This window comes from Anopheles marshallii, chromosome 3 (genome assembly GCF_943734725.1).
Source record: "Anopheles marshallii chromosome 3, idAnoMarsDA_429_01, whole genome shotgun sequence".
Classification (NCBI taxonomy): Eukaryota; Metazoa; Arthropoda; class Insecta; order Diptera; family Culicidae; genus Anopheles; species Anopheles marshallii.
In genome coordinates, this window is record NC_071327.1 from 70,992,341 (window position 1) to 71,126,080 (window position 133,740).

The following is a 133,740-nucleotide window of genomic DNA, read 5'->3' on the forward strand; positions in this document are numbered from 1 at the left end:
CAGGAGAGTCGACTCCTCGATTTGAATGACTCCTCGTAAAAGATTCAAAGGAATGACTCTTCGCAAAAGATGCGTTAAGCACAACGCAACAAAAAGCTTATCACGCTCCCTCATAAATTGTTCCGTAATTGCGCTTTGATAAAATGAATTATTTATTATTAATTTATTTATTCCATGATGGCGGCGTTTATCGTATTATCAACAAAGTGTTGAGTTTTTACAAATATTTCAAATTTTACAAGGCATTTCCTCCTTACGAATTGCCTTATCCCGGGCATACTCGGTTAGTATAAATGATTTATATTTAATAAAAAAAATTAACAGAATTTAAATAGTTTTATTTAAACAATTTAAACGCTTTAATATAATAATAGATAATTCCTAAACCAACTTCAGAATTATACTTCCAGTGAATCGTGCACAGAGTAATGTTTGCCTTAAAAACTCTTCACAATACCCTCCCCCCGATGCAGGTGTAGCACATGCCATACCCGAATAATAATCCGGCAGGTGGTTGCTGTAACCGTTTGTTGTTGTGCCTGTTGAACCGGAATGTTTAGCTTGCCATAGCTCTGGGGGAAAGCAAAGATAAATGATTGAACAAAAAAAAAAAACGGTGTAAAAGCGTAAAGTACACTGTGCGGTCTTCGTGAAGTACTGAAAAATTGATAGCAACAAGCGATAGCCGCCGTAGACGTAACTCCCTGAGCAAATTTATCAACGCACTCGTCCAAAAACCAACAACGACGCACCAATCCTGCTACCGCTGTGCGTTTTCTCCTTTCCCTCGCACTGATGGTCTATTTTTCTTTTCGGTTTTTTTTTGCTGGTTTGGTTTTTCAATTCCTTTCTTTCCCTACTTGAGTGTCAAATGCAGCCGCTAAACGTTCCAGATGCGATTACCGTCTGTTTTCCCGCGTGCGGACGGTAGTTTGTTTACCGCACGACGCTCCAATCATTCCTTTGCTACAAAAGCGCTTTTCCACCAACGTGGTGGTCGCTGGGGTGTGGATGCGATAGGAAATGATTCTCCGGAAAATGGATGTCAACTTCGAATGGGGGAAACCTTTTTACTACGTTTTACTACTACGCGAACACCACTATGCCCTTTCGCCGTTTGTCTCTCATTTTCTTGCATTGTTTTCTGAGCCTGCTTTCGGAGTGTGCCTTTTTTTGTTGTTGACTTTAGTCTTCATTCGGACACAATTCAGATGTAGTTTCTAAACACAACTTAAGCACACGGCGGGAGGAAAAAAAATAGTGACAAAATAGTGACGCTTCGATAGTAAAGCACTCCATGAGAGCATCGCGGCACTCTCCAGTGTGTTTGTGTGTGTAGCAAAGGTGAATGTAGTGACGTCATGCGGTGACACACAAAACCCCCCGAAACCATTTCATCATCCAACGGAAGCTGTTGCAATAAAGAATGTATGGCTCTATGTTTATAAAATGCAGAGAGAGAGTGTAAGTGAGAGAGAAGCGTGAGAGTCAGGAAAAGGATTGTGTTTTTTTGGAAGCAAAAAAAAACACTGACCCTTGGATGAGCGTGTGTGTATTTGTGTGTGTGTGGTAAGCCTTTGACTTCTTAATGTCACTTGAAGCGTACACAATGAACACAAATGAAGGCAATCATCATCATCACCATCATCGTGCTCATCTGTCAAATCTCCGTACCGACGCTGGTGAGCAGCGAGTGAGTGAACGGGAACGGAGCGCGCTCGCTTCGGTTCACCGAGAGCCGAGTTCGGTTACGCTCACCGCTCACCACTGTTCGTGCCCGGAATCGCGGGACAAAATGCGCGCCGCTGCCTGCCGTGCGAGCACAGTTTGCTTTGGTACGCGCTCACGCTCTGGTGTCTGGTGTGCGTGGTGCACGCAACTTCATTTCCACTCTGACCGTGCATTCGGAAGGTAATCACACCATCGCTCGCATCCACCTGTTTCCGAAATGTGCGCTCTGCCACCGATCGGTGCGGTGCAACGCAATGTGTGTGTGTGTGTCTGTGATGGGAAATACCAAGCGCTGGTTGCTTAGATTGGTAGCCGAACGTCCTCAAATATCCCCTTCAGCAAAGAGGCCCTTTATGGGGTGAAGTTGACTCCAAGTGAGCACGGTGAGTGCGGTTCCGCGCCGTAACGTTCATTTGTGTCCCAGTGTGTCCCACTCGGCACCTTGTCTGTGTGTGTGTGTTTCTGGTGTTCTTGAAGCAAGTGGACGAACTTCAGTTAATACACGCGCGGTCCCTTAGAAGGCAATGGTCTCTTTAAACCTGAACCTCGCAGGTTCTCCGGTTGTGGCGGTGTTGGCGGAGGTCCTTTTTAAGTGCGAAGGTACCTCTTCCGCTGTGTGTCTAATCTGTTCCGAACAGTTTGTGCTGGTGGTGGTGCGGAGTTTCGTTGTGCCGGAAAATGGACACTTCAACACGGAAATGATTGGGGGACGGGGGGTAATTTAAAAGAACGAAGGGAACAAAAGTGTGTCAAGAATTCGACATTTTTTCCCCTGTTGGATCACCGGGGAGTACTATCAGCTGGTTGGGGTTATAGTGTCGGTGAACTTTTTTTTTCCGAGCGCTAGACAATCCTCTTCCTTTCACCCTACTCCTTTCATATACCTCCCCCCAAAATTTCCCCTGGCTGGGGACAAGAATAAGGCTCGAAAGTCGATTGCTTTGTGGTGCGTAGTGAAGCGCAACGTTTGGAACGAACTGCTTTCGCTACCCGCGCGTGTTTCGCATGAAAGACTCTGGCGTAAAATATTTTCATTCCGTCGCAGGTATCTGAGAAAGGACACACAACGTACCCTGTCCTGCTCGGGTTCGAATTCGTCAATCGAACAGTTGGGCACGGATGAGCGATCAAACGGAATTCGGAAGTTGTCGGCAAACTTGTTCATCGGAAGCAGAATGCGCGTGAGACAAGAAGAGAAGGGGAAGAAGGTAAAAGAAAACAGGGTAGTGATTGGGGAGGTATAAAAAGAAAACTATCCCTTTCAAATCACTAGCACACACACACACACACACAATCGGATGTGCTCTGTCAGTGGAGCAGAAGATATGAAAGTGACGTCGTCGTCGCCATCGTCGACGAAAGTAAAAAAAAAAAAAGACAGAAGCAAACAGCCGCTCTCGACATAGGCAAACCACTAGCGGGGACGAAAATATCTCCGCCAATCGGGCTAAAAATAGTCCCGTGTTCAGTGCTTCATGAGTTTTCCACCCCAAACCCGCCTCCGCCCCTCCCTCAGGTCCCTTCCGGCACCGGCAGATTCACGCCGCTCGGAAGCAGCATTCGCGCGCGTATGTGTGGTTGTGTTGCGGGGTCACGGAAAATAGGTGAAAAGTGAAAATCCCTAATGACCATCGAATCGGCCACTGCCGTCCAAACGCTGCCCCCCGGCGGAGGGGATGCGGGCAACAACATAACCGCAACCGTCCCAAATGTCGTGGTGGTCGTGGGAGGGAGGGGGAGGAGGGAGGGGGAATTCTTTTCCAACTTTGCCGATTGCTTGTTGAGCGTACTGCTTACACCTCGTGATGTCTTATTTCCATTTCATTTTGTCTTATTCACACACACACCATCTCTCTCTTTCTTTCACTCACAAAGTTACAATTGGATGAAGAGATTTTCTCAACGCCGCCACCGCCAATGTATGTTTTTGCGTGGCAGAAATAGCGGTTTTTGTAGTGAACCCGCGAAACATGAAGATCCTTCAGAAGTTGAATGCGTTTGAGGTGCAGCAACAGCAACAAGAAACAAGACCACTCCAAAAGGAACGAACATTGCGCGAGTAAAACGGTGTGTTTGAATTAATGTAACGGACGGGTTTAAGTGATGGAGGGGAAGGGGGAAGGGAACGAAAGGGAACCTTCTTTTGCAAAGCATCTGCCTACCGGCGTGGACGAGCAGGCAAGCAAAGGCACACAAAGCCGTCGACAACACTCGCAAGGCCGTTGTCTCTTGCTGCGTCGTCGTCGTCGGTTGACAGATGCGATTTTCCAATTGGCTAACAACAATGGCTAACAAGTGTTCTGCCCGGTTTCGGTGCGGGACAGCGAGAAGCTTGGATGAGGTTTTTTTTCCCGACCAGAATGGTGAATTGTCAAACGCGGGGGAATTGAGGGGAGGGGGCGGTTTGAGGACCAAAACGCGGAGCAACTTTTGCCCATTGGAAGTTGAACTGATAACGTGATAACGGTTGAAACATTACCATTTCGCTGGTCGTAAATCAGGTCCGGGCAGGTAGCTACGGGCGCAAAGGGGAGTTGGCAACTCCCCGGTGTGTTGGGTGCGTTACATGAAAAGTCCCGACGGAAGTTCGAACGTTTGGCAGCTAATCGTTTCGGGTGTGGAAATCCGTGATGGGGCTGACAATGGAGGAGAGAGAGAGAGAGAGAGCGAGAGGGAAAGCAAAAGAAATTCCCTCTCTTTCATCCCGAGTGCTGAAATAATACCACCCCAGCATTGAGGTCGATGTCGTCGGAAAATTGGGTAAATTAATACGAACCGGATATGGGGATATGATTGAATTTTGGACGCTCTGAGTCATTCGGGACGACTTTTCGCATCTTTGACGGAGCTTTTCAAATGGAAGCTTTCGGGAAGGTGTAGTGCCGATACGGGGAAAGAAAAGAATGGAAAGGATTAGCTTTATTGTGTATATGTTTTTTTTTTTGGAATTTCAAAAAAGATTCGACTCTTCACCGAAATTCGATTAGGGCTTCTTATATCTTGACGTTATCGGGACGGTGTTTCACAATCCTTCTCTCTCTCTCTCTCTCTCTCTCTCGCTTAAGTGCATTCTATTTTGTGGGGTTACAATAACCTCTCCCCGTGTTGGAAGCAATATACCGACTATCGTACGAAACGTTTTAGTGTGTAATGGTAATGTTCAACGTATTTGAAGCTTGCCCTTTTTTCACATCAACAGAAGCAGCTGCACAGTGAAAGCAAGCGTGCGCGCGTGTGTGTTAGTGTAATTAGTATGCAAAAATCCGTGTAGTAGTGACTAGTGGGTTTTTTTTGGTGTTATTTTATTATTGCATGCAGCGATAGTGTTTTACTGGTGAGATAAGCGGGAAAACTGATAGCGACACGGGAAGCCCGACATCGGCAAAGTTTCAGCGGCCAAGTTTCCGAACGGAACGACAATAAACTGGAACAATAGACGCGCAGCAGTTTGAGCGCAGGTAAGCTTCTGGTGTTATGGTTGTAACCCACGGGAAAACAATAGTGCGCCAGTCTGTTGCTGACACCCCCACGGGGCGGTTTCCCTCCCCCCCAAAAGCAAAGCGTGTTTCTGTTGGGCGAAACTCATTAAAATTGAAATTTGATGAAGAAAGTTAAATCGTGTGGCTTTGGTTTTGGGGAGAACCGTTTAAAGGTGAGAACGATCACACCATGGCTCACACACAACTATTTCCCAAATTTGTTGTCAACCCACCGGTACATTTCTCCGCACGACCGAAAGCCATTTTGAAGTCTGCATTTGATGTATTTGAGTCCGCAGTTTGATTGGTGTTGAAACGGGTGCATTGATTGGAAATGGTTAGTGCTTTTTTTGTTGTTGTTGTTGTTGTTGTGTTGTTTGTTTGGGAGGGCCTTAATTGAAAATGGCCGTAAATGAGTGCACTTTGCTGTTGCTGTGGAGTGTATGTGTGTTTGATGTTTGATTGACATGATGTGAGAAGAAAGTTAAATTATTTCTATTTATTGCTGTTTTACGGGCAATATTCTTGTAATACAGTGCGTAACAAACCAATCGCCAACTCAAAGTTAAGCACATGATGAGAAAACATGACTTTTGATAAGTTTTATACATTCTATTACATTCTGTTTGCCTTGTCGAATATTGGCTGGTTGTTATGTTGGGCATGTAGAAAAAAAATGTTTTTATATTATTTTTTTAGAGTTTCTTAATAGCTTTAAAATAAGGGGTTCCTGTGGGATATTTTGTATACCTTGTAGCCTTGTGCTTAATGAATCCTTTGAAAAGAGTCATTCATATGAACCTTCAATGAAGAATCAGATTATTTAAATCGTGGTACGACCATAAATCCCAGACTGGAGGAATGAATCCTCTAAGAGTCATGAATTTTCATTGATTCCTCAAATTTTAAACGAATCTACGTACGCTGTAGATTATAAAGTATAGTGTCAGTACTGTATATCGACATTGCTTTGTCGATTCATGAATCATTGGAGATTTTCAAAGGTGTCCAATGTCCAAAGAGTCATAAAACTTCCGTATTTTATCGATACTTGACTTGAGTACTTGAGTAATTCTTCAATGATTCATAAATCATCAGAATACACATTCAGAGTCTTTTTTCTTCAATTCAAAGATTCATTAAGCTCCATGAATCTAAATCAGATTTACCCATTTACCCAATTGTATTTATATTTTTCTTTAAGCAATCGCTTGGAATTCCATATCTTTTCGGTAATTAAGGCTGTACAAATAACCTTTCCAATTACGTACACAAATAATTGCTGTAGCACTCTCAATTTGTACAGGGTTTCCAATTCAACCTAGAATCAATTTGGCTTATGCGCGATGTAAATCACTGCAAATGTACCGTGAACTTTTAAATCTGTCTGTATAAACGTACCAACAATCGATTAGACGATCTATTTTTGCTCTCACCCGGACGGATCGAGCCGACACAGAGGAGCTCAAAGTGATTAACTTTACGTAAAAAATCAATTCGAAATATTAATTACAGTGCTTGGCGAAAAATTGTTCGCTTGTTTGATTGTTTCATTTTTCGCCATTGATCACACTCAAACACACACTAATTAGCAAAGCCTATCGAGCAACAACACAAAAAAAAAAAAAAATCGTCGTACACCGGTCCCCCAAATTACGCATACATTGTTGTGGCACTCGAGAACTCGAGACCGGTCGCGCAATGATCGGAAATATATCATAACTCACCAAGCCACCCAGGAGGTTTGCCGGTTAATTCATATTCTTCGTGCGCTTCGGTTCGCACTGGTGGTTTCTAGAATCGAAAAGGAAATGGGAAACAGTATGTGGGTACAGCGTAATCAAGCAAACCGCTCTTATTGGCAGCGGTCCAACAGACTCTGCCTTTCCGGGGCAAGCAAGCAAAAAAAAATGGTCCGAAAATGGACCAAAACCAAACAGAAATGGTGAAATAAACCCGGCACACAAATCTTGTGGATAATGATGCCAGACGGCAAGATTGGTTGTAGCCGGCACCGGTTATGCTTGCATGTCGTGGCGCACGGCAAATGAGGCCAATTAATTTCCTACCACCAACCGGGGGTTGGCAGATTTTCCGATGGGTGGTAAAGGTTGGCGAGCAGAGCGTGAGAGAACGAATTCGATCAGGTAGCACACAATAACGATGATGAACGGGGGCAATAAAGCTGGGGAAAACATAAAATTTATACAACTGTCTCCCGTTTGGCTGGCGTTTCGCTAACTACTCGCGTATTGATTGATACTGGGAATGTATCGCGCACGAAACGTCGTTTATGGTCTGATGCGGAATGCGGCATTCGAGAGTAGAGATGGAGTTGGGTGCTCAAATTTCGGATGCCGGTAGTATCGGTTGCTTGTGATTGTTTCAACTCCAATGCCGGCTGCTTGATGTGGAGAGGGTATGCACATAAAACGAAACAATCTGTACGATAAGATCAATTGAATACTGATCGTTTGCTAGGAAGTGTTCATCCAATTGATGTTTGTTACTACAGTTATAAGCCAAACAATCATGTTTCCTAAGTAAATTTCTTTCTATTTTTACTTGAAGCACGTTCTGGTGTTTCGTACAGTAGTAGAATTGTAGTTTATTGTTAATTTGTCTGGTATTGTCAATTATTGTTTCTTATGATGTCTTTTTTAAGCTTTGTAATCAATTTCATAGTCTTTAATGTAACGAAATAACAACAAATGGCTGCAGACAGAAGACTAAATTTTATTTTTTTTATATGTAAACTTATTTGTTATCAATAAAGACATCTAAGCAAAGATTAGACTAAGGAAAAAATGAAAGGAAAGCAATAAAGGAACAAAATAGGACAAATAAACGAAAAAGAACAATGTAGATCGCAATAAATAAAATAAAAACACATACACAACACAACAAGTTAAGATTCAGAATGGAAAAGAATACAACAAAATGACAGGAACGATAAACGTTACAAAAAGATATGAAAAAACATAACAACACTAACGAGACAAAGGTAAAAAAAAATATTATAAAAAGAACGACAGAAATGAAAGGAACGAGAGAATAGCACGAAAAATGAGACAAAAGGAACGGAACAACGCAATTTCGTTTCCGTTCCATTATTGTCCAAATTGTCTCATCTCCATTGTAAAACCAATTTTAATATCTAGAAGAACTTGAACAACGCGATGTTGAATTATCCATTGCCTTCTCTGCTGTGTGTCCGGTTCCTGTTGATCTATTACATCACTGCGTCACAGGCATAGCAGGGACTATCACACTCATCGCTAGCTTTTAATTTAACGACAAAGCATCCGTACGGTTGACATTGGCTCGTTACAAAATCACGTAGTCGCCCCTGTTGGTGGACCATTTTGCGTCGTTCGTGTTGGGCGCAGGGAGTAGCAATGAAATGAAACGCTAGCCAAAATGTCTAGATCACTGCAGACGGTTGATATTTACCATACGCACGTCGAATAATACCGAACGAAGCTCATCACCACCACCACTAACAGCTGCCGCTTCGCTTCGAGTGTTACAGCTGTTGGGCAATTCTTAGCCGTAAGTAATTTGGAAGAACATTACATCCATTTGGTAGAGTATGGTAAAAAAAAAACAGTGTGTGAACTTTCGATTACGCATTGTATCGCACGTACCGAACCGAGGTCGATCGACTGTTTATTGATTTATTTCTGCTGCTTTACAGCCGAAAAATTCCTCCACCAGGCAGCAAGTTCTCACGAGGTGGCGTCGTGGTGTGCGAAAGTAAATATCGAACTCATCATAAACATCCACCGAAAACAAAACAGCCTGAAAGATGTTGTAATGGGAATCATGTGTTTCGTGCACCGCCTTAACCGCCGTACCCCTGCGCTAACCCTCACGCCTTGCGGTGTAAGTGGTGGCGCATCTTTACCGAATCTGGCCGCTCGCGGAAGACTATTCACGGCGATGGTGGTGGAAGATTTGAGGGTGAGGGATGATCCGGCAGGGGCGGACCGATGATGATCTCGATGTGAAGTTGTTTGAAGATTATAAAAACATTATGCTATTTATAACGGTCGACCGGTGGTTGAGCAGTGAGGCATCGCAAACGGAAATATCGAAGAGTGTGGTTCTTTTTCTTGGATAGAACACACTGAAAAACACCGGCTCGCAAGAATGTGAGATTGAAAAATGGTGGATGAGGACTGAGATTTAATTAAATTTGAGCAACCTTCTAACCAGTGTAAACTAAATATTATTTTACCTCAAAGTAAATAATAATTTGGCAGAACATTTTAATTTATTATGCTTGTAAGCGTTTGCTAAAATCTACAACAATTTCAGTCTTAACACTGGAAAAGGTTATAAATTATGCATATTTATTTTTAATTTAGTACTGCTAATGCGGAGATTAGTATAAAATTAGTACAAGTACATTCCACATTACTGACCTTTGTAGAGTTCTGCACAACTACCTTTGTAGAGTTTTTTTTCCATTTTTCAAAGACCTAAAGTTCGTTTGATGGTTAGTGATTAGTCTAAATTACAAATTTGGTGCTTATAAAAAACCCCAAATTCATCCCGTGCTATAATTCATCCGTTGCGTTAATTCATTCCCCAGCCGTGCTGTGCGAATTGCCTAACCGAACGGCGCAAATCCTTTCCAATCGATTATCGCTATTATTGAAACATCAAGCGCGTTCAACAACATGCTTATTGATTACGCCGTCAATGATGCTGCAAAATCCCGAAAGGCACACGGAAGGCGAATTTTAACTCTCGCCGGTGTAGTGAACATAATTTATAATAAGCTTTAGTTGACATGCGAAAGATTGCACGGAATTGTTGGTTTTGTTTCCCTCTCTCTCTCTCTCTCACTCACACTCGCGGGTTCGTCTAACCATTAGCTAGCACATTCTTCGAAGAAAATGTAGAACGAAAAAATGGCAAAATAAACGACCAAACGATGACGGCAATGTGGACGAACGGAGCGCGTCGAATCGCGCGGTTTGTTGCCGCGTGGATGAAAATGCACGTGCTGGGAATTGAAAGTGTGCTCGGTAGCTAGTAAAAGCCATCACCACTACCTCCTAAAAAAAAACTCACACATAGTGGTTACCACAGCCATACTGGCCGACTGGCACGACCAGCCGCCAATCTATTTCGGGCACTGTCGCTTGTTTTCCGCCCCGTCTGAAACGCGCAACCCGATAAGCGATGAATTTCCCTTCCCAACGTGCGGTGGGTTTATAAAGCATTGGGCGCGCTGCGCACTTACGCCATTGGAAACACTTGCACATTTCAATCATTACAAACCATTATTCATCTATCTAATGGGTTGAGTCTGCTGATTTCGGTTTCATCACCTCACGGGGGACGAACGATGGTGTGGTAAGATGGAACAGTGAGGAGGTTTTTTTTCCCGCGCATGGTGTCCGGCCGGAAACAGAAGCCCGAAGGAAAATCGTAGCCCGTCATGCAATGAGGCGAGTGCAGTGATGACCCGATGATACGGAACATTTATGTGGCAGAACCGATAATGGAATAAGGGGAAAAAAAACTGCAACCGTAGCAAATTCCGGTGCCGAGAGCTGGAACGAGAACACTCCTTTCCACGGGCACACGGACTCGTCAATGAAATATGGCGTTTGGTGCGCTGCACACCGGTGCACCTCGGAGGTGTTGCCATCGCCTGGCGATTAGTAACCCTGGCGTCGCTTATCATCGGACGCCCACGCGCCTGTCGATGGCCCGAGCTCCGGAACTCTTTTAGTCTTTAGAATTTCTTGCTCGCTGTTTTCCCATTGCAGGGAGCGAAAACCGTTGGCCTGGGAAGGAACAGATCAACTAGCTGTGCCACCATCCGGACACCTTCACCGGTACGGTGCACACAAAACCGGATGTGACTGCACAACCACCAGCTGAGCGAGGATGCAATATAATTTTCTCAACGGACAGCAATACTACGTTCACGACCGTCGTGAAGCGTTCGAAAGATGCCATTTTTGTATCGCTTTTGTTCGTGCAACAATGAAGAATGTGCGTCCGTAATGCCATCCGTTAATGGGATATCCCAGTTATCACGGGATTGCTAAAGCAAACATGCTCTAGTAGCAGTGTTTATTTGCACTAGTTATTTATTCCACGGAATGAACGTCTGAAATAAGGTTCATTGGGTAATTCTTTTGAAGATGCTATAACTTATCCTACTAATAGCTTTCAACTTTATGCGAAATCAGTAACTAACTCGTTGAACTCATAGTTTAATGGGAAATTCATTTGGGATTGCTATAATTTAACCTACTAAGCGATATTCTAAGTAGCCTAAGTATAACAAGTAAGAGCAACTGATCCATTGAAAATGTATTTTAATGGGTATTTCCCTTGGCGGGGCTATAATTTATCTTACTAAACAGTAACTTCAAACAGCCAAACAATAGGGCAAATTAGCTACTAACTCGTTGAAAACGTAGTATAATGGTTTATTCATTTTAAGCATGCTATAATTCATCCTACTAAACGATAATTGTTGTCCACTGACCCGACCAGAACAATACTCCGGCTTTTTTAGCTTTTGATTTGCGTTTATTTTAGAAATATATACGCTCCGTACAAATATGCTGCGCTAAAAATTCGTCCGCTTCGTTGGCCGGTCGGGATCAAAAAGGAAGCTCCTTATCAGTGACACCTCCTGAACGTCATTCTTCGGGTCCTGGCCGAAAGCGTCCGAAGTAGCGCCATCTGCGGGGAGCTAGCGCAACTTAAACTCTAGCGTTCTAGCGTTCTTAAAACGATCGCGCGGTCACAAGGTGACAATAATATAAATAGACCAACATGAGGCGAAATTAGCTACTAATTTGATGAAAACGTAATTATATGCGAAGTTTATTCGAATGTGCTATAATGTGTGCAACTAAATGCAACTATAAATAGCTTAACTTTAGACTAAATGAGCAACTAAATGGTGAACTCGTTGAACGCGTAGTTTAATGGGATCTTTACTATTGGCGTGTTATAATTTATCCTATTAAACGATACAATAAATAATCTAAATTTAGGCGAATTTAGCAACTAGATCGATGGAAACATAAAGACATGGGTAATTTATTTATAGGGTGCTAAAATTTCTCCTACTTAACGCCACTCCAAATAGCCTAACTTTAGGCGCAATCAACAACCAGCGCAGCAATGGTTCGCAACGCTTACATTTTACGGCTGTTCCAAATGTAAATGGGTCACTTAGTCAATAGTGGACCGTTCACTACCGACCGCCATAAATTCCAAACGTATTTATAACACATCTGCAGAAACAGAAAAAAACCCTTTTTCCCACTCCTGCACTGCACTGCAAACCACTGCACAGGCATTTAATCCTTCGCGCCGGTACGGTGTAACGTACCGTTGTGTGATTAGTTATGAAATGCGATGGTGAGCGCTTTTCCTGTTTCGATGTTTCGCAAAAGCGCCACACATACTTATCACCGTAACACGGGCACCGGGCTAACGGACCGATCTTTCACGGTCGTTCCCTTTTGTGTCTGCTGTTCACCTGTTACTGTACGTATCTGCCACTGCCACTTTGTTACATACGTACGGTTTGACGCGGTAATCGGGTTAAAACTTCATAAAGAACTGTCGCCCCGGGGCAATGGATAATGGAACCTCGCCGGGCGGTAGGGGCAGGGGGGGGGGGGTTTCTGCGGTGAAGCTGTCACTGCATGTAAAAACCCCATCCCTCCCCACGTCCACGGGAAGGAACGGAAACTTGCAATGCGAACAATGGCCCACGGTGCACAACAGGTGTGAGGACCAGCAGCAAAAGGACAGCATGTGTCTGGTTGTTTGGGAGGAAAATATGAGCGTGATTTGCAAGCTGACGCCGCTCATCATACCTTCCGGGGGGGTGGGGCTGGGGGGTCTGGATAATTTGTGCTCACGTACAAATAAAACCCCTGTGAGGCCGTGTTGTCCCCAGCGCCGGCCGGTCCACCATCGGTGCTTGCTATTGACATTAGGCGTTGCTGGGGCCCGTACGCTTCACAGGCCCCAGTTTGAGTGAGTGGCAGACATTCAATTATGTTGCATCGGTGTTGCAATCGTTGCACCGGAGGAAAATTATGTTTCGCTTAAACTGATTAGTGGCGGCCGAGCCTGATGGGTTTTCGGTGTGCGGCAGTGCATTGCAGGGTTTTTTCCTTGGTGCGATTGTCCCGTGATGAGAGCTGGCCGTAAAAACCGACCTAAAGTTTAAGCGCACATCTGTTGCGGTGCAGCGTCGTTTCCGAGAGCAGACATTAGTGTGTTTTATGCACAATGGATGGCAGCAGCAGCAGTGGAAGGTACGTTCGATCGGTGGTCGGATGAATGCTAATTGTGATGGTAGTATAACGGGGGATGCGACCGGTCCCGTACAGTGTCCGACCGACCGACCGGACCGGACCAGCTTCGGCTCATGAATTATGAATCGTCCAACCGAGCGAATTCTGGTCCGGAAGGTCCAAGTGATGGTTGTAAGATAATTAAAAATTCCATTAAATAAACACCCCGAGCTGAAACGGTGGCAGCTTAGAGACCTTGCACTGAGTGGTTGTGCTTCCGAGATGGTAAGTGTGTCGATTACCCGTCCAAAGTTACTCTACGGTAGTCTACGCAGCGATAGTATAGCAGGAAAAACAACCGTTTCCAGCAGGCACCGAGTGTAAAATGGGCAAGAGCCAGTGTGGAGGGTAAAACCCCACATGGAGCTAAAGTAAAGCGCCAGATTAATCGATGTTTCACGCTCGTTTGAAGCGGTGCTTTAAGCTTTACCTACTGGAAGGGGGGACACAATCAAGCGAACAGTCCACGTTTTACCACGAGCAAGGAGATATTAGTTTTATGATAATATTTTATTGATTAGACGTTAGGCGGTAACATGCCATTTAAAGGAGTTTTGAAGTGCTTGAACGACTGGTATAAGCAATCTGCTGAGTCTGGCGAGTAGAGTCCTCATAGAAGACATCATTAGTCCATGGACTAAACCATTCTCAGTATTAATTGCAGTATCTGAGTCCAGCAAGTCCTCCTCTGACTTTCCTTCTCCTGAACGCAGTTTTGAAGATTTCGTAAGCTAAGAACAGCGATTGTGGAGAGTCTAACGGAGACACCGCGCTGAATAAGCGGAATTCTCATTTGGGTTCTCAAGTGTTGGATTTTATTTAAATCTATCGAACCTCGACAAGATATTGCTATCATACAAAACAGCCTACTCTCCAGAGAGATTTATTTTTGGACGACTGATACTACTAGCTTCAGATCAGTACTATGCCCTATGTCATTCTTTTGTTCCTGAATCTATATTGTAGAATGATATTGTAGACGATGTGGATCGAGATTCACGAGAATAGTGGACCTCTCTTCATACAATGTCCAGTTCAAATGAGTTCAAGTGGTATACTTTTGTACTTAGTAAAGAGCCTTGTGAGTTCTATGTCCACAATTAAATGAATTCCAAAACAGTGGCGTTCAGGTTGATTCGGGCTATGGTTTCGCATGTGACAAGAGATAGCAGAGATTTTGCTGCTGGTTCATCATCTTCTCCAGGATCTTTCACACAGTGGAGATCTTGTCAGAGCTTAGAATTAGTAAGAGTTCGTTTAGAGTTTACTTACTTACTTAACCGGCGCCTGCTGCAGGAGTCCTCTCATTATCCAGGAGGGTCCATCATCCCGGCCATTCTGGCGAACGTATCAACGTATCTCAATTTGGGCCTACCATGGCTCCTCTGTCCATTTGGACAACCTGAATGGGCTTTATTGGATGGGTTTGGTGGTGTCATTCTCATGACGTGACCAGCCCACTCACCAAAGTTCGCTGTACGACAGTGAGATCGCCGTACAAGCTCATAGAGCCCGTCATTGTAGCGGCTGCTCTATTGTCTGAGCATCTTCGTCTCAAACGCGGCTAAGAGGGTTTCGTCATGGAGGTGATTGGTGCTGAGGTTTTCATGTCGTCTTGGAGATGGTATTTCATGATAGCAGCACCCATACGTTTACAGCACTCTTGATAATATCTCTTCATGCATATGGGACCAGGAAGTCACCCATTCCTAATCTCATAGGCTAGCACCAATTCGGAGAGTTAAGTTTGCTCTAATGCGTTTGCATTGTTAATGAGTTCGGCTACTCGGTCTCTGGTGTCACCCTTTCAAGATACCGAGTCAACAGTAGTCAATATTGCCAGCTATTGGAACGTGTAGTTGTTCAAGCCACCATAATGAAAGGGCTTCTGCTTGGTAATTGTTCAAATCACCATCTTTATCTCGAGGACAGCTCAACTTAGCAGTGAAGTTGTAACGATGACCTGCTATTTCCTGGTCAAGTTCCCCTCCTGATTCCGTAACACAAACCCTACTCTTCCTTTTTTATTGATGTTGTGAGCATATGTCACACACCCTACACAACGTGTACTACCAGCACCCCTCCCTTAATGCTCTCCATGTTTTACACTAAAAACTAATTTTTCAGCACAAACTTCCAAGCCATAACGAGGCAAAACATTAAAACAATCGCATTTCCCCAAGTTGCGAGTTAATTGCCCCGAACGGGGTTGTTTGGTTTTTTTTCTTCTTTCTGCTCCCCCCTCTCGTTTCGGTCCCAACGATACAATCTGCGTGAAATTTGCATAAAAATCCCATTACAAAAAAAAAGACGGGACCGTACATTAACGGTTTCTTTCGTCCGTACGTTTGATCGCTTTCCCAAAGCGAAAACCCGTCGTGTTGTCCGAGCGAGAGTCAGTGATTAGTCTGCATAATTCTTCTCGACAGCCCAGACATTAAAAGTGATATCTGTCATAAGGAGAAAGCAAAAACGCGCACACACACACACACACATGCGACAATCATTTTCCACAGGGAAAAGAGCGACCTCCATCATACAGACAATCGCACGCCGTCCACGCCATCCACGCTTTAACTTTCCCTGGTAAGCCGACCTAATCGCACCCCGGATCGCCGGTGTTTGGCTGATGATTCATATTGCAAATAAACAGCTTACGGGATTGGAGCGACTACCGTCCAACGAACGAAAGGTTTCTTTCATCCTTTGCGTTGTTTGTTGGTTCCTGTGTGTTTTTTTTTTCCTTTCCTTGCTTCGTTTCGGAAAAGCCCGACTGTGTAAGCATTAACCCGTTTTTTGTTGTTGTCTGCGCTTAACGATACGGTACGAGTTTAATTCCCCCGCAGATGCCGTTTGTTTTTGCTTCCTTCATTTCCTTGCTGTCATTTGCTGTGTGTGTGTGTGCTTATCCTCCCGCTCGGTTTCGCGGCAATCTCATGTTTCCGGGCTTTCCACCCAGCATTGGTTAATGGGTCCGGTGCATTTACAACATAATCTTTTGTTGGCGTCGGGGTTTGGGGATGGCTGGTGGGGTGGAGTGGAGGGGAGGGGGGTGGGGGGAATATATTCGAAGTGACATTAAGAAGGGAAATTACTTAACGGAACGGAACGACACATTCTTCGTGTTGTTTCGTTGTCTAGTTTGGTTGAGTGTTTCACTGTACTCATGCCGTGTGCTGTACGCATCAATCGTTCCGTGCAGTTGCAGGGTTTATCAGTCCAGTTCAACCACGAAACACTGATCTGTCAACAGCGTAAAATGATTCTCAAAAATCGTACGAACAATTTGAACCCGGTAACCCTATTTGGAAAAAGATTTTTGTAGTGCCCTGCCCATAGGGTTCGAAGCTTCCCTTGGCACAATTTCGACTTGACACTATGGGCTGAGCGTGGTTATGGAAGGTTACAAATAAAAAATATAATATAAAGTATGAATAGTATATAAAATCAAACTTAATAAATATATTATATTATTAATTAAGAGGGTTATTATTCGATGTTTAAGTACCTCCGTAAATCATGGAATTTTATACAGAATTTATTTAAAATGTACTTATCATTAATTCTGGAGCATATCCATCATAAATTAATAAAACATCATCTGAATACATCTGATTTTTATTTCATTTCTTGTATTCATATAAAAACATGTAACATTTGTATGCTGTTATTTATATAATAATCATCATTGTATTCTATTTCTATGTCCAAATTTAAAAGTTCTTTGCGTTTATTGTAAGTCTATGATCCTCGTTAAACCGTTCTCGGTGGACGAATTATTTAATAAACATTAAACATTATATTATTATTGGTGTAAAAGTTCATCGCTCGAATATTAATGTTTTCAAAATATATTTGCTTTACTTATCATCACTTTCATTAACATTAATGTTTTTTTTGCTACTAGAGCAACGGAAACAAAAATTTAAGCAATTTAAAGTGTTACATTTTATTTGGTCACAAATTTTCGATCTTCAAACCTTCGGTGGCTTGATAGTAGCGGCGCCGGGTTTTACACGAATGGACCGGACCAAACCCCCGTACAAAGGACTGATTATCCAGCTACGTGTGTAAATAAAGTCTCAGAAAGCCAGAAATGGCAGGCCTAGATCTCTTGAGTCTACCGGGTTCCCGAGTTCCAACAGTTCGTACGAATAGTTCGGACGTGAGAATCGTTTTACGCTGTTGGCAGATAGTGTTACGTGGTTCACCTGGACTGATAAACCCTGCATCGTGTGCGCTCTCATTTGCAGTGTAATGAGGGATCGGGGCAAACACAATAAAATAAAACGGCGGAACGTTTCCGGTCCGAATGCTTGGTTCGCGTGAATGCTCCTCCATAAACCCGGTGGGGGGGGGGAGGCAAAGCTGTTCCAAAGCTGATACTGCCGGAGTAATCCGAGTAGAACATGCCAACGAACGATACTCATCTTGAAATCAGAATAGCAGCAGCAGCAGCAGTAGTAGTTACCAATTGAAGTGATCTCTTAAAGTGCCCCGGGGAGAGTGGCAATGATATTTGAACGTTGTTTGCAGTACGATTTGAAGTTTGGGGCCGGCAAAAAAGTTGAAGACTTTTCCTGTTTCGCAATGCGTATTGCCCCACCAGGGCGCCAGAATGGTTGTTGGTCGAACTGCAATTGGCGTTGGAGGTGGAAGTCACAGTAGTGGGAAAACTTTTCCCACCCCCGCCCACGCGTAACCAATGCTGCAACATAAAAAAGTTACAAAACCCCATCGGCTTCGGCGGGTGGCTAAAGTTTTAAAGGTTTTTTTCCTACGGGGTGGTTTCTGGATGGCCGCACAGGTATTCTTGGGAAAGTACGAGCATTGCTAACGATGCTTGGGCAGCATACAGTGGAAGCGTGGCGAAGTTAAACAAAAGCAACATTTGGGCCGTCGTTTTGGATGCGAGTTGACCTCTCGATAAATTCCACCACTGTTCACGTCAAACGGTTCGAGTGGGCGAGCGGTTGGAACTTCTCTCGCTCCCTCCCCAACAGGGACAATGTTACAATTTGTGCCAAGTAATGCTTTGTTGTTCGGGGTTTGTTCCTTTTTTTACTATTCCAGTTTCACTGTAAGTGGTGGCCTTTTGTTTCAGCCTTTACGTAACAAATGTTAGCGAACTTGGGGGTGTGTTTGTGGTGAAGATGAACAAGCCAGCGAGAAAGAAACGTCAGCATCGTAAGATTTGGGCCTGCAAAAGGGATGCATTTTTGGGGACTGCGTCGGGTTTTGGTACACAAGGCTGGTGGTGGTTAAAATGGCGGCAGCGGAGGGTTTTTTACTGCCCCGTTTCTTGGTTATTCGGGGAAACGTACTTCCGGTGCTTTACAGAGGCCACCCGGTTGGAAAGTTTCGTAGGCACTGCTGCGCCCGGTACCCAAACTGCCTGTCATCTAGCTGATTATAAACATAACTGGTGGAATAAACTTTGCGCACTTGTCGTTGCTGCCCTAAGAGCATAAACATGGAACGGTAAGGTACGGTTGGAATATTTGCCTAAAACCTGGAATGGATGGAATGTGCGAAAAGAATAGTTTTTCAAGCGTTCAAGGGAAAATACTTTTCAATTTAATGTACCAATATGGCATTATTAAAAATAATTGGAGAAATTTCTATAAAAACGCTAGCAACAGATAAATTAAACTTTAATTTACGCCATTTTGTGAAGTATAAAAAGATTTACAAAATGCATTGCGATAAGCTTTTAACTATTTAATTTCGCTGGTTTCCCAATCCGTACTAGATTGGTAGTGTGTTGCCGTCGAAATAGCAGGGTTTTGTTCTGGAGTGATGACAAGTGGAGGCGCCTGGTACTTGAGCGAAGCAGCTAATAAAACCTGTCTTAAAATTTATTAAGAGTGAGAAGAAATACATTAAAAATTGATAGATTCATAATGAAACCATGTTTTGGGTACAGATTGAAGAGCTCTTCAAGTCGAAAAATTGCTGTAAAAGAAATGGAAGGTTATAGGGTTTGTCAGTCCACTTCAATCACGTAACACTATCTGTCAAAAGCGTAAAACGATTATCATGAATCGTACGAAAAATTCGAACCCGGGAACCTTATTCAACACTGAAACAATGGATTCGTACTCCGTAAAATCCCAACTCGACTGTGTAAAATATTGCTAAAGTTTTGTCAATGACACACTGTATGTTTATAATACCTGTTTCGATACTTGTTATGCTCGGATTACTGCAACCGGTCTAATCAAATTGTTTTCATTCGTTTCGATTTATCATAACTGTTTTAATAGTTGTTATAAAATAACTACAATAATTAAAATATGTAAAAAACACAATCGAGTATCAAAACACGCAGTATAAACTTCCTACCTATCATGTCAATCGAAAGCTCATTTTGTACAGTCGTGTTGAGATTTTACATAGTTGGTATCCAGTGTTCCAGTGTTGAATCGGGTCATTTTGAAGTTGAGAATGTTGCGCATTATATGTTTATAATATTAACCTCAATGTTTTAAACAATTCATAGCGAATTCATTTCCTGAATATTCCTGTGTCTTTTCTACACCTTCAGTCAAGGTACTTGGCATCACTTAAGATAAACTCGAACTATCATGCATGTAAAAATCATAACTTATTTCTTCCTGTTTCGTTAACCCACCGTCATCAATCATCATCTATCAAGCAGCATTTGCTTGCAAAACAATGCAAATGATACTCGACTGTGTTCTCAAGGGAAGATAAATGACAGTTTGCCTTAACATGCTCTCCGCCCGGCACTGGAAAAACCAAACCACGCAAGGCGAAACCACAAATGAGGTGTCTAATCGCCTGCTGAAGTGAGCTTTTGGAGGGGGTGCGAAAATTGGTTAAAACCGGTCGCAGTGGGCAACCGGTGGAAGTTTGGTCATATGCGACTAACTTGAGGTAAATTAAATCGTGTACACATATGTATAACCACCGCAATACCCCTTTGAAGAGCAACAATTAATTGAATTCATTCGCTGCTTCAAAGTGCCACCCATCTCGGTGTGTGTCTGAGGCATTCTGCGCCGGGCTCTTCCCCCGTTGTGGGTTTCGCGTGCATGTACAAAAACATTAGCCCGCATGTTACGAAAACCCCCACCCTCCCATATCGCACTGAAACACATTTGCGGGAAATGCCGTCGGACATGGGTTGAGGGTGGCCCGACACATCGCTCCACCGTTCAGTGCTGACGTTAAAATATTGAATTCTTCGAGCGTCCGTTGCGGTTGGCACACACATAGCAAAAGGCAAAGATATGCCAAACAAGAAATTCTTCCGGGGCTTCTTGTTTGGGTAGTGCTGGCCGCGGAGGGGATGCAGTGGGCGTCGGGGAGTCGACCAGGGCGTTGAGTAGGAAACTTACACAAAGCACCTACTTGCGAGCCTAACAGCGGGCTGTCGGCTGGGAAGGGGTGGAATAGAAGCAGTGGAGGGTGGGCATTCGGGGGGGGGGGGGGGGGGGGGAACATTGTTTGAAGACTGAAACAAGCTGGGACACGCCGGCTGCAGTGCCGCGAGAAGGTGTGTAAAAACAGTTGCTCTATTGCTTTATCAATACAGCGACGGAGCGTGCGTACCCGGGGGGGGGGCCACGCTAGCAAAGGACATTGGATATGAAATGTAAAAGTTACCGGCCCCGGTTTGGAATGTAACTTTTAACTAATTGAATTTGGTAGAAGTTTTGAAGCAGTGGGTTGGGTGAGCGTCTCGGCGAATGCGAAGAAACAGCAAATGGCGAAGTACACGGCGCCGGCAACGCAGGGGTTGCTCGAGCAGGCATCAAAGCAAAGTCTATGCGTCCGATATGCATATATATGCATGGGGATGGGGAGCACACTCGATGCTCGAGCGGCAAATCGGTTGCACAGAACGTCTGATGTTTATTCATGAGCCTCGGCCGCCACTCTGCCAGATTTCTGCGCCCGTTCCATTCCGCAGGCAGGCGACCGTGTGTAAATGGCTTCCGGGCAATGCCCGTGGCAACGGATGGGTACGGAGGGTACGATATGATGCAATGGTTGACAAGCGATGGGCTTTCCCGTGTCCCAGCCAGTGTGTGTCGGTTTTGGGGGATAACAGCGTGTTCCGTGCCGCTCTGTTTTGTTTGACGTCTGTTGTTGACCGCCCGCTCCGGTTTTGCCAAGCAGTGCACTAAAATATCGCTCCCGTGCAAGTGTAAATACGGTGTAATGGGAGTGCACGAATGCATCCGAAGGCAGGCACACTTGAGTTAATGCACGGACAGGCATTGCACAGAGGGGTTGGATAGATTGAGGGTGGTGTTTACACCATTATGCACGCAAAAAAAAGGCTTCACAGTGAGTAGTAATTGCATCTCTCCGTGTTTTTTTTCTCTTTTCTGTCTTCCATTTTCTTCCCCAGTGTTTCACGGCGCACGGCATGCACAGCGGACAGACGTGACAGAAGGTGAGCGATCGCATGCTCGCCCGAGCGGGTTCGTACGCAACCCGGGCCGGAGTACAGCCGGCAGAGCAATAATCACACACGGAAAGCAATTTCAATTTCAATACACCAAAACGTCACACATCCAACCATTAGCGCGATAAGTAATATTATCTACGGCACACATTTGCGAAACGGGGGGTTTTTTTTTTGGGGGTTGCATCCTGCATTAGGGAGACTACACACACACACACACTTGAACAATCTGGTCAAATTCGGTACTCGATTCGGCCACTGTTTTCGTAACGACACCGTTTTGGTGAAGCGGCACCCCCCCACCCACACACACACACACACACCGATGACCATGGCAGACGAAATGTCGTCGTCGGCGCGACCTGCGTACAAAAAGCGCAGCTCGTCGATTTCGGCACCGGCTTGCGCGAGCTTGGAAACGATCATCAGCCCACCGTCGGAGGGCGACACGCCGGACAGCGGCACGCCGGGCTATCGGCGAAGGAAGCCGGCCACACGATCCCAGAGCGCCCGTATCACAGGACCACGATCGGTAAGATATCCCAAAAGAGTGCAGTGGAGTTGGAGTTCTTTAAAGGGTGTGATTTGCTTTGTTTTAATTAGAAGAAGATTTGTAATATTGATTTATTCTATTTACTTCAGAAGATGCTTTCAGTTATAGTTTTGTTTACATTATATTACTAATAATGATTAAATTCTACAATAAAACGGTAAAAATTGTGCAATCATTTCACAAATGTGTAAAAAACACATCTTTCAAATCTCAACTGATGTACTTAGTAGAAAAATTCTTTCCCAAGTACCATTTACCCGGGTGTCTGTTTATTCGTGGTTCTCAAAAATGACAGCTTTCAAAATGCAATTTGACAGATCAACATCAATCCCAATGATGCAAAATAGTTGAGGCTTTAGTTACAGTACACAAACAGCTACCAGGATATGAAATACAGGCAGTTCCCGAGATACGCGATGCTTCCTATGGTGAAAAACTAATTGAAAAATGCCTTCTTTTGTCAGATAAACATTTGATTTTAATTTGTTTTAATGTATTCTTTCAAAAAGCCATTTGAATTACTGATTAAATTCAATACCGAGAAGGAAGTCAACTCCATGATTTTGAAGTATAAACGGAATTGCATCAGGATTCGAAATACGCGGATATTTCCCGGGTTAGGGCGATCCGCTATAACAATTTATCTCGGGGACGACCTGTACACATCTTCGGATACAATACATTTTTTGCTATAATGCTATAATGTAGTTGATGAAGATACCGTATTGGAACGTATTACGGACACCTAAGTAATACCTAAGTAATTGAAATTGTTGTAGAATTCAGAGAGTTAAATGATACAACACCATAGTTTTCTCGTTGCTAATTATCTCAAGAATCATTTCTGATGTACTCCGATGCAGCTAGACGTCAGAGTAAACGGCATTAATGATGAATTTACACTGGAGTCGGTTCTGAAATAAAACTCCTAAGAAAGCCACCGGTTGTGAACTGCCAGGTGGAAAATATTTATTTATCACTAAAATGGGACCAAACAGATGCCTTATTGTTATACGTTTTGAGATCATCACAAACATGTTTCATTCCATTGTGTGCTATCATTCCTTCCTTTGTAAGGAAACTTTTCAAAGCGAAAAACATTGTCTCTTTGGAGGTAATCCAATTATCGATTCTACGTTTGATTTTATTCCTCTGGGGAACGATACCCCGGCAAAGGTAACATTTCTTACCTTTATGGGGTTTGCTTTAAATTCCCACCAGATGGCGCCGCACAGTCGTGCTCAAGCACCACCTTGCTTGTCTCTGCTGGAGCGGCAGATTTGATCGGCGGGGCTTCGATAGCTTGTAGCAAATCACGTCAAGTTGATCCCATCATATCGGCATCGTTCCTGGGGACATTCCATTGCATTTTGGGATGGAAAATGGAAGATTTCCAATACATTGAAATCTCTTGGATACCTTTTTAGGCCGGGATTATTGTAGCTGATCCATTTTTCACCACTTGGCTCAAGGTTTCCTGGGGGAGATATTGTGCACAATATATGCGGAATGCTTATATCTTTCCGTCTCCTTCAACCAAACAATGCATAGAAAGTACAGCAGAGACTTGAGGTAGCGCTGGTGACATTGCTGTGTCGCAAGATAGTTTCAATTGCTACATCCGGGAGCTCAAAGCTGTGACTGGGATATTTACTACCACAAACAGAATTTGAAACTTGTTGTGGTGCTCACGAAATAGTGATGGATGATAGGATGATTCTATGACACCTATTTCATCCGGAACGGGTTAGAAGATATATTTATTTTACTCATAAAAAAACTTATATTTTACCAATTATGTATCACATATTGCTTCCATTTTTCATGTAAAAATGCATTTAGTACACATGTCAATTTATACTAAAACGTCAACACGTAAACGATTATTTTTATAGTAGCAAAACGATAAGTTATGGACAATTTTGTACAGTGGGCACTTATTTTTTGGAAACAGTTGTGTCAGAAAAATTAAATAGAATTATTTTTGTTAAGTGTAAAAACAATATTTTACTATAATTAGATAATGGATCAGATAGAGTACGTTAAGAATAACATATGAAAAAAAATTGCAGCGTTCTAGCTTCATTTTTCACTAAAACAATGGCAAAAACGCAAAAAATCAAGGGGTGCGTACTTTATTTTGACAACCATTGTATATGAATAACTTAGCAAGCTGGTCTTTCGTGTTAATATTGCTATACTCAGATAAATTAAGTAGTAGTTTCAAGGTTTCTTTTATTTTTTAAATCATTCTTTGAGAGATTTCTATTATATTTAACTATTTTATATTATTACTATCTTGCGTAGTATTTAAGATCTTTAGATGTAAAAACTGTCTTTAGATACGAAAAAATTGCTGTAGATTATTAAACAGCTTCGTCAACTGAAATATTTAACAATTAAATTAAGGATAGTGTAACTTAATTCCCTTAATTTTAAACCAATTTTTCCAAATTTTGTACATTTCAATTAAGATTTTAAATAATTCACGTCATTTTCATTTCATGTACATTTTTTTTTGCACTTCCTTCGCTTCCGATGGTACTAATCAGCAACTGTCTGTATCAAACAGGTCCGCCGTAAGCCACAGCCTCCACCGCCAACACTGCAGGACTCGCGGGGTCACTGTACGAGCGAGCCGCGGCTGAATGATTCGGAAACTCCACCACCACAGAAACGCCGAGGATCACAAAGGCGTCCGATGCACAATTCAGGTACGGATCACACACATACAAAGCGCCGGTAAACGACCGATAGGCTTGAAGGCTAGAGCATTATTGTTGCTTTTGGTTTGCCGCACAGACCGTGCCGCTTTTTTCTTTGCTAACAGAACAGTTAATACAATGTTGTATTTGTTACATGCCAATGTTTTTTTTTCTGTAACGCTTATGCTTTGTTTGTTAAAAAAAAACCGTGGGAAAATGGAGGGGTTTGACTTTAATTTACCAACAAAAAAAACAGTGTCTCACAACGACTATTCGACGGCAATGGCGCATGAATCATTTTTGACATTTTCCTCATTGCAGAGCGGCGCCATCAAAATGTAAGGATTAAGTTAGGTATGGTGAAAAAGCGCAAATGCTTATTATAAATAGCCTTCTTCCTGGGATTTGATACGTGATTGTGTGTGTGTTTGTGTATTTCTCCACCTGTTTCTATCTGTCTGTCAAACCTCCATCTGTCGTTATTCCCCGTTGACCGTTGACAATGCCGCATGGATTCCGCCTGTGAATCTACTACCGTTGCAAATGTTTTCCTTGTGGTTTATCTTTTCTCGTTCCTTCCCACTTTTCCACCCCCGTTTCTTCTTTCACTCCCCGCCTTCGGCACACCACCCGAAACGAACGTCCTCCACAACTATTCTTCTTCCCGGCTAGCAGTTGCGATTTGTACCGAGTGAGTGATCCTTAGAATGTAAATATTCCTTCAGAATTTCCCTACACGGACCATCACCACCAGTTTGCCGGTTTTGTGCAAACTTCCCCAAGCATTCCCGGAGCCGTTGGCCGGTTTGTGCACTACCGTCCTGTGATCGCATACCGTGTGTTGTGTCCCTTCGCACCATTCTCTGATGTTTGATGGTGATGTTATACCCTGTCCCAAAATGGTCCCCCTCCCCCATTTCTTCCCCAACAGAACTCAGAAATTCCAATTTCAGCTCATGTCAGTTGTCGGGTCCTTTGAATACGCCCACCACTACACTTGCTGCCGGTGTGTAAGTTTACGGACGTATCTTCACCAACGCGAGTCCGGCACGTCGGTGTCCTGGATTGCGGGTTTTGTAATCGACCGACCGAGAAATGTTTTCTCGTTAGGTGATAGTGTTTCGAAACTCGGCACCCGGGCCCGGAGCTTTCAGTCAAAGTTGTCGGGCACCGGCGCATCGATCGACACTGTGGGTGGGTGGGTGGCGGTGGCGGTGTTTGCATGCATGCCGTGCATGTGTGGGAAACACCTCGCAATGGGAATCCTCGCACTGGTTTCGTCAACTGTGCTTTTTCATTTACATCGAACGTAATCGGTAAATGATATGGCCTGATTATTTCAACCCCTCGCTTTCCATTCACCTCAACCGCCCGTTTTCCCCTTTGGCCGGTTCGTTGGGTTTGCTGGTTGATGGCCTTGAAAATGGGGCATTTTCTCCGGTAGCGAAACTTTAAGCTTTAACTCAAAGCGTTTTGTATTTGATATTGGAATATTTGATAAATGGGTCAACACCTGCACTGTTTCTTGATATTAGTAAGTCTTTGATTAAGTTGAACCTCTATTTTATGCTTTTAAATAGAGATTCATGTATAGTTCTGGGTAAATTTACTTGAAGCAACATTTCAACTGCGGGAGGACTGATTGTTTAAAGGGGCAATTCATAATCGGCCGAGACAAAAGCTTTTACCAACGTCGTATGTCAGAGTTTATTGTTGGGAGCGTACAAAGCTGATGTTTAACATTTTCTGTTTTCTTTAGATTCAATCGAATTGCTTATGTTGTACATTTTGCAAAGCTTTTTGTACATTTGTTTCGCTTGCCTGTGCTAGGGTGACTTCCATTCCTTACGTAACGCTTGCAGCAATAGGCAATTAAAGTTAGTGTGCTAACAGAGAAAGCATAGGGCACCATTTCTTTCAACTAATTCTAATCGACAAAGATGCTACCATCTCCAAAACCTTCCAACACACAAGAAGTGCAGGCAGTCCCCGAGATACGCGGATTCGGAGATATGCCGTTTTTAGACATTTTTAACAGCTGACTTAATTTATAGCACAAAACGAAAGCAAAGAGGTGAAACAAAAATGATCGCAAATACATTTCTTTGGTCATGTAAAACATTGTTTTTGATTTATTTTAATGCGTTCTTTTAAAAAGTCGCCTGATTTGCTGAATAAATTAAGTGCACAGAAGGAAGGCATCTTTGTAACTTTGAATTAGAAACGATTTTACTCCTGGATTCGACTTACACGGAAATTCGAGATACGCGGATATTATACTTTTGTTTCCAAAGTTATATTCAATTAGCAAAATCTACTCCATAAAATAGCCAAAGGAGTACAAAAATTGCTTCAAACCTACTATCGACATCGTCCAAAACTTGAAGTCCTTGGTGCGAGGTTTTAATGTGAGAGTCATAGAATCAATATGGCAGCATTGTTGTCTGTTATATCTTATCTTTTATAGCTTAAATATATTTAACATATCTGGTTGAAAAGTGTGGCATCGTTCGAAAATTTTATTTAATTTTGCAATAAAAATTTTACTTGCGAGGGTTGACGGAATCGTCATAAAATTAATACAGAGGTGGTGCCTCGATTTTTGCGTTACGTAATAAATAGATGTGCCATGAATATTAGTTAGCGGCTTTATCGGAAACTATTAAGAGCTTTTTTATATGTTGGTTATGTTATCGACCGTCATAGAGTTCAAGTTTCCTAACAAAATTGTTCGAAACTTTTTGCGTGCGTGCGTGCTTAAACTTTTTGATCAATTTTGATCCAAACGAAATGGTCTATACTTTTCAACACATTTCTAGAAGCAGAGAGAAGGAGTTATCATCTAAAATATTAGTTAATAAATCAGAACTTCCGCTAATTAAACCTCAGTTTAATCAAGACTCAACTCCTTGAAGATGTAAATACCTGGGTGATAATGGAATCTTAAATTATTCAAATATTTAAAAAAATCTTTTATCAAATCGATGTTGATTATCTTAATTTTTAATTTAGGTGTTTTACCATCAGTAGAATAGTATAAATTATAAATAAATATTATACCTTGCAAAAAAACGGTGTCCTTTTTCAGTGTCAGTACAAAGTAGTGCATGCTTAATTAGCAACTCCTTTGAATGTGTCGTTATCGCCTTCACCAAAAGAATTCTGGGAAAAGGTCCCCGAAATACCGATCCCGCAAAACTGCCGCCCGAAATGCTGTGTTAATGAATGCTAAAATCGTTTCCCATTCTTCCCACCTGTTCTACCATACACGACCCCCTTCGCACCGGCCTTCACGCACTGCTTCCGCGGACCGCAGCAACGCCAAGGAAATCGAACGCTTTTCTGGACGTGCCACAGATCAACCTACAGCACCTGCAGATAGACGATCAGGACGACGATGACAATATCAGACTGAGAACGTTCAGCTCATCGAAGCAGGGTAAGTTGCCGGGACCCGGGGTTTTTGCCCCGAAAACCCAACAAAAGGGCCTAACAAGCGGGTGCGGGATTTAATTTGCCATTTCGGCAAATGGCAATTTCAGTCGTGCGGTACGCTTCATAACCGGTCCTAGAATGGAAGAAAGCGTGCGCGATTGTACACGCCGCTGGCGATGCGTGCAATTTCGCCGAAGGGTTCACCGCCGCCCGGCCGATTGTTCCGGGTTCCGGCCCTTTTCATCTGCGAGGCGTGACGATGGGCCTGCCGGGTTTTTCGGCGCTCAGCCATTTGTAATGAGCATTCGAATTGGCGCTGTTCCGGGCAGCCGGAAATAATATCTGTTTTTGGGGAGGACAAGGTTTCGAACGCGGTACACGTTTGCCGTTGGGTCGAAAATAGCGGTCCTGTTGTAAAATTAACTAAGTAATTATGAACGCACTGTATCATCGGATTGGTAGCAAGATGCGTATAGATGTTGAAATTGAATGTTATTGGAGGTTTGAAGTTTACCGAACGAAGAAGAAATGATTTTTATGCTCATTTGTTTAATTTGTATGTAGTATTTTAAATACTTTTTGTTACTGAAAAGTTTCTAAAATACAAACACGGAAGCGCCCCAAATATGGAGTCGCCCAGTAGTTTAGTATTAAGCCCTTTACAGGGTTTCGACCGATATAATGCAAACTTTTCAATCACTTGCAGGAGAATGTTGCAAACAGATAGCCCTCACTTTAAGCTGAAAGCCCCAAGGAATAGAAAAAAATCAAATATATTATACAATGACCGATTTAATACCTTTTCTAATTTTTTTTCTCAATAGCAATGAATCTCCAAAAAATAAACAAAATAGGCTAAAATTTGCACTTATTTCTTATTTCTTAATTTACATACAGTGTTCTCCGTAACTTTTTGACAGTTTCGCAATGTTTTTTTTTTCGTTTCGTCCCAACTATTTTTAAATCCGTGCCGGGATTTTTTTTACTTCGTCTCATATATTTTAGAAACTATCAAAAAAGCTTCGAGATGGATTCACAAAAAGCTGAGATTAAAATTGCTGAAAAAAGCTGAATAAATTGTGGGAAACCCTGTAATTTTGTTTGACACGTGAAAAATATCAGATAAGACGTTTTTTTATATAAAATAAAACGAGTTAGCCAACGCTAAAATAATGGAGCTATTGCTTTCATATGTCGAATAAATTATCTCAAGGAGATATCGTTAGAAATATGGGTCAATGGTGAACGGAAACCGTTCCATACGCCACCAGTTGTAAACGACCGATAAAAGCAGCGACGAATTCGATGATCATTGTGCAAAGTCGCCCGAAAGCATCACATTATACGGGTTGTTTCCGCTTTCTATTCCTACCGTTTGCAGGCGTCGTAAACCGGGGCGACTCGTTTCGCAGGCGGCGGTCCAGAAGCAACAGCCTGGCACCGGTTAGTCCGGTGCGGGTTGTGGACGAGGTCCTAACACCACCGACCGGACCGATCGATTCCTACTGCGTCTTTATGATTGGGGCACCCGGTGTCGGTAAGGGCGCGCTCCTGTCACAGTTCCGTTCGTCGGAGTGTATTAATGCGTACGATACGCGAGGTAAGCGACGCATCATGGTCTATGGTCAAGATAAAATGGCACGTCGTCTTCCGCTCGGTCGCTCGTACGGGTGTGGGCAAGATGATGTGCTTTTATTGCGCCTGGGCTACAATCATATGGGTTTCTAATGGTTTCTCGTTACGCGTTTTTTTTTTTTTTTGGTCCGCCAGAGTCACCGGGCGAGCAGAACATATCCATCATACTGAATGGCGAGGAATCGGAGCTGAAGTTCGTCACCGACAGCATGGGCAACAAGGTAAGGATGTGACCAGAAGGCTAGAAGTAGTGTGCAAAGTTATTTAGCACTGTGAGTGATTTTCTTGTTCAGTGAATCATGTTGCCATTGTTGATTTGGCACTGTAATGCAATCAATGGGTAGTGTCTGTGCGAAATTGGAGTTTCGCTTTGCACGGGAAGCTCAATGAAATGGCATTTATTTTGTGAGGCAACGTTTATTAAGTACTGTTGTTGATCACATAATACATCATAATCACCATCTGGAGTTGTCTTAATAAAGACGATCGCATGAAACTGTCCATTTCTAGGACGATAATCCGTGTTGCGACCAGAATTGTGTCAATTAAAATAATTAGAATGGAACAGTACTACATTTTTAGATGACGGACAATCAACTGAAAGCAGCTGTATGAACTTCATGATCAAGTGTTTTTTTAAATGATAACAATTAGTCAACTGACTAGCTGGTAGTAGCTGCAAAATCGTAGATTCTTCCTACAGCTCAGTGAGTTATAATTTGGTCGTTTTGCACACAGTTGAAGGCAACTTTTAACTCAACTCAAGATAGAAGAAGTTTTCGACGACTCCAATTTTACCAACCCAAAATGCGCGATTCGGCATTAGTTTGCGTGGCCACAATAGCTTTTGGTGGGTTTTGTCTCAATCAACACCAAAGTTAGCCGCCGTCTAGATGATCCTTTTGGGAGGCAGTTACTGCACAAACCAGCAATAAACCGAATGATGTCTATATCATCATCGTATCTCAGATTGGTTTGAATGCTGAAGGTTCCCAAAATTGTTCACCCTCTTTGTACTGCGTGGTTCTAGTGGAAACGTGTGCGTGAGTTCTTATTGGGGGATCTCATTTTAACCGTATACCCTCGTGTGCTATCGCTACTCTGGCTGTGGTAAGATAGTGATACTGGGGCGCCTCAAGATTTGATTAATAGTTGATTTATTCAAAGGATGGGGCCAATTTGACGTCAAAGTACTGTGTAAAATACCTTGAAAAAGTACCTAGTATCAATAAATATGTCCAATATACTAAAACATCTTTAACTTAAAAATAAGACAGTAAAAATTCCGCATAAGTTACGCTCATTTAGAATATTTTTTTACAGTTGTATAAGTGACAGTTTTATTAAACTAAGCTTGTGGTAGTTTTGCACGATTTTAGTAGAAAAAACTCATTCATTACAAAATGCCTGTTAGTGCTGCTGGCAACCCTGAATTAACCGCTGTCACTTAATCACACATTAATCACTTGGATGGTGTACCATTTATGCATGGTAAAAGTTTTCGACCATACTCTGTAAACGCAGCTATCACGAGCTGTCATTGGCAAACTCCCAAACTTAGAGAAACATGAAATTAGTAAACATATTAGTGACCAAATATCATGTTCAGCTTAGAGAAAGTGTTGTTAAGGAGCCTTTGCAGCTTTGAGAGACGTTGGCATTGGTCTTCACACGACAGGACCGGTCCAAAATCCCATCCGGACCAATCCTCCGTACGCAGGACTGACTATCCAACTAAGGCTAAAAATAAAATCAAACAAAGCCAGAAATGGTAAGCCCTAGACTTCTTGAGGTTTTGTTGTACCGATAGAGGGAGAATAAACGAAAACAGTGGATACTTCAAAATGGATCACTTGTTCGTTTCGCCACCAAAAATACCTTAACATGTTTGCAATTTCCAGTGTAAATAGACGACGTTGGCGCTACACAATTCACAACACGGTTGTACAATCGCTGCCAAACGCTGTACTTCACGGACTTCATATCGCCAATGTGATAACCGTAAAGCCGTGTCCATAAATCACTACACTCAAACGGCATAAAATGTTCGATTAGCTAACGTTAAATCTGAGCGCAGAAAATAAACCGCATGTTAACCGCCCATTGCGCCGGGAGGCATGATTTAGATTGTAGCGAACGTCCGATAAAATCAACTTATTCGCAAGCGTATGGCAAGGCGTCCCTCGAGACCTAACCACACAGCCTTAAAGCCGTAAGTGAGATTAACGAAGCGAGATACATATTAATGTTTATGGCTACTCCCTTCAAGCCTGTAATCTTCAAAGCACAAAGCACATGGTAATGGTTGGCAGGGAGATTACAACAAATCGTATTAAAGCCAAAACAAAACAAACACCAAAAAAAGCAGGAAAATTGAACGGAAACAACAGCGCACAATCTGCAACAAACGGATGCGAATGGGAAGTAATAGGTCGAGAGATGGTGAAATTAAATTTCCCTAGCCCGACCGGTAACCACTTCGGGTTTGGGGTTTTAATTGGCCGAGTTACGGCGCATCGAATGAAAAATTAATCAGCATTCAAATGAAATCATGGTCAAGTTAAAAGCCGACCAGCAGCATGAAAGCGTGACCTCACGCCTTGGGGCGTTTTTTTGTTTCTTGTTGCCAAACAGACACACAAACAAATGAAATAAAATGGACACACAGCGACCGAACAAACGCATCACGCCTCCGATGCTAATTGCGAATTCATGGCCAATCTTTTTTATTGCGGATTCATCAACACCTTCCTACACACCGTTTACCGTGCTGGGTTCGTTTCGCCGATTGTATCTCTTTCGCCCGTGCGTGTGTCCGGGCGGTGGATCACAACAGGATCGTGGCCTACTAAGCGAACACCCTGTGCATAGTAATTACTTTATCAAAACCTTTAAAAGCGACCATTCCTGTCCTGTTTTTTTTTTTACTTTATTTTACCGTATAACAAATGGTTCTTCCATGCATGGTGCTTAAAACGCTTCAACGATCCGGCAGGGTTGTGCGCAGGGCGGTGCTGAAGGTTGCGTGCTGCAGGGCAACCACGGAACGGACTTCAACTTCAGCACTGTCAGCTCGACGAGGCGACAGTCCGTTTTATTATTTTGCACCCGCAGCGCAGAACGCGTGGCGGAGGATTTAAGTGAAAGCTGTCGGCTAGGATTCCCGGTACCGGCCGGAACCATTCCGACCCACTGATGCTAATCTGGGCAAGTCATTCCGTCCGTCTACGGCTGACCGAGCACAAGAAGCTGTCAGAATGTATAAGGATAACCGGTTTGGATCCGGGGGATCCCGGGACGCCCGGAGCCATTTTTGTAAACTACATTCCAGCGTACCGGGGTCGTCCATTTTGGCGTCACGTTTGTGTCTAACCCTGGCCGGGGGAAAGGAACAAAAAGCACGCAACAACAATATGGACATCTATTCCTAGTGTGTTTTGGGGGGATTTTCGGGAGCTTTTGCCCGTTAACCCTTGAGTTACAGAGTTAACCCTTGAGTGTGTAGAATTAATAGAAATTGTTTATTATATTACTAATGGTAGAAAATATAATATGGCCTCCCGTGTGCTTGAAAATCTTAAAAAGCAAAATATTTTGCTTACCTTTGCAAAAAATTTATTAGTCTCCGCCTGAACCAAAGCAAACGGAAATTTAGATACAGGAAGATGAATATTTAAATCGAGCCCTCGTGCTGTGAAACACTTCACTGTTTGCTATCACACCCGCACCCGCACGGCATCCCGTACCTAGTTGTAACACTTTAAGCGTTGAAAGATGATATCCTATTATAGGAAGAAAGGTTTATCCGTACAGAGGAAGGGAGAGAGAGAGACCAAACGAGACTCACTTTGTATGGCGCCGCATTATGTCCTAATCGGCAGACAGCAAATGGAATCGTTTATGAATTTTAAACAGAACGAAACTCGAACCGGGGGTGTGAAACTGAAGCCCCGAGGGTCAAATACAAACACTCGCACACATATACAGCTCTTCACATGTAGGCGATTTTATATCATCCGTAGAATGAACGTGTTTAATCAGTGGAAGATCGGTGTATCCTTGCTACACCTTTTGTGCATACAGAAACCACTATCTATGTGTTTTGGCCCATTTTGGGTTTTTTTTTCCTAGGGTCGAAGTATAGTTCCAAATTAGAAATTCAGTAAGCAAAATGTAACTGAGTCATCGTGTTTTTTTTTTTTGCTGAGAGAGTAGATAACAGCTTTGGGACAAACGAAGGACCCGGAATATCCGGCAATGGAGGCGCATGGTTTTCCATGCCGTGCGGAGTAGATTGATGCCGGTTCAAACAGTTGCGTGAGGTGTATTTGTCTTCCCCATACTTACACACACGCACACACTCAAGACACACATTTCCTTAATCAAAGATATGATTTGCATCGCCAGGTGAACCCCGTGTGGTACGTGCCATGATAATAAGATTGCGACGATCCATATTTATGCGGCTATGCATTTGTCTTGATTGTTTTTCTGCCGCTTTATGCGTACATGGCAGCTGTGGAGTTCATGAATATTTTAAAACAGAACAGGATAAATTTGAATTTGTGTGGGGGGAAAAAACAGGAGAGTGAAGGAATGAATAACAGGGTTATTTTGTTTGTGTGTTGCGTTCTGCGAAATTGCAGTGGATTGATGGAGGAATTGCTAATGAACACGGTTATTGTTTTAAAATGCGTAGTGCTACTATTACTTTACATATTTTCTTTTCAATAACATTAAAAAATGTAAATTTTTAGAGCAATTACAAAGAGAAAATTAAAAAAGAACAGTTAAAGTCAAACGTTTTGGAATGGAAGTAGGTCATGCCTGTCCCACATTAACGTTAACAGTTAGACTGCTTATCCTAGAGTACGATATTTGCAACGTATATTTCGCAAAGAGGAGACCGTTCCATGATTTGCATTGTAATATTGTTACAAGGAGTAATAATGAATGGAGTGTAATAATGAATGTTTTGGAAGGAGTTTTATATGCATCTTTAGTGTGGAGTCATTCACATCAGGGCTCGACTTCGAATTAGTAGTGGGACTTCAAGAGCTCCTCCATAAAAAACTAAAAAAAAATAAAAACGTTCTTAAGACCACTTAAGAACTACCATAAGTGAAATAAAAATCTTTTTTGAGCAATTCGATTTTAAATGAAAACCTACTACAGCCCATAAATCCAGGACAAAACAGTGCGATTCCCAACGGGATGGTCTATTTTTTCATTTTGTGGACATTCATTTCTAACAAAACATCCTCAAAGCTTTATTCTGAGGCCTTGAAGGCTATTAAAAATGAGGTTTTTCATCAATTTAAGATCATTTTTTGCTAACCAAATTTTCACCTAAAACTCCATTTATGGAAGCGCGCACCTGCTGGATCTACTGAACCTACTCCAACTCGAACTAGCTGCACCCAAGGGTTGGAATGAATTCTTGACTTCTGCACACGGACTGTTCAAGTCCTAATAATCTCAGTATTACGGCACTAGCTCTGGGAACTTCGAAAATTTTCTCCCGAGAGCTTCTAGACAATTCCGCAAATGTTAATATAATTCATTCAAACAGACCAGAAGACAGTTACAAACACAAAAGTTTATTAGCTGAAGGGAGTTCGTCTAGTCAACAAGTTGAACCTGTCACAAGTTTAAATGACGGACAGCTGCGCCCAACTTATTGCTCCAAAAATCAAGCACTTCGCTATAATTACTTTACGCTAAGCGTGCAAAGGCTAGAACAACACACAAAGCAACCGAACGCGACAGGACATTGCGGCGAAAATAAAAACCCACCCCCCAGGAGTCGCCATCATTAAATCATTACTAATTGGTGAGAAAATGTAAAGCAATGGATTCAATTGAACCGTGGTCAATTAGTCAAACCGGTTCCCGCGAAACAGACTGAAAGAAGGTGCCGCGACCGTGACTGGTGGTGGGATTTGTTTGTGGAAGCTATTCGAATCAGAAGAGAGAGAGAGAGAGTGCCCGGGTTAGGGATTAAAGCAGTCACAAGGCAGGTCCTACCCACCCTCCAGGATACCATGGACAGATAAATGTCGTGTCCCCACGGGAGTGTGTTCGCTTGTATTTGCGAAGCGATAAAATATTCCACAGCGTCGCCGTCGTCATTCGAACGGATGTCGGTCTAATCGGAAGTGAATCGTTGGTGGGGGTTATGAGGAGGGAGGCATGCGACACCGGTCCGAACGGAATACTAATGCGAAATGCGAGTTGACATAATCAAGCTAATCCAGATTGGCGGTTTGGCGGTTTCGGGGCGGCAGGGAGGCGAGCCTTTTTTGCGCCTGACTTGTGTGTCTGAGTGCCTTGATTAAGTCGTTTTTTTTTTGGTCCCTTCGCCCCTCTCTTTTTGCAGGATGAAATGCTCAAGGCGGACGCATTTCTGGTGGTGTACTCCGTGGTAGACAAGGCGACATTTAGCCGGGCCGACCAGCTGCTCAACATGCTGCACGATATGGACGTGAGCCGGTCCCGGCCGACCATTCTCGTGGCGAACAAGATCGATTTGGCCCGATCCCGTGCCGTCTCATCGCAGGGTAAGCAAGCGAACCCTGCCTTCTGGTTCTCCTCCCTCTTAAAGGTGACAGCTTCGAGTGAGCCTTAGCAATGACACGTACCCTTTCTATCGTCCTTCGCCAGATGGCAAATGTTTAGCCTGTACGCACAAAATCAAATTCATCGAGGTATCGGTAGCGATCAACCATAACGTGGATGAACTATTGGCCGGCATCCTGTCACAGATACGTCTCAAAAGGGAACAATCCGCCGTACAGGTACAGTACCGATCAAATAACTCCACATCATTTTGTGTTCTCTGTGTTTGCGTGCTAGTGATGTGCACAATGACTCAGAACGAACGAATGATTTGATTCTTGCTAGAGAGAGAGTTAATTCAAATCACCAAGAAGAGTATTTGTAACTCTATTGCGGTTTAACTCATTCACAGAGAATAAAATCATTTCAAACAACTTTCATTTAACTCTTCATGGCTACCATTAACTCACGGTTTCATTCATGTGTTAACTCTTTTTTGAGTCAACTCAGGATTTAACTCTTCATGGCTACCTTCATCTTACGATTTCAATCATGAGCTAACTTTTGAGTGAGTTAACTCAGGATTTAACTCTTCAAATCGACCACTTCAACTCACCTCAACATCAGTCATCCAAAAGAGTTAAATCTTGAGTTAACTCCCACAGGAACTAACTCGTGATCGAAATCGTGAGTTGAAGGCCGGTGAAATGAGTTAAATCATGAGTTAACTTACACATGAACTGACTTATGATTTAAATCGTGAGTTGAAGGCCGGTGAGAAGAGTTAAATACTGAGTTAACTCACACACGAGCTAACTCATGGTTTAAATCGTAAGTTGAAGGTTTCCTTGAAGAGTTAAATCCTGAGTTAACTCACACATGAGTTAACTCATAATTTAAATCTTTATTCTAACTCTTAGACTCCTTGAACTGAATTAATTTTCCCATCTCAAGTGTGTTTTTTAACGCTTTTGTTTTATCGCTTTTGTTCCGCTACAGGGAATTCGAGAACCGTCGTCTGCGCATTGGTACAAAAATCGTAGCGTCGTCCGAGCGTCGATGAAGGCACGTCAGATGATCACGTGGATATTCGGCAAGGAGGATTCCAAGTTTAAGAACTGCGAAAATCTGCAGGTGCTGTAAGCGTTTGTAGGTGTGTTCCGGAGTGTGTGGGACACTTGCCGCTCCACGCGCTCAAAAAAAAAAAGCAGCCAACATTGGATAGCAGCTGATCGGTCGATAGCAAACCGCGCCTAACAGCACACTGGTACGATCAGTAGTTCCGAGCAGGAGTTTGAGGCGTAGCGAAGCAGCAAACAAAAATTCAAAACCCAAACAAAAACAAACATCAAACCCGTAAACATTGATATATCGTTATACATCTTGCTAAAAAAGTGCCTTCTGGTCAGCGTATCTGAAACCGCGTAGATATGTATAATGTAAGGTGAGGTAGGGGCGGCGCTGTTGCACAGGACGGTTTCTATCAAGGCTCAAGCTGCAAACGGTGCGAGCGATCTTGCACGACAAAAAAACATGCCCCAAAGCCACGTTCGGTAATCGGGTCACCAAAAATCAAATAATGGAACCCTTCGTGGTGGCACACTGTGAGTGAAAGTTTTGCACGAACTTTCACTGTGCACCTCGGCGTAATGGTAGTGAAGCAAAACAAACCAAAAAAAGGGGGGTATAAATCAAATTAAAACTAGTAAGAAAACTTTATATACTATGTGCCATTGCCGCAAGTTTCGTTAGTAAATCTCTACTACTACCACTTAAGAATCGGCTTTGTTTTCCAAGCATGTTTTGGTTCCATGTAAAAAACGGAACTCGAAACATTGACGGTTACAAAACACATACAAACACACAAAAACCCTATATAGACATAAATCTTTTCCGGAGTGCATCTCCAAAGCGCAATGGGATAAGCTGGCAAGGGGAAAAGAATGAGCAAGTAAAAGTAAATCAGAAATAAAACAACTTTAATACAACAAAACATTGGGTAAAAAGTTAAATAAAATAAACACAATGTAAGTTGATAGAAGAAACGTTAAATATGAATAGATGATAAAAAAGGTGAAAACAAAACAACAACACATATGCAAGAAAAGAAGCATAGATAAAAAAACATGAAAAGAAACGGTGAAAAGGAAGAAAAAAACAACTGGAAACAATAACATTAGTGAACAAGTGCAGCAATAGTAGCAAAAACAACAACAAAAAAAAACTTTAAAAGAAAACGTAGCTATGTAAGGCGTCTTATATAAACAAAATATTCTAACAAAACATACAAAGTGAAGCAAAAAAAAAAAGAAGAAACGGATATGCGCCGCCATTTGCGCCACCGTTCGTTTTGCGGATTGTCAAAAGAGGACAAAACAAAAACACCACTGTATCGTATCACCTACACACACTTACATCCATGTAGTAGTATAAGCGAATAAGGAATAATGTTTCAAATTAACGGCTGTAACGGCCCCCAAGGGTGGCCGATTGATGGCTACCTGGTCGACGAGGTGGGGTGTGATAGTAGTAAAGGGTGGATACAAAGCAACAACAACAATACTACAAATGTTAATATTATCGTTATTTGTATCGTTGGTTCGGTGTGCGTGTTTGTTTTTTGTCGGAAAATGTTGTCCAAAATAAGAAGAAGAAAAACAGCATACAAACACTTATAATAAATAATAATGGCAAACGTTGGGTTTCGAGGAAGTGTGGACAGTTCAAACAGTTGTATGTGTGACAGGCAAATACAGAACATAAATGCTTGTGCGATGAAGTTGTTTTTCAAAATCGAAACAAAATCACGGATAATGAGTTAAAGTTATAATGGAAACATACAGTAGAAGGTTGATAACATTTATACCACTGTTTTACACTCGTCCACTTTTCCTTATCATCCGTTTTGTAGATAAAATTTCTAGTTGAAACAATGCTACTTAAATCGTTTTCGTTTTATTCGGCCACATTAAGGTCTAGCACACCTTCTTTCATAGCAAACTCGACAATAACTGACGATGGGTGTGGCTGTGTGTGCGCTGTACCGTGTATATTTCCCCTATTAGCTTCTCCGTATAGCGTTTAAAGAAAATTATAGACTTTTATTAAAAAAAAAAAACTTGTGGCAAGTTATGTTCTCCCTTTGCTTATCGAACGAACTGAAAGGTCTGCATAATACTTCCTACTGTTAAAACATGTATTACAATGGCACAAAAAACCGATCATAAAAGGTTAGCAAGCAAAAAATAAAAGCGCTCCTTACGGTGCTATAATATATAAGCAACTATACAAGTGTGTGTAATTCAACTCTTCAATTCGTGACTGTAAATGCTTCCACGGTCGGTTCACTTTCTACCAGGCACACTGTTACTGACTGAGAAAACAAAAAGTGCTCCATCAGCGCAAATGGCAGCCATTTTATTACTTTTTTTTCTGTTTTTGAAGCGATAAATGTTGCCAAAGTGACGAGCGGACGTCGACGGTGCACAGTTGTGTACAGTATCTATTGCATTTGTGTAGTAACTCTCTCTCACACAAATACACACACAGTAGCACCACAAACTTATAAATGCAAACCCAACTCAACCACACAGTTATTCAGCAGCCTATAATCAATGGCCGGTTCGTGTATTGTGGTGATTCTACGTCGTGTACAATAAACGTAAATGTATGCAGCACACACACACACGGAAGGAGAAGTGAAGCAAAACATAGCAATAAAAAAAAACTTTCGAAAAAGAAGTAAAATAGTTAAGGTAATCACGAATCAAAACCGAGGAAACGTTATTGCGGAGAAACACTAACACAAAAAAGTTAAGGGTAAAAGTAATTAACAAATTATATCAAAAGCAAGTGAAATGAACAAAACAAAATGGAAGCGCATTCATTTGTATATCAAGAAAAGGAAAACAAACATTTAAACAAAGTTGATAACTTGTTAACTGTGGGCCCAAAGATAATAATAATAATATTAGCAAATGTCGAAAAAAGGGTAAAGCATCGTCTGTCTCTGTCTGTCTGCGTAACCGTATACACAGTGTAAGGGAAAAGGAACATTCAGTAGCGTTACCGTTTTCTTCCTTTCAGACATGGAACAACCAATAATGAAACCCTTGTCCTGATCCATTCAAAAAGAGGAATAGGAAGAAGCAAACGTATGCAAAAGTTTATATAAAACACAACTTAAAACTTTAAAACTAACACATCCATCCAAACGTACACCCAGCAAACTATCGAGCCTCAGCAAACGCGAGCCTGCTTGTATCTATATCTTTAGTTTACTTTTATAAACATTTAGCCCTTTAAGCTCTTTGCTACTCTTGTACTCTAAAATGCTCTCGATCCAATACAGCGGAGCAATATGCAACTGGAACGCAAAGCGCGAAAAAAAAACGATAAATCGGTATTGTCGTTAAAACAAAAACAAACAAAAAACCACACACATATACATCATAATAGCGGAAGGCGGAACGCAGAAATGTTGGTAACATTTAAATAGCTACAGCATCTTGTACATGCTCTAAATTCTACCGTTTTTTGTTTTGTTTTTTTTTACTATATTTTTCATGAAATAAAAACGTAAGTTGTTCAATGATTATAAAAGAAAGTTTACAGCGGCCTTACTTTTCTTGACTGAATTTAACTCATATGACTAATATTTCCGTGCATGATCACACTTTCTCAACGTGTATATTACCCCTCAACTATCGTTGAGCGTAACGTTTTAAGAATTTCTCCACTTAAACGGTTTATATGAAAGAATGCGATCCGTTTATTCCGTGTTTAATCAATAAATTAATATCACATTACGTATTGTTGTTAGTAGGTATTTGCAACAGTACATGTACCATCTTCTCCCATTCGATCGACTTAAATGCGTGTGGGTGTGTGTATGTGGGGTTTCCTTAAACATTAGTATGAGAATTCGGTCTTATTCGATTATCATATCTGGTTTGGACCTTACCGATCCCCTTTTTATGCTCCTCGTTATCCTGCTGTGTGTTTTGTATCCTGTCCTACTAACTTACCTACTATACTTTTAGCTGCACTGACTAACTAAGCCGAAGGACTGATCGAAAGGGGGAGAAAACGGATCCGCCGTTTAATAAATTGTCTTCCTCCCAGCAGATCCTTTTGCGTGCCCTTTGTGCACTGCTTTGTGCTTTGTTGTTTTTTTTTTTGGGGTCAAAAGTTTCAGGGTAATATTCTCTCTCTGTCGAACCTTCCCGGAATGGCTTCTAAACGGCGTGTCATGGTGAAATGCTTGATCGTCGTTGATTGTTGTCTCTGCTTCCCCATAGGCAATCCGATTTCACTAACCTGTTTCGCTTCCTGGTCCCAAATATCATCCGTTCTCAACCGCTTTCAACAGCACAGCAACGAACCACAACATTCGCCTCCCCACATTTGAACCCTCCCCTAGTCGGGTGTTTTCCTGTTTGTCTTCGATTTGGTTTGGTAGTAAAAAATTAGCTTCAGGAAGGAGATGATTCAGCCTTTTCTTCGACTAATTCTGCTTACTAGCTAGATGAGTTTGTTTTTGGGTGTTGAGTGTGTAAAGCGACATTAATGTAAAGAACGAATCAGCAAAACCTATCCTTTGCCGAAGTAAACCCTATCCGCTAATCTACTTACAACGACGGATGCCTGAAAATACTGCCGTTTACTAATACGCGGCGAACCCTTTTGTCTCGTTTCATACTTCAACACATTCGGCAATTCGACGCCGATCGCCTAACTAAAGCTAAAGGGGACTAGGGAACGGATGTGGATGAAAGTGGAACCGGTGGTGCTTCACCGGCCACCTCCAAACCTTCCTCATCCGCTACCCGTGAATGTCCATCGCTGCCATCTCGGCTGTTATTGCTATCGCTAATGCTAGGACTGTTGGTTTGTGCGGTCTCGGCAGTCACCGGTAACTCGTTACCACCATCGGACGGTTTCTGGGTGGGAAACAGCACCGAATATGCGGGCGGTGGATCAAGCTCTCCGTAGTGAGGTAGATTGTGGGTGGCGGGACTGTCCCCGGCGGCCATTCCCTGCCGACCGGTATCGGTCGGCGGTGATGTTTGCAGAAATGACGGCACCTGATCCTGTATCGAATCGTCCGTACTTTCGGTTTCCGGTTTGTGCGATCGGCAACAGCACTCTACAAAAATCGAGCAACGATGAAACTTATAAGCGGCTGGGCCAAAAAAAAAAAAACCACAACCCCAAACTTACCCCAGAGACCGCAAATTAGCAATGCACCACCGCATATGAGCATACCGAGGAACAGATAACCCCATGGGCCATATTTGGACAGCCCGGTTAGGCTGCTGCGGTGCTTTTTGGGCGGCACCACCGTTGGTTCGGTTGCCGGCGGTGGAAACGGTGAAGAAACCGGTGGGTACATGGCACCAAACTTTTGCTCCAGCCCAATGTCCACCTCACCGAAGGCAGGTTTCGACGGTAGCTCCTTCGGTTCGCCGCCAAAGAATGACTTGATCGTGTTTTGGATGTACTGACGAAATACCGATTGGACGGGATTTTCCTGTGTGTGAAAGAAAGGAAGAAAACAACATGTTAAACCGCGAGCGCTCTACATTCTGGCTATTGTGAGCAAGATTCCGGATTCGTACGACGTCGTCGTCGTCGTCGTCGCCCGTCGTGGTGCAATGGGTTTTATTTTTGACGATGAGTAAAGCGAAAACCGCTTTTCAAATTATGTGACACACATTTCCTGTGATGCACTTAACCGTTGGAGAACAGAGAAACACATCACAACAGGAAGCAAGTGTCCATTTACAACCAAGCACTACATAAATCTATCGGGAAGAATAAGCAGGAGACAATAATCCAACAGTTTCAATTACGCTTACAGTGGAAAAACAGCAAATAACTTTAAAAGTAGCAAAATAAAGAACGATAAAGGGGAACAAATCCCTTCCTGTACGAAATAACATTGACCCTAAGCGAGTTCCTATTTACATCTTCTAGGGAACATTTCACTACCAACAAACAAGTTGATCGGTTAAGTGAATTAACACATTGAGTTATAGCGGTCATAAAGCCGATAGCCGAGCAGACAACGCGACATCTTTGATTGATGGCTTGTCTTACAATCTGGTGCAGAAATTGGACATTGCTGAGCTAATAGACGAGGTAAACTTGTAGAACAAGCCTTAATTAAACTAGAAATTCTGACAGCTTGAAGTATGTACTACATACAGACAGGAGTAAAGTAATATCTCAAGTCTATATCTCTACAAATGAAGCAAAGCCGGAAAGAGTAAACGCATCCTTGTTCGGAAACCCATTTGCTTGATTAAAAGGAAGATTATTCATGCGCTATAAAGTGACGAAAGAAGGCCTTTACTCAATGTAAATGTAAATAAATTAAAGGATTACAACTTTATACTACTTTTCGCTTATTTTCACGAGGAATTTCTCGTCTTGCAGTGTCCTGCTCGCGGCACCATACGTTCGCTCGATAGTCGCGGAACGATTTAATGTGAGAAATTTGGTTTTAAATTTACTATTACGCGATTTTTACTTCATTTTACTCCTACGTGGTTTTCCTGTTTTCGTTTTGAAAATCTAAATATTAAACAATAATTAACTGAAATACCTTTAAAAAACATAATTGAATGACAGCGAGTATAAAACCAAACTTGTTGCATCTAAAGGCCACGGTTTGCTGCCGTTCTAATCACGACGAAACAAATGCTTACCGAATATTCCTGCTGCCGGTGCTTGGCACACATCGCCTCGTTCTCGTCACTGACCTCCGTTCCGAGCGGTGGACAGTTGGGCAGTCCGTCACAAACGAGCTCCCGGGCAATGCACAGCAACGGCATGCCGACATACTCCAGACAGGAATGCTTGTCGCGTTCGAGGCAAACCGCACCCTGGCCCACAACCGTGATCTGGAGGCGATAGTTGGGCGCATTGCCATCGTGATTCCAGACAATGTTCAGCTTGCCCTGCATCAGCCGCATCGGTTCTTCCTGCGTGCCGGACGTTTCCAGCAGGCATGGATCCAGCCGCCACGAGGGCAACACTTCACCGTTGGCCGATTGGGACTGTAAAGGGGAAGGCGAAAGAATCGAAACGGGGAAGAACCAAGTTCAGTTAGATCAATTGAGGTTTTGAACCATTTTTCGCTCGAACTAATTAGCACCCAGCGCACAACGCTGTGTGAGTGCGGTTGGGAAGTGAGGTGTGAGCTATTTGTTGCGCATCGTTACCCTTGGCCAGCAGGGTACTGCGAGCGTACTGCATGTTATGGTTGTGCATGGGCAGCTCTTAACCGTGGCACGTGTACGTTCGCATACAAAAAAAAAAAACAGCTTGCCGGGTAGATGATAAACGCCTGCTCATCCCATCGCAATAGCAGAATGTACGCGCTGCGTGAAGAATGCAGCGCAATATTTAAACTACCACAGGCAGCAACGCTCACACCCGACCCGTCCCCCGATCGTGGTCCCAAGCCAGAACAGGTTCCTAGCCATACGTACAATCGTGAGCGGGCAGCTATGGGTGCTGTTGCTCGACTTGTTGCCGTTGTACTTTCTGCTGGCGGAACTGCGCGAACCCACGGCTGGAACGCGCTGCATTCGCACGAAGAAGTTGTACGCATCGGGTGCCCGGTACTGCCGTTTGCAGGAAGTGGCCGTGGACGGTGACGCTTTGCCGTGTTCCGGGCGCAGGGCTAGCAACACGCTGGACGTCGGACCCTTATCGCTAACGTACTGCTCGCTGGTTTCTCCGCTCTCGCCGCACAGCGATAACACACCCGCAGCCGTTGCTGGTTCGGCATCTGAAGGAAGGAGCAGATAAAAGAGAAGAGCAAAAGGTATCATAAGTTTGCGTTTTGCGTATTTGATGGCTATTGTTTTTGGTTTGAATATTTAAAGTTATGTTTAAATTAACAGTAAATAACATCCACAAAAGAGTCTAAAAATAAATTTTTAGTATAATGTAGCCTATGGTGGAAAAAAATAACAATAATAGAAAAAATATGAACAACAAAATAGAAAAACATATTACTAATACAGAAAAAATATATAAAAGATTTTTTTTATTGAATACAATTGTAACGGCGCTTAGCCGTAATATCATTATCATATATATAAAAGATACAACACTGTAAAATTGCAAATGTCATAAAAAAATAATTGAAAAAAATCATCTGATTCTGATTCGAACCTTGATGCTTAGGATAAAAATTATAATTAATTATTTTTGAATTTAAATCAAACTATGGTTTCAGTAAGTTTTATTTCTATAATTGCAAAGTTCATCATTTATTACAACACTTTTTTAATTACCAAAACAAATGTTCATATATTTATGTTACACACTGTGCATTATGTAATTCATATTCAATTCCAGTTTCCTAACAAATATGCTTCTTTTTGCACGTGTGCGGACACGCAACTGAACTTTACCCTATGCTAATGGACAAGAAAAAAATTAACAATAAAGAAATTGTCAATGAAAGCAGTTATTCAACCATCGTCCCATTTCTTTTTGTTACAATCATTTGTCCATTAAATCCACAAAACAGACAGATTATTCATTACGAAATACACACACACAAAAAAAATGTCCTCGAAAAGCGAGTAGATTGATGGATGGTTACGCCTTCAGTAATGATCCTGAGAGCGAATTAAATGGGTACAGTGTGTCGCAAACGTCGCTATTAGCGCTCGCTCGTGCCTTCGGGATCATCAACACGGAAGTAAAAGGTGTTATAAGGCCATGCTAAGTGGACGGTAACTTTCTTAAGCGGTACACACCTTTCCCTCGTACAGTTTAACGATAATTAGATGAATGTTTCTGGCATTGGTTTGCATGTAGACACCTTTTTACAACGAAACGCAATGCTAGCCGAAACCGAAGCACAAAACAAAAAAAACAACACCCACCCACCATGGACATAGTTCCTCGGCAAGAGCTACCTTTTGGTAGCGGGTAGGTAGGTTTTTGTTTTTCCATTAACAAAAGAAGACCAGCAAAAACGGCACACGATCATAGCACGGGCGCAACGGTAGGTGTGCGTACTGGTCGCTTGCTCACCGAATGCCGGCAATGGCATCAATTATGCGAAGGTTACGGAAAATGACCTGTATCAATTTAATGCTGGCACGTTTGGTCACCTCGCCTCGATATGTGCATTGAGCGAGAGCACCGATCCGTCGATAAGTGTGTGTGTTTGTGTTTGTGTTCATCTGTGACCATTGCGGGCATTGGAGACACGATATTGCAGCATTGCCGATATCATCGCGGCAGGTCGTTCGGTTCGGTGACAACAGATTGATCTGGAAGATGGTACCGAAACCGGTACACTAGGCGTCTAGCCGATATGCGCTGCGAGACCTTTTGCGCTTCCACTCACTGCACCGGACTGGCCGACCGAGTGCACCGTCACGAGTGCGAGGAGCTGATGCAATATGTGATTATTACACCGCACTGCCGTCGCGCTGAAGTGGCTCGTGGTTGCCCGGATACTCAAGACGGGCGGGCAAGCGCTCAAATCAAACCCACTTCCGGTGTGAGGTGGCAAGTTTCGGTCGCGCAAATAAATCCCGCCAAGCAAGCGCAAACACCGTCTATCTGCCGTGGAGTGTTGACCCGGTGACGACATTAGCAAACATAGAATGATCACGATCACGATGTAAGAGTTGGATGGGGGCTTGTTTTTTTGTTCGAAGCCAAACATCTGGTCTGAAAAGAGCCGTACATAAAGCGATTAGTTACATTTTGATGTTGGGTGTGTTGTCAAGCCGTACCCAATTATGCTCACCTGTGCCCAGCTGATCCATGCGCACACACACACACATAAACAATCCGCATTACAACACAAACGTTCGTTAGGTTAAAATGTGTTAAATTGAATAGAGTTAATTTCCCAACCACCGCCCCGACTCGACCATTACTCGTCCGACAACTAAATTCCGGTGGGCACCGATTTGCATCGATTTGGGCAAAACTATTAAAGTGGGACAAAGTGAATCGGTTTCCTCACCTGTTGGTGTCTTTCGGCAAATAGGCGCAACCGTAGCGAGAGGCGCATTGAATCGCAAAGAAAAACCCACCCCGTCCAAGTTGAGTGTTTTGGGACATAACGCTACGGACTTTTGGACGACGACGACGTCGAACGTAACGAACGTTGATGTATTTGCACCGGGCTTCGCGTCGGAAGCCGGTGGATTGTGCAAGCGACCAGTGTGAGGGTGGCTCTGGCAACATGGTGTAATGGAAAAAAAAAAAGCTCGGAACCATTACTTCCGTGCTCGGGCACTGGCGGACTAGCCTCCGTCAGGTGTTTGCGAAATTTGCGCCAATGCTGTTTTTGATTGGAAAAGATCATAAATAAACATACGCGAAGAAGATAACAGTGGGAGAAGGGGGACTTCAAAATTGTCTGTTTTGTAGTTGAAGTTCGTGAAATACAGAGCGAAATATTCGCATGATGGTAGCGGTGCCGGACCAAAATCCCATTCGGACCAATTCTCCGTACGCAGGACTGACTATTCAACTTGTCCAGGTTGTTGTGCCGATAAAGAAGAACAAGTTCTAGCAGAGGAACCCTTAATCAAGATTTAGTGAAGTTGATACAGATTAGTTAAACAAAAATGAATCTTTAAAACCAATTGACATACTACGAATCTCGATCACGAAAATTCAAGTGGCTTTTAATGCTTCAAAGCTTTCAGATTCCTTATAATTCTCTAAAGATCTCTGGGAAGCTTCTGGAGGCTTCGGATATCCATGTCGTTTCATCTTCCGAATTCAACTCTTCGCTGAAAATTCATATGAATATTTCGAAAGGTTTATCGCGATACAAAATGCAATATTTCATGTGCGATCATCTCGAATTCATGTTTTCGAAGTTGTTGAACATCCAAACTCAAAAGCGGTACAGCTGGGGATGATTCAGGGCAGGAAAATCATTGGAATCATTTCTTTAGAACCGTACGGTCTCTGTTATGTCCACCGATCAGCGGTTTATTGTCGGAGGTACCACACTGCTTCGGGAAAAACGACCCAAGAAGCTGTCTAATGAAGGTCAAACCACATTTTTTTATAGCTACGGCAGAACAAACAAATGCATTCCATTTTGGTCTCAAATTTACAGATTCTCCATTAAAAGTGACGATCACTCAAGGAGAGCTTAACATGTGCTCGTTCTAATCCAAATCTACGGTCATTCCAGAACTGTTCCTACAGAGCATTGACTATCTGTTGCGGCCAAGTAAAATCAAGGAAATCCAGAATTGGCCAGGCTTTTTAAACCTTTCGAGACTGTAGTACCCTAAAAAAAAGCAGAATAGAAGAAGTGGTTTGAAAAGCAAAAAAAAAAGTATCATTCCTCTGCGACAGAAACGTCATCTCGCGCGGCCTTCGAGGCAACCGATCAACCCGATCGATCGACCACCACCACCCGGTCGTTGATCGTTTTGGATGCTGTCGGTGAAGGTTCCCGGGGCGAGGTTAAAGCCTACGTGATCATGCACACTCGTCACATTGCTGTTGAGCCGATGAGATGAGCCTGAAAGCTTCCGAAACTGATCGTAATTGCGTGATTCATCACCGGACACAGCCGGGGAAATACTTTCCATTGATAAAACCCGAATCCCACGCTTCCCGTCCACACGTTTATATGAGTCAACCAGGAATGACTCTGCTTAGGGCAGAAATGAGTTTAGCCGCTCTCGGTTACTGTTGCTTCCAGTGAATTCCGTTCGCGAATTCGTGGCCTCGTTTTTTTTTTTGAGTCGATCTTGGATGCGATGTACCGTTTCCATTTCGATTAGACGAGCAAAGACAAAACGGAAGAGATAGCGTTTGGATAGTTCACACACGCGCACTACACACGGTTGGTCTGTTTTGGCGTCGCGTTGATCGCGTCTTGTGTGCGATGTTTAACTTTTTCCTTCCATTCGACCCACAGAGGTTCGGGTTGCACAACTTACTTGAGAAGAACGATGCACAATCGGTGCGTTGTGTGTAGAGTATAAAAATACACCACCACTGCAGCAGGGATGTCGCTCTCGGGCAGCAGATCATCTCGTTTCTGTTTTTGATGCTTTTATTTTTATATATCACTAAGCTCCAGCTGTTGCGTTCCCGTTGATGATGGTCCGCAGTGGCCACGCATTTATCACGGAAACAGACCACACGCGCGGATCACAACACTCTTCACTAAACTATGCTAACGGTTCTCCACGGTCTTCGTTCCACGCCACACAGCACACACACAACACAACACCTCGCGAAACACTGGCAAATCTCTGTAACTTGGCACACACTGCTTGTTGTCGTTAGCTCGTAACACGCCACTTCCCTACAGTTGGCCACATTTTAGCCACAGCAACCTTTGGTCATGTTGAACCATTTCTAGCACGCAGCCCAGCGATGGCGTTACAGCCAGGCGATCTACAGCACCGGGACGTTGCTGATCGGAACGAAGCAAAGACGCGAATAACACAAGGCGCCAACGTCAAACCATCTGGAACTTTTCTTTCGAATTTCAACAATGAAATGCGAGACGTACTTCGCACGCGCACGCAGACAGCGATGCGTGATGCTCTCTAGCCGTCGGCCAGGGATGGCTAACGTGTTGGATGCTTTTAAAAAGCAAGAATGCGATGTAAGAATGGAAAAATTTGAAGATTATCTTCATTTCTGGAACTACCACTCGAATTGTAATTGAATTCCTTGCAATATATATCAAGTGCCAATAAACAGGCCCTAAAAGATCATGCTTGATGACTAAATGTATTAGTTTATAATGGATCTGAAAAACTTATCATATGAAAACGTTCAACGTAAAGCCATTTTTGTGTTTGACACTCCTGCAAATGTGTACTGTGCTTGCTAGATGTTGTTTACCAACGACGCTACGACAGTGTGTTAACGAATGGATATGGTCACTGACGTTTCGCGGAGCACAACTTTTATTTTATAAAAAATTAAAATTGTATTGTTAAAAATCATGAAATGAAGGGTAAACGTTACATAAAATGAAATGTATTAGTTATGAAACATACACTGCTATACAGATTTTTTTTATATGTGAGGTAGTGAAGTGAAGGTTTAAAGTTGAATTTAGCGGTAATTCTGCACGGAACTTCAAAGCTTGTTAACGGTAGTTGTGAGGATCTCAAGATAGTAGGATCACAAGAAGAAAAACATTTTTTTTTCTTTCTGCTGTTTACCCACAGCTAAGTGTGAATCAATAGTAATTTGTATTGTAAAGTTAATTGTGTGACATAATTTGCTGTTGATGAGATGAGTTCTTTCCGAGTTTAAAATTTATACAAGAATAAACGATTAGCATGATGTGTTGCAACTCACTCGTTTGGCCCATAAGCAAACAATGTAAAATTTGAGAGTACCGTCAGCCAATTATTATTCTTCGAGCATATTATCTACCTCTACTAAATCACGTATTTAGCGTGGCGCGATGTCCCCTTCCGGGAGAGTTTATGATAGGCAACAACAATAGTGAGGTCTTGGTGTAGTAATAGTAAGGCACCTCGTCATTACAACCGTTTCGTCGATATTCTTCCAAACCTAGATGGAGTAAGTTTACTTCTAGAGAGGCATTAGTCGAGTAGAGATAAGCGTTGAGGACTTTTAGACGATGTTCATACCTCACAGACCCCTGTTGGTACTGGAACTATTATTATTCTGAACACTTCTAGCTTGTAAGTTATCAAGTGCAACATGTCTTAAAGGCAGCAGAGCCACTAGATACCGATTCTTCATTTTGCATTGTGTAAAGCGGCTTCATTCATGTTGCTGAAGTCTAAAATTAAGCTTCTAATGTATTGTTATCAAAATATTTAAATCATTGTTCCATTCATCCATAGTTAAAAGTAACGGTAGGGAAGTCTTCACTCGGTTGGTAATCCCTTCCAAAAGATTTCCATTCACTTCAACATAATGCGGATGTATTTTCGTGCCGCTTATCAAAAACAACGTGAGTCAATCGCATATCGTAAAACGTTTTTATCAGACGAATCAAATACGTAAGCGCATGAGAATCAGTTTTGCAGCGAAATGGTGCGATACAGAGCTGCTGTCCTTTGTCGGTGCGAAGAAAGGTGCAAATAATGTTGGAAAAGTATACATTCTATATTTCAACATGTATAACCGTGGCTAGTCTTAGAATAAACAATATTTACATGTCCACAGATTCTGAGAACGTTCACAGGCTACCTTACGGTTGACGGTAACTTATCACTGATGCTATTGCCGTTAATAACTATCGGTTGATTCTTCCCTATCTGAATACTATATATATATATAAAGGCTCTCGATATTGTCATGAGCAGTAACAAGCAGCATCACGCGTGTAGGTCCCGCAGTATTACGGAAGCGTAATTGCCTTCTCGACACTTCTTATCACCTGAAACATTTTCCGTGTTTAAATTGATTTAAAAAAAAATCCCGGCAAACTATTGCGTCAGCATTCCAGTAGCCAATCGCAAGCTGAACACAATACTTCAAGCCGGCTATAAAACACGGTTGTCCACTTATCGTATACCGGAACGCACAGAGAAATCACACACGTTCGAGTGCCGCCGCCGGGTGCCGATTGGTTTCGCATCTAATCGACCTTCACAGTGCGGTGACGTCTTGCTCGTCGGTGGCGTCACTACTTCGTACCGAAACACTCCTCACTGCAATAATCACCGTTGGCACATCATCACCCTCCTCGCTAATATCACTGATACGAACGGAATGACTGGACGGTTGCCGCCGTAACGATGGAGGTTCGATGATGTCTTCCAGGTTGGTTGCCAGGCCCTCGGCATTCCGCTGATGCTGGTCACTGTCGATGCGAGTATCGTACGGAATAATGTAGATGCTGTCGTTATCCTTCTCGAACTCGAGCGTATCGTAGCTGGGCGGTGCGAACAGCCGGTAGGACGGGGCCGGTGTTGGCGGTGGCTGTAACTCTTCCGTGGCGGGTTTGCGTGTCCCACACCGGTTGCGATCGGCACAGGCCATCACCAGAAAAAACGATACCAGAGCAATGAACGTGGCCAGATACCAGACGATGGTAATAGCGTCCATGACAGGCGTGTCGGTGAACAGAACGCGATCATGTGTCGTCGTTCTCGTGCTTTCAGTAGTTGTATCTGCGAAGAAAGGACGTCTAAGTTAGGTGGACTGTGCGTATTTGATGGAGTCCTTTCCAAATCTTCTTACCTACTGGGGAGTTGCCGTCTCCGGTGGCAGTGGTAACAACGTCCTCTTTGCCCGTTTCGACCGGTGTTCCATTGATCCGTTCCGGGACTAGGTCTGGTCCCGCCGTTCCTGGCACTGCGTTCGGAACGCCTTGCACCTTTCCGGCCACGAAAAGTGCTAAAATGCGAATGAAAAAATCAGTCAGCGAATGGAAAAGGCGGAATTCAATTTTGCGCTCGCTGCACCTTATCTAACGCCCGCCTAATACGGTGGTGTTGCGATAAGCAAATGCGTATTCGGGAACCTTTTTCTGGCTTAAAACCGATAAAACATCGTCCGGGCGTTGGGTTCGACGCACAAATGCTTTCGATGGCAAAAAAGGAAATAACCCCGTTGGAGGATGGCTATTGGTTCTTGGAACTGTTTAGATATAGGGGGAACAGATCATAAACATGGTACAATCGCCACTGCAGCATGACAAAAATCGGTGTAAAAGCTCAAACGGTATCCGTGGAAGCAGGAAAACTTACCGATCATTACGCAACTCGCTAGTTGATTGTGGTTTCCTTTAGCCATCCGTGAAAATGTTTGTAACAAGCGGAAAAATGACTGCAGCTTCTATCCGTACCTTTCGGCTCTTTCGCAGCACAACTACCAACTCCGTAGAAATAAGATTGTGGTTCGGTTTGGAAAACATTGACACACGAAAGCTGGCAACACCAATCACAACAACAAGAGGAGATCCATCGCTTGCTGAGATTACTATTAGCGTGTGCCACCACAATTATCCGTTTACAGCTGCCGAAATCGAAAGTTACAAAGCAAACCTTGCACTACTGCGTCTTCACTGTTTCACTTTCGTTCTGTTCTGTGTTTTTTTTTTTTTTGCGTGATCGTACCCCGGACGCTAGATCGTATAGGTGCGCTGGAGAACTATGAAGTCAAAGATTTCACATCTCCAAGAGGCTCGTTTTTATACTGGCCGAGGGTGCGCGCGCGCGCCCGGCTGTTGATCAGATAAAACAATACACAGCTCCAAGTGGGTGATTTTTGCAGCCATTCGCAACAATAACAGACACCGTGTGCGTACGTCATCTCCGGCCGAACCGTGCGCTATCAGCACTAGATAACGCGACGTATCGCACGTTGTCTTTTTCACAACCGAGCCTGCTAGTATCTTCGCGAAGGTGTCATACGCGTAATCTAATGCGCAGAATACAAGGAGACTGGCAGAAGCCATAGCCGTTGCAATACACTATATATGGGTAAGTAAGCGTGGCACACCATTTGCATCCGTAACCGGGGTTCGCGGTCTTGCCTGCCGCGCATTGCAAACATCTGCCTATTATCGGTAATGTAAAGAATGGAAACACCGGTGAATGAATCCAATCTGGCAAAGCAATGACTCTTAATGCTATCGAATCATCTGTACACCTTTTGGGTCGCCACTTCTTCGCCCGTTCTGTTTTTAGATCTTAATAGCCCGGGAATCTCATAAAATGGGTTATCAGGAAAGAAATTGCTTGTTGATAAGCACGCGGGCGAAGAAATTGATGCACAAAACGTTCAACGGCGAGTCTGATACAGAAACAAAACAATCCCTTTGCCTGAGAGCCCCGATTGGTCAACGGACAGAACAGATGGGGAGGTACTTTTGTTGTTTAGCTCAATAAAATGTGATAGTATACAAAACGTATATAAAGAAAATATCTTATCTCAGTTTTATCAAGAAAAACAGCGTTTAAATGAGATATTCCATGTTACGTGGTTTGGTCACCAGTTGGCCCCGTAGGTAGCGGTTTATGGTTTTGCGTACCAGGAGAGTTGAGACAAACAGTGCCCTGGAATGCTATCTTAATTAGCCAAGACAAGCCATATGACAGGAGGTAGATCGTACGGAAGATGTGGAAACAATCGAAGTGTGCGCGTGCCGCCGCTGTTGGAGATGCAATCTTCCGCTCTGGGGAGACAAAGAATCATAGCAATCGTCTGTTTCGTTAGATAAATGATACGGAGCGAAATTGGCATGGTAAATGCTGAAGTGGACCATGCGATTCATCAATCTACTCGAACTCTGGCGATGAACACCTGGAGATTTGACTTCAAATAGAATCCGTAGTCGACAACTCCCTCGCGCACAAGATCCAACCAAGAAGTAGCAACAACAGATTGTTTGGTTCACTTTTTCGCTCGAGTATTTTTATTTTCAAAATAACACTCCACCATTCTCTAGACTTTAGAGTTCAACGATATATCAGGCAACGCACGAAAATGTCGTAGAAGACCAATAGTAGTAGTGGTAGTAGTAGTAGTAGTAGTTTTGGGGGTGAATACGAAACGTACCCTTGGTAATCAAAATCGTAAACCGCGTCTCGTAGATAATAAATAGATCTAAAGTATTGCCTCTCAATACAACAACGCGCGTTCTGTGTATGTTTGGCGATGCATTAACCATTAGCTCGAGATTCCGAACGCCATTCATCGTCCTCCGGCTTTCGACAGGAGGTGTGTGCGTAGCCGGTTAAGTAATGCTTACTCAATAAATGCGCAAAACACCGTTTGAGATTAGATTATAATACCTGGGATGGTTGACACAGTTTTTTTTTTGGGACAAAACCAATTTGCGCGAATTTTGGTAGAATACTAGTGGAATTGTTATCTATCTCTCTCTCTCTTTCTCTATTATCTCCTAACAACCGGTCGCTCGTTTGCGGTTCGTTCTTGCTGTTCTTCTTACTAATATAATATAATCCTATCAGAACATACATGTATGTTAAAGCTTATATACATCAACAGGTGCAACGAAATGCGGACACGTTTGCAAATGTCAGGCAGGATGCGTTGACTACTACGCCAAATCTTCCATGCTGGCCTTCGGTATGGTCGGAGAGGTCGCTGTCGAGACCGTCGTAGGCCCAGCAGAAGTGCTGGAGGCAACTGCGGTGGTAGGAAACAGAGCATCGTAGCTGGGCGGTAGATCCTTTTCCTCCGGTGCGGTCGGTCGCAGATCGTTCGACGAGCCGCGCAGCTCCACCGAATGTACGCCGGCGACCACATTGCCACGTCCGTGTTGTGCCCGGATGCGGCCCGACCGGGGCACATTATCTCTGGTGCCATTGCTAATGCTGCTGTTGCTGCTACTGCTGCACCTCGGTACCCACTGTCTGCTCTTATAAAGGCACAGGAAACAGGCGCCAAACATGAAGGCCGTCAAGAGCAGGGACGCAATTCCGGTGAGTACTATTTTTTCATTTATGTGGCTCACGACGTTTATTTCCACCGGCTCCTGCTCGCAGCTCGCTTCGTCCTGGCAGTTCGGACAGTTGACTGTGCCGTCGTGGACGAACGATCGGTGTATGCACGAGTTGGAAACGTACGGTTCACACTTTAGCTCGAGTGCCTTGTTGCCGGTGCACTCTCTTTTCTGCGTTGCCACTATCTGTATGTAAAGCATATCGTCCACGGTCGGTAGCGGTGTCGAGTGGTCCAGCTTGATCGTGATCTTTAAGTAGTATGGATCGGAAAAACTTCTTGGCACGTCCTTTGGCGAGAAGCAGAAGCGCACCTTTTTGTCGTTGCTCTGCTTCACCGAGACAACATCTATACAGTTTCCTTTCGCGTCACGCCGCATGTTCATTTTGCGAATGGTCACGTACACCCCGTTGCCCTCCGTTGCCTGTATCGTGAATTTACATTCGCTGTAGCGCTTAAAGGAAGACGAGTTCCAGCTCTGCTCATACATCGCCCCAGTAGTAAAGTCGGACAAGATTCTTATTTGCCGTTTGGGATCGAGAAATGAGCCGATGTGTGAAAATATTGCACTGCTGCGCTCGTAGCAAATACCATCGCGAATGAAATCTCCTGGAAAAATTGAGGAAAGGAGGGTTTTAGTACGCTGCAACATGGAACCATATTGAAGGGAGTAAACTATTAGCCCGCCCGTGACACACTCCGTCCCTTCCGACGATAGGCAAATTACTCATTCCATCGTGCGTGCGAGAAAGCGATGCGTCAACAACAAGCGAGCCCGCAAGCAACCTTTCGTCCCATTGCCGTACTTACGCTGCTCGTATCCAGCTCCGTAAGCGCCGCAGATGGCCGCCAACAGGACAATTATCGAATATTGCACCATTTTCACACCGTGGCTGAAGGTTACTGCTATGTGGATTGGGTTTTTTGGCCGAGAGGCGAAATCATTGCTTCGTACGGAAGAAACTTTTGTGCGACTTATTAGAATTTTTCCTTGACAGCTTGTTGTGATTTTTTTGCTGGCCGAAGAACAAGTGCAGCAGGGTTGGCGAACGGTTACAACCATCACTTCAGTACTTGAGATGCTCATCGATGTTCTGTTGCATTCGGTTGGGAAAGCAAATGCAGGCAGTTAAAAAAATCAATGTCTTTATTAGTTTACTCTAAAATGGAATTCCAATCGTTGTGCATGTGATAATCATTCACACACTCTGGATGGATTTCATAATTATTTAAACATTTCCCTTTATCTGCGATCGACCGTTACGTACGTGTAAACGCCGCCGAATCAACGTGCGACACTGCCAGTCGATGTAAACAATTACACAAAGTTGTGCGTTGCGTTGAGGTATCGGAATCCAATCTCGTTCGACAATCCGTGAACGATGGACGGGACGGATTTCCTGCTCGGGGGAATTGGTTCCATGGGAGCCACGCTGATAACGAATCCGCTTGAGGTGAGAACTAATGCTCAAATTGAACGTGCAGTGAAGATCATGGTGGTTTTGATCGTTTTAGGTCGTTAAGACGAGAATGCAACTGCAGGGCGAGTTGGCAGCGAAGGGAACGTACCACAAACCTTACCGCAGCGTGGTCGATGCGTTTATTACGATTGCTAAAAAGGATGGGTATGCAGCGTTACAAAAAGGACTAGCACCGTCGCTTTGCTTCCAGTTCATTCTCAACTCGTGCAGGTAATTGTGTGGCATTGAACCCGACACGATGGAAATGAAAGGAAGGCTACAACGTTTAGATTAGATTAGGCATATACAATACGGCCAACGAGCATGGATGGACGAAGCAGAGGAACGGCCATCAATCGATTCTAAAGAGTGCCTTCTGGGGTGCAACTGGAGGATTCGTTGGATCGGCTTTAGCGAGCCCGTTCTTCATGGTAATGCATCTTCGACAGGCTGTAAAAAGCGTTAGCTAGCGAACTGACACGTTTGTTTCGATTGTTTTCAGCTACGCACCCATCTGCAATCGCAAGCCAAGGCAGAAATTGCGGTCGGTTATCAGCACCAGCACACCGGTATGATAAGTGCAATTAAAGACATTTTTAAGAAGCACGGCATGCAGGGACTTTATCGTGGAGTTGCTGTAACTATGCCACGAGCCCTGCTCGGTAGCGGAGGCCAATTGGCCGCGTTCGGATACACGAAAGACTTCCTGGTGCGTCATCCGATAGTGTCGAAACAAACCGACACGTTCGTTTCCACCGTTGCCGGTGCAGTGGGAGGGACGGTAATGGCCATCACGATGACTCCACCGGACGTTATAGCGACGAGACTTTACAACCAAGGAGTGGATGCCAAGGGTAAGGGCATCTACTATAATGGTGTAGTGGATTGTTTCATTAAAATACTGAAATCGGAAGGCGTCGGAGGCCTTTATAAAGGCTTTTGGCCACATTACATGCGGATCGGTCCGCACGCTACGTTGGTATTACTGTTTTTCGATGAACTGAAGTCGATGCGCAGAAAATATTATGAGGCTAAATAGTTCAGCTCGCACGGTGCACGGTGCACTAGTAAAAGACTTTGTTATTTGTATATTAGAAAATCGCAATCAGTAGATAATGTAAACAAATTAATGGTTCTGTGCAATACCAGTAGATAACGTAATCAAATAAAAACAAGTTATATAAAACTATTCGATATCGTGAGTCATTTATATCGCAACATCGAACATACATTCTTTTGATTAGTAAATTATTGCTCCTGTTTTGAATCATATTACGATTGAATGTACACCAACAAAATGATCCCAGTTTCTTAATCTCTTACTTTGGAACGAAAACCGTGCGCCACCTTTTGCGCGACGTCCGTTACTTCCTTTCCGCGTGTCTCGGGAAGATAAAATTTAACCAAAACCGTCAATAGTACGCACGTTATGGAAAATGGTAGAAATACGAACGCACCCCATACACTTTGGAGGGTTGGAAAAGCCATGCCAACAATGAAATTACATCCCCACGAGGAGAGACTGCCCAGTGCCATTGCCGTCGGTCGTGGTCCAAGATCGAAGAGTTCTGCAGAATGCATTTGAAAGGCAATTTTAGAGCGCTATTTCTCAATTTTTAAATTAAAATACTTACCTGATCCAATGAAGAATGGTATAGGGCCTAGTCCGAGTTGGAAGAAAATTATGTAGAGTAAAATGGATCCGATACAGACGTAAGAAAACCATTCCGCCAGGTCCTTGAGATATAGAAATATTTGATATTGAGCGAAATAGGAATATGGATTTCGGTTTAACATAAAGGCATTGTATGAATTTTCACTAGTGGCGAAAGTAATTCTAATTTGTAATATTTGCGATGTGATCAGTTTGGCTTTCTCTTTGCTACTGTTTATTCAACTGTCTCCTTGAGTTCATTTTACAATTCATGCGTTCATGCAACTTAATTCTACCATAGTTCATATTCCTAACATGTTGCGTCCTGTTTACATATATAGCTCCTAGAGTTGTGCGAAGATAGATAAACAAAACAAAACTATAACTTGACATATTTACAAACTAGCTAAACCCTAGAAATCCAACATTCCGGCCACCAAAAGAGAATTCTTTTAATCTAGTACTAATTCTATAATTCCAATTCTTGTTTGATTTAATTCCTGTAGCCGTTTAATTCGTGTAACTAATTCCTATTGTTTACTATGTGATCGGCAGTGTAAACATTGCATATGTCAGTCGTGACAATGATCCTACTTCCATTCTAGCACGTAGTTTGGTTGTGAGCAGACTGATCCTCTATAGGATTTGGTAAAAGCGCAAGTCTACTCACTGCTCTAACAATTTCCTTTCCTGACCCAGTGCGTAACGTTACAACTCTTACTACGCCGTCTTTACCTGGGTGCAGTGCTATTATTCGCCCTTTCGGCCACACACTAGGTGGCACGTTATCTTCCTTTATAATCACCAATTGGTTCACTTCTAACTGTATCGGTGACGCGTTAGCGTGTTTTGCTCTAGCCTGGAGTTGCTGTAAGTACTCTGGGTACCATCGTGCCCAAATCGTTTGTACATGTTTCTGCACGAGCTGGTATTCTGTCAATCGGTTGTCTTGACGATTACTAAAGTCAACCTCTGGTACCGCTTGCATATTGGACCCTACTAAGAAATGGCCTGGAGTTAAGACTTCTAAATCGGCCGGTTCATTCGACAATGGTACTAACGGACGTGAATTGAGGCATTGTTCCACTTGCGCGAGAAGGGTAAGCATGTTTTCTTGCGTAATCCTACTAACTCCTATCGTTTTAGCTATGTGCCTTTTCGCTGATTTCACTGCTGCCTCCCAAAGTCCTCCAAAATGAGGCGCCCGTGGGGGAATGAACTTCCATCGCATTTCATTTTCCGCACACCAATCAAAAATTAATCTCCTATCACTATCATCAGCTTTCAACATTTTATAAATGCGGTTCAATTCGTGGGCTGCTCCCTTAAACGTGGTCGCATTATCTGAGTGTAACTCAGATACCTTGCCCCTGCGTGCGACAAAACGACGTAATGCTGCCAAAAACGCTGTCGTGGTGAGATCGCTCACCAACTCGATGTGAACTGCCCGCGTTGAGAAGCACACGAAGATCGCGATGTATGCCTTTGTTGGACTCCGGTTCCGGATCGTTGATTTCAGAAGAAATGGTCCGCAATAGTCCACACCGCTTACTGCAAATGGTCTCGTCGGTGTCACTCGTGATTCAGGCAAATCAGCTACTGCCTGCTTCACCAATACCGGCTTGTTCTTAAAACAAGTGTGACATCGATGGTAAACGCTCCTTGCAAGATTTCGACCACCAATCAACCAGAAACGTTGTCGAATCGTTGCCAACATCAACTGCGGACCAGCATGTAGTAACTGCAGATGATATGCTGATACTAACAGTGTAGATAGGTGATGTGATGCCGCAAGGATGACGGGGTGCTTAACATCCTTGGAAATGTTTGCATTTCCCAGCCGGCCACCGATGCGTAGCATACCTCCTTCATCAAGGTACGGTGACAACCACTTTAGCTTCGATGTTTCACCAACACGTTTCCCTCGTTGCAGGTCGTCCAGCTCTATCGCGAATGAATCCCGTTGTGCCAGCTGGCACAACCTCAGTTCCGCACTGCGCAGTTCCGTCGCTGTAAGCGAAGGAACAGCATTTTCCAACTCCTTGATAGAAGTCGGCTTGTTGGACTTGCTCGTTGATACCTTGCTTGCTCGGCTGCATTCGATGAATCGCAAGCAGTAACCCATTACTCGTCTCAGTTTGCTGTATGACGAGAACCGTTCAAAGAGTTTGTCACGGAATTCACACTTCGCTATGACAATTAGTGACACCTTTGCTCGTTCTTCGATGTCACCGTCATCCTTCATGGGTAGTGGTACCGATTGTGGCCATTCATCTTCGCCGAGAACCAACCAATGTGGTCCATGCCACCACCGATCACACTTCAGCAACTCGTCTGGCTTTAGTCCCCGTGAAATGTCATCTGCCGGGTTATGACACCCCGGAACATGACGCCAGCATGATATCCTCGTTTCCTCCTGTATTTGGGCCACCCTGTTGGCCACAAATGGTTTCCATCGACGAGGAGGAGACTTCAGCCAGTACATGACTGTCATCGAGTCGGTCCAACAGATAGTCATCGTAGATGTCGTTAGCACTCGACTCACTTTCTGGAACAATTGCGTCGCTAATCGTGCGGCGCACAGCTCCAATCTGCCAATCGAATGGGTGTTTGCCCGAGAAACGACCTTTGATTTGGCAGCTAATAGCCGCACCGTAGTTGACCCCATGGATTCTGCTCTCACATAGCAGCAAGCTCCATATGCAATTTGCGATGCATCAGCAAATACATGCAATTGTAGGCTAACCATTTCAGCCTGGGACACAAAACGAGGCACACGTACTGTGCGTAGCAAATATAGCGTTGAGTGGAAACTTCTCCACTCTTCCTGAAGCTCGCCCGGTAATGCACGATCCCAATCCCAAGCATTTCCATCATGCCTCAGACTCCATAATCGCTGCAGGAACATCTTAGCCAGGATGATGGTCGGACCCAATAGCCCAAGAGGGTCGAATATACTTGCCGTATACGACAAGACCAGACTTCTCGTTAATACTTCAGCAGGTGGTGGAAGATTGACTTTGAAGCAGAACATATCATTGGCTGGTTCCCAAACCAACCCTAGCGTTGATACTGCTTGGCCATCCTGCCATTCGTGCATCGTTTTGATCGCAAGATCCTCTAGTGGGACATCTCGTAGTGCAGCAGGAACATTTGATGCCCACTTCTTCAATGCAAAGCCGGCTGAATCCAGCATTTGCGAAATTTGCTTGCGCACTTCGATGGCATCTGCCAGATCCGCTGCACCGGTCAATAAATCATCCACATAGAAGTCGTGTAGAACTGGATCTATTGCTTTGGGGTACTGGCCCTTGTGGTCGTGTGCAATCTGTTGCAACGTGCGTGTGGCCAAAAATGGCGCTGAGGCAGTGCCGTAGGTAACTGTTTGCAACTCGTACGTTGCTATCGGGTCGGTGAATCTTTCTCGGTACCGAATTCGTAGCAGTTTGTGATCACTTTCACAATGACGAACTTGTCGATACATCTTTTCGACATCTGCTACTAGGGCTATGGCGTGCTTTCTGAACCTTAAGATGATCGTAAACAAATCATCTTGTACCGTAGGGCCTATGAGCAGCGTATCGTTTAACGAGTACCCAGATGTTGTCTTGCAGGATGCATCGAAGACAACACGTACCTTCGTGGTCGTACTCGTTTCCTTCACCACCGCATGGTGAGGGATGTAATAGTGCGGAGCACTATCATCAACAGGTTCGGTGAGTTTTCTCATGTGTCCCAATGTTTCGTATTCGGACATAAACCTTTTATATTCTCTGTCCATTTCAGGATTGTTCAACAATCGTCGTTCAACGGCAACGAGCCGTCGATCGGCTATCGCTCTAGATTGTCCCAGTACAATATCAGAATCGGTCTTCTGCGGCAAGCTTACTACGTATCGACCTTGGCTATCACGCGTTGTAGTGGCCGCATAATGCTTCTCGCATTGGTCCTCTTCTATGGACAACGCGGGACCTTCTAGGATGCTTTCTGTTTCCCAGAAGCGTTGCAGCATAGTGTCAAGTGAAGCTTGACTGACGGTGGTGAGGCAGGACCGATGGCTCGAAGCCGATGTGTGGGAAGTATTCCCAGAGACTGTCCAACCGAAGGGCGTCTCTACCAACCATGGTCTGCCTCTACCTAGTGCACGCTTTTTTCCAGTATGCATTTCCCAATATGCATCACTACCGATGACGATATCGATCTTCCCTGGGATGTGGAATGATGGGTCTGCTAACGTGACAGTCGGAATCTTCCATGATGTTGTGTCGATCGGTGTCATTGGAATCTCAGCAGACGGTGATTTCAAAATCAGAAATTCCATAGTGGATGCAAACTGCCCTGACTTCGATTGTACTGCAGCAACGACAGATCGGTTAACCTGTTGTACCGCTTGACCGATACCTATGATCGAAACACTAACCTTTGATCGCGTGGTAAGCAACTTTTGCGCTAAGGATTCCGAAATGAAGTTGCACATGGATCCTGAATCCAAGAGCGCTCGTGCTTCATGCCGAATACCATGGTCATCGACCACCCAAAGCAATGACGTCTCAAGAAATGACATCGCTTGTTCGGCCTTTGCCGCCATCGACACTTTCGGACGTGTGTTGTCATGTAGTAAGCTATGATGTCTGGCGTTGCACGTAATGCAACGATTAAGTGACTTACATGATCTCACTTGGTGGTTTTGGTTCAGGCAGTTGAAGCATAGCTGCTCCTTCGCCACCACTTCTCGACGACGCTGGACATCCCTTTTCAGGAACTCAGGACAGCTGCGAAGATTGTGCGCCTCTTCGCAACCCAACGGGCAAGGTAGCTGCATGCGGTTGGACTGGCCATGCGTCGATTGCTGTGTTGTCGCTGCATTCACGGCAGATTTCGGTCTGGATCCAACCTTTCGCTCGCCGCCGGCCCCCATTGCCGCATTGACCTTTATGTCTTCCGAGAATTCCCGAGTTGACCTGAGAATTATTACACGACTTTGTAAGAACTCGATGAGATCCTTATACTTATCTCGAGGTGCTTGCGACGAATGCTTTTCCCAAGCCAGCATAGTCGAGGGATGCAGCTTGAAGAACATCAAGGTGGTGAGCGGAGCGTCCCAACTGTCGACAGGTTCCTTCAGCTTTTCTAAGCCGTCTACATGACGCTTAAACTCGACGACCAGGTGTGCCAATTCATCCGCAGATTCCGATTTTACCGCTGGGAGATGGTGAATTTTCCGCAGATATTGCCGGATCAACATACGCGGGTTGTCGTAGGTTTTCAACATTGCGGCCCAGGTGCCAGCGTAATTGTCTGCTATCAGCGTGGTGTGCTCGAAGAGCAAAGCGGCTTCCCCCTTCAGTGAAGACAACAGGTACTGAAGTTTCATGATCGGAGGAATCTCTGCTGACGAATCGATCATCGATACAAATCGATCACGGAAGGAGAGCCACTTCGTTGAATCACCATCGAAGGATGGTAATCCGATTTTCGGGAGTCGTAAGCTTGGTCCCGAATGACCCGACGAACCAACACTCGTGTTCGCAAACAACACTGAAGCATTTAGCGGATTTGCTTCACATGGCTGCTTCTGAAGCAAGAATCCCTTTATTTTGCGATACACATTGTCCATTTCACACCTTTCTTGCAAATACGTTTCTAGAGATTCCGCGGACTCATCCAACTCTTCGAGTTTGGAGATTGCATCCATAAAATTGGCATTATGTTGCTCCAACTGTTCCAAACACACGGGAATTTCATTCACATCACTATCAGAATAGTTCAATTTAAACTGCTCAATGTTCTTGATCAGCGTTTGAGCTTGGCGCCTTTTTAACTGCGCGGCTTTAATTTTCTTTTCCATCTTAATGCACTTCACTAATACTTAGATACGGCTGTAGGGTCGACGATCGTTACAACTTGCTATCTTGCATGCAAGTCCTTCAAATGATGGCGGGAACGACTGTTGTGTTGGTGAGGGAACGACTGTTCGAAAAGATGGTCACTTTTCGCGATGGCGATGGTAAAGTGACGCTACGCTCTTCAGAACGCTAAACCAATTACGCCTTTTCGTTGATGCGGCGCATCAACTCACAACCTTCACGACACGTGAACTAAACGTGCACAATTGCGGAACAGGAACAGAGTGTCTCTCACAAACGCCTACGTAATACACGTTTGAACTAAATTCGTGCCTGTGGTGCTAGGCGACGATCGTTGTGTTTCACCGTGCTCACACAACTATAGCAATGCCAAATCACTTATCCCTCAATTCACGTAGTGAAATTGAAATATCACAATCAGCTGGTTACTTTCACCCAATCCGGTTCGAAGGACCAAAAATGTATGAATTTTCACTAGTGGCGAAAGTAATTCTAATTTGTAATATTTGCGATGTGATCAGTTTGGCTTTCTCTTTGCTACTGTTTATTCAACTGTCTCCTTGAGTTCATTTTACAATTCATGCGTTCATGCAACTTAATTCTACCATAGTTCATATTCCTAACATGTTGCGTCCTGTTTACATATATAGCTCCTAGAGTTGTGCGAAGATAGATAAACAAAACAAAACTATAACTTGACATATTTACAAACTAGCTAAACCCTAGAAATCCAACAGGCATGCTTACATTGAAATGTATTGATAAAGTAAGAATGAAGAGAATGATTGCACAGCAAGAACATGAGAGTATGGATAGAGCGCGTCTATTGTACCGAGCCATCAGTAAGGGTAAAAATAAAGACACGAACAGATTTAAGCAGCCTACACCGAGATTGGCGAACTTAGCAGCATTGGAGCTTAAGCCAACCGATTCAAATATTGACACCGAGTAGAAAAACACCTGAAACATTAACCCAAAAAAGGAAAAAAAACAATAATAAATTAAGGACTTGAAGTCAATAGACTCCTACTCACGGCATTAATTCCTGAAAGTTGTTGCCCTCCTTGAAGTGCGCACACAAGCACCAACGGCAGCGTGAGCGTTGGATCACGCAAAACAGAACAAATCGACCGGCTAGTTTGGGGCTGACCGTCATCGAATGATTGTCCGTTGGTTGTGGTAGCGCTCTGCCCATTAGCGCACTCCATCTGCAGCTTGATGTAATCATCCCCGATGGAATGGCGCCCGAACAGCTTTCTTATGGCGCGCAACGATCCCGCTTGATCGCCTTTCACACTGTACAGATATTTGGGACTTTCGGGTACCCAAAAGTAACATGCGTAGCAAAATAGATTCAACACCGCGTAGCAACCGAGCGCATAGTGCCAATGCTCCTCGGTGCCGAGCACTTGCTCCAGGCTCGTAACCTGTCCAATAACGACACCAGTCGTTAGACCCAACGGGCACAATACTCCCATTGCACCGCGCAGTTTGATCGGCGATACCTCCGCCAGATACATTGGAATGACACCGGTCGTCAGTCCTGATGCCAGTCCGACGAGCAGTCTGCCCAGGAGCAACAACTCCACTGAAGAAGCGGCCCGACAGAAGAGAAAGCATAATGCTCCGGCCGTAAGCAGTACCGCACAGCAGAGGAATGACCTTTTTCTGATGACAAAAGAGAACAGAGTGTAGATAATAAGGCATCATGCATCTGAGTGAATTCTTCGGCCAGCAGATCACCTGCCATAGCGGGTGGAAATGATACCGCTGAAGTGGGATGTTACGATTCCACCAACCAAAACTGTAGACACTACTACAGACCATAGAATTTGTAACGCACTGTCAGTGAGCTGCACACCATAACGGTCGACGAACACGGTACGGAGCCAGGATTGGATCAGCTTGAAGATATGTGTGGAAGAAGGAAGGACGTTACAAGTTGAATAGCTCGAATGGCTGTTGACCCATCCACTATACATGTACACACTTTTGCTGGCGCATTGATAGAGCTGACTTGATAGCCGGCAGCGACGGATACGGACAGGTTCACTATGACACCAAACCAACACAGACCCCACGTTAAACCAGTGTCCTAAGAAGGGATTTGTCGCAGTAAATGTGGCGTCTCTGGCTGGTAAGCATTATGGATATTGGTGCGTCTCTACCTACAGGAAGTTTTAGCTCCATCGCGAGCAACTCTAGCTGAGACACTTTGAAGACGAATAGACGCACAGTAGAGTGGCAAAAGGTCCATATCTACACTTTAAACATCTCTACTCAAGAGGGCACTTACAATGGTTGATTTTTGTAAATATTTGTGAAAGCGACCTGCCAGACAAAGAATAACCTCAGCTTTTTTGCTGATATAATTCAAAACGAAGATACCTGAAAGGTTGCAATAGCTATTGACGACTATGTTGCTTAACAGGTAATGATACAGATAGAAGATGAGTAATGTTCTTCGAAAGACGTACCTTCCATATTTATCCGCTAGATAAGCACCCTGTAGTGATCCAATGACGCCTCCAATCAATGCTATCGAAATGACCGCTGCAATGAACGCACGCAGCGCACCATCAGAGAGCTGGTGATCGTACTTCCGAAAAATCGTCTCATTGCTCCAGTGCTTGATGAACTCGGACGGTGCATTTATAACGCCTATGTTGTACCCAACAGGAATGGATGCACCGAGGGTAGTGATTGCGCCTAGCGCCACCAACCGGTACGTCCAGCCTGATTCCTGCGGCAAAGTGAGTAGATTTGGAATGGATATCGGACACTAAACACCTCGTATACGCGACCACCAACCGGTAATGTTAGGTCCATCGTGAGAGGTTCTCGATACACTGGACGAGAAGAAAGTGGATCTCGCATGAAACTATTCACAATATAATGTAACGGGCTGATCATAAGGAAGTGGCTAGTGTGGGGATCATTTCGTAGCTTCCAACGTTTAGTTTGCGTAGACCGTCAGCACAGGGATTCGGATATGATTTATATCTTTGCCAACGGACCGATCGTTAGTAGCGTGGCTTTAATGCCACCGTACCAAGATAAGCGTACCCGCGGCAAAGGAAAAAGAGAACCGGAATTTCTACTCACCCGAGCGACCTTGAGCGATGTAAGATACACAATTGAAAGAACTGCATGACGCAAAGTGGAAAACGGTTCAACTGTTTCATCATTATTTCACTTTCAAATTCTCACACAATTCTATCGTGTAACGACTTTGGGATTTTAAAAAATAACGCTTTTCTTAAGCTAAGTACTAGTATACGATGCTAAGCTTAGGATTACCGATTAAGCCACTTGTGGTTTTTGTTCTGCTTCAACACTACTCCTCCCTTTTGAGCAACGGTTATAAGAATCACAACATGTTCCGGTGTAGCTTCTTGCTTGTCATTATTGCAGCGGCAGGTGTGTGTGTGTGTGTGTGCGCGCGCTACTTAAGGCACTAGTAGCGGTTTGGAGCTGAAGCCTTTGGCGACGAGTGGCACAATCTGCGAAATGTGTTTACCGCGCGTCTCGGGTAGATAGATCTTCAGCAGAACGGTCAGTGCCACGCACGTACACGCAAACGGCAGGAATACGAACGCTCCCCAGGCACTTTGTAGCGTGGTGAACAGCATTGCCACAATGAAGTTACAGCCCCACGATGCCAAGCTGCCCATGGCCATGGCCGCTGGCCGAGGCCCAACCTCGAAGAGTTCTGAAGATTTAGAGCACGGAAAATTGTTACCATAAGGATGGAATTATGAATGCGCTCAGCGCTAAGGTTACACTTACCGGAACCGATGAAGTAAGGGATGGGTCCAAGGCCAATTTGGTAGAAAAGAATGTACAACAGAATGGCGACGATGCTTGCGTAGGAAAACCATTCCACGTCGTCCTGTAAAAATCGATAATAATTAGCCTTTTGGAACTTCTATGGAGCTATTAGCATATACTTACGATAAAGAACACGATGAACGTGAGGCAGAACAAAAATATTGCACACATCGCACAGGATGTTAGGGCCAGGAAGCGCCGGTTAAACTTTGCCATCAGGATTGGACTGAAGAACGCAACGAACAGATTGAGGCAACCGGCGCCCAGGTTCGCAAACTTAGCATCGGTCGAGCTTAAGCCTACGGACTCAAAGATCGATACGGAGTAAAAAAATACCTGCAAAAAGTAACATCCATTTAATTTCACTATGACGAAACGAAAAGCGGAATCTCCGCATCATACCGCATTGATTCCGGATAACTGCTGACCGCCCTGTAACGCACAAACAAGAACCAGCGGTAGCAACAGCATTGGATCTCTGAGCACCGACCAGATGGAGCGTTCCTTTGGCTTTTCCGTCGCACTGCTGCCATCACCATACGCTTCCTCCTCGTTCTCCGGTGTGCACTCTCTCCGCATTACTTCGATCTGCTCGCGCACATACTCGTCCCGAACTTTGCTACCAGCAACGCGTTTCAACTCATACACGGCCTCGTCGTGGCGCCGCCGAATGACGAACAGATACTTGGGACTTTCCGGCAACCACGGATATGGGACGAAAAACATTACCACCAGTATGACGTAGAAGCTGAGCGCAAACTGCCAGTGATCGTCGGTGCCGAATACCTCTTCCAGGCTCATAATTTGTCCCACCACCACACCGCCGGTGACGCCCATGGAGCAGAATACACCGAGTGCACCACGCAATCCTAGCGGGGCCAACTCGGTAAGATACATTGGAACCGTGCTGGTGGTTAGTCCTGCGGCTAGCCCGACGACAAAGCGACCGATCATGAGAAGCTCGACGGAACTGAGCGTTTGGCAGAACTGGAAGCAAACACCGCCGAAGAAAAGCAGAAAGCCACATAATAGAAAGGAACGTTTCCTAAAATGGAATAAAACAAAATTAGTGAAATTTATCATACGGTAGTACTTACTAGTAACTAATTCTTAACAATACATAAGCTTTTAGGTTTATCTGGAACAGTTGGAGCTATTTCTGGTATCTGTTTGGATAGAGTTAGAATAGGACGAGATAGTTCTGGAATCCATCGAGAGGCCATTATGGATCTTTCTCAAAACTGATTCTACTAAGATCGGAAGTGAGTTCTTGACAATCAACTTAGTGTAATCAAGGAATTGAAGTCCTACCAGCTCTGACTTCTAGTGTCTTCTGGACATTAATACTATTTGACGCCACCGATGCGTCATAAGGATTGCTTGCAAGTGGTGCATCTTGATCTTCCAAGAAGAGGTAGAATTTTTCAAAGCACATCAAGGCAACTCCGTGTGCTGACTTCAAGATCCACTAATGATCATGCATTTCGATCTGGTCGTTACATACCTTCCAAGCCTGTCAGCAACCCACGCACCACCGAGCGATCCGATGACACCTCCGATCAGGAAGATCGATACGACAGCTGACCAGAACGTCTCCAGATTGCCCTCCGAAAACACGCTACCGTACGTTTCGTAAATAGTATCATTGCACCAGCTTTTGATGAACTGCAGTGGAAACGTTGTAAAGAAGGTGTTAATAACTTATGCCCCATTCGTCCCATTCAAAAATGCTCACTACGAAACTACGCTCAATAAGTGGATAAAATATGTAGCGCTTACTTCTGGTAAGCACAATTGAAGAAGAGGTTTGCGTTAAAGGGAGTGCCTGCGGCCCATACGTTTGTCCTGTTCCCGGTGAGCTGCGGCATACCGTAAAAATGTAACAAGAGCACTAAGCACTGACGCATTAGAGTCCCCCTAAAACAGCTAGGACGATCTGTGACTAAAGCACTTATATTACCGAAGCACGCTAGAGACTCATGGTTTACTCACATTGGCCGGTGCATTAATAACGCCTATATTATAGCCCGTCGGTACAGCTGCTCCGAACGTGGTCGATATACCGGTAGTGAGCAACCAAAACGTCCATCTGGTTTCCTAAAAAGATAAATTAAACATTAATAAAAAGGTATAAGTAATGAGTGCATTTCACACTTTATTTGTAGTTGCATGATTTCAACTCTGGGACATTCTGGTGTCTACTCCGGATCAACTAGACACAGTTATCGACCGGGGGCGTCTTTGGACTTCGAGTGACAAGTACAAGGAAGGCTTTTGGGGGATTCTCATCTCAGGACTAGACTGGACTGGATTTTGGAGCTTCTGGTTTTTGTAGCCGTGTCCGGACTTTGAGAGTCGGTGTGGACCATCTGTTTAAGATTTTCCCATCTCTAGTAAGATTTGAATTACGAGCAAGATTAGGAATTATCTTCCACGCAGGGAGTAAAATCGGGGACTGCGTTAATCAACAGGCTCGACAAACAAGCGACATTTCGTTGACAGACAATAAGACAATCAATAATGTGTCGCATTCGCTTCGTTATCTTGTTTGTGATAAGCAAATCGATATGGCAGTGGGTTTGGGGCTTATTTTGGATCAGAATTTGGTTTGGTATGGGCCGGCGCTTCACTAAGCACTTAAGCCTCCCTCGGAAAAGATGTGCGGATGGGAATATTTCTACTGATCCTTCATTCTAATCGTTACACGTGTTTCATGATCCAAGCAGTTTGGGAGATTCGTCCAAAGCTTATCAGTTGGTATTACCCGTCTATCAAGTATCCCAACAATCGAGAACTCTATAGAAAAAAAAAAACGGGGCCTTGATTATGTTGCGTTTTTACAGGAAAAGGCACCAACATTGGAAAAAAACCAACCAGTACGTAATGTGTGTGTGTGTGTGTGGTAATTAGGAAAGATGATTAGGATTCACTTTTTGTCTTATTCTTATCCAAGTGCTCGTGGACTTGGGTTAACACGTTCTCGAACTGCTCGACGGCAGGCGAACCTCGGGATCATGTTTCACTTCCTTGCGTCGAGTGGTTTCACTTTTGCTTATCAAACTCACTTCACGGTCCTGTTGAGATGGTACGCCACCGGCAGTCATTTTTTGTCTGCCTTTTAAAGGAATTTGTTAATCAGCTAGCTCAACGCAAATTAAGTTCCGGTTTGTTCTGTTAGTTTCTTCACGCAAAAGCCTCCCCTCTTCACATCCCCACGCTTGGGGCACCTTTGGAGGACAACCGTTGAAGCGTCCGGCCGTTACACGACTGATCTTGGCGAGTTTGCCAAGAGGTTAACTACCGTTCCGGATCGACGAATTCCGTCGCTATTATCGGTAATAATAATGGTGCTAATTGTGTGATAATCCATTACCGATTATTTATTGTCGGGTGTGTCGGGCCGGGCTCGTATTGTCCGATTGCATTGTCCGGTTGCGTTAGTGATGGAGATGCTAGACGCGTCGTGTTCCGCAAAGCAGCCCTTGCGCTTCATAATCACCAATCCAAACAAACGCGTAAACTTGAATCATCCGCACCCGGCTGCTAGGATCGTGTTTACTTTTCGCGCCTTTTCGGTATTTGTGCAGGGAACATGGAGATAAACATATGCAGCGCGCGGGGCATTCGGAAGAGATTTTGCACTTCCGTAAACAAACATGTGTCAAACGAGGCGCAAAAAATGGTTTTGGATTGTTGCTGAACATCAGAGCAGGAGAGTTATTGGTTCGCATGAATGCAAAAAAACCCTTTCAGTCAGCTGCCATCGTCACTCGCTGTGTGCATCGTCTGGCGCCGTCCATCAGCTGTTTTTGCCGCATTCATCATATTCTCTGTGCCACCACCACTGCCTAAGCATCTTGCTGAACTTTTTCGCAAATGCCGCGCCGCACTACAGTGGCTCTCTCTTTCGCCCTCTCTCTCGTTTTCGCTGCTCATTTCGCGGATTTCACTATTTTTATGCAGCGCTAGTTGATCGAAGGGAAGGGACACAACATTCCGCCCTAAGCTCGCGACCGTGACCACCCGACGGTTATGAAACCGGGGAGGGATTAAGTGCAGAGTGGTAGATAAAGCAAGGTATATGAGGGTTTGTGTGAACAAAAAAAAAACGAACCTTGCGCACGTTGGCGTTTATGTGCGGAACAATTTTGGACTCCCTTCCGGGACTGTAGAGAACGCTCGCCTCCTCGTGATCGGACGGATCCATCGCGGTGTTTGAGGTAGAAGAAAATCTTCACCAAATTTTCACACTAGCACTAGATACGCTACTATGCACACTATCTCTAGCTAAGTAGAAACACTTTCACCACCGCACAACCTTCGACATTTAGCACGAGCCGTAGTTGCGCGCCGTTCTTGCGAGTCTGCTATCCGCTCATGTGGTCCCGCCGATGTGGTTCTAATGCTCCGGCTGACATGCAAATGAGGTAGAAATCGTGGAACCCCTGCCTAAAGAGGGGCTCCGGACGGACGGACCTACGAATCTTTATCGCCCGAAACCGAATCACTGAGTGCGTCTGATGTAGCAAACAGCAGCAAACGATACGACCGAGGGCTAATCGACGGGTATTCTTTTGACATTTGTGCTAGGAAATGCAGCACTGTAGGGAAACGTGAATAGAACAGAGCCTAATGTGTTTACGACGGTGTCTCGCAAAGACTGTGACGGGCGGACAGGCCTTTTGGAAATTTGATTTGACAGTTGGGAACAATCAAAACATACTATTATACGATTAACGAGGTGATTTGAGGATGGTAAATATGTTCTTTATAAGAGCCTTGTAGTATTAAAATTTATGACTAACTTTTTTCAGATATTTTTATTGATTTCATCCAGGATTTGGTTTGTGAAATGCCGTTTGTAATTCGTTCGTTTTCAACTGTCAAATAAGCGCTGGATGAACGAACCCGTACGCCTCCAGCTCCTTGTGTACACGTACCGCTATTTGTCAAATGTCTGATTATAAACAAATTGCTCACGTAGCGGATACGACCGAAGGAGAATTATCTGTTTTGCCGTAATTTATTAAACTCAAGGGCGGTACGGTATGATTGCTTGCGTGCCGATGCGAAATTGTACATTCGATGGAGTGTAGAACAGCGGGATAGTGAGTCGAAGCTCTCCAGTTCTACCGGTACAAATCTTGTTACCGCATCAACCAATGGATGCAATAATTTCCAAGGGAAGCTTGGCCTCCCTGGCCACGGTTGCGACGGTTTTACAGTTTCTCACAGGAACGTAAGTAACGCATGGAGCAGTGCCAGTAGAGGCTTATCTGAAATTCCCAAAATCTTTCCCCAGTGTGATATGTAATCGATACATAAGAAAGAAGTCAACGGGTGATACATCCGCCTTTCCTTTCATATCCGGGTTTTTGTCGTAAGTAAACTGCGTCATATTTTTGTTATTAAGGTGTAGTATATTATGTATCTTTTGATTGCAGATGCTTCATGTGGCTGAAGTATGGTGTACTCACCGAGGAAAGTACCTTGATACTGGTAAACTTCATCGGATCCGCACTGTTCTTCTCGTACGCTGTAGTATTTTTCATCTTTTGCGTCAACAAGCGGGAAGTCATTCGACAAATGATGCTTATATCCTGCATCATACTGAGCGCCACCTTTTACACCATGTTTGAGTCGGACGTTGAGAAATCGATCCGTATCATCGGTAAGGGGCAACTGTTGGCAAACCTTTTTTTTTTTTGGAAAGAAGCAACTAATAATCCGTTTCGTCGTTTGTCTCTCGCGTAGGTCTCCTGTGTTGCTGTTTGGCGGTGTTGTTCTTTGCCTCACCACTGACAACGCTGGCGCATGTAATACGTACACAAAATACGGACAGTCTTCCTTTTCCAATAATTGTCGCATCATTTTTCGTATGCTTGCTGTGGACTGCCTACGGGGTACTTATTGGTGATCGTTTTATACAGGTCAGTTGCTTTTCCGTTCGTATTATTCAGTGATGGACACCGCTTATGCCGCTTTTTCCAACTCCAGGTTCCAAATCTTCTCGGTGGTATATTGGCCGGAATTCAATTGACACTGTATGTGATATACCCGAAACAGAAAGCTTCCACTAGTGGCGGACCACGGTACTCCCCGCTGGTATCAGAAAACCCGATTTTGTAGTATTTTTTATGGTGGTAAGTTACATTAGAATGGGCAAGTGCGATTAGTTTTCTTAATATAATTTGCATTGACGCTCATGTTAATACAATGTAGTCATTAAACTTAAAGCCATTGCTGCTATTTACGATATTATTCAACCATCCGAAGATCACGAAGAAGTGTTGTTGTGTTCGGACAATTATTGATTGTTTTAAATTGTTTCTAGAACAACTTATTGAGACTTTTGATCTTATTTGAAGTAATATTTTCGATACAATTCGATGCATAAACGAAATCAACTTGACACTCCGTTTGTATGATTATGATCTAATATAAACTAACTCTTGCGGAAAAGCAAACCCAACATTTTTGAATGTATTGTAAAATATTATTAGTAACGCGTGGCTCATTTGTAACACGTTGATGCGCAAACCGGTTCTAACCGGGTGCTTTTTATCACACACATTCATGCCGATAAGGTTGATAGCACAATCACGACTCGGCACAAAATTTGGTCAACCATTGAAAGAGTTTCGGCTGAAAAATCACTGCGACAGCAAGAAGTTTTAGAAATTTCAATGATTTGATTAATCAATTTTAGATGTTGGATAAACATGTGAGTGGAAAATGCATTTTTTTGCTTCAATGGTTCGAAATTGAAGTAAGTTTTTGTTAAAAAAAGGAGAATTGAAACAAAACAAATCAAGTAAACTAAAGAAATAATATTAATTTCTTTACTTTCCTAGCCATATGTCTCACCTCATCGTGTTATTGTGCAATGTAATCAATCTATGCAGATAACAATGATTTTGAACGCAAAGTATGCCGATGATGATAAGAAAACCAAAATTTATCTATTACGACATCGCTCCTGTCCAGAACCACCGGCTATGCCAAGGGTGATGGGGAACTGTGTGCTGTGCAAAAGGTGTCAGAAGGGACAACAAAAAGGGCGTGCATTACAGACACCACCATGCGCGTCCGTAACGCGTCAGAAATAGAGAAATCAGTGCGCATTTGTCGCCCGGTGTCTGGCAGTTCTTTATTATCACCGGCAACAAACAATGCGTGTCAATGAAGTGAAGTGTGCCCGAAGTGCATCCGACGCATCTTTGCCCCGGTGGCCCATCACTCACGCGCACACAACCAACCCTCCGCAATAATGCGCAACCCCTCGAACAACATCCGTGAAGGATGCGATTGATGAGTTCTCGATCGAACAGTTGCGATCGAGCTGGATTGATTAATATTGCTGACTTTTTGATGAGCCTGATGGGTCTTTTGGCGATGAAAATTGCAGTGCATCCGAAGTGACACAATATCTTCATCGAGGGCAAATAGATTCAGTGCCGGTTTTTGGGCGAGGAAGATAAAAATGTGCATCGCAGCTGCGCAGATTTTGTCGCGCTGGCTGCATCCAGAACAGTGGGGAAGGAGTGAGCAAAAAGGAAACAAAACCAACCTATTCATTTGCAGTTGCCGATTGGATGCATTGGCGATGAGTGCAGCTGATGAATCCCGAGCGTTGATGAAATTCCGTTTCGTGGCTCTCCCCTGCTGTTGGTGCATTCGCTTTTTTTCCTGCTGTTTGTTGCGCGTGCACAACAATACGCACCCGAGCTGACGGTGGGATGCGTAGTGACGGGTGTAATCTTGCATTTGCATAAAGATCATCAGGATGCACGCAATCAAAGGTACTTGTTTGTTTGTTTGTTTACGTTTCAGCCGAGGGTTCTGTCGGTTTTTTCGATTAAAACCTAAAGTGCCTGTGCACGGTGCTTATACTCTTACGCTTTTGCAGCAGAGTAAGTGTTGCATTGTCCTATCTAACCGACCTCTGTGTTACAGTTGCGAACGCGTCCCTTTTTTTTTGCTACTCCCCTCCGATAATGGTGGTGGACAAATTAAATGCGATTTATGGCTTGAGTTGTTTCGCTGTAGTTTAAAATTTATAGACTTTTAAATGCGTTTGCCCCGGGTTAAGGTGTTGGCATTGGTGGAAATTTGCATTTTGTTTATGCTACGCTAGGAAGCGTTTTGTAAATTGCGATCGTTACATTTTTTTTCTGCCAAAAGCTGTTCGATTCGAGTTTTTTTCGAATTCCCCAAAGATGTAACGATCCAACGCATTTTTACCTAAACAGAAGCGCCATCAATATAGCGATAATTACCGTGCAAAACTGTCACGAGCGGAACAATACATCACTTTTTGATGGCTGAACGGGCAGAAAGATTCAATCGAACGTTTCCCATCGCTCCCGCCGGGCGCGCGGAATTGGAACGATGCTCAACAATGCAATAAAAACCACTTGATGCGCTCTGCTGGTGCGCTGTTATGACGCTACTCCAGAAGTACCACTTTTCGGACCGTTCGGCAACTGCTTCGGTTCCATGGGAAATGGGAAGATTTCCTTTCGATGCAAATGGTGCAAACGTGAATGTTTTTTAAGTGTTGTGGGGTGTGTTTTTTTTTTCTTATGCTGCTCTGCATGGGAGGGGGAATTATGCCATTTTAATAGCATTGCAACACTTGCGTTGCGAGTAGGAAGGCATTTTTGGGGTTAGAGTGCATTGGATGTGGAATGTGTTCGAGTTTTATTGCGCAAATTTAACTTTATTTGAGGAATGATATTCGACTAAATGACAACACAAAGTTAAGGCAACTTGTTGCTTATAATACAGTGCGTGCAGAAACATATGGCTACATGTGACGTTGAGGGCAAAAGACAAGAGAGGATCGAAATGATGTTCTACGAAGTTACAATGAATGATCCAGATGCCTCGGAAAATGTAAACTTCAGATCAGATCTCAGTCATTAGATTCTCAAATATTCCGAATCTGAATGTCTAATTCTATAATGTCTATTAATGTCTTTGCACGTAACGTTATTTGAATATTCATTACGAATCGAATCCGTGCTGGATCATTAGATCATCAAATATTCTTAAAGGTTTTCTTCAATAAAATATTCTAATTCTATAGAAATTCTGAAGAAATGAAAGGAACTGCATCATCAGATATTTAGAAGCATTATTTGAACATCTTCGAAGAATCATTCATCATCAGATATGTGGGGTATCATGTTTGGTTCATCAGCTCATCAAATGTTCTTAATTTTAATATCTAATTCTTTAGATATTTTGAAAAAAATTAAGTGATATAGAAATAAATCAACAAATATTCAAAAATGTCATTATTATTATTATATTAGAAATATTAGAATTATTAGAGTATTAGAAATTCCGAGTCATTCAAGACTAAAGGTACAAGTATACTAAAATTCTGTCACAATGAATGAATGGTAAAGAATTATTAAAAACTGTTTTTTTTCAAAATTTTGTAGAATCGACTATTTTTATCGAATATTGAAATTTTTTATTTCTTTAAAAAAACTACTGTACATATAATTACGCCATGGGCTGTAGATATTGATTTGAAAAATGAAATGAAATGAATTTAAATTTAGAATAAATAAAACAAATACAATTAAATTTTATTCTTGCAAACAAGAACCCTTTCGCCGAACGAATTAAATCAACAAAATTAAGAAATAAAACAACACATGGCTACCCGCATCGGTTTGGGTTTAAACGTAAATAAAATCAAATCAAAGCAGTTACCATTATTCGGGATAAAATCAACATTCGATTGTAATCTTTTGTACAAATCTAACTTCCCTTTCGTGGTACAGGAACAGGGCAGAGGGTTTTGTAGCGGGGGTAATGAAGCCAACCCGAACTGTTAGTGTTTGTTTTGAAACCTGATCAAACCGACCACAAATCCTAAAATTCGCCCGGTACAATGCGCGCATCCTGTTGCAATCCAACATTACACCGTTGGAACAAAAGTTTCCAACCCTGCCCGAGGAGGAAAAGTGGTCGAAAATTGTCGAATTTTCCTCATCATCGTAGCAACCCTTCTCTTACATCTGGGGCTTACAGGCGAACGCAACTGTAGGGACGGGATCTAAACGGAAGGGTACGAAACAATAGTGTGTATGTGAGCTGAAAAAAAAGAATAATCGTTGATAAGTGCAGCGTGTTGAGGACGAAGCATGTGCGTACTGTGTGATTATGCAAGCGGGCAACTAACGCCGTTGTTACACGTTTGGTCCCTCTAGTAGGGTGCCCGAATGATTGATCTCATTTCGGTGACGTTAGTGACGAGTTTTTTTAATGTTCCCGTTTGAATGTTCGTAACTGTAGTTAGGACTCAACAAAAAAAAAATCCAAAGGGAATCGGACTCCCTTAACGGACCACTAGGATTGTGGTGAATGCTGATGACTTTACCGATTATATGCAAAAATGCACACCGCTTAACAGGGTCTTAACTGTTGTGCCATGTGGCAATATGTTAGCCTTCTGCTTGCAAGAATATTTTAAACTCTTGCCTGCAGTATAGTTTCGGAGGATTATTTTTGAGTTCTTTAGGAAAGGATGTGAGTTTACACAATGCATGCTATTTATGCATTTATGTTGATTTTTTGTACAGCTCCTCTTAACAAGGGTGGGATGCTTTCAATGTAGTTATGAAAATAATTGAAATTTAATATTATCTAAATCTGTTCAGTTCGATATTAAAATCTGTAATTTGAACTCTTCAACAACTTTCCACATCAGTTATTGAAAGATAGCAATTCAATTACGATAAGAGTTTTAAAGAAAAATATTAAATTCAACTACTTTCCACTTTTTGATTAGTTATACATAAATTCATGAGCAAACCGGACTCACTTTGTACAAAAGGAGATGTAACGAAAAAGACAGAAACAAAACGAGATAAGATGTAAAGCGATGTTACAACGGTTTGTTTGGTTTAGTGAGGGTAAAGCGTGCGTATCTACACAAGCCTTTTGCGGGTATGGGTGAACTCACAACGGGACAGTAGCAAAACTAAGTCCAAAATTAATCGCTTGTAATATTTAATTTCATAAGACAAGCTTTTCAATTTGAATCTTTCCAACCATTGTCCAGGCAAAAGGTTGGTGTTTTTAATTTAAAAAATGAAACTGAATTCTCGGTCTTAAGCACTAGAGTTAATTCTAACTTTAAAACCAAACAGAATAAATAATTATAAAGTCATGTTTCCCCACAGGTTCATGAATATATGACGATTTCTAAATCTTTGAGGATTAATGAATCTTTGGAGCAAATAATCAACTACATTCATTCAATTTTAAGATTCGTTCAGATTCATTGCTTGTCAGGACCACTAGTTCCATTAGGACCGTTCCTCTATAACAACGACTGTCGTTTTGGCGGCGAGGGAAAATGGTGTCTAGTAAAGCAAGCAATGATACAAATTACATAAATAATTTACCCATTTTTTTACCCAAAAGAGAGCAAATTTTTCATTCAAATAGTCCATTTTTTAGTTTTAATGACAACTCACATTATTTCAGTTTAATTTATCTAATCTTCACACGGCAATCTAATGATCTTATGGCAATCTAATGGGGATTTGCGTTTGGTCTAATATACCGCTTGATAAAGCTATTTGATTTTAAAGTCAAAATTCATCCGGCAGAACTAGTACGAAAATATGTAAATCCTCTTTTTATCCTTCTCGGTTGGTTACAACTTTTTTTACAACTTCCTCGAACATTACATCTAATCAAGCACATCGAAGTACAACAACAATACTTACATAAATTCGCACCGAGATATAAAACTTATGGAAAAGAAGTATACAGGACGTAGCTAAATTACTTTTTCAAATAATCAACGGGCAGCTTCGTAATAAAATAAAAGTTATGACCGACGATTGCCACTGACCGTCCCAGAGTGCGCAATGCGTTTGGCCACGCAAGAGGGGAAAAGTACGTTCGCGCTTCGAACGGTTTCCATTTCAAAACCGAAATTCAACCGTAGCGCGTGTGTCAGCGTTTGTGGTCCGTGAACTTAACGCAGAAACTTGTTCGCTTGTTTCACATCTCGATACCGTGCCCGTGCCCGTGAAGATCGAATGTTGATCGAACGCGTTGTGGGACTAGCAGTGGATGTTTAATTTTATAACGTTTGTTTGCGCATAGGAAGCCCCGGGTTCCGGTGTGTGCTGGTTGGTGCGCGAGACCAGGAAAGAATAAACAACGTCCAGTGCATGTGCATCGTGTGAGGGGCAAAAAAAACGGCGAGGGCAGTTTATCAAACGCTGTGGAACGGGATCGGGAAACATAATCGGTGTGGGAATGTTTGGGTGATGCCGTTGAATTCGTGCAGTGAAGGTGATATTAGTGACATTTGTATTGTGATTTGTTGATGCAATGGAAAGAAATCTTCAACCATCGGCAGTCGTAAGGCCATCGTGCACGTTTGAAATCTTCTAGACGGTAAGTAGGAGAACAATTTTATGTGTGTATAAAACAATTTCAGCGAGGGAATATCCTTCCCGTGCGTCATTTGTTCAAAAAAGGCTCGCACTTCCTTTTAACCCAAGCGTCCGTTTCTGTTTGCGACAACTTCCTTCTGCCTACATTTTCTTCGATCATTTGTTCTTTCCGGGGACGCCAAAACCGTTTGTGCGGTCCTTCTTTCTTCCCTTCGTTCGCTGCTACGGCCGTTGCGGGTGAGCCACGCATGCGACACACAGAACACCGGGCTGCGCCAAGCCCGAGCGTCAGGTTTTGTCGTAAGGCTTTTGGTGGTGGTGGAAGGCTTTGGGAAAGGGATCTTCTTCCTTTTTGCATTCCTCGCGCATACCATCGATCGGGTCGCAATTGGGGTTGAACATTGTGTTGGTCCCGCCTGCCTGATGCGGGGTCGATCACTGTGGAAGTGTACGGTGCACCGATGCACATTTTCCTTCGTTTTATGCGTGTTTTTCCTTGCCACATTTCCTTTCTCTTTGTCGTGTGAGAATGGCTTTGTGTGGCGGGATGTGGCGAATTGTGTTTGCCGACCCTATTGTCTCAGCCGATTGTTTATGTTTCTCAACGCGGGCCGATGTATGCTTTTGTGCGGTTTAAGAACATTATATCCCGCTCCCCGGGCGTCGTCAACAGCGGCCAAAGTTGAACCGATTAGGGTTTGGTCTGCTTTTGTTGCTTTAACGAATCCGCAGCGTGAGAAGAGAGGAAGATTGTGATTGTTTGCGGTTGTGAAGGTTAAGAATCATTCTTCCTAGATTGGTGGTGTTTGTTCTGTAACGGCCTCACGCGAAAGGTGAAGATCATAAATTTGCTGAAATATAGGAGGAAAAAAGTTGTCTAAATGTTTTTGTTGGTTGTGAAACATTTTTAACACTAGAGCTACCAAGCGTTTTTCATTGATGGTCACTTTACAACAAATTCCCATGTCGTGGATTATTTTTTAATACGTTGTTGAGTTCATACTGCAGAAAAGATATGTAAAAGTCATGCTACTGTTGTGGTAGAATTGTTTTACCCCAAAAATAATTGTAATGAAACTGAAGCGTTTCAGTCAAACGGACTGGACCGGCAGTTCTAGTGCTAAACACATATAATAGAATTAAGGATATTAAATAATCTGTTCCAAAGTTGAGAAGAATAATGTTTTTATTTAATATTGGTTCTACAAATTCGATTCCAACCCGTAGAAGAGAAATATTTGCTCACGGAATGGCAAGGGTGGGAACTCACATTATGGTGGGATCTAAAAGGAGGTCACATATTGTGAGCTGTTTCCGAGTGGTCAAATTATCAATGACATTGATGGAGTATTGATGATAAAACGGATAGCAAATTACATTAGATAGGAGTCAATAATATTCCATCACTAGCATGTCACATCTTACTGTTCTGGTAATCAACTGTCTGGAGGATGGTACATGAGAAGTTCCACCAATCTAGCATTATATTCCAAACTTGGTACCATTCGCCCATTTTTGGATAGAATGCTAGAATGCTATGTGTCAGAATCCGCTTTGTTTTCGAATTGCAATTTCCAGTTTCTCTTTTCATTCTTGAACTCAATTAGACGAGAATTTGTTAAAAAAGTTGGACAAAAATTGAAGTTTCTTGGGGACAATCGTTTGGATAAAAATTATAAAACAATTATCCCCAATAAAACCTCCAACTTTTGGGGGTAATACCTTGGAAGCTTTCTTGTAAATCTATTGTTAAGGTAGTAATGAATTTTAAGTCATGTTAAGTCTTGAACTCCTGCACTGTAAGACCCACATTGAGGCTCTATTTAGGCTCGTGAATTGAAGACACGTGCCTTATTGCAGACATTAATTCATCCGCGTGTGTGTGTGTTTTCCTTAAACGGTTGTTGTTGTTTAATGGCAGATGTTACAAACAAAGTATGTGTACTCATTGCTATTCATTAATTCAGATCAGTACACTGTACGTTTCCTCGTGCCATCAACCCAGCCCAGACACCACCGGTTAGCAGAAAGAAAGCTAATAATTTAAAATGACCTTCCAGCGCAACGAAATGGGCCTTTGTTAAACGGCGTAACGATCGAGTCGGTAAAAGTGTCGTCCCAAAAAAAAAAAACACAAGGCCGCGCAAAGCGCAAAAATGTCTTGTCGCACCGGTCGCTACACGGGCGTTGTAATGTTTTCGCTTAACAGTGTCATCGCCGATTAGTGTCGATGGTACACGCAGCATGGGAGGATCATATTTCCATTCCGGTGTCGCTGAGCGAAGTGAGAAGACGATTCCGCATCTGGAAAGCGGAAGACATACAGCCAGGTCCATTCATCGTTTGGCACACCTTAAAATTAGTGCCAACGCATTGTTGAACACCCGGCCGGTAAAAGCACCGCAAGGTTTGCCGAATTCCGGCTCGAAAAGAGTGGTTTTGGATGGAATTGCGCAACCGGGCGGACAATCTCGTCCGGACGTACAGATGCGCAGACCAGACGAATTATTTTTCGCCACCTTTGCCAAGTCACGCGGACGGAGACCGGGCGGGCTTACGAAACCGTGCAAGGGAAAAGGGTGTGGACGGAATTGCCCCGAAGGGTTTTATGGGCTCTTTTGTGCGCCCGTTTGAATCACAGCCGGAACATTGTTATTGTCTAGAGCTCTGGCGGAGGTTCGGCTTTTCGGTGGGGCGCACCACAAGCGTGAGTCACGGCTGCGATGGCAAGAATGTGAAATTGAGCCTTCGCATCGGTTGAGTGAAAACCGAAGTACCGAACGGCAAGGGAAAAGTGATCTGTTTTGATCTGCACCGATGGGAAGATTCCGCAGATGCCGGTGGAGAAGAAAGCAGCGGGAAACGGGCGTGTAGGGGTACGCGAAACATAACAATAACAAAGCCAAATCCAGTGCGACTGGCAGACTGGCAGCAGCTAAACAGGTTGACCTGGGCCTGGTGAGTCGACGCCTGTTAGTAATTGAAGCTGGAGCCGCTGACGAGCCAGCGGCGTGCATGTAACGTTATGTTACGTTTCAATGCGAAACAACACGCAGCAAGGCGAAAAAAGGCACTGATCTACCCCCAAGAAGATCCGATGGGAAGGAGGCTTGGAAAAATCAAGAAAAAAAGGTGCTTTCTTTTTACACATTCGTATCGATCGCACACGATCGACGATTCGACAACAAAAAAGGCGCGTAGCGGAAAGAAAAGACAGCAGGCAATTGCAATGCGCGATCAGAAGAAAAGCACAGTTTCCACAGATGTGTGGAGTCGACAGCGTTTCAAGGCGTGGCTGGAAAACAGCTCACACATCAGATTACGATCTGATCATCGAACAATTGGGTCATATGTACAATTATCAGAAACGCACAAGCACACCAGCCCGGATTCCCCGCTAGTGGGGGCCCAGGAACCTCAGAGATAGTGTTTTTTGTTGTTGCCTTCCCAAGTGTTTGTTTATGTTACTCCCAATGTTTTTTTTTTCGCTTTGCTTTGCCAAGCCAAAAAAGGGGGTGAATAAACACAACAAAAAAAAAACAAACCATAAACTCCCCGGGTAATCGTGGAAAGTAAGGACGGAACGAACGGAGACACGGCCCTGCCCAAGCCTTTTATCGGAATTCGAAGATTCAAGCGGTTCGATCGACATGCCCGACATGTGTGATAAATCATGCGAAAACTCTGCGGGCCAGTGCTGCGGTTTGGTTTATGGTTAATTCAACGCACGAATGCCCGGTTTGCCGTACAGGTTCCAATCGGACCCACGACCGAAGGGAAGGGCTTTCGGGAGGCATCCGGGGCCTTTCATGCCGCGGCGCGTACACATTGTTGCCCGGGAATTGCCTCGGAATTTAATGAAGTCATAAAAAAATATGTCGATTGACTGTAATGGATCGTCGATTATGGGACCGATCGCAGCGGTGCGCATTTATTTCAAGACTGATCGCTGCAAATCGCTCCGATGACATCGTGCGATATTCGTGGGACGTGTTTCGTGTGCGTATTTGGAAGGTTTTGGCCGTGGATTGTGTGAAATATCTGAAGAATGTGCGTGAGGTGGCTCAGTACATTGAATGTTGAATGTCCACGTCTGATCAGTCCTTGCAATCGATTTTAATTGAGAATGATCAGAGGACCTGCAGGAATTGTCAAAATCAGCGTTTGGAGAATAATATTTCTGGTGGAATGGTTCTCAACTTCGGTTATGGAGAGACGTGACTTTCTGAAGAGGAATGAATATCAAAAGAGCTCCACGAACTTCTAAAGCTCCAGAGATACTTGATCGAAGACTGTTATTATCATTCTCAATATGCAGATATGTGAGATAATCCTCAGACACCTCAGAATTCTGAGATTCGTAATTCCTTGGAGAATGGATATCGTTCTTCCAAGGCTAAAAACTGAAGTCATTAGACAATCAAAAAACATTGAGAGATTAAAGAATTTTGTGTTGCATACTTTTTGCAGCATGTTGACACGTTTGGATCACTATAGATGAATGAGATCTTGCGAGTCGCGTCATGATTCTTCACATTTACAACATTCCTAGGAGCAACAGCATTCAACGAGCAAAAAAACTAGACCAAAGTGTAAGCTGCCAGCACCAACAATAGTGCCGTCTAATGGCAACTAATGCATCGAACAGCTTAACAACAACAACGGCACAGGAATGTGTACGGGCCAACAAACGGAATTGATCCATCCGGCACATCTAAACCGGTCCCGAGGCGGACATTCCAACAGTCATTCGATCGCTAATAAATATGCAATGACACACTAAGCACGCATTTATCGCCGATGTCTCCTTGAGCGGGGCGGGCACTCGCAGATGAAGGCCGTTCGTGGGTAATCGGCGGATGTCGGATCGGATGCGATGATGGTTAACCTTGAAACTGCTAATCACTAACCACGGCATCATTGGCGGGGGTATCGATCCCGAGAGAGAAAGCCAATCCGGTTCCCCACGACCGAAACCCGAGGATGGATCGAGGTGCTAAAGATCTAGCTCCGAGATACTTGGACATATGGGTCGGCATTTGGAAGATTTCACAAGCGTATGCAGCTGTCGCCCTTTGGCCAACACTTGTTGTCCTATCCGCCCAGGCTAATGAAACAGACCAGACCAATTGATCCAGATTGCCAGTAGCACCAACATCTCGACCTCGATGACGCTTAAGGCAGGAGTCGTGTGACAGTAAAATTGCCACCACCATTTTAATGACACTCGAGCGGGGGTCTGGAGCATCATCGCTGATACAACTGGAGGTGTTTTGGACCCTTGTTTCCCATCTTTGTGCCGCTTTGCTGGTGTGTTGCTCCTGCGCTCTTGTATGCACAAAGACGCACCCAATCGCCATATTCCATCAGCCATCGTTTGCCTAATGCACGCTAGGCCCGTTCGCGCCGGTGTGCACGGTAAATTGCATTTATAATTGTAGTTATTGTAGCGTGGGGAACTCGTCGATTAACGTCGGTCGGTGTCTCGGCAAGACGGAGCGGATCTCGCGGCGGGCATCACGACGATCATGACGATCACCGTGCTCTCGGCCCCAGCCACATACTGCATTAGCCGTTTCGTTTTCCCTGTTGTTATGCATACGGTCTTGCGTTCGGGAGGTGTGTGTATATGCTTGGGATGGTTGTGTTTGCGGTCTTTCTTTCTTGTTGCTCCGTTTGCGCATAACTTTGCGCACCATTGTTACCGGCATTGGCTGGGTGTGAAGTGATCGGGTGCCGACGCTAATGGACGATGCGTGTTGTTTGGGTGGTAATGTTATGGGTGCTTTTTTTTTTTTGATTCACCACATTCCTTGCTTTACATACAGCCGTTTTGATTTGTTGCAATTGTTTACACGGTGTGTATACAGATCATTAAAATTGTTTGAAAAACCAAAACGCGTATGGGCAGGACAACAGGGTGGCACCAAGCGATCTGATTTATGGGATTGTGCAATACGAAGGTAGGAATACTAGCTGTTGCTAGTAGTAGAAGAAGGCAGAGAACAAGTTTTAGAGCATCGTTTGGGAATTTTATTCCAATTGCACAATGAACGATTCTAACAGATAGAAGCTGTTTGTGCCAACTTCAACCTCCGACTTGACGCGACAGCAAGATTAAATTTTCTGCCTTCCATCAGCGGACTTCCTGTTCGCCCGGTAAGTTTTATGTGCGAATTGAGCTCTTCGCGCAGACAACTGTTCGCTCCACTTCGCTCCCAACCATTGACCTTAGACGGAGTTCGCTTTTGTTTTACCACAAATTAATCCATTTGTCTTATTCATATTACGCCTGCGCGAAATGACGTCGGCTGTGTTGCTTCGTGGGTGCAAAACACAGCCTTTGTCAGCTGTCAATTTTTTTTGTTTTTCGTTAGATATTCAATTTGCTCCGCCACTAGACCGGCACAACCGGAGAAGCAGTGCAGCGAAAAATAAACCAAGGTCGTAGGTTTTTCGGTTCCAGCATAATAATAACGTTAGGGACGCCCAGCTCGGCTTACAGCCCGAAATGGAATTGGAATATGTAATGCAGAACGGTGCATGCTTCGAATTGATTGAATCAATGCTGGTGCTGCGCGTTATGGTACGATTTAACGCATTTTTAGGCATGATGGAATGTAGGATTTGTGATTTGTGTTTTGCTTGTTTAAATAATTTTCGACAGTTTTAGAATATAGAAAAGAGTTATTTCTGGCTTCTTTTGTATGATAATAATGCAATACATCAAGCACAATTCATTTTTCGTAGTAAACAGATCATTTGAGAATAAGACTAATAGATTAATCAGGAGGAGAACAATAAAAGAAAAATCAAAAGAAGAAAGAGGTATTAAAACTACTTCAAATGGTCCAAAACGTTATATAAATGATATAAAAATAAAGCAAAAGAAAAAAAAACACATAAAATAAACAAAATAATAGAATGTTGAAAAAACAGAACAAATATAATTACATAAAACATAAAATATAAACAATAAAATACAAGTACGAACAATCAGAGTGAAAAATAAATAGATAAAAAGAGACTGTAGGACAGATAAACTGTGATAGAATAAATTGATAATAAAAGATTAAACCAAAACAAAACAAACGGAACTAACTAATGTGATAGTCAAGGTTTATACTATGATACAACGTGACATTAATGAAGCAACAATCTATAAGTTGTAGAAGAAAAAAAGATTCCAAAAAGTCATAAAAAATACTAGAAAAAGAATAATATTTTAAAGCAGAGATGATGAATTTATCGAAGCAAAATTCTAACTTTTACACATATTTAGCAGCTTCGAATGCAACATTTGAAGTAGACTGGAAACTAAACACGACTGAATTATACCCTTGATTAATACGATCGTTTTATGTACCGTGCCGTGTGGAAGTATCGTTCATCATCCGGATAACGCATAATTGCCGGTGTATCGTTTTGTGACAGACGGTGCAATTCCCACCGCAACGAGGTGTGCAGCATCGCAATTCACCGGTGCGTGACCACGCTGCATTATGCACCGGTAAGCGCATTAGCGGTCGCCGCATTCGGCAACATAAGGGCACGCACGATATGCCGACCCCTTTCCCCCACACCACCCGGGGCGTTTAAGTGTGTGCGGAAGATCGTCAAAAATTAGTTTTTACCACCCATTAACGTGCATGCACCTTTTCGTCCGTTTGGTCGGGTTGGTCCCGAGGACGAGGGGTTGGAAACGATATCGATCGGTTGGTCCGGATGCGTTTATCAACCTCGGCCACCGGCCGCCTAGCTGTGGTTGAGCGGTTCCATCCACCATCGCTGGACAATGCAACATATTTAAGGCCGGGCCTTGGGTGGAACGGAAAGGCGAAATCATGCGTAACGTCTTTGCGAGGCGCCCTTTGTGTCGGTAAGCTGCACCGCGGACAAGTTTGTGGTCAAGTTCATGCATCAGCGCAACCGGAGAGCCCGGCCGAAAGGGACGCGCACGGTCCGTTTTCGTGGGGTTTGCTTTCCCCCTCTCTATTTCTATTGCCCTGAGGTTGGCTAAAGAGGGTCTCTCCACATACAGTGATTTATCATGCACACACCATGCCGTTGGCTTTTCGATAATAAATATTCCACCGAAACAGCACAGGGGACAAGTCGAAAGTAACACCGGTGTAACACGGACTGAATGATGCGTTACGACCTTGTACCGGAGGGGGAACAAATTGAATAGAAGGAAGTTGCAAACATCTCCACCCCTGTCTTTAGGGTTCTCTAATCGGCGGACAATGCAATGGCTGCGTGACCGTTTCCCCGGGTTCTCGGGTCCTGCGCAAGTGCGTTATCCATTAACGATCTTTTCAACACAGCGTTACACAACTAATTGTTTGCCAAATCGGTTTTAAAGCCCTCCTTTCTCGTTATGAATTATGGAGCACTGCTTTTTGCCCGTGCCCAGAACGGAATGCCGGTGCCGTGGTCTGTAGGCTACGGTCCATTCCATCCAATTCCAGTTCTAGATGAAGGATTTCGTGCTGACCTTCGCCGGCTGAACAAGACGCAGGTTTTAATGGTGTCTAGCAACCCTCGATCCGTTACAACGCGGAAATGAATCATTGCTAATCCTTTTCTGTGGTGTGTGCGAGCATGTGCTAAGAATGTTTAAAGCCGTTCTGCGCCACCAAGCCGGAATCCGCGCCGGAATAATTATTAGAACCAAGCGCTGCACGGTACACTCAACACCTCGCGGTTTTATGATGGGTGTTTTGGGAAGAAGGCGTAATGAGTGAATGCTGATCGATAGTCTGGGTTGTTCTAGGGAACTCTGCTGTTACAAAACCAATTATTGGTGCGTGTTCAATAATTATAAAAGTAATTAAGAATTATGCAAAGCTTCTTGAAGACTATGCAAGTCACTCAGCTCCTCAATTAATCGGCACAGTAAGAACTCAGTCAAGACAACTTATCTAGCGCTACAACCACTTCGCGGTTTTGGCCTTCTGTAGGAATCCTCTGAACCGCTCACGGTTGAGCACCTTCGTCTGCCAATCCATTATCCAGGCCTTTCTGGTGGACGCATCAACGGCATCATCTCAATTTGGGCATTCCACGTCTCCTCTGTCCAAGTGGACGACCTAAATGCACTTTACGGGCTGGATCGTCCGGTGTCATTCTGATGACGTGCCTGGAGCCCATCGGAGCCTGGAGAGTCCGCTATACGGCAGTGAGCGGCTCCTCCATTGCCCTTTCACACTTATAGTGGACCAAAAATCCTTCTAAGCATCTTCCTCTCGAACACAGCTAAGAGGGTTTTCTTGAGTTTTGAACAAAGCTCATGTCTCAGAGACGTGTTTGAGCACTGTAACTGAGTCCCAGCTTCGTTCGTCGCGAGAGTGGAGTGTAGTGGTTTGAATGGAGAAGCTTCTTTAGACTGTAGAAAGACTACCGAATCTCAACATCAATGCTGTTGTCCATGTTGACTTGCAGCCCGAGATAACTGACTTCAAAGGTGCGTTTGCCTATCTGTACTGTATCATCCTTGTTTAACTAGCCCTAAATTCTTAGCAAGGCCGCTGGTGATGTTACCATCAAATTGGGTTTTGTCTTGTTAATCTCCTACTCGAGGTTTTCTGCCTCCTGTTCAATCCTTTGTCATGTCATCAGCGTATGCCAGGATCTGGATTGACTTATAGAAAATGGTCCCCGAAGTTTCAACTTCCGAGTCGAGGATGGCCCTCTCCAACGCTAAGTTGAAGAGTAGACAAGCTTGCCCATATCCTTGGAGGAAACCCTTGGTGGTAGCAAAGGGCCCTGAGAGTTTTCTATCTACCATCACCTGACATGTGACGTTTGGTCATTTTCATTCGTTCCGTTCCCGGAATTCCAAAGGAGCTCATTGCGTCGTAAAGTTTTACCCTGGCCTTTCTGTCGTATGCGATGGAGTCAATGAAGAGATGGAAGAAGTGTAGCTGCTGCTTCGAAATCTTCTCCAAGATCATGGTGAAGATCTGATCAGTGGTTAATTTTCCGTTTTGGAATCCTCTCTGATAGTTTCCAACTACCTTTTCGACGAATGGGACAAGACGATTTTGTAGTATAAGGGAGATCATTTTAATTCAACACCGTAATACACCTGGAATTGCTGCACTTTAGCGTATCTCCCTTCTTGTATTACGATAGATGTAATCAAGATTCCAATAATAAGGCATCGATTCACTATCCCATCACCTCAGTAATAATTCGGTGACTAATCCTCAGTGTCCTAAATTTGGTTTGGCTGCCACATGTTCCATGTAACCATTTGACATTCGTTGCCATTAATTTATTTTTATCGCTGGACGCGTGCCTACAATTCTTCCATGCCAGCATATTTCGTTGCTAACGAATAGGAATGTTTCGTTTAATGAAGTTGACCCTATCGGTATTCGTGGGACATAAAATTCCGGCAGTACGTAACTCGCGGCAATTGAGCTAAAGCTACAAGGAACGATGGTTTGGAGGGACCCCTACGGAAACTAGGTTATGTGGTTCGAAGGGTGTAAAGAACCTTTCGCGACATTAAGCGACTCGCGGGATTTATAACTTTGGACGGGCGGTGAAACACTTTCAGCCAAACCACACCTGGTCTCGGTTTCCAACCACCGAAAGGACCGGAAGTTTCACCCGGGGTTTGTACCGACCGTTCCTGGCCACGACCATCAACATGGTTTTGCGACCACAATGTCGTGCAGAGGTGCGCTGCTGGAGGACGCGGGCCGAGAATTCACACAATTATTCCGCCGAAAGCACTTGGCCGGGAGTGCTGCGGTTAATCCAAAGCGGGGTTGCTGGTGAAGTTTGTGGGGCCCGAGTTCTCACTACCCAGGGAACCCCCACGCTTTGGTAGTCGCTGTCAGTGGTCTGCGGTGTTCTGTCAAACCAACCGTAAAGCCCTCGGTGCTCCGGTTGGTTGATTGGAGAATTGCGTGCCCGGCCAAACTCCCGGGCGGGTGTGTGTGTGTGTGTGAATGAAGTTTAAATGTTGCTTTAGTGATTCTTCCATGCCCAACTTCTTCACCGGTCACTGATGCGAGACTCGCTCCCATACAGGATGTAAAGGACCAGGTCTGCGCGCTGTATTGCGCTTCGGGAACTGAGGCATGAATCCGAAGGGTATGTACGTGTGTAAATGCGATAGGAGCGGCCGTGGCAAACAAAATAATAATAATAACAAAAAAACTAACAAAGAAACCTTCATAATACATAAGAAGCGTTCATCGTCGGCAAGAATCGCACTCCGTGCCGGCGACACGGTTCCGTGAGCAGAGCAATAAGACCCAGCGCTTACGTTCTACGTTTACTTTACTGCGGGGTCTTAAAGCCACCCGGCCGAAACCAGGCAAGATGTTCTTGAAGATGGTTCTACCGCCATCAGCGGAAAACTCCATGTGGTGTCGAAGGCACCGAAATGTGCTTCGTGCTCAAAAGTGGAGGAAAAAGATAAAAAAGACGAAAACATCCGGGGTCAGTGTGTGTGAGTAAAGATCGGACGTGCAAGATACGGCTGGACAGTGGGTCCGAAAATTTGGTGCAATAGAATTTAATGCGCCCGGAATGGGTTCGGCGCGAAGAAAAGGGACACGCAGCAGATTGGGAAGTGTTGGAAAATAAATAATAACGCCAACATGCTATTGGAACACGATCGAACGTTGGGTTCGCCGATCGGAACGACGTAATTTGTGGAAGGAAGGAAATGCCTCGTTGACCCGGCCGGTTTTTTTTTTTGGGTCCCAGGTGCGAATCGGTTAGCAATATGCTGCGCAGATAAAAAAAAAACTCGCGTTCCCGTAGCGTCTTGGCGTCGATTGGGCAGCGAGTCGGCCTTTATTTATTACTTAGTTCCCCCGTTGCACGATTTTCCTTATCTACCCGCCGTCCGGGGAAGTGGTGAAAATTAAAGTATTTCACCGAAACTCCGGGCTAGCAATAAGGTTTCATAAAGAAATTATCACCTTTGGCCAACTACACCCCCCGGGCTCATTAGCTTGGAACCGAGTCGGCATTGCGTTGGTGTGTCCGGAGCACTTCCCATCCGCGGTGCACTGTCGGATGGGGATAAGATCTGCAATTCGATACAAACTATAGTAACAACGTCTTAAGGCTGGGGAAGGGAGGCGAAAAACAAGCTGATTACTAGAAAACTTTGCGGCGCACTTTCGATAGAGCTGCTTTAAAATAAATTTCTCTTTCATTTCAGTTTTCACGAGCCGGGCTCGCTAAATAGGTGGGTCGCTTCCTTCATTTTTTGGTGTTGTTGGTGTCTACCACAAAACTTCCAAAAAGCGAAGGCCAATAGTGCGTGCGTGCTCGGGCAGGGGTATAAGGGGGTCAGCGGTGGGGCAAAACGGAACATCTTAGCCGTTGCGATCGCCGAGACAGGCGGAAAGTAAAGGTCAATTAAACAGTCGCGAGCCTTGTTAAGTTGCGAATGGGAGAAAACTGCCGGACCGGCATCAAGTGAATATAAACCTGCAAAAGGGTAGCAAGTGCTGCGTCCGTCAGCAGGGTTGAGTAGTTAAACGTTGTAGGTTGAATTGAATATTAAATTATCTTTGCGCATAAATGTTGAAAAATTGCGCGTCAATTGTATTGATCTCATATTGAGTATGAAAATTTGAGACTCTTTTCTCCTGAAGTGTAATGGAGTTTATTGAAGTCCTCGACTTCCTGAAAGAATGAGTGATCTTTTTAGGAGTTTATCGACAAAAAACAATTTTCACCATTTAAGAGTATTTCATACATTAATAAAGAATAAGTACAAATTCTTATCGTTGAACGTCCTCTGAAGAACAGCACCTGATCTTCTTAAAGGTATGCCATAATTACCAGCACGATCGAACGACCCAGCTGCAACCCATTACTGTGCGAAATGTCTTCATTTATTTACGTGCTGTTAATCGCTAAAACATCCCACCGATCACCATCGTTCGTGGTACATACACGCACGTACACCCTTGGTTCTATCGCGAAAGACACAAGGGCCGGTGCCCCGTGCGCGAGATAGCATTGTTGCGTGCGGCTTACTTTGCACCACGTTTGGCGGTTATGTCTTATGTTTCGGGCGTATGATCGCACACCAGACCCGATGACGAAACAAGCAACCCCGCGCTCGAGGTGTACACAAGGTGGGCAATTCGAAAAGAAGAGCAATTTCTGCGATGCGATTATATCACATACGGGCCAGCATGTGTGGGTAAACGTCACGGCCCGTCGAAAGGGTGCTGATTGTGGCAGTTTGCTTTGGGATGGGGTAGTTTTTTTTTTTTTTTTTTTTGCGAGGCAAATTGAAGGCAAATTATGTGTGCAAACTGGAGCGCATCGGATCGGTACATCGGGATCGCATGCATTAGGCGCTCTAGGCGTGATGTTTCCTTAGGTTCAAGGGGGAGCTTGGTTTTCTGCTGCTTTTAGGGCCGGGTTGGCAGTGTGCTGTTTCGTAGAACCTTTTGTTAGGATATGTTATACAATGCTGGGTTTGGGGAATTATCTAAATCGTTGTATCGCTTGCTTGAGAATGCACAAAATGATTATGTGCGCACAGAACAGAGCATGAACATCAAAGCCGAACGACTGATTACGTGTGTTATCTTTAAATAGTGTGTTATTTTATCTATTGCTTAAAGCACGCCTACCTTTCACGACAAACAAAGACAGGGAAAGAACTAGCTAACTCTAGCTATTATTTTAAACGACGTACTCTAGAGCGTATAATTATGCTCAAGATTTGCGTTCTGTTTTTACTTTCAGTCATGCTTTAAGTTGTTGTTTTATGCGAGTGGCGTCGGTCTAGATCCGTAGTCTAGGTGGTAGTGATGGCGGTCTTTCACACGACAGTGTGCGGTATCAAATCCCACCCGGGAACATTCCTCCCGTATCTAGGATTTGCATATTTGACAAAGCACGTTCTGAAGTCTTATTGTGGGTGTACAAAATATTCACAAAGAAACACCACAATTCAATTGGGGCTTAAATATGTGGAACTGCAAAGCCTTTTCAGTCTTGAGCCAGTGTTGGGGGAAGAAAGCTTTTGTAGTTGAATCAAGCTCCCCTTGGAAGGAGATCCCTAGAAAGTGTGAACAACTCCAGACTGTACTTCAACTTCATCAGAATCCCTGACATGACTCTGAATTTACCAGTTTATCTCAAAGAAAACCCTATATGTTGGATGATATGTGTCTTATAGATCGTTGCGCTAAGAACAAAAAGTGACATCATCAAATTGCGTCAAAGAATTGACAAGCGTACAGGGGTTTTGAGATGAAACTTATATCATTTCTTGATGCTTTTACCGATACACTAGGAATGTTTCCTCTTTTTTGGTAAATTCTCAGACTTTTTGACAGTTGTGTGTTGTGAGCATATGTCAGTTCTTCTGAAAGGTCTTCATCCTGGACAAAATCTGCAAAGTTGGAAGAATTCTATAGCTACCTCCATACATTCCAGTTCCACTTTAAAACAATCTATAAAGGACTTTAACACCTTAAACTTGAGCTTGAGCTCATCATCAATAGTTTTACGGACTAATTTTAAATTTTCCAATAAATATTTTTCTCAATTTCAGATCACCAACTGTTCAAGCACACTTTGTCGGTGTCGCACGCTTAGCCGATCCTCATCATGATAGTGTCGTGATGGAATCCGGAACCATCGTCGTTAGTCATTCGCCAGCAGCCATTCCGAGAGCATTTCTGAATGAACGTTCTTCTTCGATGGTAAGTACCCGTCTGCATCTTTTGCAGCAGTTGGGCTAAAGTCGTTAAAGTTTTGAAGATCGGGCTTTATATCTAATTTGATATCTGAGTCATGGTGACGTTTTTTTTTCGTTATCGTACTTAATAGTTCCTAGAGAGCTTTAGTGCGCCGTCAACCGTTTGGATTGACGCATCGGGCTGCACACTTTTTTCTCTCTCATTTATGCAAAAAAGGGTTACCCCTTAATCATCAGTTTTTTTTTATTCAATTCGCTCGAACACCTCGGGTCGGCCGATACTGTCTGAATCAACGCGCAACCCGTGCTGGGCCTACCAACTCTCCTCCTCCGGGCAATGAATGATTGATTATACGCCCGTTCGGAAAGATGATAAATGATAAAATGGTGTTGGCGAACGATCGAGGGGAAAGTTGTCGGTTGACACATTCTTGTCCGATGAGTGTGTGTACGCTCGTCGAACATCCGACCGCAGGCGCGAAGAGATACAATTATGAAAATAAAAAAAAAAACCCCAAGTACGCCTGAGGTACAACCGTGGCTGAAACAGATCCCGACCGTGTCTAATCCGGCCGCGATGGTGAAAATGTGGTTTATGATTTCGAAAGTGATGCTGAAGTTACCATTTGTGTGTGTGTGAGCGGGCGCATGGTGTGATGTTATTGCAGCGAGCGTAACGTTCGTTCGTTGGCTCGGGTGAACGTGATGAATTTATTTGAAGCATTCGAAAGAAGGAAAAAGCTCGATCCCAAACCAAATCACAACCAGAAGCCAAATTAGCGACTGAGGCAGGGCTACTGGCGACCTGGTGGCTGAAACTGCGAAGAAAGATGGAAAATCAGATTGACTCGCGAGGCGTGGGACCGACACTTACCTACTCTCCGCACGTTTAATTCGTACAAATGATAGACTCCAAAGATCGATCCCGGTCTCGGTTCGTCATCAAAACTGAGTGTGTGTGTGTGTGTGGTGGCAGGAAATATAAAGTGCAAGCTTGTTGGTATTCCACCCCTGAGCAGTTACATTATGCCATTGCAGGAGAGTAGTTGCTTTGAATAGCAAAAAAGGGCCTCCACATGGTAGGTAGCGTTATGTAACGATAGTGCATTGATTTGTTTGCCACAGCACTCTGCATCGTTGGTATTATTCCATGTGCACGAGTCAATTCTGTTGGTGGTGGACGAGGTGTTAGGATGTTTCAGTACGTTGTAGAAAAAACATTCAGCCACGTAAATCGTCCGTGAACACACGAACGGCAATTAATTGTGGGGTTTAACCATAGAATTAAGGTCTTGAGAGCAAAGACTTGGATGCACATTTGAGAGACTTAGAGCATACAAAGAGTTCAAAGTGAGATAACATTAAATATTCTCCTTCTTTCCTTCTTTCGCAGACCATTCTTCCATTGCAAGGCAAATCACTACAACATCCCCCCAGAATGTCGCAATTGGAAACTCTAGAAGCGAAGGTAATAGTATAAACACAAACGACAACTCTTCTTAGACATGGTTTTAAAAACCCCATTTTGTATGTTTTTCAGATGGCAAATATTGAGGTTTCGCTGTGTGCAGGAACACCTAGACGAAGAAAGGGCACGTCCCTTGGAGGGTCTCTGTCAGCTCGCTCATCCCCCAGACCCGAAGCGCCACCTTCACGCGAATTGCGAACGGCTTTACAAGATCGAGAAGCTGTTATACAGAAGTAAGCCTAAATCACTTCGATAGCTTGAGGAGTTCTTAAAGCGAATGGGTTTTAATGTAACATTTCCTTATTGCGCTTCTTGCAGTTTACGGTTACAACTCGGCCTGGGAAAGCTACCACGCCCGACAGGGCCACCGTTGGACGATACGGAGCGACCAGTTGCCGAACAGCGACTGGCAAAGCTGAAATCAGACGCCGAAACCAAACGGCATGTGATTAAAAATCTAAAATCGGCACTGGAGAAGCTCGATGTGACAGAGTGCGTTACGGTATGCAGTCATCCTCAAAAGCGTAACTAATAGCCCTTCCGTTCTTTTTAGCAATATTGATGTACGAATACGGCAGGCCGAACTGGAGTATGCGCTTGGGCGGGAAGAATTGCAGCTACTTTCGCTGGTCGAGGAAGCACGAGCCCTGCAGGGACGGCTAGACAAACCAAAGCAAGAACCAAACACCCTCTACGGGATGCTACAATCGGGCGCAAGCCTAAGTCTGCTTGCTATCCGTGCGTCGACGGGTCGCTGGAACGCAAGTACCAGAAACGAGCAGCCCGGCTTCTGGGTAGACTGGGTGCTGGAAGGTGAAAGTCTACAGCGAGGCGATCGTATCATTGAAATCAACGGTAAAGCGATCGGTGGCCGTAATCGGGAAGAGATGGCCCGTGCGATTGGTTCTCACTCCAAGTCGGAAATAGTGGTGGCACGTGCTAGGAAAGCACCGAGTGTGAACCATTTAGCCCATCAGTCACTGCAGCAAACGCAGGCCGATAATGTTCGACTGCAGCACCGAATATCGTACCTGGAGGATCAGGTGAGGGAGTTGCTGAGTTCCAAAGACAGCGGAGTGATTCGCAGTGGAGTGGCAGTGAACGGTAGTGGCGGTGCACATATTACTTCGATCAGCATCACCTCACCACCTTCGACGCCACCGGAAGGTAAAACACCGCAACCGCCTCACATCTACAACTACATCGATGAAAAGGGATCCTCGCCGCGCAATGGCAGCCCGGGGCACGTCACAACGACCACCATCATAAAGGAGTGCGATCGAATCAATGGCGAACTAACGAACGGGGGATCGGATGTGTTGAAGTATAACTTGCGCAACTCGCTGTCATCGTCCAAGATCAGCATCAATGGCAATGGGGGAGATTCGCTGACGGCCCAGTACTACAATCGCAAGGAAAGGGATAAGCGAGAACGCGAGACACGGCGACAGGATCGCGAACGCTATCTGCAGCAGTTCGGGGCAAAGCTGCAGCGCAGCACCACCGATCTCGAAAGCGACTGCGATCGGAACCGCTTGCTGCAGCATAGTCACAGCCGCAACCATGCCCGTAGCGTAGAGCATTTGAATGGCGAACGGAAGCGTTTGGTAGCCGCGACCACGCACGAAACAGCCACGATTGGCCGTCGTGGCGATATTCGGACGGTGAAAAGCTTGGACTTTGAGTCCGACACCAACGACCAATACGCCTCGGAACCGTCCGGCCCGGTCGGCAAACATGCCGGTGGTGTACGGCCAGCACCGCCCAAGAAACCGCTCCGTCTGTCGTTGCAACGTGCGCAGAGCTTGCAGACGGTAGACGGACTGATGCTGGAAGCGATAGCCGCCACCAACGGGCACGATAGAAAGCGCGGCATGAAACGATCTCACAAGAGTGGCACCAAAGCAACCGATCCGAGCGCGACGATGACGTCCCAATACATTGAGAACAGTGTGCCGATGCAGACGGCATCGCTTGGACGGCAGAAATATATGTAGGACAGTAGTGGGATCGGGCAAAAGGCAAAAACTGTTATACGCTACTGCTACTGCTGACCATAGCGAGCGTACGGGAGTATATTAGCAATAAAAATGGAAATTGAATAGCAATAAAATATTCTGCAAGTGTAAAAATAACCGTAATCATGTATCTATTCCTATAATTTCATCTTGGCATAAGAACCTGATTGCCACATAGATAATGTCTGTTATTTAACGATCGGTTTTGAGACGATATTTTTACTTTAGATTTGATTAACACCGTTAATAGACGAGATTTAGTATGGTGTTTAATTGCCTTTGGAGATAAAGTGAAACGCTGGTGTTAATTCAATTATCATATTTGATAACACCGCAAGCGCGAGTTATATTTCTTTCTTTCAGAAAAGAGTGTGAAACGGTCGATTGCCAGAAACCAACTAACTATTTTATTGAGCTTCACGATCGCGCCGACATCGATGTATCGTAATTAGGCCAACTCCATACGTTGACCTGTTGTTTGCGCCAACAACTGCTGACGATCGCCGCATCAGCATAATCGGTGTCGCTCATCGACTCACCGTTGCTAACTCGCCCCCCCTTAGAGGTGAACGTCCACGATTCACGTTGTGTTTCGGAAATTTTGCGTAGCTTGCTTCGGGTGTCACTTCTGCTGACGAACGATTAACCGTTATTACCGTATGCGTTTTTCTGCACCTGTTTGCATACAAGCAGAGAACTGCTATTCCCAGTGCACTGAGTGGAAACACAACACCTCCGAAAACGGTTATCGATGGCCAGGTAAAGTGAAGAGAGTTGTTCTCCAGACGAATGTTCTCCAATTCTTTGCGAGTTTCGATATGTAGGTCATGTAGTTGCTCCAGGCTCAGGTTCGATATTTCCAACTGTCGTTTGATAAACACCCCATCAAGCGGATAAAGGTTTAGGGCTCCAACGAAATCAACGAATTCATACGAATATTTTACTTCGTTGATGTAGATATCGCAGGTGTTGGAGCTTATCACATATGAACCCTTTAAAGTCCTGTTACTTATTCCGCAACTGGTGGTGAGGTTGAAAGCATCTACGGAATTTATCAATATGGCGTGATTATAAATCTGTAGAATTTCTGATCTTGCTGGGTTCTTCGTGAAATTACATGACGATTCTTGTCCTTCCATTAACTTTGGAATACATTTGGATTCATCTAACTCTACTTCATCGATTTTAAATATTTTCGGGGCTAGGGTGTTCACTCGATATCTCACATCATCGTGTTTTAAATAACGGTCGTGTTGCAGGTGAATCAAGCCTTGGTGGTGCAAAACGGGGTAGATTCTTAACTTTTCGAACGTTCTTGGGTCGAGTTTCGGGGTTTTGATTAGCAGCATCACTTCTTGGTGGTTGGTGGCTACAGATGCGTCGGCATAAGAAAGTGCTTCTAAGGTTGAATGGAACGGGAGATCTTCAGCTGCTAAGTTTTTTTTCTATACATTTGATTTCATAATTCGACAATATTTTTTCATTAAGTATATTGGCTTTTGCTACAGAAATGCTATCTACTATATCTTGCATGCTATCTATTATTTTTTTTAAATGAAAGTAAATGTTAATGGAATGAATTTCCATCGACTCGGATTGGAATTGAGTAATGATGGTTCGAGTCTTTGCGGTTAGTTCTTTGATCTGATTATTTATATTCCTATTTATTGTTATCTGTGCGTTGTTATCTTCTATAAGATTATTGAGTGTCCTGTTGATAATTGTTAAATCATTAGCGTCTGGAGACCCTGCTATAAACTTCCACATTGTACCTATAGAGTCCCAGCGCTTGGAGCGTTTCATTGGCAACATTCTTTTTAATACTGAATTTAGCTCTTCAAATTGCATTTCAATTATATTGGTAAATTGATTAGGACTCATTTTGTCGAAATCCTCTCTAATAGATTTTATATAGACTTTATATGCAGTTAGGTTGAAATGGTGTATGTAGATGTAACTATCTATTCTTAATCGAGCCGATCCTTGATTCACCGCAATTATTGGCATGTTATCAACCCTCTGTATAGAAATCCTCTGCTCGGCTATGGCGCATGTTACGTATAGGAAACTGTAAGAATAAAATAAGACTTTAAAAAGTGTGGTAGCTGACAGTTGGATGAAGATAGTGGAATGAATATTATCTGATTTTTAAATCATTTTTGTGAATCTTCCTTCCTTTGTCTGTTACGACGGTGCTGTTATTAACTTTGGTTACAGTTAATCTTTTATATCTGGGTTTATGTTTTAATCTAGCTCTACTTTTTTCGTAAACGTTTTGATGGTTTTCAATTTGGATAGCCTTTCTTGACTTATTGTGGTATTCTAAATCTTTTCCTTGTTTTGTCAAAAGGTTTTTATACACTTCTTCGATAATGTAACCTGACTTACTAGAGGGAAGAATTATTTCAATTGGAGTGTATTTTGTTACGGAATGTACTGTGTGGTTATATTTGGATAAAGCTATTTGTAATGCATCTTTAGTTGGGTGCATGGGTTCTTCCTTTTTAACGATACGATATAATTCTAAAATAGTAGAGTGGAACCTCTCTATGATGCCATTCATCTCACTCTTTCCGATTGCAGTGACATAGATGTTTATGTTGTGAATGTTATAAAAATTAGAAAGTTCTCCTGCTTGAAAAGATCGCTCTCCATCCATTACGAGGATTTCTGGTGTTTTGTATCTTAAAAGCATGTCTTTTAACGTTGGAGCTATATCTACTGTTGCTCTAGATTCAATGGATTCGATTTGTGCAAATTTTGAAAATTTGTCAATATACGTTAAAAAGTAACAATTTTCTAGAAAAAGAATATCTATATGAGCGATTTGAAATGGAGCATTTGGAATTGGCGTTTTTTGCAGAGGATATTTAATTGGGTTCCTATCATATTTACTTTCATTGCATATTTGGCAATTTGATACAAAACTTCGGGTCATTTTAGAAATATTAGGAAAGTAATATTTTCGTAGAATTTGTAATTTGTTTTCATTTGCTCCCCTATGTGCTCGTTTGTGTACGTCTTTTACTATATCCCATTGTTTGCTTTCATCTTGTACATCTTCTAAAATTGTTTGAGAGAATCGAATTTTCAAGATGATTTTATCTCCAAAATGCCTTTTGTAGACCTCTTGCATTTTTCCCATAATATCTTCAGTAGTAAGTAGACCATTTATCTTTGAATAATCAAAATGCCTTTTAAGGACCTGCAATAGAGAATAGTCATTAATATCATTCATAAAAATACAAATTCGTTTGAAATTTGGGAATGGTGTGCTGGTCACCACTTTTTCTTGACCTTTTTTGATCACTACCTGATGACGGAAAACATTAATTGGTGCTTCAGTTGATATTATATAAAAATCACTTGAAGTATCAGCGGAGTGTTGAGTAGCAGTCATTGAAAGTATGATGCGACTAAGTGCATCTGCTACAACATTCCCTTTACCTGGTTTATAGAGGATCTCGTGGTCGTGTTCCTCTAAATATGATTTCCAACGCTTAAGTTTTGCATTCGTATTTTTGGGTGAGAGTGCAAAAGTAAGTGGTTGGTGATCCGTTATAATTTTGACTTTGGCTCCATAAAGATAGTTTCGGAATGTTTGTAACGACCAAAAAATGGCTAACATTTCTTTTTCAGGAGCCGAATATTTCTCCTCTGTTTTTGACAACGTTCTCGAGGCGAAGTGGATTGGCTTATCTTTTCCCAATTCGCCTTGAGAAAGGACAGCACCAATAGCAAAGTCTGAGGCGTCGGTTGTCAATATAAATGGTTGATTAAAATCAGGATAAATTAGAATATCGCTTGACGATAATATTTGTTTCATTTTACTGAAACATTCTGTTTCTCCTTGATTTAAAGTAATTTTCTTTTTTGAAGCATCATTTCCCTTCCCTCTTAAAATGTTTGTTAAGGGCTTTGCGATTTTAGCAAAATCCTTTACAAACCGACGATAATATCCCATTAATCCCAAAAATGCACGCAATTCTTTTATGTTTCTTGGCACAGGGTATTGATTGATAACTTCGATTTTCTTTTGATTGGGTTTTATTCCTCCTGAAGAAATTATAAAACCTAGAAATTCAACTTCTTTATGAAGAAATTCTGACTTATCAATTTGCACCTTTAGTCCAGCTTGATTTAATGTTCCGAGAATCTCGTCCAAATTTTTCAAATGATCTTCCAAATCAGTACCGAAAACTATAACGTCATCCATATAGACATAACATTTTTTTCCAATTTGTTTTCTTAATACGTCGTCAATCGCTCTCTGGAATATAGCGGGCGCATTTTTTAACCCAAATGGCATTCTAGTAAATTCATACTTGCCATTGTTAACAGAAAATGCGGTTTTTGCTATATCTGATTCGTTCATCTGTATTTGATGAAAGCCAGAAGCAAGATCTAGTGTTGAAAAAAATTGTTGCCCTTTCAATTGATCTAAGACGTAATTGATTTCGGGCATAGGATATCGTTCAGGGATGGTTTTAGAATTTAGCTTCCTATAATCTACAACCATGCGGAACTTTTTTTTACCTGATGCATCACTTTTTTTTGGAACGACCCATACTGGTGACGTCCAAGCTGATCGAGAGGGTCTTATTATTCCATCTGATAAAAGCTTGTTAATCTGTTTTTGGACTTCCTCAGTATATGCGGCTGGGTAAGGATATACCCTTTGGTGAACTGGTATATCGTCTGTAGTGTTGATAGAACATTTTACATTTGTTGAGCATGTAAGTTTAGTATCCGGATCGTGAAATACTCTACTATTTTTTGTGAGAATTTTCCTCAACCGTTCATGCTCGGTTCTCGTGAGGTGTGACGTTCTAAAAGTGTTGTGGCTGGAGCGGTTATCGGGGGAATAATGGAGAATGGGGATGATAAAGTTGTTAGAATTTTTCTGCAATGTTAATGTGTTGGATTCCAGATCAATTTTTGCATTCAGAGCTTTCAAAATACCAGTTCCTAGAATTCCGTAAAAAAAATCATGAAATTCATGCAACAAAAAACGAGCATTAAAATCAATTTTAGGATAAAAAAAATTCAAATCAATGGCTTTATTGGCTTGAAATTTTCCGTTGGCACTACTGATTTGTCCGATTGTAAAATCATATGGTTTACCATTTCCGTATGAATTTGCTAATTTAGGGTGAATCAAATTAATATTAGCCCCAGTGTCAATAAGAAAAGGAAAACTTCCGATGGTAGTTTTTAAGTTAATATAAGGAAGATTTGGAACTACCAACTCATCTTCCATTCTAAAAAATGATTTTGTTGAATGTCATTCTTTTGGGTACAATGTTGTTCGTAAGATGGTCGATCTGCTACATCATTTTGGGAACGGTTATAATAATTATCTGCTTGATCTGCATAATGCGATGGATATTGATCTGGATTGTATTCATGCGGATAATGTTCATAATCGGACGGAACATTATTCTCTACAAGATGGGCTTGTCTTTTCGCAATGGCATATTGACTTGAGGGTGGATGAGGCCGTTTTTCTCCATACACAGGCCTATTGCCATAATTTACTCTCCTTGAGTGGTAACTATTATCTACTTCCATTGGCTCTGGATATTGCGAAGTGTTATTACGATAAGGTACAACATATTGCGGTGGCCTTGCTTGAAAATGTCGTGGGGCAGGTTGGGGAAATATTGTTCTAGGAAAAGGTGTAGGAAGAGTGACAGTTTTCCTAGGAGGTACTTTAGGTGGTTGCGATTGATAGCTCCAATCTCTTGGTTTCGGTATATTTTGACCGTTTCGAGCAACATGATCGTTTTTAAAAGGAGTGGATCGCATATCCATATTATAATAGTCTAAGCAAAATTGATACGCTTTGGCCAAATTTGCTGGTGCACTAGTTCTAAGGTGTATCGATAACGGTTTTTCTAGCCCTCTAATAAACGAATCTAGTGCTTTCCCTCTAAAATAATTTATATGCACTGTTGAATTACGAGCGTACTGCAAATCTGTTTGAACTTGAGCAATTATAGAAGCTAGTAATTCGTTAACACGATTATAATAACTGTTAATTGATTCCGAATGATTTTTCCTAATGACCGTTAACTCAAAGTCTAATGTTTTAACGTCTCGTTGATCTTTATAATACATTAGCAACGTATTTTTAATCTGATTCCAATCGCAAGTGACGTTGTTCGAATTTAAAACATTTGCTGCTTCTCCTTTCACTTTCCTTCTAATAGTTCGTTCAATTAGATGATACTGAACAGAATCATCTGGAATATCTTGATAGATTGTCAAGACATCTTCCACATCCGATATCCAATTCATAAGTTCTGTAGGATTTCCATCGAAACATGGAATATCTCTAACAAAATCGGGGGTTTTACCGATATCCGCAAAGGATCGTAGAGTTTCCGAAGGATTCGTCATTATAAATTTTTTATTTTTCACTTGGCACAATTACGATATTATGTCGTTTTTTTAAACACTTTTTCTGAGATTCACTTTTCACTTAATGTTTCGGATTTCTTTTTTGTTATCGTTTTTATAAAGAAAAAATCAATTACTTACAGTAGCATTGAGCTGGTCTCCATCGACGTATGGGTTTAAGTCCTGTGTCTTCGGGGGAGAGCTAGGCAGTTTGATGAGGGTTGTCCTTTTTTCCGTTGGGGTACTCGGGGTCTCAGCAAACAATCGGGTGAATTCCACGGTGTCCTAGTTCTCGCTTTGTGTAAATAATATGTGGCTCCTTCGACCACTAACGGATAATTTGTTAATTTCCCGTTTAGGATTTTTAAACTATCTGCACTTATACTATTCCCGATACTTCAGGTCCCTATTCGGGCGCCAGTTATATTTCTTTCTTTCAGAAAAGAGTGTGAAACGGTCGATTGCCAGAAACCAACTAACTATTTTATTGAGCTTCACGATCGCGCCGACATCGATGTATCGTAATTAGGCCAACTCCATACGTTGACCTGTTGTTTGCGCCAACAACTGCTGACGATCGCCGCATCAGCATAATCGGTGTCGCTCATCGACTCACCGTTGCTAACTCGCGGGAATATGTCCTCCAGGTTCGCCATCGGCTCTGACCGGTTTAAAGTTTGACTGGAAAGCAGTGTATTTGTTAATGGCGATGATCTCGAGGAGATGTGGTGAGGAAGTTTCTTTAGCGCAATCATAAATTTTGCACATCAATAAAAACATCTAAACCTTGAGGTTTCACAGCGATGGAAATCAAAAACAAAACTGCCTATTGTTTGTGCTATATGATTGTAGAATGGGAAAATGCAGTTCGTGGTCGAAACAAACTCTCCAATCACGGATTAATAATTGCTTGATAATGGAAGTGTCCAGCCAAAGGTTGGAAAAACAAGACAGCGTTACATTGCTCAATACGCGCATGGAGAAAGTTTGAAACACCAAGAGATGTGTGGTTTAAGGAATTTCAGATAGGAAGGCATGTAGTAAGATTGCCAAAAAAATAGCAAATTAGACCATCAGCAAAACTGGTACGTGTATGGTAGAGAAAGACGGGTTGAGTGTCGTCTTTGTATTTATTAGATTTTCGGCTTCTTCTGTAGCAGTGAGGTCACTTTCATCGGAATGGAACTCTACCAATGTCAATGTTCTGAGCATTTTAGAATGGCATTGGTTACGTTTTCCCATTGTCTTTGACCAGAAGATGGAGTTGGAGTTGTATCTTTCTTTTACTTTTTATTGGGTTATTCAAATGGTCTCTATTCCAGCGTGCTGCCGATGCAAATTGAAGCGTATTGAGGTTTTGAGAGGCAACTACAATTATGGACATAGCGTCCTGGAAACAAAATTGGGGGTCTAGGCATGCCAGAACAACGGGAAGAATCATGACATGTTATTACGCTGATCTATATAGGTCCCGTGCATTATCACTCCTGATTTATCCTCCTGATTTGATTCTGAGATCATCATTCTCAGAACTCAGAGGCAATGCGTGTCGTACGGTGGTGATGTACTACCGTGGAACTAGCTAGATTTGCCTAGTATGACACTAGACAACGAACCCGTAAAATATTGCTATTTACTCCATATGGACAGAGTATCGTAGTGGACGTACCCCAGGGTAACACATTAAGCATATTAAGTTCTAAGTTAACGTATAGATGAATCATTCCGTCGGGAAGCCTCACAACCTCTGGGTCTACACGTTCAACAAAGAACGAAGTCCGTTCGTCCGTGCGTCCGTGAGCAGGTTCTTCAAACAGGTCAAGGGCACCAAGCGATTGTAGAGCTATAGCAGTGATTGACAAATGAACAGCTTAAGTACTTTACAGCTTAAATAAAAGTACAAAACTGCTGTACACATTGCAGATACATTTGGTCATAGTTAGAGAGCTCAGCAAATACAACTCACGATGAAAAATTTCATCAGTACACTAATGCAAACCTGCAACAACTTCTAATGGCACAGCAAGAATGAAGTCATACACCCCCAAAAGCGTATCGACAATTCAGCGTTGAACCATTATGGTGTAAAATTATTGATCCAAAAATCCCTCGCCACCGTTGGTTAGTCAAGACTGACTGAGGTGTACGCCCCGCTTTTCCGGAGTAACTAGTTCACATCATTAGGCGGTGGAAAACACACACAGAAACTCCAAAGTGTTGGCAAATTTTACTTTCAAACCTCGCGCACTGGTCAGTCCGATGCGATACAATTTCCCCGGGGCGATGATGCCTTGGTTCGGATGCTAATGGCGCTGATCGTTAGGCTCCGCACAGCTCACCGGCTTGCCACAACTGGCTAGATGACCTTTGCTGATTGCCCGTGCCGTGGTTTTAGACAAAAGGTCATTGTCGTTTCCGCGTTCGCCCGCGGGGGGGTTGTACCCCGACCGGAAGCATCGTGAAGTTGGTTCCGGTGGATGAGAGTCACGTTGCGAAGGGAAGGCGCAAAATGGCGTATCTGTGCGTTGGAACTATCGTGTGCGAAAGATCGGCCACGTTATGCTTTCTTGCCACTGTAATAAATCGATGGCCCACAGTGATCGGTTAGAGTTTTGCATGTTTTCGAGGCGCGGATTTAAATCGTTGTTATTAACTCGCTCGGCAGCTACAACTGGCCAGTGCTTGATCGATCCAGCAATAAACAAAGGTGTTCGAAAGGGGTTTTGTGTACGGTGGTGGAGTGAGTTCAAATGCTCTAGAGGTCGACAGGTGCCTCCGGCCACATGTCACCTGACTGTGCGATTGTGTTGTGTGGTGAAGGTTTTCCATACTGGACTTGAAGCAGATTAAATGGGGCAATATATTGAGGTCGTTGTACGTTGTTGCTCAAAAAAAACAAAAAACTGCAATTGGTTATGATTAATCGATAGCCAGATAATTATTTGATGATAATGGAATTAACTTTGACAGAAGCTATAAATCTCTTCTATTCTCTTTGGTGATAACAATTTAAATGAGTATAACGAGTGTAAATGAGTTTTGAACTTCTTCGTCACTGCTGTGTGACAGCTACTCGAAGCCTTTGTCGACCGGCACCGGCTATCCAATTATGGTACGTTTGCGTATTCATAACCAATCGATCGGATGTGAGCGCCTGTTCAAACCGGTCCTCCGAAAACTGTTGTACGTAGTACGTACCCCTACACACCTTCTAATCCTTACCCGTCACAGCGACAGGTTGTCTTCTGTGTCTATATGCGTTCCCGCGTCCATACGCGCGCTCCGTGTGCTCGTGTGATTCCGCTCCGGCTTCCCGACAGCGACACCTCCTCCAGGGTTCTGTACGACCCTGAAAGGTTGAATGCGTTCCGCAACCTGGTCGTGTGGTCGTGTGGGAATACCGGTCCGAGAGTGGGAAAATACGCTATCTGGTCCCGTGTTTTCGGTCTCGTACTAGCTGCACACAGCCCGCACCCGATCACACACTGGTGTCTGGGCCTGGTTCAGCGTCACGCGTCATAATCTTCGTTTCTGGCTGGCTGGTGTGAGATGAAACGATAAAAGGTGGCGTTGTGTGCAAACCGTGCGTTGCAAGTGTGTATCGAGCCGCTCCCCCCCCCCATCCAGCAACCCGTTTAGAAGCTGCCGTACGCGCGCTAGTGGTGGTGATAGTGTTGTTACTAGTGCGTTGGGAGACAATTTAGAGTCAATTTCTGTGCGCTCTGGTGGGGCCGATTTGCTCTACGCGATCTGCGGCGTTTGCATCCATTCGTTGACGAGACTCGAAGGTGTTCAGTTGAAGTACTTCAGGAGCCATTCGTTCCGTTCGTGCAGTATTTAACTTTTGCTTAAGTAACTTATTAGCTTTGCGATTTGCTAGTGATCTGGTAGTGGTCTGCGTGGAGTCAAACATGATGAAGGTGCTAATTGCTCTGTCGACCGTGCTGTGCGTCGTGCTGGCGAAGGTGAGCTCGTGACAGTGTCCGGCATCGAATTCGCAAGATTCGTGTGCCTTGCATTTTAGCTTTCGAAGGTGTGATTCCGCCGTGAATAGTGTGTTGTGATGCTGCCCGGTGATGGTGGTGTGGCATTCAGCGGCACAAAGTGGCACAAACTGATTACAATCAGCTGAATGCTGATACGGCTCCACCGTCCGAAAACGGATACGAGAGCAGTGGGGTAGGTGGGGGACCGCTTAGCCGTATCTCGTCACGCCAATCTATTGTTCCGAGACAGCTGATAAACGGATAGGCATGTTCGCCCTATCAGCCGTGGGGCCGATTGTCAGGGCGGCTGACGTTGTCAGCGCAATTTAACTCTATTAGCGACCCATGTAAACAAATGGCCCATCCTCTGGACTCTGGCCAACGGTGCGGCAAAGCTGTGACAGCAGAGCAAACTGACGATGACGTTTGATCTCCGTCTGCCGAAAGTTGGCGCCTTCCCGTTGGTTTCCTTCCCTTTTTTTTTTTTTGGCCATTCTCCATTATGCAGTTTTCGCTTTGTGTAGCTGCATGAATCGGTTCAATTAGTGCGGTTTCGTGTCCGTTTTGCCCGTCCTGTTCGTAGCATGCGAAAACCAACGCCCATATTTGCCACCAAATTGATGCAAACTGCATCTTATGCTAGGCATTGTTGTCGCCACTTTCAGATTAGTCTGACAGACAGTGCTCTTTTAGATTCGTTTGAAGTGGTTTACTGAAATCTTACAACTGGCCTGAGACACTGAATGCTATCATCTATCTTTAAATCTCCAATTCTTCAAGAAAATTGTACAGAAAAATTTATTTCTAAATATTCTCCCATATCCTCCTTTAGGACCAGCCACGAAAGGCTATTGTGTACCTGCAAGGACATTCAGGTGTCACCGGCAATGTGACAATCTCGCAACCTTCCTGCACCGAACCAGTGTTTATCGAGATCAACGTCGTCGGTCTCACGCCTGGCAAGCACGGGTTCCACATCCACGAGAAGGGTGACCTGACGGACGGTTGCGCAAGCACCGGAGGTCATTACAATCCCGATAAGGTAAGCGGCGCAACCACGCTACGCACAGAAACGTACCTCAGGTTAACATTTGCTTCGGTCGTGCTTTCGCTATTGCAGGTCAGCCATGGTGCCCCGAACGATCAGGTGCGTCATGTCGGTGATCTCGGCAACATTGCGGCCGACGAGAATGGCATCGCCAAGACGTCCTACTCGGACACGGTCGTGTCACTGTACGGTGCCCGCAGCGTTCTCGGCCGTGCGATCGTCATCCACGCCGAGGTGGATGATCTCGGCAAGACCAACCATCCGGACTCGCTGAAAACTGGCAACGCTGGTGGACGCGTGGCCTGCGGTGTGATTGGCATTCTGTAAATATCGGTCCCACTTTCCTAACGTACTCTTATGCTTATGTTTTTTGTTTTTCATTCTTTGTGTTGTCCTTTTGTGGCTGAAGCGTTATGGTTTTCCTTTACGTTTCGTGTTTTGTGTTCGGTTACTATCGTTGTTGACTACACGTTGGGCTATAAGCAAAATCTTGGAAAAATAATATAAAAAAAGCAAATGAAAAAAAAAACCTACCCTCTTGCACATGTTGGCTTTCCTTAACATTTTCGCAATGTAAGCTTGTGTAGTGTAATATTCGAATTATGTGTGTGTGTGTGTGTTGAGTGCGTGTCCCTCTGTAAATTCATCCAAGTCACCATTTCTTCAGAAGCTTCATCTCTAGCTTCGTCGTTGCATAGTGTCATTAGGTATTCTGTAGGAGAGCTAAATCTCAGACTCAAATTTTGCAAACTGAGTGACCTACATCAAGTCGATTCAATTAATCATTCACTTCCGCTTCGTGTTAGGCCGGGATATAAATTTTGCCATGGAGATAACCTTGAAGTTGTCCCATGCGTCTTGTTAGTAGTGCGATCATGTGCGTTGTCTAACCATGGATGCAAGTGAATGGAGATTGTGAGCAACATGTCTGAGGCTTGTTTTTTTTTTATCGCACGCAAATAGTTACAACCTTCCGCGGTGTATCGTCACCTATAAAAACCTGTTTTTCAAGTATGAAAACGTAAACAGAGCATCGTGCTAAGGGGAACGCAACCGCACCAGTGCCTTCCATCCCGAGGTGAAGAACCTATTTACGGGAAGTCGACGGGGATATCTCGAGGATATCCTTGACCTGAAGAATTGGAAAGGTCGTCCAACGATTGAACGATGCTAACAGGGAGAATGGGTACGCTATTTTTATAGCGTAAGATAGCAAACATTATGCTGCAAACAGGACTTAAATCTCATCAGCATATAAGGAGCTACAGATATTGGAAAAAAATATGCGAATTACTACGAATTTCATCAGGACATCAGTTGTTGGAAACGAAATTTCCTACCTCGTGCAAACTTATCGTCGATCATGCTCGTCCATCGGGATATCGATCGTGCTCCCCCATTCTTTCAGACATCCTCTGACGGGGCTTGACACACTTATTCGGCACGTCGATTAGCAAGTTCACTGATTCCTTCATTTGTCGGATAATTACATACTAGCGATGCGTACACCTTCACCGTCCATGATTGTATTAACATAAAATTATCATTACCATACCGTTCCACTGTTGAGTAACCGGTGCAAAGAAAGATTAACATTTTGCCTGGGTTTTAGCTCGGTAATAGGAAACTTTTGATGAATTCGAATAGATCGTACTGTGTGTGATAGATAGCTCTGTGTCGTATTTATATGTCCGTCCGCGGGTTGGCATTTGAAACAGTGTTTCGTTGCGCCTTAAAACAGGTTTGTAGTTGTTTTATTGCTTGCCTTAATTTGTTTTACGCGTTCGTCTTTTATTTGCGGTCGTTGTCTTGCTATGCATCAGTCAAACGTTTCTGTCCGCGTAGAACGCCACAGTAATCAAATGCGCAGTAAAAACTCGTTCTAATTACTTGTTGCCTTGTGGACGATGTGTTTAGTGGTGTTTGTGTGTGGCTAATACATGTGTTATGTGTGACGCGATCGGCTTAACCACCAACCTCTGCTGGAAGCATGCCAACTAACATCCTTCTTCGTTTCCTTCCTTACGTCCTTTTCCTCCTCCACAGCGAGCCTTTTGATGTGCCGGACCAGGAATGTACCAGTGGTCAGCAGGGGCTTCTGCCGGCTATCGTTACCATAACAATGTCACTGTTTGCGGTCCGACTGATGGTTCTATAAAGAGCAGAACTCTGGCATGCTTATATAAGGTTGTGTTTGTGTGGGCGTGTGACACGTTTAATTAAGTTTTTTTTTGCGAGGATAATCTATGATCGTGCGTAGAACAAAACAGTTCCACAGCGACAGTCCCAAACAGCTTCGTGTGGACTCAGGTTCATCGAACTGCAGCCACGATATCCGCCCTAACCTCATCCCCAAAAAAAAAAACACCAACCCCTGCAGTATGGAGAAGAAGAAAACATAATTTTCTTAAGGATTGCTATGTAACCCGGGATATGTAAGCGAACTAACAATAGAAACCTAACCAGTGTAAATAGCGACCGTCCTCATATAAAAGGGACGATTCGAGGCAAAAAAAGCTTACTGGGAAAAAGGAAACGGTTTCTTCCAGTGCTGGAAACGAACCCAACATCGTAAGCACTTGTTTGCGTGAAAAGCTTCTTTTTTTCCCCACTGCGTAGAGCCTCCATTGACAACTTCCACCCGGTCACTTCCGCACGAGCACTGCTCACCTCACACACCTTTCGCTGTGGTATAAAGCTGGTTTTGTTGGTTGTTTTGTTCATTTGTAAGTACGTTTTTGTGTAAATAAAGTTGACCCCTTACCTGGGCCATCAGGAACAAAGCGAATTTCGGAACAGCTAGTGGTCGGAAATGTCTTGCAGCCCTGTTTTGCCCAGGCCAGTGGAAGCTGAAAGTGCCGAAAGCGGACCATTCCGTTTTTCCGGTGCAACTCTTCGTGGAAGCATTCTCCGTTCGAGTCCGTTTGTGTGTGTGTGCGCGGCGTTGTGTGTTTATGGGATTTCCGCTTTTTTTTGTCTGGCCAAAGACGAGATGACTGCTGTGAACGTAATGGACAACCGTCTGGACGGAATCAGATAAAGAACGTTCGGTTGGTCGGGTTGTGGATTTGTTTGTTTAATAAAGGGCATGTGCTTAACGGTAGACTGACCTTCAAGGACACTGGGCGCTATAGTTAAGACACCTATTTGCCTAACTCGGGCAAATCGAGTTTTACAGAGTTGAAATGATGATGAAGATATCACAAATTGTAGTCCGATAGCCAATATCCATAGAAAACAGGAGGCTCTTGGAATAAGAATCTCGGTGGACATGTTGCAAACGTTCGGATGTTTTGGTGTAATATCTTTAACAACTCCAACTAGGTGAGAAAAGTTCAACATTTATTACTGCTTTTATCGGTGTCTGCAGCTGCAAAAGGGCTCGATCCTCGAAATGCAATGCCCTTTTTTATCCCCACTGATGGTGGCGCCCTCTTCCGTCATTCGCTCCGAACTCCAATCCTCTATCATGGGCAGGTTGTGTCAAAAACTTTGACAGTGGAAGGATGTATCCAATATTTGATCAATGTATAACATGAAGTATTACAAGTATAACACCACATTCTCAATTTTGGGTTAAAATTGGAAAAAAAAATTTCTCGACGTTATTACTTACCTTATTAGTCCTTAGAATACTTGAGAATACCTTATTAGTCCTTTTCCTTGCCAGGGAGAGATGATTCAGATACGAATCGCTCCACGATCTTCGGTTTATTAGATCGAACGGTGCGACGTGAATCCGTGGGACCATTGTCCTACCTTGTTTTGAATGCTACTCCTTGACCTTGTGGGCTCATCCTTGCTGCCTTAGAATTATTTATTTATAATTCGCAGTAACCCTGTGATAAAATTTTAATCAATATTGTATTAGTTTAGAATAATCTTCATGCACCACCTAAGTGTTGGAAGTTCCAGATGTCCCTGATGGAAATCTCGATTCAGGATATTTCTGAGACTTCTTTTGGGAAATGTAGACCTTAGAAGTGGGGCGGCCAGGTGGTGTATTGGTAGCGGCGCCGTTCTTAAAACGACAGGACCGATCCAAAATCCCATCCGGACCATTCTAAATCTCGCCTAAATAAAGTCAAAGAGAGCTACAAATGGCTATCCAAGACATCTTGAGAGTTGAGGTTGTGCTAATAAAGATACGAGTGCAAGTACGTTCCGGTCAGGATGTTCAAAACAAATTAGAAATTATTCTTTGCAAGGCTTTTGGCTTGAAGACTTCAAGGAGCTTGTCGAAGCTTATTAGACGTACGAATCCCGATTAGTTCCAGATCCAGAGATCCAGAGTTTAGGCATGAATTCAATATATTCGGCAAATCTTTCTATGTTATCTAATTCTATTTCTATTATTCTAGTATGTTTAGTACAGTCATATGCTTCCATAATGAATGCTACTGTCCTTGAACCTCACCGAGCAGAGCAGTACACGCAATAAAGTTCACACCTTTCCAGCCAATGATCGTGCGAATGTTGACGATTTAAGCTAATGATTAAGCTTCGTTTCTCATTTTCGGCACCTATTAAATTAAAGGTCTCCAAAGCGAAATGGAGCATTATGGTTCCAGTAAAATTGCCGCTGAGATCACTCGATTGCACGCTTCGGCACGGTCCGGTAAGCACGATACGATGACAAATCTTATTCTATTCCGATCAATCTCGCGCGCTCGTTGCCGAGCGGTTAACACACTTGACCTCGAACGCGTTCATGAGCAGTGGCATAAATGGGGAAATAGGGAGAAAGCGCGAAATGCTTTCTTTTAAAACATTCTTCCCCGGTCCCCTCGGTAATGGCATGTACCTGGCACGGGTGAGAGAAAATCCGAAATAAGTCAATGTCAGCGGGAATCGCTTCAAATCAGGAGCAAATTTATGTGTCTGGATATTGTAGAATGTGTCTGCTCCCGGTGCTTTGTGCGGCATCTGGGTATGAAATTCCGAATTGAGAGAAGGACAAAAAAACGAGGTGACTGTAAAAAGGTAATTATTCCCTTCCGCGGATGCCATCCGTTCCTGGGGTGGGCGGAGTGGTGGGCGGATAATGGGACGATGGACGACTGCAGCATGGGTTGTTCTTTGACCCCAAATTTAAACTCATTCGTCACCGTGAAGCACTGGAGCTTTGGACTTCCAAAGCATGAGGTCCTACATGGTGGAATACATAAGGAACTTTTTGTAGTGGTCTCAAATGGACGTGTGTTGGTGATGTACACCACCCCCATCCCAAGTTGACCAGCGCGTGTTCACTACCGAGCTTGTGTTTGCGTGCGTTCGTTGACGAGAGCCAAAAGTGGCACACGCGATCCTGCATGACTAAGGCCCGGTGTGGTTGTGTAGGTATTCCAACACCACACCAAGCGCGTATGTCCTGGGCCCGAAGCCTGAAAAAAGCCTGAAGCGTCGTCCCCGAATACATAGGGTAAAATAAACGGCTATATTCTAGTGACCGCAGGTCACCGCTGGGTCAGTTTGGTTTGAGCGCTCGAAAGGATTTGTTGGTTTACTCCGGTGTTGTTACTTTGGGGAATAAAATCATTTCCATTAGGGAGAAACGCACCGAACGGACAGTTAGGCTAGCTTGATTTTTTAGCCGATTGGGGGAGTATTGTGAAAACAATCTGGTAGTGTGAAGTGAACGGACGAAAGTTGTTCAATTTTTGACGGAAAAGTTAATATTTTATAGCAAAAAGTTTACTAAACGTTCCTACTAACCAAGATGAAGTCCAAGGTAATGGATAACTTACGCGAGCGGATGAATTCCTGCGGGACAACTACCATAAAATATTTGCTCTTCGTGTTTAACCTCGTCTTTGCGGTAAGTAAATGTTAGCAAGTGTGAGTGTTTAAGTTTCGTTGCCGTAGCGTTGCTGTTTGAATTTATGATTTCGAGTGCAAACGATTGCCTAGGCGCGTGCCTGTACGCGGTCAGCACATTTGCATTGGCGTGTTTGCTGTCAGAAGTTTAAAGGCAAAAGGGAGAAATCACTGACCCGTTGGTTTATCGCACGGTTGACCCCAATAGGTAGTGATATTGTATAATTGCATGATGGAGAAGAAGGATTCGTCCTTGATGCATAATGGTTTGATGGGAAGTCATCTGGAGAACTAGTCGGCTGGCCGTATCGTGCCGAGGTACTAAATGCATTGATCGTAAAGTGAGGAAAGTAGGTTGAGATAAGAAATGCTTTTATTACGGTTGAAGGAATAGGGTTGAGTTTGGCGCATAAAAGTAGCTTTCAAGAAAAGACTCAAGAATCTTGAATAAAGTTGGAATTGTCTCAGGGAGACTTATGTAGAACTATGATCAAATTAATAATAATTAGTAGTTAAATATATTGGAGATTACGTTGGAATGTGGAGAGACTTAAGCAAGCTTTTCAAAGCTAGGGAAGTTTAGAAGTTGTGATGAAGTTGGAGTTGATATTCACTCGACGCAGTCTGTACGAAATCCCATCAGAGCCTGTTTTAAGTACGCAAGATAGCCTTCTCAGCTAGAATATATGTACAAGGTCTCTAAACGTCAAGAAGTGGAGTACCAACAAGTTCTAAGGATATTAATACATATTATAACCTCCAGAGCAAGGTATATTTGGCTGACCAAAATCCTTGTACAAAATGCGCCATTATGTGCGATGTCCAAACAACTCAAAGTGATTAAGTTTGCTGTGTCGGGTCAAGAATACCTCACAAATTTGTGACCTCAGGCGCCGATCAATAAGAACATAATTTCGATTCGTGGTCGCCGCCCTATGTTTATCGCGTTTTAGTTATGCTTTCAGCAACAAATGCTATTAATAATACATGACCTGTCCGGCAATCGGTGTTGGTATTGGCAGCTAACCCGTAGGTTAACAAGTCCATTAGAACGCTCGTGTTACTGATGATGGGACCCAGTGGGCATGGTAGATCCCTCCAAACGCAACTCTATTCATGATTGATGATATGGCGTTGATAGATTTTCGTCGACCGGAAGCAAATGACTGTTAACGTCACTCACCAACGCATTACCATTAAACCATTTCGGGAAACTCAAGAACGCTCGGCTGTCCCGTATCTAGGTCGCCGAAACATCCATCAAGATCTATGGTGGGTGTTGTTTGTGTCACGTACCGCCGCCAAACAACCTTGAGTAGCGCCGTTCGACGGTGTATACCGTCCTAATGATGTGGAAAATCGGTCCTGAATAATAACTTGCTGGGGTTGTAGATTTCAGGGCTGATCCTGCTGGTCGCGGGCATTATCGTGCTGGTGGATGTCAACGACTATCAGCACTTTGTGCAGGACCGCCTGATGGCCCCGCCGGTGGTGCTGATCGTCGTTGGGTCGTTTGTGTTTCTGGTAGCGTCGCTCGGTTGCTACGGTGCCATTAAGGAGTCGCCAAAGCTGCTGAACGCGTTCGCCGTGTTTCTGCTGATAGTCTTCCTGATTGAGGTCGCCGTCGCAATAGCGGCGATTGCGTTCAAGGCAGACCTACAGGACGCACTGCGGAAGCAGCTGGACAAGTCGATCGCACGGCACAACCACGCCGACATGGTGGCTTGGGACAGTGTGCACCGCAAGATGATGTGCTGCGGCATCCAAGGGCCGAAGGATTGGTACGACAACTTGAACAAAACAATGCCCGCATCCTGCTGCAAGCCAGATCTGATCGAACCGGAAACGAATGACTGCAAAAATGCTCCACCATTGTTCATGGATCGTTACTATCAGGTGAGTAGTTGGTGTTTTGCGTTTTTTGATTTGGAATGATTATCAAAACGGCGAAAATGGTTGCTTTCAACAGGACGGATGCTTGATGAAGTTGGAGGACCACTTCCACAAAAATGCCGTTGTGCTGATTGCTGTTGGATTTGCAATAGCCATATTTCAACTATTGGGCGTATTCTTCGCTTGCTGGCTGTCATCATCCATCAAAAGAAGTCACGCATAAACCGGCGAATAGCGGCCTGTCTGGGGTAAAGTTTTAAATTAACAAAATCAGTACTTTTCAATTGAACTTGAATGTAAAAATGAACCCTTTGATCTAAAATCCATACTACACGAGACACAAATATTTGCACATCTTTTGAATCAAATGACAACCGAAGCAGGATACTTTACAAACTTGAGGCAATTTGAAACAGTTACCAATAGAATATAGAACAGTAAATTAAAAGTGTTACGATCGTTTCTTTTAGTTTTAGATACGCAGTTGGTACTATGCTATGTAAACCTAGCCTATAGAATAATATGTCGCTTATCACGATGCTTAGACGATGATTTCAGGAGGCTAGTTAGGCGAGTCAGTGGAGTACTACTGCTCTTCTTCTGAAACAGGCCCCATGTGATGGTTTGAACATGTTTTCCATGTAAGCAATACAAAAGACAACCATTGTGCAAATTATAAAGCAAACCAGTAGATAATAAAGATTTGTTCAAACTATGCTGTTGTTTAAATTTTTTTATGGTTCACATCTGGTAGGAGAGGGAGATTATACCTAGAATCCGAATTGGAGGAACCAAAGCAGGTAGATATGAATTTCATGAAGAGTTTCAAGCATGATTGTTTATTAATAAGAATATGAATACCGGATAAGTAAGTATTTAACATTATTAAGTTATCTGACTTTTCAGTTAACCTTAAGTCCATGATCTAAATTTAATTTATCATTTCAAAACTTCGTGCTGCTTCAAAGTGACAGTTGAAAATACGTGAGACAAAAATTAAATTTTGTTCCGTGGGTCGATTTGAATATGTTCTTTGGGTGTTCGGGATGCATGGTGAAACGTCATTCGGATGTTCCCAGTGAAAATAGTTTCCCAATTAGGAGTTCAAAATTTGGAGTCCGTTAGAAACGACATTTCTTTGGGCTATTGTTGTTTTAGCTTTCACTATTAATTTTTAAACATAAATTATAATAAATTCTTATTAAAAATAACCATTAGCGATGTTTTCCACACTTTTAGCAGAGGTACTTCCATGTCTTGAATAAAATGCAATAAACCAGATTATCTTTTCATCCGAATTCAAATGCAAGTTTCGCTAACGTCCGCTGTGGCGCTAGCTGTTCTTGGTCCATTTTCCATGTTCTTCGCTCAAAACGACATGAAAAACGAAATTTGCCAAATTTTATAATATTTCTTATGTAATTAAAAGATGAATGTAAAATATAGTTGCATTTATTCGATCATTGACATCCTTTCCGTTGAACATTTGAAGCGCAGTCTGGGAGTTTAAAAGAGTTTATTTTTATTATCGAGCTGACAAAATATGTCTCTAAGGGCTTCATAGGAGTGAATTTGAGCAGTGCACTCCAAAATGCAACGATGGCGACCTTTCCGGGCAGGAAAACACATTTATGTATACAGTCAATCCGTTGGACATCTTCCCACTGCAACCCTTCTTGGACAACCAGTAAAAAAGTATCACTACTCGAAACGATTGGACAAAAAAACTCACATTCCCCCACCGTAATAAACCATGTGGCATCTCTTTCCTTTTATTGTTTTATGTTGTGCCGTTTGGTTGCAGCATGCAGCACGCATGTAAGCGCACGATTAACGAAAACGTATTATTTATTGTTTCAAAAACATGGCCGCGGTAGGGCGCGCTTCGATGAAGTCGGGCCCGTTCGCCGGGGTCGGGTGGCGGGTTGGCACGCAGGAGAAGACATTTTTTGTTGCTGTTGACCAACGGTGGATGCAACGCGTCTCGCTAGGCCGCAGATGATTGTATCACAATGCAGGAAAATAAACACTTCACCATCAAGCGATCCACGGTCACAACGGAGGGGCTGTGCCCCCGGTGGACACCAGCCGGCAGGGGGAGGAATACAAATAATCAAAATTGTTGTTCCTTTTTTTCGAATTGTTGGAAAAACAACAAAAGTGGTCAACCGTATGTTGTACCGTTGCGGACGACGAGCGTCTGCTGGATACACATTTTAGGATGCGCTCCTTTCGAATGGGTGGCCATTTTGTGGGGTTTAAAAAAAATTGGCACCGAAAGTCCGCATTTGTGGAGTGAACATTTGCTGTTAAACATGCAACCCGTGGGAAGGTTCGTCGAATCGCACGCTTGTGTCGAGCAACAGCATTCGAACTGCTTTATTTTATAAATCCATCCTCACCTCCTCGTCAGCGCGTGAAGGCGGAAAGGTACAATGAAGGATTGTAGATGCAACTTGGACGACTTGTTACAGACAGTACCAGTGTCTTCAATTTCCCAACCCGAACCGTCGTGTGTCGTCCGGAAGCCAGTGGCTAAGGTTATGACTCCCTGGTTGCACGGTTCAGAGGTTAGCCTTTCTCGGGTGTAAATATTTACTTTATGCTGCACATGCTGGAGCGATGCCATAATTCATAACCTCACCGTCGACAGCAAATTGGCTGGCGAGGGTCGCCCTGCACACCAGGAAGCGAAGAATTCGTTCCTTATCAGCAGCATCGGCGAGTGTGAAGGATCACTTGACTCCGGTGGTGCACCGTGGTGCTGTGGTTGGAAAATCTGCGCCATTCCGTACTTGAGCTACTTCACCGGCAAGCCTCGGGGCAAGAAAAAAACCTCGCTCGCGGGACATAAATGTGCATGTTTCCGTCAATCGATCGATGCCGTCGGTGATGGCCTTCGGTGCACTGCACGCGGTTAGCATTACGGTGGCATTACATGTAAACAACGCGGATACCTTGGAAGACCGACGGTACCGTGGCTGGTTGGGCGTGGGGTGAGGAAACATGAAGCAAAACACATGTTACTCCGGTCTGGCTGGCTGGAGATCAGCTTCAGCCTTTTTTTTTTTGTTCCTTTTTGGTGTGAGGATGATTTCGGTGGCAAATGCCTGAAGGTCTTCGAACGCCGGGCAGGAATAGGCGGCTTGATCATGTTTTATTGCCCCCCGGAACCCGTTCAACTCTCGGCTGTGTGCCGTGCGGCGAGACCATCGTCTTGAAATGTGTCCATACGTGACCCTAGCTTCAGGATCTCTGGGATGTTCAAATTACACACAGAAATGCCGAATTGGAGGAGAAGTTTTTTTGTTGTAGAAATAGCCAACAGCAAGCTAAAGATGAGCTAGTAAGCAAAGGTAGGATTTAAAGCACTCCGCTTATACTCAGCTTAATCTCGACATTAAAGCTTCCCCAAAAAGACATTGATTGAAACAGATCATTCTGAGGCCAATGTTAAGATCATCAAGAATAACTTCTTCTGTCCAATGACCGCACACGAATTCCTCCGAATTTCTCATCTTTGGCCAATGTCGCTGCCGTGACCAAATGGTCCGAACGCACCATTAGACTTATGCACCGTGGTCATAGGGCGCCAAGAAGTTTGCCAACACGCACTCCACACTTCAAACACTCGGTTGGTGGCCTAGCAAAGAACAACAGCCAGGGACCGTGGCGTCAATTTGTCACGAGTAGGTATTTGCAGTCCCCAGAACTAAGTGGTGTGTGTTTGTCTCCCGAGAAGATCGACCGTGTAATCGATCCTTGTTTTGGTGCACGCTATCCGTTCGCATCGGTTGGCAGTGGCACTCGGACACGCAGGTTTTTTTCTTGACGGGAAACACCACCAGAATCGGCCACTTGCTGACGCCGGGCCGCTTAAAGACGCCGGTCGGATAGGGTTTCGGTGTGGGTTTTCCTTTCTTTTTTCGGGAGAGTTCATCCCGAATGGGTGGTCAAACCAGGCGGTTGTCCCTGCGGACAGAAGTCGTGTTGTCAAGTCAAGCAGATAATAAATGGTAATTAGTCGTGGAATCTTTCACAACATTCGGCTCGGGACGGGTTGGAAGATTGACGGAGGATCGCCCGCTTTTGGAGGAGTTGCGGAGTTGGAGGTATGACGACTTCCAGTATGGTAGACTTGGGTTATGCTGTACTATCTACAACGCTGCTAAATCTTGTTACGCAATGTTGCAATGCGCATTTTCCTTACAGTTATTGTAGACATGGCGCCCACACGCGAGATTGATGAAGATTGATCCATTGCGGGCCAAAGGCAACCGTTGAACCGGAATGGGTTGGATGGTAGTTGGAATGAAAGAAAGCTAGGAAATCTGAGAAAAAAGAAATAACCGAGACCCCGATCACGTGGCGCCTGTTCGGTAAAACGGCGTGAGCATTGTACAAATAAATAATCCGGCGCGTTTCATCGACCTCACCGAGCCGATTTCGACTCTTGCCTTCCGCAAGGCTCAGGCAATGGAATTGAAATGGATCGATAGTTTGGACGGCATCGTTAGAGGGAAAAATCCTCCGCTCCGATCGGGGATCGTTTTCGAGCTGATCCCGGCTAATGGTGGAGGGCTGTTGGAAGTCCTTCGGTGCATCACTCATGCCGGCGGCGTGAGCCGGAATGTTCGTGGCGTGTTTCACAAACCGCGTGCATTGGGACGGATCTTCAGGCACGTCTCGTCCACCAGGCGAGAACATTTGACGCGTCCTTTCATCTTGGGCCGACGTGGAACGCTCATCGTTTGACAGCCGCCAAAACGATCGTCTTTCACGCCATCCGCTGGAGCGTTGTGGCTTGCCCCGGTGATGTGAGCTTATGGTTTTTCGTGGTTGATATCCGCCCGCAATGCGGGTGGTCCGGGTTTGTAGGGGGGAGTAGTGGGGTCAAAATAAGAAGTTGGCACTGAAAATGGATCCGTTTATTCGGGCGGTGTAACGATCGTTTTTAAAATTAGCAATAAGAAAGAAACCAGTATCGGTATGAAGGTTTTTTGGCGTGCAGACATCATTTTGTGCTATAAAAGCAATGTGCCGAATGCTTGGGGGGGGGGGGGGGGGAATTGTTGGAGCAATGTGTCTGCTACGGCAGGAAAACAGCACGTGCGCCGTTCGTAACTGACACGTCAGGCATAAATCTCCCTGCCCTGGTTGCCCAACCGTTCGGAGCACGGGGGAGGGTGCGCGATCGTCGCAGTTTTGGCCACAGACGGTCGCCATCGCTGCTGGGGATGGCACTGGTATCGGGACCACCCGTCCACGGCTAATCGATCGCTACCGTGTGATATTAAGCAGATACCCCCGCGACCCCGGCATGCGCGGTTGGTTGGGCCCAATACAATAGCAATGCAGGCTGGAGGTGAATTAATGCCCTTTTTTCGTACGTTTTCTCTGCGAGAATTCACAGAAGCCCGAGGAGATTCTAGCAAATTGTGATATTGCCCCTCGAAGATGGAACGAAACCAAACAAGTTGATATCCTCAGCTGACCGCTATGAAATCGTAAAACGTTGATGGTTGATGAACATTTTACTATTTTTAGTCTTGCAGCGCAGCTTCCTACCTGCAGGGGAGAAAAACGAGGTTCTGCACTTGAAATGTTAGCGAAAAACGCAATACTCCTGTCAGAAATGCTACCGCGCGCATCTATAGTTTTGGGTGTAGTGAAACAATTACCATCTTCCACGAAAAACTTCAATCAAAAACCCCACCAGAAAACTCACCCTCACGGTGGGAATAGTTTCTGGTCGCTCGGCAAGAAAACCTCCAACGTTTCCCCACCGCCCACCAAGGCAACCGTGACGGAACCGAAACGGAGCGAACGAGTTCGGCCTGTTGTGTGTGTGTGTGCGTTGAGTTTTTACGATGGCATTTTCCCGGGAAAATCGGCATCCGCGGTATGGCGCGGGCCCTGTTTACGTTGACGGGACGGTTCGGGCGCGTTTTGGCGTTGTAAACAAAGCGTATAATTAGTACGGCTGATGTAAACAAAAGCGCTGGCCGGAATTATGACATTTTAATGTTTTTACACTAATTAATTTATAAATCGCGCCTTTTCGGTTCGGTTCCTCCGGTCCGGGGGCGCTGCATTCCAGCAGCAGCAGCAGGCAGGGTTTTTCGGACGGTTTCGGTCCGGCACTTGCGGTTCCGAGTGCCGTTCGAGAGGTGGGAGTTTGCGTTCGATGAAGATGGATGCCATTCGGCTGACCGAGCGGTGTTACGGTCGGTGCAATTGCGATGCAATTCTACTGTCGTCGATTGACAGGCCGATGGGTGGCGTGCTGGTGTGGGCGGTAAGGGTCGTGCGTTTTGGTAGCACCGAGTGCAGTTTGGATTGAGCATCTTGTAGGAGACTAGCTGGTAGAAGCAAACTAGACATTCACCAAACCAACAAGGTTTTCCCAGGCCCAAGCCCAAGGAAATGGGACGAATCGGCCGAGCATCACGAATCATGATGGAACAAAAATAGAAATGCGTTCAGGTTTTTTTTTTTGTACTCTTTTCGTGCCGTGAACTTTGCCAACACTGCGGGGGTGAACCACGGCACCACGCACCACGTACGGTGTCGAAACAAAACCAACGTCAATGCGAGGATGCCCCCAAACCCGGAGCCCGGATCGGATCGATCGATTTCGGATCGATAATCATTCAACACATCCGCAACACTTCCGATGATGTTCTAATTGCCTTCGCAACGGCCAAACGCGGCACAGTAGGTTGGAACGGGTTGGAAAAGCGTATGGTTCGCTTTTTAATGGCCGAACACCGATCCCCATTACGGCAAGTCTGGCACCGGGTACGCTGGGCCGGGCAGAGCGTTGGCTGCCTGACGAATGCTCTGGTTTTTGACTTCCCGCACCTTCGGTCATCATGAGGTGCTAATAATCGGAACCGGGGCACAAACAACCCCGGGTGCCCTGCTATAATGCCGGCCGTTTTCCACGTCCCCGGGGGCTGAACAAAACCTCCCCCCCACCCCCCACTCTCCTCCTCCAACACGGGGAGGTTAATGGATTTCTGAACGGTTGCGTGCGAGGCGGCTGCTGCTACTTTTACGAACGATCGTGATCGGGTTGTGGGTTTTTTTTTTGGCTTTCCTTTTTCATCCTGGTCCGTACCTACGCCATCTTTTAAGTTTTTGCCGCGGGAAGGACACATGCAGCGGGAGGGACGAGCGGGAAGAGGTCTGGTAAAAAGCATGGTAAAGATCAAAGAAGCGTTGTGCTCTCTCGCTCGTGGATGATGATTTATTTTCCATTTGGCTTCCAGTGTCCAATTTTCCTCGCACATACTTGGAACGTTCCCCGTTCGCCGGGGTGCCGGGGATGGTTGTTGGCCAAGCAGAGGTAGAAAAACCCCGCCTGTAGGAAAATCTCACAAAAACCATTACCGAGCCGAGGTTTGGGAAAACACGGGTGATGAAAGCATGGTCGAAGCTGTGCGTTCGATCGGAAATTGGAACCGGAATTCGAGTATCATCAGTTGACGCCTTTCATGTTGGTGTCGCTGTACGCGGGTGGGTTCCCTAACCGCGGACTCTGACTCTGTCGGGGACGAGGGATCTAGGTGAAAATCGCTTTGGGGGGAATTCTCGATCGTTTGATCTCTAAATGCCGTACGTTTAAAGTCCAATAAACGTGGTTGGATAGGTTGCAACGAACCAGGGACGCTGTTTATGTTAATAATTCATCCTAATAGACAATTAGAAGTATTATGGCAGTCTTCACATGGCAGGACATTCGCTTCCCGGAAAGAAGGGCTGACTGACCTGACTAAAAAATCTTGTCAAGAATCAAGTGAAGTAAAGTGGAAGATATTATAGCATAATGGCATAGTAGATTTATGACAAAAGATGTAAGGCAAATTAGTTGTCCAAGGCGGTACTCAAGAATAGCATTCCGAGGAGATTCGCAGATATTTTGAGTATGTACATTAACATCATGAACACTACGATTCCGCATGAATTCTTCTCAAAGCTCTACTTCTGAATATCCGGAGATATCTTGGAGACCTTCATCTACTCCTTCTATAATTATCAATATATACGCAATGATTTTGTAATAGCACCATAAAAGAGAAAGATTTGCATATTTTAAGACAATAATTGAATAAATTTATTCGCTACTTCGTTTGCAACTCCAACTTCATGATACATAATGATATTTTAAAGGGTGTCCCACATCGGATTGCATCACGGTTGATACGCTGTAGAAAATTAACCGATCCTTTTCAAACATTCAGGCAATAAAGTATAACCCTTAAGTATGTTTTTAGCAAATTTATTGCATTTGTCTTCTATACCATAACCGAACGCTCGCACCTTGCGCTTAAACCCATTCATCAGGTTCTTCACAACATCTGACAGGTTCTTCTGTATTTGAACTCAATGTTTCTGCATGTCATGGGGAGTTCATGTCGTAGGTTAAGAAAGTGAGCAGCTTGGCTTCGTAATACTCCAGGAAAAGCAATGAATGGGGGCAAGAATCTAGATTAGGCCTGAAGATCGCAGTGCCTTCGTGTTGTTGCTACGGAGCAAACAGACACATCTGTAGATGTGTCCTCTTTGAGGTAGATCTTTCCGTCTACAATCCTGGTAGTAACTTTGCAGGATTCTGTTACCTTTTGGGTGGTGTATTGTTAGCAGTGCCGGTCTTCATACGACAGGACTGGTCCAAAATCATATGCCGACCAATCTCCCGTACGCAGGACTTGACTATCCTGCTACGTGTGTAAATGAAGGCTAAGAACGTCAGAAATGGCAGGCCCCTAGACCTCTTGAGGTTGTTGTGTTGATAAAGAAGATGAAGTTGCCTGAATTCCTCCAGATATGAAATTTATCCTCAGCGGTGAAGAACAGTAGCTCCGAATCCATGATGTAACAATAAGGCTTTGTCAGCAGCTGGTACTGAGGTGATTCTCCAAACTCTTTGCGCGACATAGTTAACACAAGGTAACACAATTTTTCTGCAACCTTCAAAAAATTGGCCTCGATCAAACCCCAAAGTAAACAATATACTCCGAACTACTAGTACTCAAAATGTCAAGATGAAATACCCAAGAGCTAATTTTCGTGATGCAATTTGATGTGGAACACCCTTTAGTCTTACCATCCCATCAGAAATACCTGTTTCCTATATCTTAATCTTGATTGCAGGCCCCACAACTCAAGAGGTTATGTCTGCCAATTCTGGGTGTCTTTGACTATATTTCCCCACAGTTGAATGCTTAGTCCTGCGTAAGGGTGTTAGGTCCGGATGGGATTTGGTAGCGGTCCTGTCATGGGAAGACTGATGCCTCTACTAAATACACCACCTGGTCGACCCCAAGATTCATATATTCCATCAACTAAAATTCAATTCAAAGTAAAACAACTGCACTTCATTCATACCTCATCTAGGGACCTCAGTCTAAGCCAAGTCGCCCAGCCGAAGTCCAGGATGTCCAAGCTGTTTATTACACAAAATGGCCACGGTTTATTTATTGATACTCCAAAACGCATCGAAGCTCAAACAAGTTGACAACACTTCCACCGTCAACAGTGTTCCTGCTTGTATCTCTCACGCAACCAATGCTGTGTAGGTTAAGGTCGATCTCTGATTCAGAGTTCATTAAACACAAAATTTAAACAACGGACCGTTTACAGTAGCGTCGCTCCGAGTCCGTGCTGGTCCTTTCGACGAATACTTTCTCCAAGAAGAAGTAAATGCACAACAAAAAAAATCTCCCACCCATTTGATCCGTTACCGGAACCTCAGTTTGATGATAAACACGACCACCTACAACCACCGTCCCGTACCTGTAAAACGGCCCCCGGATAGGGGGGAAAGGTTTGGATATGTTTTGAAATTTTACAAATACGCAAGTGTTGCACGTGTTTACAAACAATTTTTAGCGTATTGTATTTTGGCGCCTCTGTTTACGCAGCCAGGCGGAACGGGTTGGAAAAGGTTCATCACTTTCACGTGCACGTGCCCGTGCCGCTCTCACTCTCTCTCCCGGGAGCTCTCCGCTGTCCTGCTCCTGCTCGGTGGTCAGCGACCTGCGAGAGGTTCCTTCCACCAGCTAAGCACCGAGTTTGTCGAACAAACAAAACAAAAACCCGGACGCACAAACAAATCCTCCAACGGATCGTGCGGTGTTAAAGTTCAGCGGATACTTAAAGGAACTTGGAACTCTGGCCGCGGCAGACGAGCCCCGCCGGTCTAGGAACAAACAAGGAATAGCAACAACATCGGGAGCGGGCTGAAGAAAAAAAAACTGCATATAAACACGCACTACTACACACCCGGCGCTGGAGTAGTGAACGATTGTGATGCTTTTGTGCAAACAGAGTCGTTTGGTCAAGCGGCAGAGAAATGGCCGGTGGAAGGGGGAGGGGGGAGGGGGGGGGGATGAAGAATTTTATATAAACAATTTGTATTTTGTTATAAATTATAAAACACTGTTTATCAAACACTGGTCCAGCCGCGGACCGGTCGCACCGCTGAGATGGAGCCTGGAGCCGGCAAAGGAACATGGCCGCCATGTTTAGGCAAAGGGATCCGGCGGGTGTGCTTTCGCTATCATAAACATTTACAGGCGAATGCCGAGATATACAACATATTTTAGTGAATGGAGCGCGGAATGTGTGATTATCTCTCGGGCGTATGATGATGAGGGTGATGCGACCGGTTGTTGATTATTTGGGCCCGACCAGCCAGGTTGGCGCCTTACTGCCAGGCCAGCGATCTTGACCTTCTCGCTAGCCCCCTGTCCAGCGGCCGTTGGTTCGTTTACGCCGTCCGAAAGTGTGTGTTGTGATTAAGCTATGCAAAATGTAAGCAAAGCTGGGAACCGTGGCAACCGGCCGGTACTGCCGGCAGGGTCCAGACTGCTCGTGGTGGTGGTGGTGGTTGTGGTGATTACTATTTGTTTACCCCGAAAAGCGAAATAGTAAACCCATCGGCAGGATTGGGAAATGCTTCGGCGGGCTCTTTGGACACGCTTACAGGTTTTTATTATGCTCGCGTGGAAAATGATCATTCATGGAATAATAATTGCGGGTTTCGGTTTTATTGCTCGTGTAATATGTTTACGCAAATCGCGTGCGATCGTTTTGCTGGTGGATTGGATATGATCGCTTTGGGGGGAAGGCGTGCTATAAATGAGGTGCAATAGACATATTTGGTTGAAGTGTGTGCTCAACATGGGTAAATAAAGCAAGCTTAGCTATTTATTATTGTCTATGATTTATTCTAAAAGTTTTGTAGAAATAGGTTCGGTGAAACCGGAAGATTGTAAAGATTTGGGCACAGGAGGAATTACTGAAGAAGTTTGAAGATTTACTGGAATGTTGGAGAGAAATTCATTCCAGTTCTAATGTTCACATTGCAGCGCAACCTCCAAAGTCCTGATGTAACGAGATCGATTATGATCTGTAGTCTGCAATTTCTGGATGTCATCATCGGACGTACATACAACGCTGCGAGTCCTCAAGGATTTAGATTGAGGTTTCATGCGTCGACGAAGAAGTACTTAATTGCTAGAGGCTTTAACCGTAATAGACCATGCTTGAGAAGTATAACATCAGTTGATGGCGACGATCAAGAGATACTCAAGGAATTCTTCTCTCTTGATACTATCGTAACATCAGATAACAACCAAAAAGGTCTAGAGACTTGAGGCACAGATCCTGTGGAGAGTAGCAAATAACTTCTTGAACTATTCTGTGTAATCTTCTGAGGTCACGAGTCTTGGATGATGATGGCGGAGGATGCTCTAGCTCTGACAATTTTCGAAGCACCGATGTTGAGAACTAACTTTGGGTGTTGTTTGAGTATAAGGCGGAAGAATTAGTCGCGAGTTCATCATATGTGAGCAGATGTAGAGGAGCATGTGAAGAGGTAGATGGACCTCAAGAAGACATAGAGAAGCATGGCTAGTCCGTAGATTATATCAAGTGGAGCCTAACCTTCCGGAGATCAGAATAGATTGAGGAGAGTCGCCTCGAACCAAGTTTGAGATCCGGAAACTGATTAATGATCCGATCATGACAGCACGACCTGCCCAACCACTCAAGTAAGTCAAGAAGGAAGAAGTCTGGGTTCCTACTTCACTGGCTTTCATTGTCCACTTCTCAACTGCAACATATCGAAAGGCAGCGAGCAAAAGTCATATTTTTAAAGGTTCTTGCCTTCTAATTCGGTACTCGAAAATCTGCTTACGCGGCAAGATATTTGGCCAACGAAGGAACCCATTTTTTTTTTGTTTCTTTCATAAACAAATGATGCTTCATTAAGAATTCATTGGTGAATTTGTGTCGAGTGCGGTGTAAGACGATGCTGAAATACAAAAGCCCGTTGACGAATTCGTTTCTCACACTGAAGGCAATGCAAGCAACAACAAAAAAAACCCAACCTAAAGTTTTAATCTGTTGAGCGTTCGAATCGAAAATTCCGCACATCGCAGCACAAACAGCCGCTGTTCGGTCGATTGTTGAACGGTTTCGAAAAACGAAACACCACAACCCGAAACCAGTGTGCGAAGGACATTTGCAAAAGGAAGGGCGCAACCTTTTGCCGACCGTGGACTCAATCGAGACGAACGCGATTGGTGCACCGGGTCCGAGCTGGCGGGTTGATTGATTTGCTGTTCTTACGAAGATACCGAGCGGTTCGGATGCTGCTGTCCGTGAATGTTTCGGGGGGATCGTGTGCGTGAACGTGGGGTGACGATCGTTCCAACAACGCTCTAGCTCCGCCTTTTTCGAATGGAAACGGTTTTGCGGCTTCGGCGCAGTTGGACTTGTCTTGCTGGTGAGCGCATCTTCAGCCGAGCGGCCGTCTGGGGTTGTCTGTTGGATGGGTTCCAGCTGGAACGGGCCTGCTCGGGATGCTGGACGATTGTTTCAGCGAAGGTATTTGAAGGTATCTGAGTATCTTCGAACCGTCACAATATGCGAATCGATGTCTACACCCATACGATCACGGATGAGCGTGAACGGGGTAAGCAAATCGCCGCCTATACCATCCATTAAATCGAGCTATTTGTCTTTTCAACGGACCACGGGTTTTCCACCCATCCAAACGCCCGGCACCGGCTGGCCAACGGTGATCATTGCCGCGACGCGGGGGTGCAGGCACCGTGCAGGAAAGATAAATTAAGCCCGATCACGATCTCGACGATTGCCCGCCCGTCTTGCCGCGAGCGAATGGCGTGGCGTTTTGGAGTTGGGTTTCGGCTCACGCCGGGCCTGAAATTGCCAACGCAGCAATGGCAGCAACGGCGGGAATTAAAAATAAAAATGGCAAAGCAGGCAAGCACAAGGGAACGCGCACAAGCGACGGCAGCAGAGTTAACCCTTGCTGGAGCAGGCAAACGAGTTGTTTGAAGGTTTGGAACTATTTGGAGTGCCTTTTGGCCGAGTCCAAATACTCACTTCCAACGGCCGTTGCATGCTAATCACGAAGCCTGTGGAAGGCTTCCTCGCGCACCCGAATGCACAACCAAGCTGGACACATGTGTGGATGCTGCTCGTAAATGCAATAAAATAGTGTAGCGTTACATTGATGGGTTCAAACGATGCGTGAAACAAAGCACCGAGCACCGAGCCGCCTTCCGGCAGGCGAATCGTTCTGGAGATGCCTGCGCGTTGCTGCTGGTAGAACGGCGTAGAAGCAGCGGCACGGGCCGGACGAGAGAGGAACCGCTGGGCAAAACGGTTGAGCGGGAGCTGAGGAGGTTCCTTTTTGCCATCTCGAACGTCTGGACCGTGCGTGAGCGGAAAGGCAAAGGGCAGAGACCGCTGAAACGACGGGGTGGTCTGTACGGACGGCCGTATGGCAGGGTGCAACAGCGAAGGGTAGCGAGGGCCGATCCGGTCGGGTCGGGCGTCCGTCCGTTGTTTACATTTCGGTGGTGGTATTTTGTTTTTTCGGAAGGATTTCTCAAATTAGTCGATCATTACGCGCCGTCAAGTGCGGACGGTGGATTAGTCGTGGATTGGCTTCGGTCGCAAGACGATACCGAGGGTGGCGCGCGTTTCGAACTGGGCAAGCCGAGCACACCGGGGTTCAGTGCTGATCGAGTGTTACGCCCGGATCGATGTGTAATCGATGGTTCGAGTGATGAAGAGTTTGGTGCGCAAGTGAGTGAAATTGGAGTGAATACTAAGTTCTAAAGTTAAGGTTCTTGTGTTTATCAACAAATTTAAAGTGATTTTATTGTCCGTGACAAGGTTTTAAGTGATCAGAGTGTACCTCAAGCATGATTAAAACAGAAGAACATATGGAAACGGCTTCTTCTATGGTGGATGTTAGTGACGATCAGGGGATTATCGTTGGTGGTGGTGGTGGTAGTAACCCGTCCGGTGGTTACCACTATCGCCCTCTGTCGTCAAACATCGTAATGGCTTCGGCACACATCATAGAGAATCCGGCCCTGCAGCAGCAACAGGACGACGGGCGGAACTGTGGTCCAATGATGACTCACCCGTACCACCACCATTCGTCGTTCCATCATCACGTCCAGCCGGTTTCGCATCACCCGCAGACCCACGGACACTTCCAGCCGCATCATCAGCACCATCACCTTCACCAGCAGCACGGGCTCGACGTGAAGGACGAGCTGGATGATCGTAACGCGTCACCGCCGGGCATCGGAGCGGTGGCGTATCCGACCAGCCTGGAGCTAAAGCTCGAAGGTGACGGTGGCAAGATATCGTCGATGTACCACCATCACCCCCACCATGCGTTCGACAAGCTGCCCTCCTACTACATCAACCACCGTTCGCCGTATCTGATCTCGCAGATAAATGACCCCGAGCTGCCGGCGGGGGACGGC

General features: G+C 44.0%; 12 protein-coding genes across 12 annotated transcripts in view; 7 read left to right on the forward strand and 5 right to left on the reverse strand.

The window, feature by feature from the left end:
• The first annotated feature begins 22,329 nt into the window (after window positions 1–22,329).
• LOC128711423 (GTP-binding protein GEM) lies at window positions 22,330–38,033 on the forward strand. Its single transcript, XM_053806299.1, has 9 exons — window positions 22,330–22,536; window positions 25,130–25,271; window positions 25,584–25,616; window positions 28,579–28,701; window positions 30,079–30,297; window positions 30,468–30,553; window positions 36,712–36,892; window positions 36,996–37,129; window positions 37,890–38,033. The coding sequence occupies exons 1-9, from the start codon at window positions 22,330–22,332 to the stop codon at window positions 38,031–38,033; spliced, it is 1,269 nt and encodes a 422-aa protein (XP_053662274.1).
• A 4,610-nt stretch (window positions 38,034–42,643) lies between these two features.
• On the reverse strand, window positions 42,644–49,997 carry LOC128713102 (uncharacterized). The gene is made up of 5 exons (XM_053807965.1): window positions 49,853–49,997; window positions 45,389–45,690; window positions 44,603–44,953; window positions 43,113–43,422; window positions 42,644–43,038 (listed from the first exon to the last, which is right to left on the reverse strand). Exons 1-5 carry the CDS (start codon window positions 49,944–49,946, stop codon window positions 42,644–42,646), a joined length of 1,452 nt encoding a protein of 483 aa, XP_053663940.1. The 5' UTR covers window positions 49,947–49,997.
• A 2,508-nt stretch (window positions 49,998–52,505) lies between these two features.
• Window positions 52,506–53,654, reverse strand: LOC128714275 (uncharacterized). The gene is made up of 3 exons (XM_053809151.1): window positions 53,609–53,654; window positions 53,100–53,255; window positions 52,506–53,029 (listed from the first exon to the last, which is right to left on the reverse strand). The coding sequence occupies exons 1-3, from the start codon at window positions 53,652–53,654 to the stop codon at window positions 52,506–52,508; spliced, it is 726 nt and encodes a 241-aa protein (XP_053665126.1).
• A 2,272-nt stretch (window positions 53,655–55,926) lies between these two features.
• On the reverse strand, window positions 55,927–57,210 carry LOC128713103 (uncharacterized). Its single transcript, XM_053807966.1, has 2 exons — window positions 57,141–57,210; window positions 55,927–56,939 (listed from the first exon to the last, which is right to left on the reverse strand). The coding sequence occupies exons 1-2, from the start codon at window positions 57,208–57,210 to the stop codon at window positions 55,927–55,929; spliced, it is 1,083 nt and encodes a 360-aa protein (XP_053663941.1).
• Window positions 57,211–57,712: 502 nt separating this feature from the next.
• Window positions 57,713–58,829, forward strand: LOC128713531 (solute carrier family 25 member 35-like). The gene is made up of 4 exons (XM_053808392.1): window positions 57,713–57,784; window positions 57,846–58,021; window positions 58,086–58,221; window positions 58,293–58,829. Exons 1-4 carry the CDS (start codon window positions 57,713–57,715, stop codon window positions 58,827–58,829), a joined length of 921 nt encoding a protein of 306 aa, XP_053664367.1.
• Window positions 58,830–59,101: 272 nt separating this feature from the next.
• LOC128715634 (solute carrier family 2, facilitated glucose transporter member 3-like) lies at window positions 59,102–68,140 on the reverse strand. The gene is made up of 6 exons (XM_053810545.1): window positions 68,123–68,140; window positions 67,789–68,054; window positions 66,346–66,979; window positions 66,059–66,271; window positions 59,425–59,527; window positions 59,102–59,358 (listed from the first exon to the last, which is right to left on the reverse strand). The coding sequence occupies exons 1-6, from the start codon at window positions 68,138–68,140 to the stop codon at window positions 59,102–59,104; spliced, it is 1,491 nt and encodes a 496-aa protein (XP_053666520.1).
• A 620-nt stretch (window positions 68,141–68,760) lies between these two features.
• LOC128715635 (solute carrier family 2, facilitated glucose transporter member 1-like) lies at window positions 68,761–73,601 on the reverse strand. Its single transcript, XM_053810546.1, has 8 exons — window positions 73,428–73,601; window positions 73,257–73,354; window positions 71,135–71,239; window positions 70,647–70,807; window positions 69,545–70,187; window positions 69,266–69,478; window positions 69,101–69,203; window positions 68,761–69,023 (listed from the first exon to the last, which is right to left on the reverse strand). Exons 2-8 carry the CDS (start codon window positions 73,347–73,349, stop codon window positions 68,761–68,763), a joined length of 1,581 nt encoding a protein of 526 aa, XP_053666521.1. The 5' UTR covers window positions 73,350–73,354; window positions 73,428–73,601.
• A 703-nt stretch (window positions 73,602–74,304) lies between these two features.
• On the forward strand, window positions 74,305–75,271 carry LOC128712002 (sugar transporter SWEET1). Its single transcript, XM_053806896.1, has 5 exons — window positions 74,305–74,381; window positions 74,445–74,522; window positions 74,587–74,813; window positions 74,897–75,072; window positions 75,140–75,271. The coding sequence occupies exons 1-5, from the start codon at window positions 74,305–74,307 to the stop codon at window positions 75,269–75,271; spliced, it is 690 nt and encodes a 229-aa protein (XP_053662871.1).
• Window positions 75,272–96,206: 20,935 nt separating this feature from the next.
• On the forward strand, window positions 96,207–99,748 carry LOC128714512 (uncharacterized). Its single transcript, XM_053809386.1, has 5 exons — window positions 96,207–96,287; window positions 97,677–97,751; window positions 97,824–97,984; window positions 98,070–98,243; window positions 98,305–99,748. Exons 1-5 carry the CDS (start codon window positions 96,207–96,209, stop codon window positions 99,746–99,748), a joined length of 1,935 nt encoding a protein of 644 aa, XP_053665361.1.
• A 10,334-nt stretch (window positions 99,749–110,082) lies between these two features.
• Window positions 110,083–113,363, forward strand: LOC128711295 (uncharacterized). The gene is made up of 4 exons (XM_053806162.1): window positions 110,083–110,136; window positions 110,990–111,199; window positions 111,278–111,528; window positions 113,252–113,363. The coding sequence occupies exons 1-4, from the start codon at window positions 110,083–110,085 to the stop codon at window positions 113,361–113,363; spliced, it is 627 nt and encodes a 208-aa protein (XP_053662137.1).
• A 3,561-nt stretch (window positions 113,364–116,924) lies between these two features.
• Window positions 116,925–119,138, forward strand: LOC128713304 (23 kDa integral membrane protein). Its single transcript, XM_053808165.1, has 3 exons — window positions 116,925–117,023; window positions 118,415–118,918; window positions 118,992–119,138. The coding sequence occupies exons 1-3, from the start codon at window positions 116,925–116,927 to the stop codon at window positions 119,136–119,138; spliced, it is 750 nt and encodes a 249-aa protein (XP_053664140.1).
• A 14,026-nt stretch (window positions 119,139–133,164) lies between these two features.
• The window catches only part of LOC128713586 (forkhead box protein biniou), a 5,401-nt gene continuing 4,825 nt past the window's right edge, over window positions 133,165–133,740 (forward strand). The window contains exon 1 of the mRNA XM_053808446.1: window positions 133,165–133,740. This exon is cut by the window's right edge and continues 827 nt beyond it. Within this exon, the coding sequence (XP_053664421.1) occupies window positions 133,165–133,740 (576 nt within the window).

What these genes read in the sequence shown, in the direction of transcription:
- LOC128713304 (XM_053808165.1), top strand. Translation starts at nt 116,925, where the DNA reads ATGAAGTCCAAGGTAATGGATAACTTACGCGAGCGGATGAATTCCTGC. An exon ending in TGTTTAACCTCGTCTTTGCG is followed by an intron (nt 117,024 to 118,414) that starts GTAAGTAAATGT and finishes CTGGGGTTGTAG; the next exon opens with ATTTCAGGGCTGATCCTGCT. An exon ending in TCATGGATCGTTACTATCAG is followed by an intron (nt 118,919 to 118,991) that starts GTGAGTAGTTGG and finishes TGCTTTCAACAG; the next exon opens with GACGGATGCTTGATGAAGTT.
- LOC128714512 (XM_053809386.1), top strand. Translation starts at nt 96,207, where the DNA reads ATGGAATCCGGAACCATCGTCGTTAGTCATTCGCCAGCAGCCATTCCG. An exon ending in ATGAACGTTCTTCTTCGATG is followed by an intron (nt 96,288 to 97,676) that starts GTAAGTACCCGT and finishes CTTCTTTCGCAG; the next exon opens with ACCATTCTTCCATTGCAAGG. An exon ending in TGGAAACTCTAGAAGCGAAG is followed by an intron (nt 97,752 to 97,823) that starts GTAATAGTATAA and finishes TATGTTTTTCAG; the next exon opens with ATGGCAAATATTGAGGTTTC.
- LOC128715635 (XM_053810546.1), bottom strand. Translation starts at nt 73,349, where the DNA reads ATGGATCCGTCCGATCACGAGGAGGCGAGCGTTCTCTACAGTCCCGGA. An exon ending in GTTGCTGACAGGCTTGGAAG is followed by an intron (nt 70,188 to 70,646) that starts GTATGTAACGAC and finishes ATTCCATTTTAG; the next exon opens with GAAACGTTCCTTTCTATTAT. An exon ending in CCCTTACTTCATCGGTTCCG is followed by an intron (nt 69,024 to 69,100) that starts GTAAGTGTAACC and finishes CTAAATCTTCAG; the next exon opens with AACTCTTCGAGGTTGGGCCT.
- LOC128713102 (XM_053807965.1), bottom strand. Translation starts at nt 49,946, where the DNA reads ATGATCTGCTGCCCGAGAGCGACATCCCTGCTGCAGTGGTGGTGTATT. An exon ending in TTGTGCATCGTTCTTCTCAA is followed by an intron (nt 45,691 to 49,852) that starts GTAAGTTGTGCA and finishes TCCTTCCTTCAG; the next exon opens with ATGCCGAACCAGCAACGGCT. An exon ending in ACCGGCAGCAGGAATATTCG is followed by an intron (nt 43,423 to 44,602) that starts GTAAGCATTTGT and finishes TTTCACACACAG; the next exon opens with GAAAATCCCGTCCAATCGGT.
- LOC128712002 (XM_053806896.1), top strand. Translation starts at nt 74,305, where the DNA reads ATGGATGCAATAATTTCCAAGGGAAGCTTGGCCTCCCTGGCCACGGTT. An exon ending in TTACAGTTTCTCACAGGAAC is followed by an intron (nt 74,382 to 74,444) that starts GTAAGTAACGCA and finishes ATCTTTCCCCAG; the next exon opens with TGTGATATGTAATCGATACA. An exon ending in TTGGTGATCGTTTTATACAG is followed by an intron (nt 75,073 to 75,139) that starts GTCAGTTGCTTT and finishes TTCCAACTCCAG; the next exon opens with GTTCCAAATCTTCTCGGTGG.
- LOC128713531 (XM_053808392.1), top strand. Translation starts at nt 57,713, where the DNA reads ATGGACGGGACGGATTTCCTGCTCGGGGGAATTGGTTCCATGGGAGCC. An exon ending in TGATAACGAATCCGCTTGAG is followed by an intron (nt 57,785 to 57,845) that starts GTGAGAACTAAT and finishes TGATCGTTTTAG; the next exon opens with GTCGTTAAGACGAGAATGCA. An exon ending in TAGCGAGCCCGTTCTTCATG is followed by an intron (nt 58,222 to 58,292) that starts GTAATGCATCTT and finishes GATTGTTTTCAG; the next exon opens with CTACGCACCCATCTGCAATC.
- LOC128711295 (XM_053806162.1), top strand. Translation starts at nt 110,083, where the DNA reads ATGATGAAGGTGCTAATTGCTCTGTCGACCGTGCTGTGCGTCGTGCTG. An exon ending in TGTGCGTCGTGCTGGCGAAG is followed by an intron (nt 110,137 to 110,989) that starts GTGAGCTCGTGA and finishes ATCCTCCTTTAG; the next exon opens with GACCAGCCACGAAAGGCTAT. An exon ending in TGCGGTGTGATTGGCATTCT is followed by an intron (nt 111,529 to 113,251) that starts GTAAATATCGGT and finishes CCTCCTCCACAG; the next exon opens with CGAGCCTTTTGATGTGCCGG.
- LOC128714275 (XM_053809151.1), bottom strand. Translation starts at nt 53,654, where the DNA reads ATGGCTAAAGGAAACCACAATCAACTAGCGAGTTGCGTAATGATCG. An exon ending in AGCGAGTTGCGTAATGATCG is followed by an intron (nt 53,256 to 53,608) that starts GTAAGTTTTCCT and finishes TTCGCATTTTAG; the next exon opens with CACTTTTCGTGGCCGGAAAG. An exon ending in AGACGGCAACTCCCCAGTAG is followed by an intron (nt 53,030 to 53,099) that starts GTAAGAAGATTT and finishes CTTTCTTCGCAG; the next exon opens with ATACAACTACTGAAAGCACG.
- LOC128715634 (XM_053810545.1), bottom strand. An exon ending in CTTTATCAATACATTTCAAT is followed by an intron (nt 59,528 to 66,058) that starts GTAAGCATGCCT and finishes CTATATCTCAAG; the next exon opens with GACCTGGCGGAATGGTTTTC. An exon ending in ACCATTCTTCATTGGATCAG is followed by an intron (nt 59,359 to 59,424) that starts GTAAGTATTTTA and finishes TGCATTCTGCAG; the next exon opens with AACTCTTCGATCTTGGACCA.
- LOC128711423 (XM_053806299.1), top strand. Translation starts at nt 22,330, where the DNA reads ATGACCATGGCAGACGAAATGTCGTCGTCGGCGCGACCTGCGTACAAA. An exon ending in GCGTCCGATGCACAATTCAG is followed by an intron (nt 25,272 to 25,583) that starts GTACGGATCACA and finishes TCCTCATTGCAG; the next exon opens with AGCGGCGCCATCAAAATGTA. An exon ending in CCGACAGCATGGGCAACAAG is followed by an intron (nt 30,554 to 36,711) that starts GTAAGGATGTGA and finishes CTCTTTTTGCAG; the next exon opens with GATGAAATGCTCAAGGCGGA.
- LOC128713103 (XM_053807966.1), bottom strand. Translation starts at nt 57,210, where the DNA reads ATGGTGCAATATTCGATAATTGTCCTGTTGGCGGCCATCTGCGGCGCT. An exon ending in CGGAGCTGGATACGAGCAGC is followed by an intron (nt 56,940 to 57,140) that starts GTAAGTACGGCA and finishes CAATTTTTCCAG; the next exon opens with GAGATTTCATTCGCGATGGT.